Here is a 129,406-nt window from a genome sequence, read left to right as displayed (position 1 = left end):
TTGCCTTGACAACTTGCATGTGAAACCAGACATTGCTGCCTGCCTCCATAAATAAAAAAAGGCAGACTTCAAGGCGTTCTCCATCCACTGAGTAAGAGAAACACTATGTACCTGTGCAGTGGATTCTTCTCTATTGGTTTCTGTTCAGTAATATTAGTCAGTATTATGTATCCAATATAAACAGGACATGACTCAAGACTTTGATTGAAAGCCAGATTCAATTCCCAAATTAATCCCCATGATGGCGCCTGGCTAAACCCTGCATAACCAGACTAAAAAACAGAGCGACAGTTAACCTGCAAATCTAAAAAACACATTTTCCCCTGGCCTGTAGTGTTATTTATCCATCTAGATTTTACAAAAAAACCCCAAAACAAAACAAAAAAAACAACAAAAAACAACAACAAAAAGACAAACAAACAAACAAACAAACAAACATCTGAAAAGTTCAAAACCAGTGTCTCTTTCCAGAAATCATGACCCGATTACTCAGGATAATCCACAGACCTTGTGGTGAGCAGTTTCATGTAGGAACTACTTTCTTGCAGCAGTAGAATATACCCAAACAACTTTCTTTTCAACTAGAAAGGAAATAGTTCCTACATGAAACTGCTCACAACCAGGTCTGTTGATTATCTTGAGTAACCAGGTCATGAATCAAATGTATTGTTTTGCGCTGTGAGCACCACAAGCAGAGTGACATCTAGTTCCATTATATTTGAGAGAATGCAGACATCTCGGCTGAAATCTCCAGACTCACGCCAAAACAATCTAGATGGATAAATATCCCCACAGATCAGAAAAAAAATGTGCATTTTCAATTTTGGGGTGACCTGTCCCATGAAGTCTTGTTATCTGAGCAACAACTGCACCAAAAATTTGTATTTGTTTGTAACTCTCACTGCAACGCCTTGTAACTGTATTATGATTTCATCAAAATCAAAATCATCAAATGTGAAAATGATTTTTTTTTTTTTTTTATAAATTGCAATGATGTCTCCATAAAATGTAAAGTTTGTTGATTGGTTCCCATCATTGAACTGTGTTGGTGACATCAGCATCAGCTGTTAAGATAGACCTCCTTGACATGTAAAATGATGTAACAGTTTCTGTGATTGACACACTTGAACTGAGGTAATTCTCACTGTCTTGTAGATGCTTTGTGTTGCCTTGACAACTTGCATGTGAAACCAGACATTGCTGCCTGCCTCCATAAATAAAAAAAGGCAGACTTCAAGGCGTTCTCCATCCACTGAGTAAGAGAAACACTATGTACCTGTGCAGTGGATTCTTCTCTATTGGTTTCTGTTCAGTAATATTAGTCAGTATTATGTATCCAATATAAACAGGACATGACTCAAGACTTTGATTGAAAGCCAAGCCAGATCCAGTTCCCAAATGAATCCCCATGATGGCGCCTGGCTAAACCCTGCATAAACAGTCTAAAAAAGAGCCTGCAAATCAGAGATACACATTTTCCCTCTGGCCTGTATTGCTATTTATCTATCTAGATTTAAAAAAAAAAAAAAAACATCTACTAAATTAAAATTAATCCCCATGATGGCGACTGGCTAAATCCTGCATAACTATCCTGCATAACTAAAAAAAGAGCGATGGTTAACCTGCAAAAAAGGTAACTTCATCCAGTCAGAGAAACACTGCGTACCTGTGAACTGGGGTTTTCCCTATTGGTTTCTGTACAATTACTCAATATATCTGCAATGTACATGACTTAACACTTTTGTTCTTGTTCTACTATACGTTCCCTCTCAGTCTGTGCAGAGCCAGTTCCCAGATGAATCCTGTTGTTGAAGTTTGCCTATAAAACACTCACAATACAGTGTAGAGCTGAAGTCAAGCAAATTATATTGTAATTACAATAGGAGATAAAAAAAAAAAAAAAAACTCTGCACAAAAGCAAAGACGTTTTCTCAAAGAATTAAAGAGAGAACTGTCCGGGTTTTTATAGTCCTCTAGCAAAGCATCCAACCACTAGGAAATATTAATATGCTCCAAACAAGAGCAACAGAGGTCAACATTAAATTTTCTATCAATGGGATGATGCAAGAAGGCAAAGCAGTGTTGTTTCAGGGGCATTTTAGAAGAACGCACACCGTCTGACAACTGGAGATAACTCAGTCTTCTTCTGAGACATTTTTTAACAACCCAGAAACACAAGAAGAGAGCTGAAACAAATTCAAAGTTAATATATGATAAATCTTAGCATTTCAACTTTAGCAGTTTTCTTCACAAAGGTAAACTGCAAGTAAAGAGCCTGATGAGTTAAGTTTGTTTCTAAATCTAGCCTACCTGCCCTGTCACCTCACAGGTTCAAGCTGCTACATGCTTTGCATCTGCTGACTCATAAACAGAAATATTTTGTGATTACGTTGGTGTTTCACTAAGGTTTGAGGGATATGGGAGTGTAATGTAATCTTTCTCTCAAATTTGTGGGTTGGGGTAAGGCATTTAGCTGCTATGTTTAAGGCGAGGGTCAGGCTGCTCCTCTAAAGTGACTCATTCTCCAAATGTAAAAATGTGTAGCCTGTACATTAAATGAAAAAATCGATGCCAAATACAAAAACAGAAAAGCCTCCAGGCAGATTGTTTTTTTGATTTTTGATTTTTCTTTTGATAGTAAAAGTTGCTGACCCCTGAGGTCAGCGGCTGGGGAATGCATTGTATCAGTGATGGTCCTCACATGTCGAGAAACACAACTGTGCATGCGTGCTTAAGAGAGACACAGTCACCACACTTGTAACTGTGCTGGAAGAAAACACTTAGAGTCTTGGAGAAATGTTAAGGTGAGGTGCAACAAAGAAGAAAGGAGATGAGCATTTAAAAGCACATATGCCGTGGTCTGGGTGAATACTCTCTCTTCTGATTGGCTGGCAGTTGTGCATTAACAACACACAAGACCTGACAAGACGAAAATGACATGAGAGGCGTAACAAGACCAAAAATGCATAAAAGACATAATAAGACAAAAAAATAGTCAAAACAAGATGAAAATGATGTAAAAGGCGCGAAAGAAAAAGGAAAAAAAAGACAGCGAGACAAAACAAGAGAAAACACGATTAAACGTCATAACAAGACTTTTAACTGCTTTTACTTGATCAAAGAAGTTTTTTTTTTAAAAAGTATTTCTTCTTCTACTTCTGTTTGAGAGGGTGTGAACTGGTATGAATATCCACAGGAATGTTTATTTGTGTATAATTATGTGTGTGTAATTTACTGGTCTGAATCATCAGGATGCTTCTCATCCTGTCTCTGTCTTTACCTGTTTGTGTCATTATTCAGAACATGGAGTGATTTGCAATCTAATAATACCAATGATGAGTATCAGTTTGTGATTCCAAAGAACATAAATATCCACATCAGTGGTATTTTAGTGCTACAGCAACTCAGTCAGTCAGAATTTCTTCTCCCTGCGTGGGTCATGGTGACGCACGATGAAAGTCACCAAAACTATCCAGTTAACGTCACACCTGTAGATTAAAGTCTTCTGCGTGGGATACACCAGTGCATCCTCACTCTGAGCTCCTTCAGGAGTCTCCTCTCTCCTCGTCACCTTCAGGTGCATTTAAGCAATCGGATGATCCTTCACGATGGTGGACCGGGGGGAGAGAAGGAGCAAGGATGCATGATTCAACGTAATGTAGAGCACCCCTAGAAAAACTGTGACCACTTGTGTGGTTTTGCATGTAGCCAATCACTGCAAACATTCTTCAGTTTAATGCAGCTTGTGACTGGCCCACTACCACAGCAGCTACAACCCATCAGTATCACTTTAAGGGCAGGGGTTCAGACGAATCCAGCGAAGTACCGGAGTTTAACAAGCTGCCACTGCTGCGGTGGCGTCTCCCTATACTATGAGCACAAATGAATATGAGCTGTCATAAGAACCTTACACTTTTCTACCTTCACACTTGCTTTATTCTTTAATAAACATGTCATCAGAGATTAAGGAAACATGTTAAGTTGAAATACTTACTTCTCTGACAATAATGCTACATCCTTTGAAATTTCCATAACTTTTTCTACATCTGTTTCACATTAATTTGTAGTTCAAATTAATGCTGAATGTTCGCCGATTGATTGAAGTATCTGTTTACAAGTCATAAGAAATCGCTGATAATCTTGTAGAAGGAGGAGATGCTTGTAACTGTTAAATTGAACAATATATTAATGGAGTCTGGCAGGCAGTTCTGGACTTGGTTTTCGGGATAACAGGCTTAGTTTTACGTCAACATACAATTAACAGTCATAAGCAGCTTACATCGCTTTTTATTGTCAATATTACGATGTTACATAAGTCATGCATTCCGGCCTGAACTTCTTCGCTTCTTGGGAGGAGAAGGCAGAAGAAGTGGCTTCAATCACAGATCGTATATTAAACAGGCAGTCCCTCCAGGATTTTGCAGGCCTTTTTTTGGGCATGTAAAATACCCGTTTTCACAGCAGCTTTTCTCAAAAATTGCAAAGCATGTTGCGGTGCTTTTAGGCATTTTTTTTTCAATGAAATTGTGGGACCGATTGCAAAAACTGCAAAAGAAAGTGGAGATTTTGGTGTAATTCAGTAAAAATCAACAGCAACTTGTTACAGGGAGAACAAACCCGCACTCTGCTCTGAATGTTTTAACTAACCTCATTAAAAATGCTCAGAATTACTGTTAGGATGTTTTTCTTCCTATGCTAGCTTTTAAGGAAAGCCACATGTGACCCATGTTATAGTTAGGAGGACCCGAGTCATTAGGGGGCACATGGCGACACAGAGTCTGAGCCCTCTGACAAAATAATTGTTTAGGTTTACCCCTAGCAAGGGACACCTTAGAGAACTCTCTATATATGTTGTACTCTCGGAAAGCGTTGTTCACCTTGAACATGGTTTGACTCAAGCCTGTAATAAACTGCTGAATGAATCTCCTCGTGTCGTCTCTCCTTGGGAAGAACAGCCACCACAGAGAACCATTATTACAATTATAAAAATGATAAAAAAAAAAAAAAAATGCTGCTTTATTTGTAAATGAAGAAGTGCACCGGGACGATGTTTCACAAAGAAGAAGAATCGAACTCAAACTCAGTCAAAAAAGCAGAAAATAATAAACTAAAAGTGCACAGGACATCGATAAATGTCAATAACAATAACAAATGTGTTTTTTACAGCACCTGTGACAAATTAAAAAAAATATATAAATGAATAGTGAATAACAAAACAAAACACTGATTCACTGAGACGTACATGTGTGATGTCAGAGCGGGGGACAGCTGTGATTGGTGAAGCGGAACGGAATGGAGGGTGAGGTGAACAGGGGAATCTGCAGAAATTCGGCAATTGCGTGAATTGATGTGACCGCAACATCGCAACTTCCTGGAGGGACTGACGAGGACCCATTTTTTTAAAATGACAAATCATCAAGACCCAATTCACAATAAATCCTGGGAGAGTTCATTTGTGAAAGTTCTGCCATTTCCACATCACCTTATATTATCTCGACACATGGCTTTACATGTTAAATACTTTATAAAAGAGAAATAAATGCATTTAGGCTGCTTTAACAGGTCATGTTTCTCTTTCCTCTCATCAAGAAAATAAACCTTAAAAAAGTTATTAGAATTTCCAGACAACTTACTTTAATGAGGTAATGCAAAGTTTGAGTTTTGAATCAAACTCAAACTCTTAAGTTCTAGAATAAACTAAATGTTGCTGACTAGTTGTATCATTTACTTTCTTCTTTAAATTAACTTGAATTTCTGAAGTTTAGAAATATATATATATATATATATATATATATATATTTCCAAAACACGTGCTGTGAACCTGATTTGTCATTATTTGGGTCCTTGTCAAATAAATGGTTTTAAGTGAAAATGCTAGAATATGAACCATTATTCACTTTCACTTCAACAAGTTTAGTCAATGATTTTTGAAATACAGTTTTGGGGGGTTTAAGAAAACACAAAGATTCAAGTTTATCTTAAGAAGAAAACTTTTTTTTAAAACTTAAAAGAGCTTTATTTTGGCTCAAAAGTAAAAAATATAGTGAAGTAAGTTGCCTTGAAATTTTGAGTCCTGTCAGGTTTTTCATTTTTACAGTGTAGGACATTTTAGCCTGCTTCATAAATAAGACAATATAAGTGCATTTAGGCAGAATTAACAGCAAAAGAATACACACACTTTAAATACTTCATTATAGATGCTCTGCAGGTATACTTCTTCAGTTCTGCAGAATTTCTTCCGTAGCCTTTTATTCATTTGGTGACCCAAATAAAATCTCCCGTGACCCACCTGTGGGCCCCGACCCAGTCTTTGGGAATGACTGATATACAGTCTGTGGCTCTGAACTCGCTGTTTGGACCGCTGGACTCATTTTTGCTTGTCCGGTTGCCGTATACTGCTGCTTTAATGGTCAAGTAAATCAGTGGTAATGAAGAAGCAATAACAAAAAAACGTGTCAAGTTGTAACAATTTTAATTTCCTGTCATGAACTTGATCAAGCACAAGAAAAAGCCTTTCACAACACAAGGAGAGACAGAGAAAGAGCATAATATTACAGAGATGATAGATGGCGTCTGTTTTCACCTTCATGACACAGAAGAGAGAACAGAAAAAAAAAGCGAGTAAAAACTTGGTTCAACTTGTTTTTCCATAGTGATAAAAGCTACAAAAAAAAAAACAAAAAAAAACAAAAAAACTAACAATGTTCAAATCCTCTTGAGAACATACAGAATTACAATACAGAAACACTACAATACTACTTTAATCTCCCCCTCCCTCCCTCCCCTTTACCCCGTCCCCACCCTCTAACTTACTCCTGAAGCCGATGACCACAGATGAACAAATATCGAGTACTGTACACAGACACGAGTCGTCACGGCTCCGCCGAAAACCAGAGCTTTCTCAGGAGAGCGCTGACAAACTGCCATCGCAGCCCCAATCTGCAGGCTTTTTCAAATTTGGACCGTTTCGGTTAATTAAAGGAATATAAAACTCTTTAACTGGCTGCTAAAGGGGGCCTCAGTGTGTTCTTTTGTCAACGGGGAGATTGATTTTTCACCTTTTGCGTGCTTCTGCGATTTCGTAACAGAAGCCACACGGGAAATGTGACTTTAATTTAGGGGGGATTAGGTCTTATTTGCAATTTTTTGCAGAAACAAACAAAAAAGAAAAACAAAAGATGTAGTTTCAAACAGCAATGGTTCAATTAATTCGTAGAAATTGTGATTTTACACTGCTTGAACAAGGTTGTATGGCAGATTGGGGCTTTAATCAGACTTCAGTTCTCTCCTGTCTAACCACTGAAAGGTTTTGTGTATGTGTGTGTCTGACTTGTGCCAGTGTCGTGTGTGTGAATGCACTTTTGTTGCCTGTTTGAATTATGTGTAAGGTGTGTGTGTGTGTGTAAAAGGCTTGTGCTGGAACGAAACTCATGATAAATTTGTGTCTATGAATGCACCATAAATTCTCAAACGTACAGCGCCTTTATCATCAGACGGATTTTTATTCCCAATTCTCATAATAATTCGCCGTTGCAGCTGTTAATGCAAACTCAACAGTCTGAGGCCTGTCAGCCACTTCTGAGGTAGTTTGCCCTGATGATGCCGTTTATATATTCCACCTGTTAAAAAGACGTTGATGACAAAGTGCTTCGCGTTGTTTTATTCAGCACCAATAATCTGAGAGCAGTAAGAATGGCATTCACTTATTTTTTTTGTTAAATAAACTGTTAACCTTCCTTCACATTATAAACACTTCTGGACAAGATTTTTGAGCTCTGAATCAGGCGTGTTCTGACACACCGGTATTGATGAAATATTGATATCATCATGTTAATAATGCACAGATGATTATAGCTTGGATCATGCTGCAGATCTTTTGTGTATCAGTTCGTCACTTTTTTTTTATTTTTTTTATTTTTTACACTTTTGCACAGTTTTGGCTACAGACTGTCTCTCCACTTTTACTTTGAGTGTAATTTATTAGTCGAAAAAGAGACAAAACACAAACTAAAAAAGAGTTAAAGATTAATTTGAGTTATGTATTGAAAAAATAAAAAAATATTATTGTGAATTCTTTTGGCGGCAATAATCGTGCAGTGAAAATCTGATATTGTGACAGGCTTATTCTGACTTTTGGAAACTGGTGATGGCGCCACCTTGGTGATTAAATCATGCAAAGATTTCATGTGGTTTGACTACTTCAGTGGAAAGTTTTCAAAGCCAGTTGCTGACATGATAAATGTTTAAGACGCAGGTGTCAAGCTTCAGCTGTCACATCAAAACCTCTTTGAATCAAAGTTTCTGACTCAGAGACTGAAATATAAACACAGACATAAGAGAACATCCTGGGTGGGATACAGACGTCTGCAAAAATCGCACCACAAAAATTTTTAAAATGTTTTTCCAATGAAAACGAGAATAATGATGGAAAATTTCCTGTTAAACATAAATTAATATTTCATCCTGCTAATGACATTGCAGACTGGAGGGCTTTTACTGCAAAACATCAACAGGAGGTGTTGACTTGACAGCAAATTAATATCACGAAAACACGGCGAAGTAAAACAAATCGGAATTAATTAACTGCTGCAAGTTGCTGGCGCATGCAACAATCATTTCGTTTTAAAAAATCACTCGAGATGTTTTTAATTTGAGAATTTACCGCGCATTTATCTGTCAAATTTTAATGTGTGAGGTGTGAGGTGTGTGTGTGTGTGTGTGTGTGTGTGTGTGTGTGTGTGTGTGTGTAGGTAGGGTGGGGGTATTAACATCAGCAAGAGAAGCTGCTGGGTGTATTTTACAGTTTTACAGAGGTGGGAGGGAAATCATACATTCTCTGGTTCAATTCAACTGCATTCTTCTTCACCAGGAGTAGAGGTGATAGTGGAGGGTGGATGGAACCAAAATAAGACACCGACCTCACCTTTCCAATGCTGTTACGCTATCCTCCTATTTCAACTTTACGGCGGCCATTTTGCGACCCTTCACACTTGTTTACTAGCAATCGATGTCTTACAGTAGTGTCATTTTACAGCCCACATTTATCTGCTTTTTCGTGGCCGCGTTACTCGTCCAGGCTTCAGAATCGGAACCTCATTTATTGCAAAGTTTTAAAATTTTATCGGGTGTGTCAGGGTCGCAAAATGTCGCAAGTAGCAACACATATATAATGTTGAAGTCCTTGTACAGTAGTAGAAATCCTTCATCAGGAGGGTTCACTTGTTGCTGAGGAATGTTGGTTTCTGTTTCGTGGACAGAATTAGGCTCATTTGGATCAGATGCTGTCACCTGTCTTTTATTGTGTCGACTCAACTTTGTTTTACTTTTTTTTTCTTCTTCCTTTTTGTTTAGCAAGTTTTTGGTTTTTATATGAAATCTTAGAAAAAAAATCTGACACCTTTGAGAGGAGTTCGCACCCAACCGCCCTGTGTTCCCTGTCCTAATGGTATCTGACAGAAGTTACCTCAAACTGGAAACACAAATGCAACGATTTTTTTTTTTTGGTTGTCGCACAGAAAAAAAAAAAAGAAGTTAAAAATTTTCCAACAGTGCAGGAAAATGCCTCAGAGATGCTCCAAAGTCAGTTGTTGCTTAACTTCTACAGGCATGATCTGTTTTTGAGACACTTTAGAAACAATGAAGATTCAAAAAGGGGGGAAACAGAGAGGTGAAAATGTGATCGACTTTTGAAGGGCAGGAGGATCGTCCAGGCTCCGAGGGTCGACAGCTGTGAGCGATAGAGAGAAAAATCTACTCTTACACCAAACGACTGTGTTTGAAACCACAGAGACGATCTGCGCATGTTTAATAATGTGGTGATTCTAAATATGCATACAGAACAGAGCCTGCTCACGTTTGACTGATGATAAATGGAAAAATGAAAAATGTAAAACTTCCCGCGTATCAATGTTCAAATCAGCAAAGACTCAGGATCTAAACGAGTCTCCAAAAAACAGAAAAATAACCCCCAAAAACAAGAACGTTAAAAGAAACAGCGATACAATTACTCGACTACTACCTCTGACGAAAGTTTTACACCTTGTGCTCGGCTACTCCTCTGACAAAGAAAGCTACATAAGAACTCTTTTACCCATAATGCCACATTCTTACGTCTCCTGCTCTAACTACAGTATAACACACTGTAAACATGTTTTAAAGACCAACAACAGAAACTGCTGTGACTGCTTGTTATACTTGATATTGTACATCTTACATTAAGTCAGAAAATCCGCATGAATAATCCGTGTTTTTAGCTGCCGATACACATCAAGTGATCACATGCTGTATGCTGACCAGACGGTGGTAAATGTTCCTGTGAAGTCGACCGTCGAGGACATCGTGCTCACTCACAAACTGGACCTCGAGCGCCTGGAGAACCTTGTATTTACATGCAAGCTGAGAAATGACTTTTCAACAAAGTCCCTGAAATGAGCTGTCAGACTGTTGCTGTGAACACACGCGTGCTGAGATCAGGGTTAATAACACAGTTATACAGTTTAACGATTAGTAAAACCCGTCCTTCATTTTTGGATGTGAAGATTTGTATCTTCCAGGAAAAAACTTGTTGTTAAAAATCTGATTAATTATCTTATTTACAAATGTTTCATCTCAACAACACGAGAAACATGAAAATATCAATATAAACAGCGTTTGTCAAAGACTGTTACACGTGTGAGTGCGAGTGAGAGGGAGCGCTCAGCGTGTGTGGCGGCGGCAGCGTTTTCCCGGTTGACATGATGAGATGTAGCGCATACTACAAAGCTGTAGTAAAAGTACAAAAGATTCTCTGTAAACCCTGACGTGACGTTGACGAGCCTGGTTTTACGGCAGACAAGCCGATTGACGGAGTTGTGTTCGCAGCTTTAAGAAAAACAAAATAATCCATTACGAACATTTATAGCTGCTTCAGAGTTCATACAGTGTACGTTCACTGGCTGGTGGCAGCAGTTTTAAGACAATAATGTAGTTTTTTTTCAAGATTTTTGTTGGGCTGTACTGAATGTCGAAGCTTCTGTGAAGGTTTTCGAATAAAATTTCGAATGTCTGCTGTTACATTTTATGATGTCATCACCCTCACCAATAAAATAAATTAAAAAAAAATTATTTCACCACAGTGAAATGTTGTTTGTGAAAGAAACACTGGCTAAATGCCAACAAAAATGGACTGAGGCACCTTTCAATGCTCTGGAGTTCCTGGAAATGTTTCCATCACACGAGACGGAAACAATCTAATTCTACAAATGGTATAACAGTAATAACATTAGTGTAGCCTAATTTGTATCTGCATCTGTGCAGAAATACTGAGTTTAAACAGAATAAATAAACATGAAAAAGAAAATGCTGAATGGAGCTGTGAGGCTTCAAACTATTCGGTACAGCCCAGTATTTTTGTTTATTTACATATCTTTTTTTTTTTTTTTTTTTACAAATAATTTGTCGAGCTGTAAGTTTTGAGGCGTTTTGTTTCCTCGCACATTCCTCTGAGGTCGTCAGACCTGACTGCTCGCAACTACGAGAGGACTCTATGATGTAAAAGCCCTTTCAGAAAACCGTGTCTGGAGCCAAAAACCATCACATTTTCACCTTCGTGTTAACGCCCCGGGGCCTTTCTGACTGTAAAAGACAGAGCAGTTGTAGATGTCTGGAGAGAAGACGGTCACGTCTGGAGCTGCGTGTGTTTGGAGGACAGGTGGTGGCGACGTTGGGATTTCCTCTCTCTCTTTCTGCTGGCCAGATGGTGACTCTAATGTGCATTCAGACGGTCTCGACTCCACCTGCTCTAGGTGGTCTGCAGGGAAGATGAGAAAAGACACAGTGAAGATTGTAACACAAAGACAGAGGATCCTGCAGTAAGACTGTCCCCAACTGGACAATTCGTTCTTTTTCCCCAGTTCAGTGCTACTCTAGTACCGGTGAGACTTGCGTTTTACTGCCTTTTGTTGTCATGTGTGATGTGAAAACATCAGACTTTCACAAAGTCAGAGAAAGCAGAAGTGTGCATCCTCCTGTAGTTCAGTTAAAAAATCAGCACACCATGTAGCTTCTCTTCACGCCCTCATTCATGCCATGAATTAAGGATTTATTTAGCCCAAACCAGTGGTTATCGGAACAGAGGAGAGCAAAAGGACTCTGGTTAGTTGGGCGAGAGCTGTTTCTGGTTTAACTAAAAGTATCTTACTCTTTTTTAAAAAAGGTCTCTCGCTGCTGCAGCTCTTTTCATAACGATGCATATGGATTGATTCCAGGCACGGCTGCGTCATATTACTGCTGTACGTCCATTCTAAACACAATATGAGTGGGTCAGCATGATCAGGAAAAATGCTCCGCTGCTGAAACGGTTCTGAAACGCTGCTGGTGGGGGGCTGCAGCTGTGGACCTGGCCATAATAACAATCTGAGCATGTCGGTGCCAAAAACAAGCCAATAAAGCTAGCGTCACCTGTCCTGTACGCTCTGTTGAAGTGGTTTCTACCACTTCTCTCCGCTTCCATCACAATTAGTTTTGCGGTTTGTGGCGATATAGAGACCGTTAAGCTTACAGCCTACAAAGCTGATGCACTGCTGTGCAATGATGCAGCTAAAAAACAAGAGCAGAAACTTGTTTCACATTCTCTCATCAGTTAATGCAACACGTGCACATAAAAATGTATTTGATTTCTCTTATTTATGATTCCTAACTGAAATGCATTTTCATAAACTTTTATTAGTTTCGTCTTGGAACTCTAATGCACACTGACTGACAAAGAAAAACAAACAAATGCTTAACGGGAAGAACCTCAGTCGAAGGGTCTACGAATGCCCCTTTTTTTGCAGAGAGCTGAACTTCCACACCTCATTTTCAAATTTTGCAGGAAGTGTTATTGTTAGCTGCAAAGTGAATTAATAGAAGCATCCAGAGGTGGTGTGACTCCTCTTTTCCTGCACTCTTCCTTTCAGAGTTTCCATTGCTTACACGCGCCATTGTTTTGCATAGTTAGCGTCCTGAATTCAAACACCTGTTTTGTATTTTTTATTGTGAGCCCGGCAACTTCATGACAGGCTGACATTTACATAGATGACTCTCTCTGCTGCCGACAGACTGTGTGATAATGAAAAAATATTTACTTTGTAGTGGGAGCACGGAGACATTATACACCTCTACAGTACCCCATTTGTTTGCCTTGCCAGAGGAGGCGTGCAGGAGTAACAATAAACATCTGTCGTCATTCTAACTTTCACTGCACACGGCTGGAAATTTCAAAACTATCACATTTATAATTCATGTAATCATGTAAGGGTCACATATATCAGCGGCATCATGACACACAAACTGAGGGGGATGATATGGTGGGTTGACTTATGTCATGGTTCGAGAGGATACGCCACCATCTTGTCTTAATGCCGTTGCAACAGCTCCCTGGAAAAACAGCTCATTTATTCCATTCACTCCCTGAAAAAGCACATTCCAGCTGCCAGCATCTGCTGTGGGCTCTGTGGAAGTGGGTTAATAAAATCCTCTACCACAGCATACGTAATTTTATATCACAATATCAAAATATATCATGATATTGGGCCTTCTGTCTGGTTCTGTCATCTATAATCACATACAAATACAGTACTTTTGCTTGTTTATTTGCACGATTGACAACAATGATCTAATACCACGAAGAGATATTAAAATAATACCTACCTTACAAATGGTATTATAAAAATCTGAATCTAATGCAGTCTAATACAAAAGTCCTCCTATCATTTAAGTTATAATGTTCAGTTTGTTTAATATAATGTTAACACCTGTCAATACAAATCTTTAAATCTTTAAAACATTTACAAACATCACAAAGGGACTCTATGTAATTTATTGCGCTTTGTTCAGTTTGATAGATGCATTTTGATAAGATCAGCTTGCAGGAAAAGAGAAGAAAAGATGGTGGCTGATAGTAGGGATGTGTCTGATTAGTGGTCTAGTATATCTGGTGTCAACTAGTTTATAATTGACAGGTCAAAGTTATTATTATCATTATTATTATTATTGTTTTTACATGCACAACACCTGTATGCAGCCTCCCTGCCGCTAGCTGGGGCTGCAGCCCTGGCATGCAGGCCCTAATGCCAGGATGTAAATCAGGGAGGTGTGATTACGTTATCCCTGCTTCTCGTCAGACTAAATAAATTAAATGCATTTCCTATTGCCACCAGTAGATGGTGCATGTTGATAAGCCAGACAAGCTCTTTGAACAGGACATTATGGATGCTCCTAAGTGGACCGAATCGCAAGTGGATCCAATTCTCATATACAGTGGCGATGATGGTCGTGCAGCATGCTTGGTATGACTCAATAAATCCAGTTTCTCACTGCCATTGTCAAGTTAACTGTTCACTAGTTATCAAAAGTAATATCTTTATGAAACGACAACAATTAAGTATTTTTTTGTGCCAAAAAATGCAAAGAAAAAGTCACACTATGTCTATGCCTATATTCCAACAATTAAAATTTTAGCAAGGAAAATGTCCCGTCTGCCAGTAGGTTGTAGTGTTTTCTGACTTAAATTTAAATATCTGTATAACCAACAGGGACATTAGTCTTTAGGAACATCTCTAACCGATGGAGAATAAATTCTAGGCAAAGACCAAAGACTGTAAAACACTGGAAACATTCAGTTATGTAAAATTATATAAATATATAAAAGATTTGGTCTCAGGAAGACTCAAAAGTTGTTTTTCTTGCTGTCAAAAAACTCCATGAAAAGACTAAAACCAAACAGATCCTGATGACAAGTAATGTCTGTAGAGCTGAAGCTGAATGTATTTTAATTCTCTGTCACTGAGCTCAAAATCAAAAACGGATCAATGAGATGCACAGTTGCATTTAGTGACACGCTCCTTCATTACCATCAGCTCACACACTGCAGTTTATCTTGACTCAAGCCCACATACACTGTCCTGCTGCCTGAATACTCCCTAGAGCACCAAATGTACATTAATCCCCTGCTGAAAATAGTCCCCAATATATGCACCATTTCCTCCTGTTTGGGTTACGTTTGATAAAAACTACAGTGACCAGCTGTTTGGAAAACGGAAACAGGCTCAAGTATTCAGAGATGGACAACACACTGTTGATTTTGGTCTTTTTATGGAATTTGCGGACAAGAATAATACTAAAGCATACTTCTAGCCTTGTCCTTTAAATTCAAAGAGACGTGAAATTCAGCTGCTGATCTTTTTGAATTAGTTTAATAATATCCAGCCCGCAAACAGAACATCAAACAAAAGCATGAGGAAACATTTTCATTCCATAATCAGTCAATCAGTGACAGTTTAACATCACTGGAGCCATAAAGTGAATTTAAAGTGCCATTAAAGACCTGACCTCTGCACTCTGCCTCTGTATCTTGTGCACGGAGCAGGACGCTGGGTCTTTCTCCCCCGACCCGTCTCGTTCCGACTCGCGCTCCCTCTTTCCTGTGATACTTCTGGTGTGCAGGAGGAGTCCTGAATGTCCCGGCAGGCAAGAAGAAAAACATTATGACCATCCGAAACGCTCTCCCACCTGATGCAAGTGACTTCTAATGAGGAAGAACAATGTCTCCCTCTTCTGGCAGCATTCATACACACTCAAATACCTTGATTTCTGGTAAAAACGGGTCTATCTTGCCTTTAATTTACAAATATTAAAAGACTTTTGTATTGAACGAGTGATTGTGTAAGACTCTGTATGAACCTTGTTGAGCATCTTGTGTGAATGTGACATTACAACTTTTGAGTAACGATTGTGAGTATACATCATTTCTACCAAATCTTAGATGTGAACGTCCGAAAGTGCACCAGATCCTCCCTGCTTCCTACCTGGGTGTTGAGGCACAGCAAACTCGTGGTAGAGTCGGCTGCTGGTGACGGTCTGACTGGTGTCTGGCAATGAGTGGTATCCTGCATCAAACACATCAAACACACACTGAGAACTTTGTGGTTTGTGAGAGGTTTCAGTATCATATACTTATAATATTATAACACGGCACAAATCAGGCTAGGGTAGAGTACCTTAATACTCCACACACTTTGTACAGCCACTATCGGGATGACAGATCTCCAAACCGACGATTCGATATGTCTTAATTTTTTATCAGTGATGGTTATGCCATTGTTGGACTTCTAACTTTGAGCTGTAGAGGTCAACAGATCATGGCTTTCCTGCTCAGATAACTGTCATTTCATTTTCAAATCCTTCTCTTAAAACACAGTCTATATGGTATCAAGTGCTTTACAACTACCAAGAAAGACCAAGGATATTTTAAACAAAGGTGTCCATTCTCCGGGGTGGATGAATCTCGATGTCAATCTGCACAATACATTCTGAAATTTCTTGTCTAAAAAAGGAATTTCTAGTGAGGAGTGAAGAGTTAAGGGATAAGGATTCATCCTCTAGGGACATGATCATATCCACTGCAAAGTCCATGACAATCTGGTCAGTGGCTGTTAAAATATCTTAATGTGAACCAGTGTCTCAAAGGAGGGACCCATTAACCAACACCGACATGCTTCAGTCCTGCTGTTTGTGAGGCAAAAACCAGGATGCTGTTATAGATCTCTGGCTTGAGAGAAGAAAATGATGATGACCCCTGCTGCCAGGCAGTAACTAGCAGGTACTGTACTTCTGTAAATGCACAGGCTATTTGTAACAATACAACGTTTACATTGAAACCAGTGGACTGAGGATGCATTAAGGAATGGCATCAATGTTTGGTTTTGCTTTTTCAAAGCAAAATCAAATTACAAACGACTATAAATGCTAGTAGGAAACACAGATGTCAGGGAATGACCTACCATGCTGTTGCTGCGGTTGTTGTTGGAGTGGTTGCAACCGTTGTTGCTGTTGTCCCGCGCTGCTAGGTCTGGTCTGTTCTTCATCGTCAAAGTTGAGTAGGATGCTCCCGCTGCCGTTACCCGTGGCAACAGAGCTCCCCGACACTCCAGGCACTGAAAAAAAAAACAAGAATAACACAGATTGTGAAGTGCGACTGATAGCCGTGGATAAGTTTAGCAACTGCATCTGCAACATCTGCAGATCTTTTTTATTCTTAAAGCTACTTACAGTGTGAGTTGTTGTTGTTGTTGTTGGTCCCTGGCTGCTGCTCTCCAGGAGAGTAGGCCATCATTCCTCCATTCCCATTCCCATTGGTGGACGGCACTGATGCCAGCAGGCCTGAAAGACACAAACACATGTACATATTTGTTTTTCTATCTGTAAACTTTGTTTACATGAAAACTCCACAGGACACTTTTAAGTAGGAGGGCACCTGTACGATTTTATTTTGGCAATGAACAGCTTCCCTCCTTTTCATCTCTGTGGTCTACAACTTTACTGATCTCTTACCCAGTCCCCTATATCGGCTAAGTTGCTGGTAGATCTGCTTCATCCTCTCGATGTTGAGCCGGCTCGCCTCTGCATGGTGCACCATGGGCTTCGGGTAGTGGACGCCAATTATGCACTTGGCGGCTGCCTGCACGGACTCCGGGGCGTTCCAGGGGTCGTAGATGAACTTAGCGGGGAAACCTCGGAGGATAGGTAAGTATCGTCTGGAAGCACAGGGAGACATTAGATTTGCCGGCTTACGTCAAAAGGACGAGGAAGTTCGGAGAGTAAAACGGGCTGAGTGATGCAGGGATGCAACACATTATTCTTTTGAAACAGGTTAGGAAAAAGAGGTCTTACAGTACTTGCAACAAAAGTGAAAATATTACAAAAAAATATTTAATAGCTACAACTGTGTTTTCACTATTTCAAATAATAGTAAAATACAGTACAATTGTAGTTTAATGTCATCTCATCAATAATTATGCATATATCTGATAAGATAATTTACATTAGGTGTTACATGATACATATCAGTCTTAATTTTACAGCTTCTGTATGTACTATAACTGATAAGCGCATGCTGGTCTTCAGCACTTCATGCTTACAAGTAAAATAGCTGCTACAAAATGAAAGCTACAAACAACCACAACACTGCACAGTATGGCTACAGTACATGAGAGTATGAGTACAAAGCCACTGTGGACTTCTGGAGATTCTGGCACTGGAGTGAGTTACCATCACAGTGCACAATGAGGACTGTAGTTCACAACGTGGTAGCAAAAACGAGGGGCTGCGGTCCCGAACAACATTTACTGTAGTGTTGGTGTGATAGCAGCCACACCGCAGACAAAAAGTGTGATCCTCCAAGAGCTGAAGAAGCCAATAAAACACTGACTGCAACAAGATAGAGAAGTCAACATCTCAGAGTACCAATCCAACCTGCTGACGTTGGTTTTTCTTTGTTTTTTGTTTTTTTTTAATCCCCTGGGCTGTCGTGGATTTGCTCCATGTGACAAAGAGAGGCCACCTACCTACTGCACTTGGTCCGACCTTACCGAGTCCGAGGAAGGGAGACGGACAGGACAGAGGAGGGGGGCAAGTGGAACTGTGGAAACTGTGGGAACTGCGGCACAGTGCAGCGCTGAGAGGCAGAGAGAGAGTGGGGTGGGGGCGGGGGGTGGTGCGGCCTTGTGGTCGCACACCACACACACACACGCGACGGACGGACGGTGCTCCGGGTTGCTACGGAGAGACCGTCCCGTCGCAAGAGAGGCTGCTGCCGATTGGGTGGATGATGCTAGGAGACGTCTACTGTAACACGCGGTTAGAAAGCAGAGTGTATTGACCCCCACCCACCCTCCCCCCACCCCACCTCCCAACCCCCGGACCAGAGCAGGTGTATGATGGAAAAGTTCTGCCATCGAAAGATCTGTTTTTTTTCCCTTTATTTCTTTCTTTCACACCACTGGAAAAAGAGTTTATTTTAAATCTACTTTTTTAATTCTACTTTTCTACTTCCTGGAACGGATTTCAGGGCAGCACTGGCTAAAAAATGTCCCCATATTTGGATATTTACAGGATTATTTCTTCTTAAAGCTCTGCATTCACATCCCTGTGTCCTAAGCTGATGTCAGTCTCTTAAAAAAGTGTCTAAAGCTAAATGTCTGCTTAAAATAATACTGAAAGAAGTCCCTGGTCGATGACAGAAGTCTTCCATTATACCTCACAGCTCCAGGCCCCCACCCTCCCTCCAACCTTCCCCCCACCTCCCTCCCCAACCCATGATCAGACAGTGGTGGACTGAGAAAAGAGCTCATGCCTGCTCCCCCTGTCCCTCAGACTGTGGTGGTTGTCTTTTAAGTGGTCTGACTGACTGTCCCCTCCCACAACCACAGCGCCACACTCTGGGCTGGCCCACTAGGGGGCCCCCTCATTTCACCAAAAGGGACGACAACCCTTTTGCCAGGAAGATCCGCAACTTGCCAGTAGCAAGAGGTCCTACAGAGGACAGCGGGTGGTGTGGAAGGAAGGAAGGAGTCTGTGGTGATGGCAGGTATGAGTGTATGTGTGTGTGTGTATGTGTGTGTGTGTGTGTGTGTGTGTGTGCAAGTTATTAAGTTCCACAATGTTGTAATTGTTTCAGCCACACTTTCCACTGACTGTGTTTGCGTCATGCTTTCATGATTTTTTGTGGTTGACAGAAGTTCTGATAAAATGAAATGTGTGTATCTCATATGGAAGTCTGTGTGTGTGCATGTGTGCGTGTGTGTGTGTGTGCGTGTGTGTGTGTGTGTGTGTGTGTGTGTGTGTGTGTGTGTGTGTTTCTCAATGCCTATATCAACCAGCCACTGCTCCAGGTCCACCTGAACCGGCAAGGCTGCATTCACCTAAGCAGAGCACCACTGGACATTTCACAAAGGGTCGGATGAGGGGCTTTGCCCAGCGCCTGGACAATGGACCGGCTCGCGTGGCACAGCACGGGTAACGAGTACCGGTGCCAACCGTGCATCACTGCGATGGCAGAGCAACAGCTGGTCCAACGCCTCTCCTCACTACCCTCTGGGGAATGCTTCATAGTCCCCTACCTAGCGAATGCAGGCGAGGCGTTTGCATTTCCCTACCAAGCGGTCAGAATCCCTTTTGACGAAATGAGACGCCACCGAGTTACAAACCCGCCCAGAGGGTGCTGCTGGGGCGCGAGCAAAGTCCCGTCCCTCAGGGTTGCACAGGTAAGTAAAAACAAGCGACCACCGATTTCCCAGCTCAGCCCCCGACTTCCAACCAAGGCAGCCCTGGCCGACAGCCTGGCTGCACCTGGGTGGGGGCGGAGGGGGCGGGGGGTGAGAACGGCCAATCATCTTAAAAGCAATCAGCTACAATCTACGGAGAGGAGAGGGATAGCTGAACTTTTCCCCCAATCCCCCCAAAAAACAGATGAGCCAAAAACACAAACACAGAGCCACATCCAGAGAAAGAGAAAAAAATAATCTACGCCTCTGCAATACAGATCATCTGGTGTCAACAGTTACATATATTTAAACTAAAGATACGCACGCGTACACAATCACCAAAGGGACATTCACAAACAATTAAAAGGCATGCAAAGAAGTACACTGTGAACACTGAAATTATTACAAAAGACATGCCTGATTCCTAAAACTAAAGTGCTGAAGTTTTAGAACAGAAAAGAAAATGGACTGACGGGCAAAAATAAAAAGAGGAGAGGAGGGAAGGATGTTTCTCTTTCATTCACTTACCCAAAGATCTGGATGGAGAGCCCCCTTTATCCCTCCATCTCTCTCTGCTTCTCTGCTTTTGTCTGATAAATTAAACCTGTGATGGTGTTTTAGCTGTGTCTGTGGTCTCTGAAATAGCTGACTGAACTCTGAGGACCAGGACAAAGACAACCTGGCACCACGAGATGATACAAATACTAACTTTGTGTAATATTACTGACATGTAAACCCTGTGATAGATAAGATAAGAGTAGTAACTAATAAGTAGTAACCCATCTCAGACCCCCAAGTGTTTCCAAGTTTCTAAATCTCCTCTGACACACTGAACCTGCCTTCATGTTGTATATGTGCATGTGCATACGCTTGTTTCTACTCTATGTCTATACAAGCATGTCTGGCTCCTTTCCTGCTCTCTCAGGTGGCTCAAGCGTGTCCTGTGTGTGTGTGTGTGTGTGTGTGTGTGTGTGTGTGTGTTTGTGTGTGTGTGTGTGTGTGTGTGTGTGTGTGTGTGTGTGTGTGTGTGTTTGTGTGTGTGTGTGTGTGTGTGTGTGTGTGTGTGTGTGTGTGTGTGTGTGTGTGTGTAGTCCAGAGAGACAGAGGGAGGAAGGGTGCCATCCAGGTTGGGGGGGTCAGCTGTTGGCACCAAGGGGGCGATGCCAGGAAAGGTACCCACCTGATGAAGTCCCCGTTGGGGTCGGTGCGCCTGCCGAAGCCCACGGGGCAGTAGCAGTGGAAAAACTGCTGAAAAAATGAACTGCAGGACAGCCACATCCAGCTGCCCGCGTTCACGCTCCAGTCTGCATCTAGAAGCAACTCCTCAAAGACCTGAGACACGGAGAGAAAATGATCCACATGTTTTAAGCTGGTTATGAGACGGTGTCAGTTTAATACTGATGCAAATAAAACCACAAGTGAGTAAACTATTTCTACATAGTTATTCTGATATCTGCAACTGGGTTGGATTCTCTGTAAGGATTATGATATGTCTATAACCATTCAACAGATGAAAAAGATGACTGCAGTGTTTTGTCTTTCATGGTTTTATGATTGGTCTGATTTCTGAAAAAAACACAGACATCCACTGTTTGGGATACGAGGTGTGGCGACAGCGTAATACTCTTTCCAGACTCTCTGATTAGCTTGAGTTTTAGTTTCATGACAAAACAAGATAAAACAAAACCAAATCTCTTACCAATGAGTGTCATTTGTAAAAATGTTATCTGTATAGGTGGTTCTTCACAAGATGATTTATCTTGGATTAGAAAGGTATTTAATCAAACTAAAACTAACATTTCAAAGGTCAAGAAAGGATTTAATGTGTGAGCGATGTTCTCAGAAAGCTCAGCGGCAAACTTCATCTGAGGAAAATCTTGAGATACAATTTAAAGCTCCAGAACAGCTTGTGATTGTTTTTTGAATATCAATTCTGAAATAAGATACAACTTTGTTCAACTGTTTTTTGTTTTTAATTAAATCCCTCCCCTCCACGCTCACCTTCATCCCTTCCTCCCAGCTTATCCACAGGTCCCCCCTGGTGAGGAAGCAGGCCACTGCGTGTCTGGCCAGGTGATGGATCCAGCCCTCCTGCCTCAGCTGAGTCATGATGGCGTCTATCCAGGGGAAACCCGTCTTAGCTTCGGCCCACTTGGCGAGCGCTTCGGGATTTTTGTCCCACGGGATGCGGACGCAGATGGGGTTTCCCTCCATCTTGTCGAAGCGCGGGTTGTTGGTCGCCGCGGTGTAGAAGAACTCCCGCCACAGTAACTGGCCGTAAAGAGAGAGCGGAGGGGAGCTGTTCTTTTTCACCTGGGTACAAATAAACACGGCAAGAGTAGAGCATATTAGGCCAAAAAGAGAGGTTACAACATGTAATGGTGGTAGTGAGTAAGAGAACTGCCAGACAAGATAATCATAAAAAGGTTCTCTAGGTTTTAATGAAGTAGCATTTCCCATGTACATTTACAGAGTTTCCTGATGGACAGAGTGAAGTAAACTGCTGCTAAATGTAGTGCTGTTGCAGCTGCTGCAGGCCGGGCTATAATTATCCTGACAACAGATGTACTTTGAATCAATCTGACAACAGCCAATCATGTGCAGACACTGAATATTAAATTTCAGGGGTGTGAAAAAATGTCTTATTTTCTATTTATCTATTTCATTAAGTTTATTTGTATTGAAACATTAAAAGGCAAAGAGCAGCAGTGAAAATGCAACTGACAGTGAGCAGGCAGATAATGTTTATCTTGCTGTTCCCCACCACAGTTAGGGATGTGCCAACTATAAATATTGGCTAATAAATGTTTTCCTTTCGAGCCTCTGCTACTCAGTAACTTCTATGAAAAGTATGTGTGGTGATAACAATGGCAGAAATGTCTTTTCCATCTCTCCACTCTGTGGAATCCAGGGGTCGCTGGCCAGCCCTCTCTGAACTGACGTCTAACCCTTTCATCGTAAAGATGCCAACACTGCAGACAAGACGGATTATTCACCTCAGAGGAGTCACAGAAACGACACGCCTTGTCAGACTAATGGATCAGCAGTCAAATTTAAAGACAATAAAATGACTCTGTGGTATTCATGTCAGTCATAGATCCATCCTTTCCTCTTTACCTCCCTAAGGTGCATGTATGGCATGGTAGCCCCTGATTTTCTAGGGATACACAACAATATCAGCACATGATCTTTATCTGCCGATAAAAGCTTTAAAAGGAAATATCTGTGCAGCCCAAAATGCACATTTCTGCTGGTAAGATGATGCTTTGTTTATGTGTGTGTGACGCAAGTTATGTCTATGATGTGGAAGTGTTTTGAAACAAAAAACAAAGTTGCCATCTGCAGTGATTACTCAGCATCAATCATGCATACAGTATTTTATGTCTGCATCTGCCAGTGGACGGTCATGATGAGAGTCGGCATAATAAAATGTTAATTCCACTACAGGAGAGACCATACGAAGTGATTAAAAACGGTTTCACTCAGTGAGCTCACCTTTCGGTAGAGGTCAGTGAGCTTGAAGTAGAAAAGGCGACAGGAGAGGCAACCGAAGCGCAGGTATGGGCTGAGGCCTGTCGGGCTGGCCAGCAGCGAGTTGGCGTTCATCCTGGGACGCTCGAAATTAGCCACCCACGCCTGGAAAAAGACATAGAAAGAGATAGAAATACACAGAGAAAGGAAGGGATATATGTGAGACGGGAGATTGGGGAATAAAAGAGATGTAGGGCACAAGGGTGAAAGAGTTTAACAGAAATTTACTAAAAGGAAAATAACAAAAAAGTAAATTCACTAGAGTTTTCATTCCATATAGTAGAGCTGTAGTGTCCCAAAGTGATCCCAGTGCAGTACTCACTTTTCTCTCCAGATGGCGCTCTATCCTCGTCAGAGCCTCAGTCTCCCCTCCCGGCCACACAGCTGATGGCAGGCCCTCGATGTCAAAGCCTGAAAACATTGAATCATCTCGCTGGTTTACAAACAGTGTTGCACTGGTATGTCAGATGAGTCAACAGTCCTTCAGTTATTACATCAGTCAGTTATGTCATGTACATTTAATCAAAATCTTATTCAACATGACATCTCATCCAGGCACTCAGCATACACTGCAAACTGCTAATTAAATCCTAAAATGGATTAATTGGTCCAGGAAGAAGTTGGTGAGCTCTCTCTTTTGTTTGTTATTTTCAGAGTATTGACTTAAAAGTTAAGCTGTGAGCCACCTGCAGATGAAGAGCTTGAGCAGAGAAATCGATATTGGTTTATGGCTTTAAAATAGGAGCTGTTCAGCAGTAGCAACACAGGCCCTGTTCAGACCTGTTATAAATTTACTTCCTGGGTGATCTGATCACAAACAGACTGTGTAGAAATCTGATGTTTTCATATTACAGTTGTGGCAAAAAGGCATTAATTACAGAGTCAAAGAGAGTAAAAGTGTGAATCCCAGCGCACAGACTGTTTGGAAATAAACATTTTTGCAAAATGTGTTCTTGTTTATAACTGTGGTCTGCTGTGACAAATTGACACGTTTTTTTTGCAATTTTTCAATGGAGTCGGGGGTTACTTGTGTGTTCACAAACTTCCAATGCAGCTAAGAGACTCAATGAAATGAAATAAATTATGTACTTAATGGATGTCAGATAAGTTAGGCAGCCCCTTCAGTGTAGCCCAAGACACATTTGTGTTCATGCTGCTAAAAGAATGTGGTCACATGTGGCCCAGACCACCTTCAAGTGTATTCTCAGTGATTGTCCACTTGTGATCAGATAACCCAGGAGGCATGTTAACACCAGGTCTGACCAGGCCACAGTTTCAACCTGTATATCATACAAACACTTGTCTGGTTAAGATGGACAGGCTTTCTTAATGAAATGGCTCTTAGCAGGTGACCCAAATCTTTCATTGGGGACACTGAGCGCGGGTGTGAGCAGCAGATGGCTGCAGCAGCACGAGAGGAGAGTGAATGGAATGCGGCCTTCTGTGAATGGAAACTAGACATGTTAACAGACTGAATGTAAGAGGGTTAACACGCTTAATTTAGAGAAACCAGACATCTGCACTGACGATTTTAGAGAGTTAACACCTAAAATATCTTCTTAACTAGTGCAATACTTGCACAGGTGTAGGAGGCAGATGGCTCAGGTGCAGTTTGCAGAGTGCAAATGTATGAATGGACTTTAATGACCTGTAGAGGGAAACCAAACATCTTGACTGAGTTTAAGAGGGTTAGCGTGGTTAATTTAGGAGAGAAACAGCAGCTTGTGTGGAATCAACCTGTACAGAGAGAAACCAGACATCTGCACTGACGGTTTTAGAGTTAACACTTATATATAATAATATCTTATTAATTAGGGGAATAGTTGCACAGGCGTGGGAGGCAGGTGGCTGCAGTGCAGTCTGCAGTGCAACTGTATGAAAGGACTGTAACCTTTTGAGATGGAAACCAGACATGTGGAGGGAAACTCAAAGCTGATTGACCTGACTGATCCAATAGTGAGGGTTGAAAGAGATGTACCTTTAAACAGAGAATCTGGATTGACTTTCACCAGGGTTAATGAGCCCACAGTTGTCATGGAAGGGATTTTCACTTTGTTCAAGTCATGCCAATCATAGATTTGTTTTACATGTGGTTAGATTTTAGGTATCACATAATACACAAATAATATTAAAATGTAATTCTAGTCTTTCCATAACAAATTTCTAATTTTAGGGTTTGTGTTTTATGTAGCCAAAGTTCTGTTTAGTCAAGATTTAACACTGAAGTATTTTAAAAGTTCGTCTTAGCATATGGCCTGGATATAAGAAGATATTGTGTTCTGGAGATTACATTTGAAGAAGAGGTCGTATTACATTTGAGGACAAGATACTTTACAATGTAAGATATTATTTTTCGACGTAGAGAAGTGTAACACCTACAGTCCCTCCAGGAAGTTGCGATGTTGTGATCACAGTGATAAACATTAATTCAACCAATTCCCGTGAATTCTGGATGACCCTGCTATTTTGTCCAATCAACGCAACCTTCCCACAAACCTGACCAACAATTATAGCTTCCTGCGAGTTCCACCAATCATAGCAGTCCTCCACACAAACATCATACATGTATGTCTCTTTTTATTATTTATTAATTTTTTGCACTTTTATTTTTATATTTAAAGTTATAAGGCAGCATTTCTTTCTTTTTGCTCTTCATCTGAACTGGACTCATTTTTTAATAGTAGCTTTACTGAACTACTTTACTGTTTAATTTAAGTAAATTAACCCTCAATTTGTACTACTAAAATATTAACACTGCAGGAAGCTGTGAATCCATCTCCCTCACTGAATCACTGAGGGCTTTTTTAGCCATACTTGTATTTTTTAAAATTTCTGCTGCGGTTGATCTGAGGTCACCATCTTCCTCCTGCTGTCTACACGCCATAAAATCCTTGTAAAATACTTTAAGTTCAGGTGTGTGTGTTTGAATTCTCACCCAGCTCCTCCAGGGACGGGACTCCGTACTTGTCTCCGTGGTCCTCAGAGATCGGGGTGACGCAGCGTCCCATCAAGGTGTCTGACAGTGTTTCCACAGGCATTTCAGGAGGATCCAGTCGACTGATCAGGGTCTGGAAACGCTTGTAGGTGAGAGGAGGCTGCCCGCCATTCAGCTCGATGATTCTGGGGGGAGGGGCAGAGTCAGGGACACCAATTTTAATCTAAAATCCAACTTACTATTTGCACAAGTAAAACAAAAACTAAAAGACAGTTAACATTACTCTCGCAAAAGGTGGTTAATTTAAAGAGCATTTGAATGCCACTGGCAAATCCCTGTCAGAGGTTGTTACAGACCTACTGGAAAAGATGTGAGAGAACAACCATCAGATTATTTCACTTTTTTTTAATGTCTTAATCTGTTCTGCACATCAGCAGACAAGCTAAAAGACGTGAAGCCAGTTTGATTAAAAAACAAACAAACCCAAAACGCTTGCCTTGGTTCTAATTTTGCAAAGTTTCGCACACTTCCATCACGGAAGTTTGTTTTGACGGCGACATCAAAACATCTAAGCTGTCAATAGAGACGACAAGAGTCTAACTTACAAGGTTGAGAAGCGGCACATCTTGTATGAGTCGCAGCAGCCTTTTGTAGGGACAACCTTCAAAACGACGAGATTTGGAAGGAAAGTTGGGAGCTGCTGGGGCTTATAAGTAAGTACACTGTCCCCCGTCTGACTTATAAATAAGTAACTTATAAATTAAACTCGTCTGCAGAGGGAGAAACACAAGCATGCAGCTGCAACATCACATGTATTATAGCTCAACATTTTTTCCCTCTCAATCTGCTGGCGTTAAGATGTAGCTTTAAATAAAGTAAACATATTACTGTCAAAAAGAAGATGACTTTGTTGCATTTCCTGTTGCTGCAAGAAAACCATGTTTTCTTTTAAAGACTCCTCCATCTCTCCCTCCCCTCAGGTTAAGAGTCTGGGTGTCATTCTTGACAGCACCCTCTCCTTCGCCTCCCATGTCAATAACATCACTCGGTCTGCCTACTTCCATCTTCGTAACATGCAACTGCTGTTCTTGTTCACAGTTTGGTCACCTCCCGTTTACATTATTGCAACTCTCTTCTCTTTGGCCTTCCGCATAAAACCCTCCATAAACTACAACTGGCCCAAAACTCAGCCGTCCGTATCATTACACGCACCCCTTTAATCCATCACATCACACCTATTCTACAGCAGCTACATTGGCTCCCCATCACACATTGCATGAACTATAAAATACTCCTCCTTACCTTTAAAGCTGTCCACAACCTTGCCCCTACATATCTCTCTGACCTCCTCCACATCGCTACACCTGCCCGCACCCTCAGATCCTCTTCTTCCATCCATCTCATCGTCCCCCCCACCCGTCTTGTTACCATGGGAAGCAGAGCGGCTGAATGCTCTGCTCCCCATGGTAACAAGACAGCTCTGGAACTCACTCCCACCTGACCTCCGTAACACAGACTCACTACCACATTTCAAATCCAAACTCAAAACCCATCTGTTTAAACTGCACAATTGCATTGTCTAATTTTAAACTGTATTTTTGTATTTTATTGTCTTTTTAATATTGTGTCTGCTTTTATGTTGATGATGTAAGGTGACCTTGAGTGTCAAGAAAGGCGCCTATAAATAAAATGCATTATTATTATTATTAAAAAGAGTTTCATGTCCACAGTGTAAACCAACTTGTAAAATAAAATTTCGAACAAAAACAGTGGAGCACGATGTGGCCGGAGAGGCGACAAATGCACAGCTTGTACAGATGGTTTCGTGTTTTTTAAAAGGCACCTCTTCTGGTTAGCTGTCGAAAGCCCAGTTCAGACCAAAGATTTGTGTCTGTATGTCTGCGTGTGTGTTTGCATCTTCCTCACTTGTCCAGGTCGTAGAGGGTGTGTGATATTTTGACGATGACCTCCACTCCTGCCTCCATGGCCAGCTTCTTGATGGCAGCATCTCTCTCCTTCCCGAAAGGCTCTGAATCGTACTCAAAGGTCAGCCGAGAGATCTTCCACTCCTAAGACAAAGAGAGAAATGTTTCCCATCAGAGCCCAAGTTTACTTCTTCAAAACCCAACAATGCTCAGTTTGCAATGATGTAAAACAGCAAATTGCTGCAAATCATAATGCTAGAGAGGATAGCAAGAGCAACTTTTTGCTTTTTTTGGCTGATAAATAGTTTTCTTTAAGAGAGATTATTAGAGCTGCTGACAATTTTCTTGTTGCCGCTGACCTTAAAGAGCCGTGGGAACACGTTGGCTGGTTGGCCTCTGATGACAAAAAGGCGAGAGTTAAGCTTCCGGAGGTTGGCGTCAAGATCCTCCAAACACTGGAGGAGAAACCTGAAGGCGGAAGACAAAGAGGAGGCAGAGACAGAAAGAAGAGGACAACAATACCATTAGGGTTTTGCTTAACATTCTCAAACAAAATTGAATTTATGATGATTCTCTTTCGTTAAATCATTAAAAAAAGGTCTATGAAAGACCTTCTGGTCCTGACTGGGTTCCACTTTTACTCTCTGATCAGTTGGGGGTGTCCAAATTCTACTTTCAGTTGTCACAGACTGAACCACTGTCCTAAATTGAAGTTCTTTTTGTCATTTTAAACATTAAATGTGATTTTATTATACGTGCTCACAGCAAGAAGCTGACATTGGGAACACAAGCATGAAACCGTTTAGGCCTGCCCACAATACCTCACTGAAGCCTCAGCCACAACACCTGACGTGTTTGAAGTGCTGTTGCGTGGGTGTCTGTCCAAGATTGATTTTGTGTGTGTGTGTAAATGAATGACCTCATGCTGGACGTTGCCACCTCCCATTTTTCAAATTTGAACACCTCTACTCTCCCAGACACTGCATCTTTGCATCCCAAAGACGGGACATCCTTAATTTCACACACTGTCTCCGATCTTTCACTTTTCTGCATTTTTCTTCTGCAGTTCTTTTTTTTTGGGGGGGGGGCTCAGATTTTTGCCCATAACTTGACGTCACGCTGTTGATGCTTTGGCAACAAAAGACCACCCAATGTTCTGTATGGCATCTCTGTTGAAACAGTCTAAGTTAAAAATACCCTCTAATAAAAAGTGGATGGGTGTTTGTGTTTGGGGATGAAAAGTACGTGTGTGTGTGTGTGTGTTTTGGGCTCCATGACGCATAAGACCACCCAGCGAGAACTGATTTCTCTCAGTGTCAGACACACGTTTGAAGATTTAATGGATCAACGTGCATCAGAAGAAACAAATTAATAAGACTACTATGATGGATGTACATTTAACTAGTGTTCTGTCCATTAGCATTTCTATTAATACAAAACCTGAGCTTGTCCTCTGATTAAATGTGTTTTTTATTCAGTTAATCATGTTTGTCCTTCTAAGTAACAACACTCACCGATAAAAACAATAACAGTCAGTGATGCATTCATTCAGAATTGTATGCATTGTGAATGGAACATAAGCGTGACTGTAAGTTCACAGCCCTAATTTCCATAATGAATATGGAACACGAAATAATCAACAGAGGAAGATGACCTTTATAAAAGGAGGACATAAAAATGGTGGATGAGTTTGTCTTCAGACAGTGAGGGGGGGACACACCACCGCAAACTAAAAGCTTTAAAGGTTTCGGTGTTTCTGCCTCTGAAGGACTGCTTGAAGGTCATCTGTGACGCACACTTCCACCTGCTCTCCAAACGGACCAATCACAGCTTTCAGTCAGGAATTGTTTTCTGAGTAGTTAGTGACGTTGACAGTGGTCCTTGACCTGTCAAACAGAGCATCACAAAACTGGTTCTGTTGTAGATCCATGTCTTTTCAGCAATTTAATTTGTATTTATTGCTTTTTGCTTAGACTACTTACATTTTCGTTGTTCAAAGTAATCCTGATATTCTATTATTGTCCGTGAGGCTTTTAACTGAGTCATATCAGTTCATTCTGGTTTTCAGAACACTGATTTTAAGATTCCCTCTATAATGCACCATACTTTAAAGTGTCTACATTCAAGTGACTAAGGCAGGGTTTCTGCCAGTGTACTGTAAGCCCAAAGGCCCACCCGGCCTAAGCTTACCCCCTGCGAGGTCTAAGCATCAGGAATCTTAACCAAGCAGCAAACCTTTAAGGAAAAAAGTTAAAGAGACACAAGATCTTGTGTCCTGCTTGCTGAAAAGGGGGGTTAGCTCTGATGTTAGTGACAACCAACTTTAACCAACATAAATTTCCCCGTTCTGGCAGTAATAAAGGAATATCTTATCTTAACTTTGGCTCAGGCTCATTTAAGGTGGACTGACCTTCATAATGAGCCAGTTATACTTATTTTAGTGACAAGCCGCAGGTTTTGCTCAGCCGTTCACGTAGCAGCGTAGTGTGTAGTGTGCAGTTTAGGCTGTTTGTTGGTGAATAAATGCCACAACTCCAAGACGAGCCAAGATCGCTGATCAACCACTTAATGTGGGCTTTAGTCTGCTCCTCTGGGTTCTGCTCACTGGAAAATGGAAGATTTCTCCCTCTGGATTGGGAGTGATTTGGTGTGCCATGCGATGTTCAAGCACCCCAGGATCTTGTTCAAACGTGATGGTAAAACGGAGCCTGAGACTGTCGGCATCAGCAGTACTGTGGGCGTTGTACTGGACTGTTATGGTGAAGAGGGCACAGAGCTGGAAGGCAAAGCGTTCAGTTTAAGAGTTGGCCCACGTTCCAACCCTCACCTATGGTCATGAGCTCTGGGTAGTGGCTCAAAGAATGAGATCACAGAGAAAAGTGGCCAGGTGGGTTTCCTATTTAGGTAGACCTATATTTTGCTGGAGGGTTTACATATCTTACCTCAGGATTGCCCAGAATAACCTGGAAAGTGCTGCTGGGGAGACGGACATTTGAATACTGCTGTCGCTGCGACCCAGCCCGGAGTAAGTGAAAGAAAATAGGTAAATGGATGCATGGGTAGATGGAAATACTGGAGGTGTAACTCAGTGGAAAGAGGGCTGCTGGGAGTCTTACTAACACAAATCATTTGCATTAGAGTAGGTGATGTTCTTCTTCTTTCCAGTCTAATTTTATTTAATCTTTCTCTGTTATGTAAACCACCATTGACTGTTCACTGTTCGCCCTCGGTAATCTCCGTCAACAGCTGAGTCCTGGAGCTGCCACCCCCTCATCAATGACAAGGCTGAAACTGTACAGCACCGCAGCAGAACACCTACACATGAACTTTTCTGCCCTCGAAACAACATGGACATTTTTGTAAATATAAACACATTTGTTTCTATGAGTGATCTATGTGATGATTCACCTGATGGACACCTGATGACCCCAAACAATGTTCTGGTTCTAGGATGATCTGTTGGATATCTGGCAGGTTTTGCTTCTTATAATTACTATTAAATCAGTGGAAGTTGCCAGAAGGGCAACAAAAGGCAAGTGTTGGGGGAAAGCATACACTTAATCCCCATTTATCCACAATTTTGGTCTGAAATACAAAATTTTGCTCCTTTACTACCATAACTTATGTTTACTTATAAATAAGGCAATGGAAGCAGGAAGGGTGGCATCCTGTCCTGGTATTTAAAAGACTGACGACAGACTGCCTCATTACATCCAAATTTCCAACCAAACCTGCCAAAAAATGTTTGGGTAGATGAGTGAGAGTGTTGACTTCACTTACGGAAACTGTGATTCACCACTGACGTAGGACGAGTGAAGAATGTAGAACAAGTAAAATAAAGTTCATGTTGTAAGTGCTATTGTTTCAACTTCAGACACCGCTGATAAATGAATTAAAGTACCATGGATCTGTTACCACTGATTCTGACATGATGTCTCGTCCACTGTGGCCAAGCTGTGACAAACCCCCTTTTGCCCCCTCAAACAAGCCTGTGCGTTGTGAAACACAACTCGTGTGTGTGCAGGGGAGCAGGGAAAGATGGTTTTAAAAGTGTCTGTATGTTCAGCTCTGAGTACTTTTGTAGTTTGTAACAGAATCTCTTTGGTTTGAAGTTCAGTTTGGATACTGTGTTGCTGTTTGTACTTTCAAGTATTGGTTTTATTTTAAATGTTTCATGTTTGCTTTCAGCTGCATAGGAGTCATGTTAAGTTACCACTGATTAAAACCCAACACTTAATGATTTTGCTGCTTTATAATTTCAGCATTTATATAACGAAATAAAAGGGGTTTAGCCTCCAGCTTTGCTAAACTTGCCTTCAATTACAAGACACGCTTTACGTGGATAGCCCTGTTGTAATGGAGCTGTAAATCCCTGCTGGGCTGGGCTGACACGCCGAGTCAAATCGAGTCAAACCAAGTCAAACCAGGCCAGCAAATGTGTATGGAGGGGTAGATGTTACAATATGCACGGTATCAGGAGCTTCCCTCTGCTTTATGGAGCTTTGTAGTACCAAAAATAGAGCTAAAACAGAATAAATATTGGAATTACATTCATCAGTTGGTCAGAAACACATCTCCAAATAAATCAAATAAATGTTCTGTAAATGCTGGGTGTGTAAATAAGCAACTGCATGCAAATGATTTTGTCATATCAACTTAAAAGGTGATTATATGCCATTTTTTTTTCTGCTGCCCCCCAGTGGCTGAAAATATCAGTTACAACAGTTTGAGTTAATTATCACTGTGTGGCACATCAACTACATTTTCATCTCTGTAGCGCCTCTGCTCCCACAACCTGCATGTTCGACCTGGTAGCAGGTCAAACTGTTGAGCATCACCCATCTAGACTGTGCTGCGTCTGACCTGCACTCCTGATCATTAGCGGAATCTGGTGGGATCACAGACAGAGCAGACAGTCGGCAGGCTGTGCAGACAGCCCGGGCCGCCAGACGATGTCCTGGTCCGTTCCGTTTCCTCCTGTCTGACCCCGTTAGCCTGATCATTAAACCAAGGGGAGGGCCCACTAACAGACAAAGCAAAGCTCCAGTTGCTCTCAATCCGCACACAGACGGACAGAGCTGGGCAGCAAGGTCGCTCACACTTAAGGCACGTGCCTGCTTATGCATGAGCTAAACAGAGTTATGAAGCTCCGGCTTCATAACTGACCGTCTGGCTTGGTCTTTTTGCAGACCAGCTCAGACTGTAGCGGTAGCTTTTGATTTCAGGGAAATAGGCTTGTGATACCTGCGATATGCCCACAGTTGGCCAGGAAAACAAACTTTAATAAGGAAACAAGACTGTTTTTAACCAGACCAAGCTCACATTTTTAAGGCAATTTACTGTTTAAGAACTAAATATAAAATGTGTTTTTGTTTTATGGAACAACTGATCTTATTTTCTGAAATATCCTAAAATCTGTGGAATAATAATAAAAATCTGGCTCCATGGCTTAAATACTTTTGCTTCAGGTTGCAACAACATAACCGCCTAATGATCATTTGACTGATTTCATGTAGAGGCGTGCACGAGTTACAGTGAGATCAGATCACACACGTGGTTTTGTGGTTACGCTGCTTATAGAGACGCATTACTGTCTCCACAATCAACAAAATATGAAAGTAGCATGTAATGGTTTTAACTAGGTTGCCCAAAGAAGAAATTTCAACTATCCAACATACACAAAAGAAGCTTGCAAAATTTTCCATTCATTTTTCTTCTTCTTTTATATATTGTAACCGCCCAGTTACATTTTTTCAGAATTCTTTTTCAAAGCCTTTTCCACACAGCCAGAAATACATTTCTGGTGGAGAAATAATAAATTCTTCCCGACCAGGCAGGTGAGTCAGAAATCTACTTGCCCAAGTCAATTTTAACTTGGCCTGTACAAATTGGTTTTATTTATTAGTGGACATCAAATAACAATGACTAGAGTTAACTGTCATGTTTAATTTGGGGTGCAATGTCTAGAAAATGTGATAAAATAGTGAAAAATGTCCATCTAGGTTCAAGATGGTGTCTTTAGATGTCTTGTTTTGTCAGTGCAAACCCCAAAGACATTCAGTTTAATATGATAATACATGGAGAAAAGCAGGGAATCTCATCTATTATTAATTAAAATAAATTAAATGCATCATCAGTATTTATTTGGAGAATGCAGACTCCTCAAGTCTAGCCTGGAAACCAGGCAAATCTCCTCAGCTCATTTTTTTCCCCATTTGTTCTGGAACGCTTGCGAATTAGTCTGGCGATGAGGACATGACCTCAATGTCCTGTTCTGAGCAAAACCGAGAAATGATCATGTAAACAATCGTAATGCGAAAAGCAAAAGTGAGTGCAGATGTTTTTTCACCATGGAAACCATGTTTGTATACAGAAACAAAACGATGTGCAGGTTTTGCATTCTTTTTTTTTTTTTTTTTGCTTTTACATCCATAATGATCAAAAGTCAGTCCAGAAATCTTCTCATTTTTAATGTCATTCTGTTGGTCTGCCCTCCTTCTAACTCAGTGAACAAAAAGCTTTTGAATAATATCAGAGATGCTCAACAAGTCATTCTGGGTGACATGCTATCAGCTGTTGTGCAGTGAATAAGCATGTATGCCCACGTGCATTCATCCAAATATTTTAGTGCATCTTGTGTGCATAAGTCTGGACATGAATGCCTGTATGCGCATGTGCTCATGTGCACATGCATGAGCATCAGTCCATGCTTCCTCCCTTGTGAGCCGCTGACTGTTCCTCTGTGTTTATGCCTGTTGTGTGTTGCTGGGTTAGCCACTTCCTCTTAATGTTCCTGGCTGCCTGCTTGTATGCGCGCGCGTGCGTACTGGCTGGCTGCCTGGTCATACAACAATCCTTATATAACTGCTCTGGCCTACATCTGTCAGGACACACACACACACATACTCAGCAAGGACTGCACCACAACACACTAAGCCTAGTAACCTCATTCCTGGCCGCACACGCACAATGACGAGGACGCACTGTCTCACCAGGGGTAGAGAGAGAGAGAGAACAACAACTCAGCCAGAGTGTGAACGAGAAGCAGTGAACTTGAAAACCAGTCTTTTTTTTAATGGGAATCTGTTTTCCAAAACTTTTATCACAAGCAAAAAAAAAAATAATAATAATAATAATCTACCTGACAACTTCTAGCAACAATTTCGAATAAGTTCATTTAATTGGTTGGTGGTTTATTTGTGCTATTCCTTCACAGATACGTCATCTGAAGCATCAGCTGTAAACTGTTTGGATTCATTCCTTCAGCAGAGGACACAATGTGCTTTTAAAAGAACATGCCAGTTGGTGACCTCGGTCCCTGGTAGGACAATCTGATGATGCCTGCGACCTCATATCGTACACACTTTAGCAGATAATTATTGACGACTTGTTTCATTTACAAACAGCTGTACTGCTGTTTTATCTTTGCACCTCCAGGGTTTTCCACTGAGCATCCGTTAGGTAACAGGCCACACGAGAAAGCCTTCGCACAAGTAGGTCACGATCACATAACCACTCACAAGTTTCATTCAGTGGCACACTAACCTACATCTGTTGCACAGACTGCTCTCAGATTTTCCTTTAGATTGAAAAACCATCGATTACCCTCTCAGTCTTTTGCTCCACGGCTTCAACTCCTCACCTGGCACGCCTGTGTTATACATCACCATGGTGAGGACACAGAGTGCTTCTTAACCTCTTGTTTGCTGCTCACTGTTGCTCTGCCTCTTTATACCAGTAAAATACTCATTTAACTAATTTCTTTTTGGAGTTTTCTTACAATCTGACCAATATATTGGTTAACCGATATCATTGGCCTGGTATTGGCCAATCACAGCTATATCGGTAAAGGCATGTGTTGTACGTTGTGTGCCTAAATGAGACCTTTTCTTAAACAGAACATACTGCAGATTGTTTTTAATTTGTTAGCTTTAGACAGTAGTTTATATATATATATATTTGATCCTTTTTTTGTGATTCAGGTTAAATAACAGTACTGTGCAAAGGTTTTAGGCAGGTGTGAAGAAATGCTGTAAAGTAAGAATGCTTTCAAAAATATACAATTTAATTCTTTATTTTTATCAATTTACAAATTGCAAATTGAGTGAACAGAAGAAAAATCTAAATCAAATCAATATTTAGTGTGACCACCCTTTGCCTTCAAAACAATATCAATTCTTCTAGGTACACTTGCACAAAGTCAGGGTTTTTGTAGGATCATAGTCAGGTGTTTGATTAACCAATTATACCAAACAGGTGCTAATGATCATCAATTTCATATGTACGCTGAAACGCAGTCATTAACTGAAACAGAAACGGCTGTGTAGGAGGCTTAAAACTGGGTGAGGAGCCGCCAAACTCTGTTACCAAGGTGAGTTTGTGGAAGACAGTTTGATGTCGCAGGTCAGACACCATGACAAGACTGAGCACAGCAACAAGACACAAGGTGGTTCTACTGCATCAGCAAGATCTCTCCCAGACAAAGATTTCAAAGCAGACTGGGGTTCCATGATGTGCTGTTCAAGCTCTTTTGAAGAAGCACAAAGAAACAGAAGGCAGTTTGTTTACCAAAGAGCTGGAGAACGGTACAATAATGAGTCTGCAGGCAACAGTGAAGCAAGGTGGAGGTCCTTTTCAAGTTTGGGGCTGCATTTCTGTAAATGGAGTTGGGGATTTGGTCAGGATTAATGGTGTCCTTGGTGCTGAGAAATACAGGCAGATACTCATCCATCATGCAGCACCATCAGGGAGGCATCTTATTGGCCCCAAATTTATTCTGCAGCAGGACAACGACCCCAAACATACAGCCAATGTCATTAGGAACTATCTTCAGTGTAAAGAAGAACAAGGAGTCTTGGAATTGATGGTATGGCCCCTCAGAGCCCTGATCTCAACATCATCGAGTCTGTCTGGGGTTACATGAAGAGACAGAAGGATCTGAGGCAGCCTACATCCACAGAAGATCTGTGGTTAGTTCTCCAAGATGTTTGGAACAACCTACCTGCTGAGTTCCTTCTAAAACTGTGTGCAAGTCTACCTAGAAGAATTGATGCTGTTTTGAAGGAAAAGGGTGGTCAAGACAGTGAATGTGTAGTCCATCTTTTCCAGTATTTTTCATATTATTCAAGGCTGTCCTGAATATAGTCTTTGAGGGGTTTGATATCTCAGTGAGATTTACCTGCAAATATTCAAAGCTTCGACAAGCTACAACGCTTTTCTCAAACTCAGTTTTGTCTAAAAAAAAAAGTCACAAAAAAATCGAATTATGATCTTCCTGCAGAACTCTCACTAGGATCTTGGGTTGGTGGTCCTAGCGTGACCTTTCCAAATATCATTCTCATCCCCTCTAGGGCAGGACAATAATCATAATGATTATAATATTGTTAGAAATTGTGAGGCGAAAAACATTTCATTTATCTTTTGCATTTGTGAAAACAGTTTTTTGCCATTTAACATGTTCACATCTGATTTTCTAGTTACCAAAACTTGATGTTTTAATAGGACTGCTGCTCTCTGGATTTCAGTCCTGTGTGATCCTATCACTATATACAAAGATTTCAAGTGAAATTCATCTTACTGTCATTGAGAGCTGAAGAAAGCAGAAAATATTCACCTATGGAAAATAGGCTAAAAACAAACAGAGGCCAAGTCTGAAATCATGAAAAGTTTCCTACCTCCAACAAAAGACACTAAGATGTTCTACAGTAAGTCTAAGCTCTTAAGATGAAAAAACAGTTCACAGGTCTTTTTTTCTCACTTCAGTGATAAGACATCAGTTATAAAACATTAGACCTTGTTTTTCAGTCACGTAAGCAGAACCTTCACGTAAGCGGAACCTACATTTCAAAGAGCTCTGTCAGCATATTGTTTTCCAACACGGCCTTTTAATCATCTCTGACTCTTAATATGAGCTGCTTCAAAACATTGAAAAAAAAAATGGGTCATGATTGCGTAAAACTCCATAAACGAGTTGGAAACGGCTCAACACATCCATCTTATTTTCAGGCATTTAAAAGATAAATAGCGTGCAATTTTTTTTTGACCCAAGCAAAGATGAAAACAAGCTGTTGGTCATGGTTATAAATGGGAAAAACACAAAAGTTCATAGTGGAAGTGGGGCAAAATAAAACATGATGTTACCATTAACCAAACACTGGATAATGATTTTGTAGTGTTGCCTTATATTGGTAGTCGAGACTGGACTGATAAAGGTGCCAAGCCAAAATATGGGCAGCTGTATCACTATATGTTGGATCACAAGTGTGGTACAGAAATGCAAAACTGGGTTTGAGGTCATTTAGAAACCGTATCAACGTTCCTTTGTCCAGTAGAGAGCTGAAAGTGTTCAATTTTTAACTGTGAAATGTCCCACTCAGCAAGTACCGACAGCGATAAAGATGCAGGAGGTTCGCGTCAAAACAAGCCAACTGAGGTGGAGGAGATGGAAAGGGTTACTGGGGTGAAAGATATCTGGATCGCCCTGATTTTTTTTTTAATCTGTAAAGAGAACACCACCACCTGTGATCGATTAACTATGCCTAGTGGACAATCCCTCCCTCACTCTACCCTTCCTCACCTGTTCGCTCTGCTGCCGCCATCCATATGATTGCAGAAAAACGTCTACTTCTGCTGTTGTTCTGTAAAAACTTAAGTGCACCTTACAAGTCAGCTGACGGCGATGTTATTCTGCCGATTTCGATCCTTTTCGATTTAACAACATTAACAACAGGCTTCCTCCACACGCGGCTCACCTGATGTGGTGAAAACAGGCTGGTGGGTGAAAAGTCCAAAACGGGAGTGGAGTTTTTTTGGGCGACTTTATAAAACACACAGCTGACGGAGAAAGTGAGCAAAGCTGACACATTCAGCGAAAGAAGAAACAGAGGGGGGCGTGTTGGTGTGTGTCCATTAATTATACCAGAGGTGTGTATGGTTATGAAAAAGAAGGTAAAAAAGGAAAAGCAAGGTCAGCAGATTAAAGGAGTTTGTCACTAAACAATAACTTAAGGTGGAGAAGTAAAAATAAAATTTACTTCTTAAAATGTTTTTACTTATTTTGTGCTGCACTATTTTATCTGTTTTACCTCTGACTTTCAGACCTGTTTTATTTTGCTGTCTTTCTGAGGCACTTTGCAATGTGAATTTTGAAAAGTGCTCTGTCAGATATAAAGAATATAATCAATATCGTTATTAAATGGTGAAATAAGGAATAGAAATTGAGTATTGTGCTGAGATTGTAAGACATCATGGGAAGTGTAGGACCCAGCGTTTAAGGAGTTTGACCCATACTGGAGACTGCATGTCTGTATATCTTGGCCTGTGCTGCATAAATGTTGACCATTCCTTTTTAATCAGTCTCCCGACTTTCCAATATAAAAATCACAGGAGCAGTCCTTTAACTTAAGGCCAGAAACACAGACAGAAACTGCCAACAAAAAAAGACAACTGCGGTGGACTTTGTTAGTTTGTGTTTGTCATGTCACACACACACACACACACACACACACACACACAAATAACAACACTTCACCTACAGGGTACCTGCTGCAGAACGGTGTTGCTAACTCATGCTATGCGTTTCCCATTCATAAAATGGGATCGAGCATTTTAATCCAGACACAACAGACCTCAAAGACATTCTAAGTCACAGTTTACAGTAAAAATAAACAGTTCTAATTGGATGATGGTCTGTAATACACAGACGTGCAGGTGTCAGGGCAGCTGGACAGGTTTTAGTGTCAGTGCCTGAGCATGTGATGCTATTAGTGCTGCAGACATCTGTTTGGTCAACCTCACCTTCTCACCTGGAGATATCTATATATGGGACACATCAAATTACCTTTTAAACAATTTTAAAAAGATTTTTTTCACAGTGTGCATAACTGAGGGACATGAAATATAATAAATATAACATAAAATAAACCATATGCTTGCACAGTGATTCATGACCTCAATTCTGTTGGACATGTTTTTACTTTAACCTCAGTCATTCATCCTGTGACCCGTTATGCAGCTTTTTAGCTTCTTCAGATGAAAAGGGTTGTTATAACCTTGAGGCTGACAGCAGTGTGTTTGTTATAACGCCACTGCCTTAGCCCAGATAAGTGGGGCGCATTCTGCAATTTTCTGCCAACCTCAATTGAAACTTTGAAAAAATACCCACTTCTCCTCTCGGATGAGAATGAATCAGAGCTTTGTCAACGTAAACAACACATATTCCCTGAACTCTTTCACAGCACAAGAGCCACTGAATCACTTTGAACTGCTTTAAGGAAATGTTACCTCCTAAACCCTCTTGGTCCAAAAGAAAACAGTCATTGTTTTTACTGCAGCAATAAAAACACGGCTTGAATATGTCACTCAAAATAAGAAGTAAATGCTTTTGATCAAGTGTCGGTACAGAAATACTAACTAGATATGTCATGTCATGCAGTATGGATAATTAATATAATTTATTTTTAAGGTCCAGCGTGTAAGATTTTGGGGGCTATATTGGTAGAATATGGCAGAATTTTAATGTAATATTCATAATTATGTCTTCATTAGTGTATACTCACCCGAATATAAGAATGGTTGTGTTTATGTTACCTTATAATGAGCCTTTTGTGGGTCCTCTTCCACAGAAGCCGTCATGTTGCACCGCCATGTTACTATGGTAGCCCAGAACTGACAACTCAACCGAGACTAGATTTGAACTTTCATGTTTGGAACAAGTTTCATAGTCACTGTGGGTTGCACTACAAACTTAGAGGAGGAGAGTAAGACTAAGTGCTTGCAGTCTGCTAGCTCACCGTAAGATGCCGCTAAATCCTACACACCAGTTCTTTAAAAGCCATAATGTTGTATAATAACCAGCTAAAAACACGTCCAAACACGTTGATTCTTACTTTTTTAAAAATAATTTTATTGAAAGATTCAATAAAGCCCTAATGAATCGGGACAGCATCAGCGATCCGTTTAACCAAGTAAATTATTATTCTTTTTTGTATTTGTTTGTTGTTCAGCTGATCTGCTGTGCACTGAATAAAAGATTAAAACTGGGTCAAAATTACCATTAGCTCAAATTAATTAAATATAAGTGACATGTACCAACTGAAACTGTAATTAGTCAAAAATGACAGATGTCTCCAGGAATCTTCCTAGAAAATTCTAAGGTAAATTTGAGCCAATGCCAAGTTTCTGATTCTGCATCGGCATTAACTGATGCTGACAACTTATCAGTTCTCTCAGTTTACTATTTGACAGACTTACAGCCACATATTGAAGATACCTTTTCACTGTCACAAACCTTTACCTGCAGGTGTAGCACCGAAACATCACATATCAAAGGTGTTATTTAAAGTTTGACAGTGCACAGGAGCTTATTTGTAACTTTTCATCTACCCACCTGTCTCATGAAATTGATATGATATGAAGAGTGCATTTGCTTTACCAGTGACCTACAAATTATGTTTTGGAATCTGCGAGGCACCAGGCGTGTGCGTCACTGAAGTGTGTTTCCTGACTGGACACCGCCGCCGATGCGCTCATTCTCTTTTTAGCATCACAATCAGCTGGATGTGACTGGGTCACTGACTTCAATATTGATTATTCCTGTGTGGGGACTGCAAATAGCACCTCAAAGCCAGAATGGGCCAGCGAGCAATGAATAATGAAGTGACGCCGACTCCCCCGCAGAGCAGATATTACGGTTTACAAACGACTCAACGCTCACGTGAACTCGCACAAGTTCCCTCAAGATGGGGCAGAGCTTTATCTGACCAGTCACACACACACACACACACACACACACACACACAAACGGCCTATTTACACACCATTTATCCCCGCAGCTTGTACACCTCTTCTAATAACCTACTTCTGAGACTCCCCTCTAGAGTCTGCTGTGTTTAGAGACTCTTGCTGTAACCTATTCATCCAGTCACCGAGCCCTAACAACCTGCCTGACCTCTATAATGGGGATTACTGTATGTGAGCGGAGACTAATACAAAAGGGCGTCCTGTGGCTGTGAAACCAGCTGAGCAGGTGCATTCAGGTCAAATCTATAAACCCTTATTTATATCACCTGTTAAATCCACTTAAATTAAGCAGTCTGTTTTAAAACAATCTTTTACTACATGTGGTGTATTTAAAACCACAACAAGTGAACAAAAGTAAGTCATTAAACGCCTTGATGGTTTTTCCAAAATCCAAATTCTGACTCATTCTGGACTAGGAGCAAAGGACAAGATGGAAAAAATATTCACAACTTTGTCAGACAATGGGGGAAATTCTCCAATTTAAAATCTAAAAGCCTTCACCACAACAGATAACGCCTCAAAAGCAGAGAAATGCTGACATCATGTTGTGTGTTGAAGCACTGCAGCTCTGTGGCTCCTATTTCCCCCTATTTCTCCTCTCAGCGAGTCAGATCCTCATTATGTATGAGTCACTGCTTTCAACAATTCTTCTGTGACTGACTGTCATCACTGTCATACAAAAGGAACATAATGTCTGCAGTTCATATTTATGAATGTATTAAATAGACTACAGGCCCATACATCATTTTGGTTAGGCCCCTAGTGCTGGCTTTTTATTTTCGAGCAATTTTCGACACACATGGTGAAGCCCGGAGTGTGTGTGTGTGTGTGGGGGGGGGGGGGGGGGGGGGGGGGGGGGCAGCAGAAACAACATCTGGCTGTTGTCTTTAGTAGGAACAGGTAAAATTCAATTTAGATTGGACGCACCAATTTTTCAGTGAAGGCAATGAAGGTTTGTCACATCTGCCGGTAACTTCTACAACTCTTTTGGCCCTTTTTGTACTTGGGCTGCTTGGCTCTTGACTCGGTTCGACTCGGTGCATCCGCCCAGCACAGCGGAGTTTGCACATGATCGACAGTGTGTTTTTACTGATGACAGCCTCGTCTTTAGTCGATCGTCTGAATGGTGGATAAACATTTTATTTCCTATGAATTCCCTCGTCATTTTGGTATCTTAAAGCAGCGAAATCTGTAAATGTTGAGTTTTCATCAGCAGTAACTTAACATGACTCCTATCCAGCAGTAAAATAAAGCAGATACCTGACAGTCCAAACAACAAAACAAGACAGAAACTAAACTTTAAACCAGACAATTAGTTAGAAGCTAAAAAAGTACTCGGGGCTAAAAAATGCCTTTGTCTCTGCTCTCCTGCACAGACATCACAGACATGAGTTGGGTCTTGGCTTACCTTTAAACATCAGAAAAAAAGGCGAACTCATCTACTGGCAACGGGAAAAGGCTCAACTGCCTACTTTTAACAGGTTTACCTGTGCAAAATTAGTGCCTGTATGTAGTTTTTTAGCGTAAAACTGTATGAGATGTCATCTGCAACTATTTAGCTCCTTTTAAGTTGAGTTAAGGAGCAACAATATCATTCATTCACTCACTCTCTTTTAACTCTGATTTTGGTCTCTATTAGGGCTGTATCTGTTTGTCTCACTGCAAAGTTTTACTACAGCAAACTGTTGCACCACGTCTGTCTCCAGTTTGTTTACATCTGCTTCCACAGCAGATCACGTGAAATTGCGTCCCGCGAATGATCTCGCGAGATCACGTTCCCCCTGTTCATAATCTCAATATAAAACTACAATAAGGCCTGGCTGTTACCTGGAGGACTTTGGAGAAAATGTAAAATAGTATTTAATGAACATCAGAATCGGCAGGTCAAATCCTTAAAAAAATTGGAATCAGCCAAGAAAGGTGAAATCGGTGCATCTCTAATAAATAAATAAATAAAAAAGAGTGAACTCAATTCGTACATCTTCATCTTCAAGTCAAGCACTTATACTTGATATATTCACCTGTGTTCATTGATCTGTTGAAAGCCTTCTATAGACAGCAAATGTCTCAGATATGTTTTTTACTTGAGCATTTAAGAGTGCAATGTTTTTGGTGAAAAAATAAGAATCATGCAAGAAAATAATGATCTCAGTTCTTAGGGAGAAAAATCATGATTCACATTTTAGCAAGAATTGTGAAACCCTCGCCTCTAACGATTCTGGAGGGAAATATCTGGCACTTTAGCTGCTAAATGCTCCACTGTGATCACCAGCTTGTCTCCAACTGTGTCTGTCTACTGTTTCCTGCTGGGCAAATAGTGGACTTCAGAGCTGTTGAGAATGACTAAGAAAGTGGTGAGAGTCAACCAGAACAGTGCAGCTGTGGGCCAGACAGTGAAATAATAAAGCTCTGTGGTTCTGTAGTTGTTCTCAGGTTCTTCACTGGGAGCTACACCTTTCCCCATTTTCATTTGATACATTATTATTATAAAAATGTTGATTATAGCTTCTTTAAAAACTTGAAAATATGATCTGTTGCACTTCTGTCATAATAAAACATCCATTTAAGTATGAATTGTTACCAGTATTGATAGTCCTCAGTTGTAGGGCTGTGTGATATGATTATAATCTATACCACAACATTAATGAGAAATATTTTTCTGATTTAACATATCATGATATGGCAAATATAGGCAAGATTACATGTAAACATATTCAATTTTAAGTTTAATGCAAGTAAAACCAGCTTAACAACTACTTTATTAGTTTTTAAGTTATAAAATACTTGGAATGATTGATTAAAGTCAACAGTGACCCATTAAAACAAATTGATTATTTACTTGTGACCCCCCCTCCCCTCACTGACTGCTTATGTCTAACAACTGATGAGTTAATTTAAATTACTTGCTAAAAATTCACAAGACGAAAGACAAATGTTTTTCTGCTTTCAATCATTTCACGACTCATGAGGTTCTGAGATTTACCTTGTGACCTACATGTTGGAAACCACAAATTTAGGCAAAAAAAAAAAAGTCAAATGAAGCATTTCATTCTACTAAAGGTGCTTTCAAAACTACTAAACAAACCTCCACCCCCAAATATCCTAAAATGCACAAATAAAAAACAAGAAGCCATCTTACCGCCACCTGTTGACCCCGACGTTGGAGGAGCCTGCAAACCATGGGTCCAGGAAGTAAACACAGCGTACTGTGCCCGCCCCTCTGACCGCCTCCCGTAGTGCTGGGTTGTCATGGAGACGGAGTCCCTTCCGGAACCAGTGGATGGAATTTGGGGCCATTTTATTCTGAGAGAGAAAAAGAGTGCCGGAGAATCACTGAACTGGTCGGAGCAAAGAGTTAAGAGCTGAAAACGACCAAATGGTGGTTCTTTTATTGAGCTGAATGAAGACGTCAGCTTCAAAAGTACAGAACAGAACGTGACGCTGTCGGCTTCTTTTTTGTACAGTACAGTCACAGCAAGTACAAAACTGAATGTCTCCAGACTGGAGAGATAACTGAAGCGTCCAAGTTGCACCATTTGCCAACAGTGTGGGATGAGCCAAGAATAGAACAATCAGAGCAGGAACACCATCCCACCGCCGCGGCCAAAGAGTTTTTCTGCTCTCTATTGTCAGCAGAAACATTTTTGGGCGTTTGGCGCTTGTTGAAATAGACCAAGGGTAAAATAAAACTCAACTTTCAGTATGCCAACACAGGCAGGCAAAGGTAGGAACAAAGAGACGTCTATTAAACCGGAGGATATTCATATATAAACGTGATTATTTTTGTTTACTTGGATTGGATTTCTTGATTCATTGAATAAATAGAGTGTCTGTGATATCGTTATATAAAATTATATAGTCTACAAATCAATTATCAATTTATTTTGAGATATTTGGTTATTTTATCTTTTTTTGTTTTTCTGGAAAACAGACAGGCACCATTCACATCTATTCTTTCTCCCTCATTGAGAAAATCTTGATATGACCTTGCATCTCTCCCACCACCGCTGCTTGCTCCAGGTTAAAAACAGAACAAGTTCAGCCACGTACATTTTTGTTGCACATCACCCACCTCCAGTCTCTTTGTTCCACTCCTGTCTGTCCTTCTATTGTGTTCGATAAAGTTGAAAATCCTTCAGATAAGCGAAACACAGATTTAGCCTTATGGTAAACACATTTTTTGCAGCAGTTGGCTCTGATTTTAAGGTTCCCTGTGGTTGGTTCTACCACAGGGAAGATTTCAACAGGCTGTAGCCATTATTTTCAAAGTGAGGGTCTGTGCCAGGGAGGTCTCAGCAAATTGGAGGTAAGATGAGGGAAAATGCTTAACATTAAATTTTGACAACACTACTACCTGAAGGGATCTCTAACCTCACCTCACTTTCAAGGAAAGAAGAGCTGTGACATCGCTGAGCAAAGATGAGAACATCACAATACTGCCAGCTGATAAGGGGAGATGCACAGTAATTCTCAATACAACTGATTACCATGACAAAATCCTCTCGCTTCTCAATGATGCCAACACATACGAGAGCCTAAAACGTGACCCAACCAGTGGTTACAAGAGGAAAATCGTACACTACCTACAGGAATTGCAGAAAGAAGGAACCATTGACCGTCTACAATATCACCGGTTATATCAACAGGAGTCCATCCCAGACATTGCTAAGTATGTTGCCAACATCCTAGCCCTGGTGGGCAAAACCCCACATCACATCAAAAACTCTATGGACTTTGTAGATAAAGTCAGAGGCCTGAAACTGGACGACAATGAAACAATGGTTTCCTTTGATGTCACATCTTTGTTCACCTGCATTCCAACTCAAGATGCAGTAGAAACAGTGAGAAAACGGCTCCTACACGACATAACACTCCGAGACAGATCCTCTCTCAACCCTGATCAGATTTGCCGCTTACTGGAACTTTGTCTAAACACCACTTATTTTCAATTTAAGGGGAAGTTTTACAGGCAAAAACATGGCTGTGCTATGGGTTCACCGGTATTTCCCATTGTGGCCAATCTGTACATGGAAGACATGGAAACAAAGGCGTTATACTCCTTTGAGGGAACAGCACCAAGTCATTGGTACAGATATGTGGATGACACATGGATCAAAATCCAAAACCAAGAAGTGCAAGCCTTCACCGAGCACATTTACTCAGTGGATGAAAACATCAAGTTCACTCGGGAGGATGTCAAAGTCAACAGGTTGCCCTTTTTGGATTGTGAAGTTCATATTGGAGACAACAGAAGCCTCCACACTGGGGTGTACAGAAAACCCACGCACACTGACCAGTACCTACTTTTTGACTCACACCATCCACTGGAACATAAACTGGGGGTTATCAGAACTCTACAACACAGAGCTGATAATGTTCCCACCAGCCGACAGGCCAGAGAAAAAGAGCACAAACACCTGAGGGAGGCCCTAAAAACCTGTGGTTATCCCAACTGGTCTTTTGCAAAAATCGCAGCTAATTCCAGGAGGAAAAATGACTTTTTGGTGGAGGAAGTAAAGGACGACAGACGGAATAACATTGTCATTCCATATGTCTCAGGTATATCTGAGAAACTCAGAAGGGTCTTCAACAAACATAACATTCCAGTGCATTTCAAGCCTGGTAACACCCTCAGACAAAGGTTGGTACACCCTAAAGACCGCACTCCTCATACCCAGAAGAACAATCTGGTGTATGCTGTCCAATGCAGCGAGGAATGCTCCAGCCTTTACATTGGGGAAACAAAACAAAAACTAAGTATGCGCATGGCACAACACAGACGAGCTAACTCATCAGGTCAAGACTCGGCTGTCTACCTGCCCCTCAAAGAGACAACACACTCTTTTGAGGATAAAAATGTACATATTCTTGACAGAGAAGACAGATGGTTTGAAAGAGGAGTAAGGGAAGCCATCTATGTCAAAGTTGAGAAGCCATCCCTGAACAGAGGGGGAGGTCTACGACACCACCTATCCCAAACCTACAATGCCGTCCTTTCATCCCTTCCCAAAAGATTCAATAGTTTAACCTCTAAAGCTAACAACACAGTCCAGCCACACCTGGCTCCAGGTGCCTCCAACGACCATCGTTAGAACAGAATGGAACACTAACGAGACTAGAGCTGTCCTATCTAGTCTGATGAGCATGAACTGATGAAGCCTGCTCGGATGAGAGGCGAAACGTCTTCCAAGACAATTTTTACCAGTCCAGTTGCGATCGATTCAATGCCCTAAGATAACTCATGTGACGTTAAACATGTCATTAATGTTGTTAAACGGTCGCAGTTTGGTTAGGTTACGGCAACAAAACTACTTTGTTAGGCTTAGGTAAAGTAATGTTAATGTAATTTAAGTAACTTAAAATAAATCAGTGTTCACTTCTGGTTTCACATTGGACACAGACCCCAGTCTCCTGGGAGACAGTTCTGTGTCCAAACTTGACTTCGGGTGCTCTTTATACTGCTCGTGTCATAATTATTATGGCCATCTAAGGCCAAAGATACAACTATGAGTTCCCATATGAATGCCTACACATCCATATACGTTTGCATATATTCTATAATTTTATATATTAGAAGTTCTGTCACCAAAACTGGATTATATTGTGACTTTGCTGTTCTGTTCTGTACAGGTGACATGCATCCACCCATCCATCCTGGGATGGAGATCCCTCCTCTCTTCCTCTCCATGAGGTTCTTTCCATTTTTTTCCCCTGTTAAAGTTTTTTTTTTTTTCTTTTTGGGGGGGAATTTTTCCTTACTCTTTGAGGGATGTACAGGACAGGGTTGCACACTGTACAGATTGTAAAGCCCCCCCGAGGAAAATTGTTATTTGTATAATATTGGGCTGTATAAATTAAAATTGACCTGACCTGGTGAGGACCAGCTGAACAAACAGTTACATAAGAAAGGAGAATCTATCCTTTCTGACTGTTCCCATCCTTTATATCAACAGTTTCAGTTTCTGCCATCTGGTACCCTCCTTGGACTCTCACTGGCTAAAACTCAATAGTTTCAAACACACTACAACAAAATATTTTAACATATTGTTTATTTTTTAAACTTTGTTTTATGTTAATATATTTTTGTCTTAGTGTTGTATTTAAGTGCCCTGTATTTATATGCTCTACATGTGTGCATCCCACTGCTGCATAAACAACTGTCCCATTGGGGACAAATAAAGTTGTCAATTCATAATTTAACTTATAGCATATGTGGTTCAGCAGAGGGGTGGAGGTGTTTCTCAAAAGACAAAGACAGTCTTTACCTGCCATTAATATTTTTCAATATCTATAATTAAGATGCATAACAATTTCTTTTGATAATTGTCCCTGTGCTCACTGTCAAAGCTGTTTAATGTATAGAACAGGCAGCCTGTGTGAAGCCTGTATGATACAAAGACACTGGATTACTGATTTGATTGGCTCATGATCAGAGGGTGTATAACCTGGACCAGAGTTAAGTAGGGACAAAGCCTGGTCAGGCAAAACCTGAGGCATTAAAACTTTAAGGTCTCTACCAGCAAGTGTGACAGGTGACACTTTGGGATTTACCTGCTATATACTGTACCACTCTTACTGCCATTTGGTGCTACAGGTGTTAACTTTAAATCCATGCATATCCGAAGAAAGCACAGTTTATTTCAGTAACATTGTGACCGGACAAAACTCATGTCTACTTGTTTTCATTCTTTGTTGCTTTTATTATCCCAGAAAAAAAGTCATTCAGTTCACTCTCGTCTATGTAGGGATGGCATGGTGTCGTGTGACTCCTATCACAGATGTGGAGCTCAGCTGGTTGATTAACACAACAGCTGATAAAAGTGGAAGAAGAACAGAATGTCCCTGGCAGGCAGACAGTTGTTGGCTGATTTAAATGGCTAATTAGCTGGGCGGCTACCTGCCTTTTAGCTTGCCTTAAGGTAAATTCAACAGACCTACTGTGTGTCTTGAGTGAATGAGTCTAAACTTAACCTTGTTGGCCAACAAACATCATTCAAACTGAGATTCAAAAGGAAATGATCACAGGGCTCAACAATACAGATTACCTGCTTGCCTGGGGCAAGTAAAATGCCATGTTGGGATAGTTAATTCAGTTCAAGTGGTAGTTAAAGCAATATTTCATGAAAAAGTGGCAGAAAATTGGTTTTCAACCTCTGCTTTACTCGATTTACCATCATATTAACCTGAATATCTTTTGGTTTTGGACTGATAGAACAAGACATTTAAAGACATCAAGTTTTCTTTTGCATTTTCCCTTATTTTCCCTCCAATTTGCTGAGGCCCCTCCTGGTGGCCCCCTAGGAGACCTTGTCCCCCACTTTAGTATACAATGAATCTGATCAATTTAGGACCAGACACATGGACTCTAATATATGTAAACCAACTCCTGTACCATATTTTGGCAAAATACAATGTTTGATCAATCGGAGAATTGGATTTCACAGACACTCAAAGTGAAATGTTTTCCATGTTTTCCCAAATGTATTCCTTCAACAGTGTTTCTTTTCACTGTATTAATTAAAAAAGACCATTTTTAAGCAGAGACTGCAGCTTTCAGGTCAAAAAGAAAAAAAAAATCCACACAGAAATTTGCTTAAGTTGACAGTGAGTGAAATAATCAATGTGAAGACTCATCATCTAATTACAGACATGCCTGAATGAACATCCTACACATTTCCTGAAAATGAAGCCTCTTTGAAAAGATTCAAGTTGAATTTGAACTGAAATAAGCACAAGCATATTAACATCAGCAAACATCTGTTTGTTTTTTCCACCCACATAAAATCATTTTCATTTAGCTTTGTTTCACTCTATATTTCTTCCCTGGTCAGCCTCTGGCACTAGAACATGGAACAGCGAGAGAAAACTTAAGTGTCTGGGTGCACTTCTGCTAAAAACAACCAGGGATGACCAGTTCTATGAAGCTCTACCTCAACATGTCCATATCATGGATGTGTTAAGGAGTACCATATACACAGGCATATTAATGACATGTCACCTCTTCATTCACATGAATGCAATCTAAAATGTATACTGTGGCCATGGAAACACTTGGATCACCTCTGTTTTCCTCACGGACAGGACTGAGGTTTGTTACCTCCATCAGTATGTGAGAGCACAGGTTGAGTATGTTTACTGCCATTTGCATCACATGGATTATGTTTGAGGACATTAATCAAAGCATATGAACAAGTTACAAACTTATAAATCTACTAATTTGATACATTTTTGTCTGCAAATTAACTCTTAATTGATCAAATGCCTAATAATAGCAAATCAACAGCTGACTGCAATGTAATTAGCCTCTGCTTACTGTAAGGTGACGGTTCTGGTACTGTGGTGCCTTAAACCAGTACAGCACTCAATCCAGGGTGATAACAAGCAGGATTGCCCAAGTAAAATGCCATGTCAGATTAGTATATCTAGCAACTCACTTTCCTGATCAGGCAAGTGATGAAAACAACTATTTTGATTATCAGTTAATCTTTACTGCATTTCATCAAATTTTCAGCCTGCCAAATATGAAGATTTTCTGCCTTTCTCCATTTATTATGACCTTAAATTGAACATCTTTGTGTTCTGGACTAACAAAACATGACATTTAAAGACATCACCTTGGACTTTGCAAAATAAGGATGGAGGTTTTTCACTATTTTCTGACATTTTAGAGCAGCTCTAGATTAAACATGACAATTTATGCTCTTCTTTAATCACAGCTAACAAATAAAATAATTTGTGGGGCAGGTAGATTTATCAGCACTATGATAGAGATCATGGTATGAAAATGTCAAATTATGATTACAGTATTGTTAACATGTGCAACACACACTGAAATCATTTAACACATTTTTACACTGAAAACCTTGCAATGAAATGGCACTATGCCCTTTGCAGAGTCAGTGTTTTCACTGACACAAAACAAACCCACGTTGATGCTGCGCCTGCCTCTGGGAGGCTGTTCCTAACTTTGTTTGATGCTGCACATTTTACCAAGAGTGTTTCAAAGTGTGGTAATCAAACTCTGTTAAAGATAATTAAAGTCTGAAAAGGTAACACTTTTTTCAAACGTGGTTTATCGTGAAACCAACCACTGGTTTAAAAAGATTTACTGTCAGCATAGAAAAATTAACGCAGAGGAAGACAGCTTCCCTGAGCTGATGTACACATATTGCATCTACCTGTGCTGAGACTCATTTATTGCAGAAAACCATTATTTCCCCCCACAAATAGAAACAGCAAATCACATTTTCTGCCACATTGCTGATTTTTGCAGCGTGACATCTAAATATGCGCTGCCAGTTTATCTGGCACAGAGGCAGACACCCAACAGCCGGTGACCAGATCTTTGGGGGAGCCTCGCTGACGTAAAAAAAACAAACATTTGGCATCACTTTTGAGATTACTCATGTTTTATCTGCAATTCACAAAGAAACTACCCAGATTTAAAATAACTGATAAAAATTAAATTAAATTTTAGAAAATCTAAACTGACATAGCTTTAAATAACTGAAAATGTTTGACAAGGGATAGAATAAAGGGCAGGGGCTGTAGATGACAGAGCTGAGTGGGTGAAGATGGAGGGTTTTGATAACTGGCTTGAGCCTTACCAGTGTTACACTGTAATTAAGACAATGGAAAAGTATTGATAATTAATAAACTTTCCAAAAAAATATTTGTAAACTCAAGCAAATTTTGAGAATATTTTCAAAGCTCACTCACTGAGATTTTAATGATCACTGTGGGCCTATTGAATGAAAATTTCACAGGTCTACTCAATTGTAAACATAAGCATCCTCTGTTAAAAAGCGTCACATGGTTCTGATTTTAATATCAGTAATCAATCTATACACTTCATATCAAACCATTATAAGGGGCACTGATGTTTTTAAAAGGCTGTTTGTTGGTAAATCCTAAGTGTCAAGTCACAATGATGGCTTCTGTGACTTCTGCAAATGGAAATTAGGTCACACCGTTTATTCTGAATGGGAGGCTGATATTGACTCTACATCATCCAATCTTCGTCCAGAAAATAAATAAGGGCACAAACAGAAAACGAGCTGGTGAGCTTGTCTCATAAACGTGGAATCTGCGTGAGTCTTAACATGTCCGGAAAATATAAATGACATGAAGTTGAAGTCTCTGGCAAGGAAACATCTCTTAAGACCAAAACGGGGTCACCAGAGCAATGCTTATGTAAGTGGTGGCGCTGTTTATAAAAGTACACACAGTTTCCTATCAAAAATATGCCCTCAAAGTTGACAAAAAGACCCGTCTTACCTTGTGCTGGCTCCCCGGAGGTGATATTTTATGTCAAGCCCAAAGAAAGAAGCATTTCTTCCCTTCGTTTTGGTGTGAGGGAGAGTGTTATATGTCGGGTTAGTGCCAGTAGCCAGTCAATTCCTCTTGTCTCCCTGTACCTGTTTTCTGCCGCTGTACTACTTTGTTTCATAAGAGTTTGACTCAGTGCGCATGCCCCGATCTTTTATAGCAATCCTGTGCTGCGTTCAATGTGCAGCTGTTAAAAACAGTTCAGCGCCCACTTGTTAGGGGGGCGTCCACGCGTCTGAGCTGTTAGCGGCGGGCAACACCAGCAAACACAAGAACTTCACCTCGTGTAATAGTAATTTCAGAAATGGCTGCCATTAAATATTCTAAAAAAACATTCTGCTTAAACCAGTTCGTTTAATTTTAGCCTTTCTTGCAGATATTTTTATGGTAACGATAATTACTAAATCAAAGGACTTGAGAAACTCAAACAGAAGCTCAACTTTATTGTATTTTCCGTTTGAGAGCCTACACGAACTGTAATATAACTTTTTTAAAAGCCAGAGTTTTCTTCTTTCCCGGAGTACCAGAACGCAGCAGTAGCACTGTCAAACGTGAACGACGACGTGCTTCCAATACAGCGTTCCTATTGGCCGGTTTGACATGACTTGTAAGTTGCCGGGTCACGTTTAAGAGGCATGGAAACGCGGAAGTTCAGTCACACGGCAGCAAGCGGCAGCAGCATCTCCGAGGACCAGTTAGTGGAAAAGATAATTTCATCCAAACCGCTTCGTCCTTGAGCAGTGGCGCTGTTTCGATTTGTGCTTTCATTAAAGAAAAAGCTGGCTTCTACAAATCCGACGTTATTCGTGTTTGTGAATGTTACAGAGGATGACAGAAGCTAGGCTAATGCCTCCTCAGTGTAATAGCTGTGTTAAGTCACAAGGAGACAAACTGTGCATTTTTCTCAATTTCTCTTAATTCTCAAATGAAAAGGCAGCAGCCTTTGAAGTTACCCTCGAATTATTTTAACAAGAAAAGAAAGAAAGAAATGAAAAAAACAAACAAAAAACAAAACAAAAACAAAAAAACAACCCTACAACTGTATGTTATTACATTTTTGGGCAATATATACAAGCGGCCTAAGCATTTCCTTTGTTTTCCTTCACGTCTTACTGCAAATATGCTCTAACTGAAATTGAAATGAAGAGATCCTTGTACAGATATCTCTTGTACAGATGTCGTTTTTTGCTGAACATCATCTGTTTTCTTCTGGCCCACTGAGTCCCACCATTGCCATTAAATTCGCAGTTTGTCCTCTTGTCCAGGTCACTCTTGAAAAAGAGATTTTAATCTCAATGAGGCTTTTATCTGATTAAATAAAGAAAAACTTGGACCTTCTTGCTGTGAGGTAAAAGTACTAACCACTGATCCTTCTTGCATTTTAATGTGTTATACATTTAATTTAAAATGGAATATTTTTTTTCAGCAATTAACTCTCCATAATGACAGGCCAAAAGCAATTTTACTTTTTTCTTTCTTTCTTTCTTTCTTTTTTTTTTTTTTTTTTTTTTTTACAAATTTATAGCAGTTCAAAAAATAAAATCAAGTTCAGTTCAGTTGTTGCAAAGTGCCATCAAAGAACTGAATTCCACCAATTGAACTGGGTGCAATAATAACCTGATATATGCAATAATATCTACCATCTTGGGACTGTGTGTTGTTTTTTATTATATGTACCACTCAGGGATGCACTAAATTTCACTGTACAGCTTTGCAATGACAATAACAGCATTCTGTTCTATTCTGTTCTATTGTTCAATAATGGCATGTAGTGATGTGCAATCATTACACAGTTTAAATTCATTCATTCAAAATCAATAGTGGCCATGCAAATAAAACTATTCTGAACTGGACTAATAGCTTGATGTTTATTGATGTTGATTTTTATAAACCTACAGTACAACAGTTAAACCTCACAAAGGCCATTTTTTAAAAAAGAACTGGCCATTCTGTTGTCATAATATTGTTAATTATAACACCTTATTCTTGGTATCGCTCCGTCTCTCTGCTGTCATTGCAGTCTTTCTCTGTTTTACGTCTCTGTTCATTGTAACTTTTCTCCAGTCTTTGCATTCTGTCTCACCAGCTGCATTATCCAAGCACCTTACAAGGCCAGCCTTTCAGGGGTGTCAGAAATATAAAAGTGGTGAATGGCACACCCTGGGATGCAGCATGTGTTATATAACAGAAACAATTACAAACAGTTCTTATGGTGCAAAAGATTCTTCAAGCTCAAGGCTTAAACATTGAAACCTACATTGGTTACAGATGAGGTTCACAACATCAACGGCGTCGCCCCACCATCTAATTAACACGATGTGTACTTGTCAGAAGTGGCTTTTCTTAGCTTTCTCCTGCTGTGGTGGCAGCTGGTTTGTGGATTCTCTCACTGGTTTTTATTTAAGAGGTTAGAGAATCAGAATAATAGTAAGATTCAGCTTTACTCTGTAAGTATATTAGCCTAACACACACAAAGAATTTGACTCCAGTTTCCACTTGCTCTCAATATACTTAGACTACATAGTGTCTGATTGTGATTAGTCAGACGTACCCCCACAGCCTTGTCAGAGGATCTGATGTGCCCATCAGCACCTCCATTTATATCAACAATTCATCCATATACTTTTAACTAACTTGAGTTGTTTATCAGTTACTTTTAACATTATTTTAACCATAACCCATTACTTCTAGCTAATTTAATCTCTTTATCCATTACTTTAGCTAACTGTTTAACGTTTGCATTACCTTTAGCAAACTACTGCAACCAACTAATCGTTTTTAGCTAAGTATTTCTTTTAGCTATATTCAATACTTTTAGCCAGCTATTTAAATTATTTATCCATTAGGCTACTTTTACTCAATATTTCTACCATCTAACATTACCTTTTGTTTGGCTATAACTAGCTATAACGGTTTATACATTACTTTAGCTAACAAATTCACTTCTTCATACTTTCATTCATACTTTTAGCTAACTATTTCAACAGGTTAGTCGAACTTTAGAGTACAAGGCTGCCAACATGGTAGGAAACTAATCTAGTATTATAATTAGTAACTAATTACTTTTGATACCAAGTAAAAGGTAAAGTAATATCATTACTTTTTAAAGTGGTAAATCAGGACTTCTGGTCAGGAGGCTGTGAATTGGACAGAGCAGATGTAACAACAAACATGGGTCATTTTAACCCGGTTATGTTTGCGTTGTTCAGCAACAAGGCTACTTGACCTGGACAGTGTTTTTTTTTTCTTTCTTTCTTGGTCCTTTTCTTCTTTCTGTCTCCTTTTGGAATCCGTCTGACTGCGTCTTACCGTCTGTGACTCGCTGTCAGCAGATGGTTGAGGATCTGTCCATTGATTAACCCTGACACGAACAATCCCCGAAATGAGTCCTCCTACATTTGTTGTCGCTGTATGCCAGCGTCATTGGACATGTTGTCATTCAGTCTGCTCATGAAACATCAACCCCTGTGAATAATCAACAGACTTTCCTTAATCCCAACCGGTGCTTTTCATTCTTCATCCACAAAAAGAGAGGCTATGACTAACACTTACTTCATATTGTGCGACAACAGCCAAGAAAATAATGAGAGGAAGTGGAAAAAATAAATCAAAATGAGCACTGTAGAAAAATAAGGGTCACTTTGTCGCTGTAAACAAGTGTCACTGGGTATGTCGTCATTCAGTCTAACCCTAACCCCCTGTGAATAATAGTCACACTTTCCATAATTACAATTAATTTTATTCCTCATGCACAAAAAAGTGAACACGTTTAACACCTGTCTTGCTTTGGAGAGGAAAAATCTGAATCTAATTGGGAAAATAATTTCTGAGGAAGAAGAAGAAATGAGTTAAAATGAGTATTATAGAAGAATAAAACACAAATGAAACACAAATAATGGTTTGTGAAAATAAGACAGCAGACTTGTCACTGCATTATTTCACTGTCATTTGGAGGACAAGCTTTAAATCAAGTGACCTTCATCAGAGCACATCTGCAGACAACCGGAAACTTTGTCTTTTTCTGTCACGAGCCAAACTCGGTCATAAAAAATGTCTAGCGTAATCCGTGATGCAACCGTCTGTTTGCTTGCGCTCCAACAGGAGGGTCATAAGTAAAAGGCGGAAACACGATCCCTCCTTCAGTGGCTCCTTGAAGGTGCTGCTGGGGCGCTGACGTCTCGTCTCAAGGCCTCGTGGAGTTTTGACGCTGCTTCTGCCAAATCAGCAGATTCTTTCATGAAGTGTTGTGCTTTACATGTGCGGGGAACCTTTCCCTTCACCTGCAGCGCTTATAGGTCATGGTTGAGGAAAAAAATAAGGCTGTCCTGGTGGAAAATGCTTCGCGTATTCTCAAGCATTCTTAAGTAAGAGCGCTTGTTTCTTGTTTTACGTGTACCCTTCCTAAAATGTGCTTTAACTGAAAACCAAAGCAATGTGATTTCCCTGATCTTTGAAGTAAAAGCTTTGTCACATACTTTAAGTTTTAAACAGGCCTCATCTGAACTTCTTCATCTTGTGAACTACTTGTTAACTACTAGACTTTTTGGATCAGCGTCTGATATGGCCTAAAATGCTGGTATTGGTGACCCAGTCCTTACAGTCAGATAGTCAGCAATCTTGCACAAACTTAAAGCCAGCTGCAAGAAATTTGGGAGTTTTATTTGATTTCAGTGCTTTTTTGATGAATCCTCCTTTGAGGATCTACACAGGGTTGTCCATACTTTTGGTTTTTTGCCTGTTTAAACTTCTCTATACAGGTATTTCTCAGGCCTCCTTCCATCGCCTTCAAAATGCTGCTCCTAGGATTATCACTGGGTCAGGAAAAAAAGTTCACATTACTCCCACTCTGGCTTCCCTGCATTGGCTTCTTGTGCACTTGTATTAATTTTAACATGTTATTGTTAACCTTTAAGGCAGCGTGTGCTTACTAGTTTTATTATGTAAGGGATCTGCATGTGTTTTATTCTGTATAGCCGTTTATATTTTATTTACTGCATCTGCTTGTTAACTGTAGGACTACAGATGGAAATTAGCCAGGGCCGAAATTATATCAAAGCACTTGTAACCCTTTATGAGCCTGGAGGTCCTCTCTGATCAGCTGATCAGGCTTTTTGGTCATCCTCAGAGCCCGGCTGGTTACCAAGAGCGATCAGGCTTTTGCAGTGCGGGTGTTAGTTGGTGTTAGTATTAGTATTATACATGGCGTCTATGTACCAGTCTGATATTACATAATTTATTAACCCCAAAATGTGACCTTGCTATTTCCCAGCAGCATCCCATATGCCATTTTTTCCACCAGGCTGGTGCCCCACAGCATTCATTCTCTGTATGCATTTTTTTCATGTTTTACAATGGCTAAACCTGAGCCAGGCCATACAACAGTGGTAGCTATCATGTCACATCCATACAGGATTAGTAGCATACAGCTGTCATAAAAGAAAGAAGGAAAAAAACAAACAAACAACAACAAAAAAACCCAGCTCTGAAACAACAAGTCTAAACATATGTGTACCTCAAAAGAGCAACAGTGATAGCAGAGCAAAGGCCAAGCAATTTTCATAATCTAATCTTGTGCAATTCATTTCTCTTTCAAGTTCCTGTGGATTTGTATTGTGATCTTTGTGTCTCTTCCACACCTAATGTCAGCAGACATTGGACTGTGAGCACTATAAAAAGTAATAAGAATATGACTATGTAGTCTCAGTGGATAATTTACAAAATCAACATCCCTTTTATAAAGGTACAGGCAGTTGCAGACATTATGGAGGTGTAGTAGTTATTTTTACGCTGCTTTCTGGAGTACGCTCGGAGGACATGTTCCACACATGTGCAGCCGGTGGGCTTAATCCGCAGCTTGTAAGAAGTGGCCTCACAGACAAGCTGGAAACAAGGCCGCGCAGTCACAACAAATTTGAGGTATGCAGATGTCCACACAAGACCTACACAGACACCCACTGAGGACAAAATTAATGTCATGCGGGTGAAAATTGGTGTGCAGACCCTTGCATGCACACGAAAGTTGTAAGTGTATTTTTAGCTCATGAGTGACCCAGGCTAATTTGAGTTCAACACAGCAGTGCTCTGAGCTAAATGCGTCAGTGCAGTGCTAAAAACGTCAGAAAGGTAACATGCTGATTTTTATAATGTTCACTTTATTCATCATCTCAGTTTAATGTGTTGTAATTGGGCAGATCACCCTGAAAACAGGAGTAGGTGTTAAAACCCCAGTCCACATCACGGTCGCAGTGATCCAGTGATAATATGGATCATAATTGCATGATTGCAACACTATCAACTCTATTTTACACAATTAGAACCAGTTACCAAAAGTACCAAACAGCAATATAAAAGTATAATACTGCCAGTAAAAATTCTGCAAAGAAAATCTTGCTTTATCAGCAAAATATACTTTAAGGATCAAAAGGAGGTGTACCACGAAATGATTGGTCTTTGGGCCTCAAATGCTCATCTGAGAACAACCACATCTGAAATCTGGCATTGATTTTTGTTAGGGGTCACAAGCTGAATTATTTGAAAACACTAGACTAGTCTGTTTCACAGCTGCCGTCTGGACCAATGCCAGAACTTTTTGTAGCCTCCTTTTAGTCATTTAGAGTAAAAAAAAAAATGTACAAAAAATGTATAAAAAAATAGGGCCAAAGTTTAAAAGTACTGGAATTAGCCTTCAAGTACAGCTCTAGAGCCAATCTACTTACAACATAGTGACTTTCCACCATTGGATGCAGATGAATATATGACAAATCATTAATTATGTCAGATTCTAACATATTGTCTCTACATACTTTGTACATATGCTCTTAGACTGGAGAAATTAAGGCCAACATGTGCCAACTGTGCTAAAATTAGGATGAAATAAACATTAGACATATTTGGATCACCGAGTTCTTCAGTGGACAGGAGTCAATGATCGTGACACAGGAGGAACAGTCCCTTCTATCTCTGGCTTTCTTGTTCAGATCCAAAGGCGGCGTTGATATGAGAGAGGGCACTCAGTCAGTCAGCCCACACGCACTGGTGGGAGGCCTCCTACGCTGCTGCTCCGAGCGTCACGCTCGACGAGGCCAGGAATAGAGATGCTCGGATTCCAAAATATATTGTCATCATCCATTCTGTTGACCGGGTAAAGAAATGAAGCTCTCAATAAATGTTTGATATAGTGGAGTAATGTTGATAAACCCAGTAACTACATTAGATTTTTTTTTATTTGACTGTTTTTCAGGGAAGTTTCACATTCAGTATCAGCAGCAGCAGCATTAAGCAAATGTGTTGACTGGCGTCCCCAAATGGTAGCAAGGGAGAACTGCTGCAACTTTGAAATCCTCAGCAGCCAGAAATCCTAACGTCCATTTTTCTGTACTGTTTAGTGAGGAGAACAGATGTCATGAAGTGCATCACAGTTACAAAGAGTATAAGTAAATGTAAATGCTACAACGAGAGGAGTGCGCTCAGTGAGTGCTGATCTCTATCAGGCAAAGTTTTGATTAAAGTTGCAAAAAGATGCATAGAATAGTGTAATGGTGTCCTGGCTTACCTTAACTTTATGAACTTAATACAGAAACAGCAAACAGGATGATAAGTTTAAAATTCTCAGTTTAAACAATATTATTTATTTTGAGCATTTTGTTATTCATTTAGAGCATAAAAGCAACCACGTGGCTACAATAATATAAAACATATAGAAGTCTATATTTTTGAAGAAACTAACAAGAGTTGAAGTTCTAAATAATTAACACTTGCTTTTGCATATTCAAAAGGTCAGAGCCTGCATGTCCCAGTGGAAGTTGCAGCTAATTAGAAGGTTCATTTATTGACATACAGTTAAAACTTAGTTACTGAACTTAATTCCATCCAAGTAACTGTTATAATGTTATGTTTTTATGTTCATAAATTTCACGAAAATTATTTGTTTATGAGCAAACTGAGGATACAATCATTACAGAAATCAGACATTTTAGTCTACAACAATCACAAAAAAAAGCTTGTGAAAACGTGGAGGGACTGAATAATGTTTGTGATACAGTTCTTCCCAGTTGAAGATAGAATTTGCAAAGTAAAAATTCTCTTTGATCATTATTTGGTATCAAACAGGCAGTCTGAAAAAGGTCAGCACACATGAGCCAAAAAAAGTTCCAGGATTGAAAAGCTCCACCATGTTCTCTCTGCAACAGCAAATTTGTCCATTTACAGCTAACGAGTCCCGCTGAAGAGCCCTCGTGGCCGCCGACACGCTGTGAGCCACCAAATGATGTGAATAGAGCAAATATGATGCGTGACACACGATGACATTTTTGTTTCGAACGATGGCCATGTTGACAAAAAGTCCATCTGTCCGACATCCGGTCATTTTGTTGAGGGTTCTCCATGACTGTGGCGTGTGTGGACGACTGAGTCACGGCCAAGAGATTCGGCCGTCCTCCAACTCACTGATAAGAATAGAAGCCCACACATACGGAGACAGAAAAAACCCACTCGGAAATGCAAACACACACACACACACACACACACACACACACACACACACACACACACACACACACACACACACACACACCAAAGAACTCTCATTTTGAGGAAAAAAGGGAGTGCTGCACTGAGTTAATAACAATAGTGTTGGTAATATTGAAGTAAAGGAGTTATTTAAAGATATTAATATATTAAGATATTAATATTGTCCAGCTTGCTATTAATGGAAGTCCATAAAAACTCAGAGGCACTCTGTTTATAAATTTAAAATTTCAATCATGGATAAATCATCATGTTTGTCCTGCGTGAGTCCACGTCAGGGCACTGTAATTGAATTTCCTAAAAACACACAAGTACGTAGGCTGGAAATTACACCGACATTGATTTTTGGTTGTGTGTGTGACTGGAGTCGACCCCGTTGTGGGTTGTATCCATCTGTCAAACATTTTTCACCGGAGCAGGGCTCGTCTAGACCGACCAGTCCTGCTGCTCGCTGCGGATGCTCATGTTCCCCTCACCATGAAGCCAAATGTGCTCAGTCGCTCCCCGACCTTTCCTCTAGCATCCCACTCAGGTGAAAATATCTTTGAACCAGCAGTATCTGAAAAATAGAGGATGCTATGGCAACATCCCACCTCTCTTCGCATCCTAGGCCTCCACTAAATAAGACTTATTTACTTCAAATTCATTTTTTAAATGAGCAAGATAAATATAATATAGTTAAAAACACTTATAAACCAGTGTCCAACTGTTGGTGCTCCTGTGCTCTTCCAGGTAGTTGCAACACAGTGTTTAGCCTGAAATGAGCATAAAATGACTGCAATCTTACTTACTGCATCTTTTTTATCAGCACTTGTCAATCTTAAAGTAGGTGGAAGTAGTCCAAGGATAAATAGCCGAGGGCAGAAATAATACCTGAAAGAGTTTGTATGACCCCTTCCCAGAATTTTTTTTATTTTGGGGCAGCGGGAATAATGTGCCTTCTTCTAGGCCGCATTTAATACATGAATCAGGATTATTATTATCAACACAATGTAGCAGTGAGGGAGTTATTTAAACGACATACACTTAAATCTGGTGTTGATTGTCTGGCTTTGTGCATCTTGACACAAAGAGCTTTCTACCTGCACCATGAACAGCATTTATCTAAATGTCTAAATGCACAAAGTAGTGAACTTCCCCGTCCATGCTTGTGAATGACAAGGTTGCCCCTTTTACATCCAATCATGATACTGTGACGTGTTACCAGTCAACCTGTTTACCTGTTAAATGTTCCAAATGCTTTTTTTGAAATGTGTTGCAGGCATCAAATTCAGAATGAGAGTGTATTCACGAAAAACAATAAAGTCTCAGTTTAAACATTAAACACTTGTCTTTATACTTTACTTTGTACTTTATTTAATTGAAGTCGAAAAGTATTTGCAGATCATTGCCTTCTGTTTTTATTCACATTTTACACAGTGTCCCAACTTTTTTTTAAAAGGGATTTGTACTTCATATTCATGGTCCAAGCTGTTCTTTCAATTTCAAAGAGCGTCACGTTCAGGACGAATGTTTTATGTTCGGACTCACTGGAAATTCTCTAAAAATGTGTTTAATCTGAACATGGAGTTCAAATAATTCATTTCACTTTAAACTGTCCCATTCGTTTCCTCCAGAGACCCTGAGCCACATGTTACCGACTCCTTCTCCATAGCAACGCTGGCTGTGACTCGTGGTTAGTGCACTATTTGGAGCCATCTGTTAGATCGAACGGCACTAAAAAGAATTCTCATGAACAAGGTGGAGTAATTAAAACTGATAGTTATAATATATATTTATAGTAGCATTAAATTATTCAATTATTGCACTGATTATGTTGTTAATAGATGTAGTTTTGACAATATTAAAGTTGGTGTTTTACCTCACTTTTTGAGACTGCTGTTATTTTTTAACCACAAACACTTTTTGTATAATTTACAAAAAAGAAATAAAAAGACCGCTCTTGCTTTGAAAACAGTGAATTTACCCACAAATCTCCGCTGTCAAAGGCTCATATTGACAGGATGTGTGTGAGCGTTTGATGTCTCTGTGGCACATGCACATCCATGTGCCTTCATCCGACACACAAACACAACAGCACCTACACACAGTTTGTCTCACTGGCACACACACACACACACACACACACAGAGACCTCGTTGTCAGCACGGGGACGCCATGTGTCTGCCTGACTCAGCCTGTCGGAGGAGGTGGCTTGGCGGCTGAAGAGAGCACGCTGCACACCTCGTTCTAACACCGAGAGGCGGAACCGTGCTAACACCTTCCCTCTGCTCTGTCTGTTTCTCTTCATGCCTTTTTCTCCTTCTCGTCCCCACAGTCAGACAGTTTTGTCAAAGCATTATATAATGTACTGATATCCGGAATGTCTACACTTCACAGAAACAAACAACAAACAGTACGAGTGAGATGCTTTTTTTCTGTTTGATTGTTTGTTGTTCAGTCACAGTTCACTGCACCATCCAGTTCTTCTTCTTCTGTTTTAAATGTCTTTTCAGCACATTTGATAATCATTAAGCTGTAGGAGCAACAAACACATTTTTTTTTTAAGATATTTTTTAGTCAGATTCTTCTTGAAGTGGTGGCTGCGCTCTCTGTCATCTGGTTTAAATAAATCCAATGAATTTATGACAGACTGATCAGTGCAATACACCCAGTGGAAAGAAAACACTCAATAATACTCTTACATATTTGATAAAAACAAACAGGACATTTTTCTAATAACTACAAACAGGAATTATGGCCTACAGGACTGGCTTGAATTTTTCAGGACTTCTGGTCACCCTACATTACACCCCCACAGTATGCTGTTAAAGCAGTTTATTGATGTATGAGGTCCTATTAGATGGATTGCGAGCTTCATGTGAACACAACCGGACCAAAAGACCTACGCAGGCGTTACAACAGGGATTAGGTTAAAGTACCAAGACAATTTTCACAGCTAATTGAGTTTACAGCGGTTTGCAGTGCACTTTAGCAATGAGTAAAGCTATGTTTCCATCAGAAAACTGCAAGTGACCATGATGATATATTCACTGTCAGTCCAGGGGGCTGTGTTTGTCCTGGTGACAGGATGCATTCACTGGGAGGCTGTTGGGCCCGGTTCTGTTGCCTACTAGCAGCAGTTAACAGTCATGGCTAGGTACTTTAGCAACAAAGCTAAAGCTGTCTGTCCATCAGGAAACACTATAAATGAAATTACAGAGAGTTGAAGGTGAGCAGCTGTTAGCACATCAGAGGGAAAACCAGAAAATATTTTCTTCATAAAATATGATTCAGTTTCACTCAAATCACTAAATAAAGTTATAAAATTGTGGTTCTGTACAGTGAGACTGCCCCCAGAAACACTGCAACCTGCTCTGGTGAACAGGTACTCTCCTTCTGTGCTTCAGATCCATTATTAGCGAGACTTATTAACATTTCATTGGACTCAAATTTAGTGTATGCCCCAAAACACGGGATGAGCTATTGCAGTTTTTAATTGTGTTCCAAGATAACAAATAAACAAAAAAAAAAACAACAACTCAGAAATACCATTAAAAATACTTGCAAATATTTACAAAACTTTTTTGTCATTGCTGGGCCAAATTCTGGAGTGTCTGTAATGTGATGTGATGTGAAGCACAGCGATTTTGACTGCATAGGGAATTAAAATGGCGAGCAAAAAAACTGTGACATATTGCACTGCCATGTTTGTACAGTAGCCCAGAACGAACAAACAAAACACTGGCTCTAGATTTGGAGCTTTTCATATTTTCCTCAAGTTTTGCAGCCACTGTAGGTTCTCCTACACTCGTGGAAGGGCAGAGTGAGGCGAGGGGTTTTCAGTTGGTTGAAATCTACAACCCTCACTGCTGGATGCCACTAAATCCTGCACACTGATCCTTTGATATTTGTACTGTCCTTTTAGATCCATGCAGACTGTAATTGTAATTTTCAATTTCTTATTACTTGGTGTTGAGACTGTTTGAGATTCCCCACCTCCCACTGAGTACACCAAGACACCAAGTCCTTTTGTGCTTCAAGTTATCATGTCTAGACCTCTTAACGATGGGAACATCTGAATACAAAACCCTGCAGAATACCCCTTATGTGAGACATACCCTAGGGAGTCGGTGCCGGTACCTGACAAAGGAGTGCGAAAACACTCTTTGTGGGGTGCCGATACCTGCAGCAGACAAAGGGGTGTGAAACACACCTTAGGGGGCGTTCTTCAGGCATAAATGTTCAGGTCTTCCCATGTTCTGGGTCTTTCTCCACTCTGACCGCTGGTGTGCTGATTGACCTTCTTTGCAAAGAAATAAAACCTTGTCGGCCGGCAGAAGTCTCTATTTCATTATTCACCAGTAGGGGAAAATTTCCACAACAAGACCCACATGTGAACGTCTAAGATCGGTTTCACGATCTTCAAATCCTGGTGGCAGACTGGTTGATTGTCCTGGTGTTACTGGAGGCTCAAAACAGTGACTTCCAGGTCGGAGAACTGTTACAATTCACTTTGTTGTTATCAGATTAAAACTGCACTGGTAATAATATGCCTCCTTACATCAGCATCTAGTAAACCTCCACTGGCAGCCTCCTGGTTCTTCTTCTGTCCTCCTCTATTACTGGACAGCTTCTCTAAGTACTTCAGGGGTTGAGTGTCTTGCTCAGCTGCCACCTCAAACAGCTAATGAGCAGGTCCTGGCTGTCTTTACTTAGCTTGTCCTTGTGATTGATAAAAAACGGTCCCTCAGCAGCAGCTTGCTCCTCTGCTGTTGCACCCTGAGTCCAAATGAGGATAAACACATTCTTGAGGCACAGGTTGGAGTTGGGCCGGACTGGACTGGGCCGACAAAATCTCCTGCACCAACCTCCTGAAACACAACAGATTTGGTGACTTTAGTGAAATTTATGCATTGGTATTTTAGGACTCGATTATTCAGTCACTTGAAAAGTGCAGGTTTTGTCTCAGTTGCATTAAAGGAACAGAGGCATAAAGATACCCTGGCAACTTTCTCAAACATGTCAATCTAAGTTCTTTCAGTACTTAACCTACATACAGAGGAAACAGGTTGCACAGCAGCCTGTGTCCATCTTCACTTGTGTTTCTTGTTTCCATGCTGCTGGCCCACTTGTTGAAAATCACTTTAGATTAAACTAAAATGTCCCCATGAAGCCAAATCCTGATTTCCCGCTTATTTTGATGCTCTTGCTAGCCTTCAACATCTGCGTCACTCATGTTCTTTCAGAAAACACTGAGGACACTCTGGTACTGTATATCAAGCATTAGTGTTTGGCTTTAAGTGATGACAATGGCTGCCACCTCCACAGCCTCTTTGTATATCAGCGTACACCCACCTGTGACCTGTCAAGACTTAGGCTGACGCTTTGAAGAAACATGAGTGAGGCCACTTTTCAGGAAAATAGTGTCTGCTAAAAAGCCACAAAGTGTACATAGATGTTAAGTACCTCTTATCACCCAGCAGGATATTTGCCTTCACTAAACACCACAGAAAACACTTGTCAGAGGAGCAGTGTGTCACTTACTTAACACATATTAGCCCTGATTTCTTAACAGCCAACTTGAATTATGTCATAGTCATTTGTAAACGCTTAGACTTAATAACTAGACTATATACACATCAAATATATGTGTCAAATATTCTGTGAGAAATAAAAGTGCTAACTAGAATCATATTGGATTATTTGGCTTGCCCCCATAGGAAAACCCTTTTTGCTTCCTGGTAGAAACTTTCATAAACTTTCAAGTAGGAACTCTTTCAGGGAGGTTATATCCAGAACCCAACCTAACCCAACTTTTAACCCAACTTTTATAGTCCAAAGGCTTCATGTAGAACCCACCTAGGTCCAAATAAAGGTTCCTCAGAAGCAAATGGTTCTGGGAAAACCTTTCCCGATATTTCTAAAAGTGTGTGTCACACACCTCAGTTGGTTACATTTAATTACCAAAACTATTTGTTTGGCTGGCTCTTGGTTTCACACATGGCATGAACCTGGGCCTCCTGGGTGAAAGTCCTGTGTTTGTTTTGACCCATCAATCTACCCTAACTCCTTCATACATGGACTGTCTCGCTTTCTATAGTGCATAATCTGACATGGGTGGGTTTATATTGATGTTACTTGTAAGCAAGGTGCGTTTTATATAGACGATAAAGCATACCTTGTTCATCTGTACGAGACACCGAGGGGCGTGACAAAATGTCAGTAACGGCATGGGAACGAGAATGTGCTGAACCCAGGTAGCCAAAAATTGCTAAATCCTAAATCTAGCACATCTGGTAGCTGGACTTACACTGGACCAAGTGCTGATAAATGGTGCTGATTCTCAGCCCAAATAATGGCATGTTTGCAGCTCAGCTACCGGTCAGCCCCCTGGAGCTGGAATACAACAGCATTCTGCTGGCTATCTTTTGGGTAAATCAGCAGCTGTGCCATATTGTTTTTGGCTGTGATTTCTGTTTTTTTTTTGGTCAATATCATGATGGATTATTCTCATATACAAATAAGAATGGAACAGGCCAACAGACCAGGCAGTATGAAAGGGGAAGGCTATGTCATACATCAAAGAATCATAGGGTAAGATTATCACATCCCCATTAAAGACATAATGTTGACTTTTGGTTTCACACAGGAGACAAATCCCAGCCTCCTGAGTGAAAGTCCTTGTTTGACTCACCCATCCACCAGATCTCATGACTGTGATTTTAATACAATAGATGACATTTGGAGAAAGACTTTTGGCCGGTGATCCAGAGAATATGGCCTCCTAACACAACATCATCATGCATACATGCACTTTTACTAAAGTTTCCCTACTTCGGCTGGTCTTGCTGTATGTGACAGGATGAGATCTGAACTTCTGGAGAAATTGCAGGTTTAAAAAAAAAAAAAAATTGAGGATGCCAGTACTTTGATAAAAATGTCCCACTGGACTGAGAACCCATTTATCTGACGCTCTCCCTGCAGTTTTTACTTCAGTAAAAGCCATCCCTGACTGTGGTGCATACCAAAAAACTGTGTGTGGCATTGGACACAGATTTTTAGGAAGTAAACAAAGGCTAATCTGCGCAAAGTAAAAGTTACCTTAAACTCAACAACAAGAATCTATTATCTTAACTATTACTGTCTAGCCCTACTGCGTCTTCTGAACTTTTTTTAAAAAAAATCGTATCTTGAGTTACCTCATAGCCTCTTCAATGTTCTTGTTGTCTTTGACTGAGGTCTCCATCCACGCAATGAAGCCGTTTGCCTTACTGAACCTGTCGATGTTGTCTGCCGACACAACCCGCTGAGCCAGGTCACACTGCAGACAGACAGAGGTAAGGTGAGCGGGTTGTTAAGGTTCCATTCGGGGTTCTCTATCTATGATATGGCTGATATGTAGTTTGACCTGTATGTATTGTGGTATTGACCTATACAACACTGTCTATTCTTTGCTTCTAATTTGTAACATCTTTTGCTGTCTTTTACCGTAAATAAGATTTAATTTTAAAGAGAATACATTCCTCTGCAGAGCAATAAAAAAGGTAGGAAATGTCTGCCATGAACATGGGTGGATTTAAAGGTATTCATAGAAATGCAGTCTCTACTTTTGTTTATCTAGGCATTCTAGTAAACTAGGCATTTAATTAGCTATTGATCAATTTGACTCACAAATTTCTAAAAATGCTGGAAAGCTGAGGTTGAAAACCTGCAGTGTTAATCCCAGCATCCATCAGGCAACAGTACATCGCTCACTCATTAATACTGAGCCAGGCGAGTTTCTTGATAAATCATTCATTAGTTACAGTTAATGCACTGAATCACCTTGTTGGCCAGCAGGATGCAGGGGATGGACTCTCCATTTGTCAGCATGGCCTTGTTGTCCAGGTCCCGTTTCCAATGGCGACAGTTGAGAAAGCTGGATGAGCTGGTGACGTCAAACATCACCACACAGCCCAACGCACCTTTATAATAGAGCCTGGTCATGGAAATGAAACGCTCCTGGCCTGGAGGGAGAACACACAGCGTGCATCATCCACAACTTATTTGTACAGTATGTCCCAAATAGTATGTCAACTGAGAAATGTTCTGCACCTGCAATGTCCCAAAGTTGTAGTCTGACTTTTTCTTTATCCGACCACTGCAGCATCTTCAAAGAAAAATCCACTAAGGAAATAAAAAAAATACAGAGAGAAAAAGAAGTGAATCAGGGTAAGCGAGAAGTGAGAGAACTAAAACAGAAACAAAGACCAAAATCTATTTTTACATACAAAACTAAAAATGGTAAAAATAAGAGATGAAATCTACACATAAAATTCCAGACTTTCACTCTTAGTTCTACAATGAACTGTTTCATCGGGCACAGACAGATGAGACAGAGAATATACTGTAGAGCAGAGAGGGAACCAAGTCATTGTTTTGTAAAGTCCCAAGTCAAGTCTAAAGTCTTTGCAACTCAAGTAACTCAACGTGGCACCTTGAAATTAGAGGATTATTTAACAAAACTGTGTTAATATTTTCCAAAAGCACTGATTGTCATCCCTACGATTATTTGGTGTTTTTTCAAAAAAAAATGTGATGTTTGATTTTGTCCATATCACACAGTTCTACTATAAGATCATTGTTTGCACTGTCTGAGAATTTACAGAATGTTATTTTAAAGAAAATGTGTATATCAATATATATATTGTACAGAAAATCTTGAGATATTATTTAAAAGCCATATTGCCTATCCCTAACACACACACACACACACACACACACACACACACACACACACACACACACACACACACACACACACACACACACAAAGAACACAGATAAATTCAAGCAGCCCTACCTCCAACTGTCATCTTGTACATCTTGTTGAACTGTCCATGGACGTAGCGATGCACAAAGGAGGATTTCCCAACATTTCCATCACCAATAATCAGTATTTTCAGCAGGTGCTCGGTCATCGCTCTCCTCTGTCAAACAAACACATGTGACAACGGCTCAAAGTTCAACTGTCATGTCAGGAAATGTGATTTATGAGGTTTTTTTTATCTGTAAAAAGAAAAAAAAGGTCAACCATAACCTCCTTGGATTTCCTTTAGCTGACGCTTTCTTTTCATCTGTTGATCCAAAACATGTTAACTATCTTTCAGTCTTTATCTCTTAAATTAATGTACCCACTTAACATGTGAACTTCTGAGCCTCTAAACCCCAAACTCTACAAACTGTTGACCGTCCTCCTCTCTGTGTAGCTCAGCATTGCGATCAACTAGTTTTGCTTTCTGGAGGGAAGTAGCAAACACCATAAATAGTTCTGTGTCATAAACCACACCTTCATGCAACAGGAAACAGTATATGGATCTATGCAGATTCATTTCTCTAACCCACTTGATCTCTTAGGCCACATATTTCAAAATACAAAACGTTGCATGACTACGAAGTTGCTCCAATAGAGAAGTCACCCACAAAGGCATGGTTTGGCAGATGTTTCATCCATCTTACACAATAACCTGCCCAGAACTTAACATTTCAAGGCATTTTACTTCAACAGATTTTTGTGTTTTGTCAGCTTTTTCAGTTTTGCAGCATGTTATCAAAAATGAGAGTTTAGACAAGCATTGCCATGGATCAAAAGGGAACAGCAAACTTTTTGAAAACAAGATCACTGACATGGGAGAGGAAATTGAAGCCAGGCCCCACATACTATTTGGTGGACTAAATAGTGGGATGACAAACAAAGCCAAACACATAGCTTTGGAGTGTCACAGTTCATTACATTGTTCAGTAGGCTAATGCAAAGGTCAGCACAGGCTTGGGCACATATGCATCCCAAACTGCAATATCTGACATACCCTGCAGGAAAATCACTTACGTCATGTCTAGAGTTTACTTGGAGATAAGATCATTTCCACATCGAAGTTACACTTACGCATGGTTTTCAAGACATACTTCAGATGAAAATGATTGTTAGTCTGTTTTATGAATCAGGCCCCTGGTCTGAACCCAATGGTTACCAAACAGTTAAGTTAGATGGATGAGGGATGGGAGGTTTGAGGGATGAGGGGGTTGAGGTGAGGGATGAAGGGTTGAGGAGAGGGATGAAGGGGGTCGAGGTGGGGGTGGGAGATGAGGGGTTTGAGGGATGTAAGGTCAATGTGAGAGATGAAGGGATTGAGGGATGAAGGAGAGGGATGTAGAGATTGAGGAGAGGGATGAGGTATGAAGGGTTGAGGTGAGGGACGAAGAGGGTCGAGGTCAGGGATGAGGAGTTTGAGGGATGTAGGGTCAAGATGAGGGATTAGATGGTTGAGGTGAGGGATGATGGGTCGAAATGAGGGATGAGTGGGTCAAGGTGAGGGATGAGAGATGAGGGATTTGAGACATGAAGGGGTCAAGGAAAAGGAAGACGGGGTTGCAGGATGAAGGAGAAGGATGTGGGGTAAGAGGGATGAGGGATGGGAGGTTTGAGGGATGAGAGGATCAAGGTAAAGGATGAGGGACGAAGGGTCGAGGTGAGGGATGAAGGGGTTGAGCTGAGAAAAGAAAGGGGTCGGCGTGAGGGATGAGGGATGAGGAGTTTGAGGGATGTAGGGTCAAGATGAGGGATTAGATGGTTGAGGTGGGGGATTAGATGGTCGAGGTGAGGGATGAAGGGGTTGAGCTGAGAAAAGAAAGGGGTCGGCGTGAGGGATGAGGGATGAGGAGTTTGAGGGATAGGGTCAAGGTGAGGGATGAAAGATGCAGGGTTTGAGACATGAAGGAGTCAAGGAAAGGGATGAAGGGGTCAAGGAGAGGGATGAAGGGTGTCGATTTGACACCGAGCAGTAGGGCTAGGGCACATCTCGATGACCTTTGGTGCTTTGCCCCCCAAGGTTCCTAGCAGAGACCCCAGTGGACACAGGGAAGACAAGTGACCTCCCCATGGAAAGAACCTGGAATGGATGAGGTTGAACCTGGGACCTTTCTTGTTGAGGGACCACTGTAGCGATCACTGAGCTGCCTCCACAAAAATGAGGATGAGGTAGGGGAGTGGGTCATGAGAACTGAGATATATGGAAGAGGGTTAGATGTCTTTATATGGGTAGATGACTGCTTTGGGTTTGTAGGAGGCGCAGGTGGTTTAATTAGTCAGATGCAGATGATAGAGTTAGAGTGGTGTGATCCTGTTCCTGAATCTAGTTATAAAACATTTGATGGCACCAGGATTTCAAAAACAAAACATTTTCTGGATACTGCCAGCCTTCATAAACAACACACTACTTCCTGTATTGGCACTGAATGGTGGCATCAGATGCAAATAATGAGGTGTGGGCTCGTCCAATATGGATGCAATAATTCTTAATGGGCTGTTCTGCAACTCCTCCCCCATCACACCTGTTCATTCTCTTCCACCTTCGTCCAACACCTCCTCTTCACACCTCTCCTCTCCTGTCCTGTCCCGCCTCCTCGTTCCCCTTATTCTCTCTCATACACACAAACACAAACACACACAGTGTTGACCACACAGAGTTTTACCAGTCTGCCAACTAGGCCAGTGTTACTGGCGACTGAACATGTTTCAGCCCCTCATGGATGTTGACTCATCTTCGTCACTCCCTTTGTGTGCGTTTTTCCTGTTTGTGTGTTTTCGTGTCTTGGTCCATTTCCCAGTATCAGTGGCAGAACCACCCAGGGTTTAAAAATAACTCTTCTTGACAAACCCAGTCTGTTGTTACTGTAATGTGCCAACACTGCATAATGTTTGTTTGGACCTGAAAAAACAGGACCTTCCAGCAGGGGGAGCCATGGACCATGAAAGTGCAGTGGACCTGAGGACGAGGCCGACAGTATAGGTGCTTTTAGGTGCTTCCCAGTTGTCAAAAGTTTTCACCAAGAAGTTGCCAAGAAAAGGTCAAACTGTAAGGTCAAATTTCATGCTGAAGAATTAAAAAAAAACAAGTGTTTATTACAGTTGCGAGAGCTCTGAGAGCTCAACACAATTTTTAAAATGACAAAATAATAGATTTGTGTATATTTATTACTTTCTCCCGATGGTCTGAATAACTCATTAGATTTGCTGCTAGTTGTTTAATTCATATATTAAATATTTTGCCATTCAAAAGAGACCTGCGTCCATAGTGGACCAAACCAATGTGAGGCATTTTTTTTGATTCTGATCATTTTAATACACAACCAAGTTGAGAAAACTTAGAAACTAAGAAAGTTTCCCATCTTAAAAAAACTGAATTATAAGAAAATGTATTTCAGTAATTGTTGCGTAAACTCATTGACGTGAAAGGGAATACTAGTTAATGATTTAATATTTTCAGATGCAAATAATTAATTTTTAAACATCCAAATAATGACAATTTTTTAATAGCTCACTGAACAATTTTTGAAATGTAGATTTTTTAGGGGTTCGAAAACTCAAAGTAAAAAGGTTGGTAAAACTTGTTTTAATTTATTTCAAAAGATAAGACTTTGATTTAAAACTCAAAAATTTAATGAAGCAAGTTGTCTTGGATTCATGACTTTTCTCAACTTTTTCTTTTTCTTTTACAGTATACCAACAAATTTTATTTATTTTCACAAACATATAATATTAAATAACGACTGCAACTTTCCTGTTTGTTTTCCTTGTGAATCACTTTTAAACAACTTTCATATATTATTCAGGTTTATTGAATTTAGTGAAACATTCTAATTTTCATTATTGTCTCTTGTTTATTTTGTCAGTTAGTTGACTGCACATGATTAATACTCAAAAATAAAATCTGACTGATCGATTTATTTCCACATAATCAATGAACTGAAGGATACAACTGATTCACAGCACAGTTGTGTATGTTATGCTGTTTTTTCTCTGTGCCTTCACTCTGGCATTTGTCTGACACCTAGTGGTCATCTTACAAACTGCAACATTATCCACATGCAACAAGTGGTTTTCACTGGTTCGGCAGTTCAGTTTCTTTTAAAATGAACTGCCATAATAGACGTCCACATGTCCATCAAAAACCAACCTAATTTATCCAGTTTCTTAACTTTTAGTAGCTACATCATTGTTTTATGTGCTGAAAGTGACTCTAACAATAATGTAAATGTAAATAAGGCCGTGTGAAACTATATTCTGAGGTGTGATGACTCAGTTTAAAATGTTATTTTTACACAATTCTTTCAATAAATTTTCAAAAATGTGGCTTTTGTATGTCATTTAATTTACAGATTTAAAAATCCAATTCCTCAAATTAAGCCATGCCAAAATACGCTGAACAGCTATTTCTATCAACAATAAGAAAATAAAGAGCAAATGATTAATAACACCACTGCAAAAGTCTGTTGAACACTGTTGAAAAAGATATAAGTTCTTTTTATTGTGGTTAATTCTGAGACAAATTACAGGATATGGTGGAGAGCACACTGTTATAACATTTTGACCTACAGGAGGAGAGAACCTGCAGCCTGGAACGCTGGTTGTTATGATGACATTCAATTCAAAACATATTTGATGATTAGACCCAGCAGATGCAACAATTTGGACTCATCATCAAACAATCTTTTGCCTCTTCAGTTTGTATTTTATTGCAGTTTTATAAAGAGGGTGAGTCACTTTGACTTCACCAGCTGCTTCACCTGTTGACCTTCAAACACCGAGGCAGGAAAGTGTCATACGAGGTGCTGTTTGTTTTGAAGGTTTGTGCATTTATACTGCAGACTGATTCACTGTTTTCTAACAGCTGGCATTTTCTATATGTTGGAGAACCATTCTGCTTTGACACAATGTGGATATCAAAGTCTGTTAAAAAACTTTTTAATGTCCAGTGTGTAAGATTTAGAGAGATTTACTGGCAGAATATGGTAGAAATGTGATATATTATCCATAAGTATGTTTTTAGTAGTGTGTAATCCCTGGTTGCAAAGAACCACTTAGGCTAGCTAAGGTTTGCCTTAAATTTTAATTTTCGGATGCTAGGATGATGTTATGGAACTGTAAAGTCAGCCAACATGGATCGTCGAGCTGCATTTTTTAATTGATGTTGTCCTAAGGAAAAAAGGGTTGGGTTAAATTAAACTGGAAACTGGCTAAGTGTGCAGGAATTAGTGGTAAACAAAGACAATTGGTTAACGTCTCACCGCGTCACTGAAAAAGTTGTGCCCAGCTAAACTTTGACTTAGCTTTGGGAAATATTTTACTTAAGGCACAATAACTTATTTTGAAAACTTTAGGAGTTTTATGCAATGGGCAAAGGATCATTTTGTTTTTGTTACCTTAGTATGATATCTACAGAATCATGGACACTGCCATGTTTCTACAACACACAGACCACCTCTAAAGCTTGGAAAGAGAAAGTGAAACAGGTGTTTGCAGGCTCACCACTACATGCCACTAAATCCTACACACTGGCCCTTTAATCACAAAACTCTTCTTTATCATACATGTCATTGTGAAACTTTTTGCTTCCTGCAGATACACCATCAAACATCAAAATGAAACAAGCAACCAGCTGGCTTCACCTCCTCCTCCTCCTCTTCTTCCTCCATCGTCTGACCTCAGCTGACCTGGAGGAGGTGGATAAAGTGCCGGTGGAGGTCATTGTTGACAGCTCCCCCTGCAGCGCCACCTGTGGGCTGGGCATGAAAACTCAAACCCTGTGCTTACTGAAAGATAGTCAGGCAGCAATGGAAGACTTGAGAAGTAAAGATGGAGCAGAGGTATCACAGAGACGTCTTAAACGTGTAAATGACTAAATGAGAAATGCTCTGATAGCTCTGATTTTGATGACAGTGATCACTGAATTGTGTATGTGGATTAACTGAAGGTGTCAGGGGAGTGTCGTGACCGTAAGGTGAAGTGTCAGGAGTCGTGGCAGTGTGGACTCAGGACGATGACGGTGACGTCGGGACAGAGGGTGGAGATCGACTGTCTGGGAGAAATCATGGAGGCCATGGGGAAATTCTCCTGGAGGTAAAGATGAGAGAGGGGAGAGGATTCAGGGGTGATTCAATGGGGGAAAAAAGTCCCAGAAACTCATATACTAGAACATGGAATTAAAAGTTTGACAGACGTAGCAACAGTAACTAAGGAGGGCGGGGCTTAGCAAAGGGAAAATTGCAAAAAGAAAGAGGCCAGTGTTCACAGGGGTGTTTTCTTTTACATGTCAGGGTGTCATGGCGTCATGCCCGAGGAATCATCAGCTCTGACGACTCGCTGTTTACTCGCTGGGATGCCCCTCTGCTGGACCGAGTGGTTCTGGACCCCGTCAGGGAGGAGGACGCAGGTAAACACAGCTATGCATGTGTTCACAGACTCTGACCTTTGTTCATGGTTTAGGTTCATACCCGTGAGCTAGTTCAGGCAGTCAACTGAAGCTGCAATCACGCGCGACATGCCTCACTCTCTGTAGTACAAACCAAACGCACCATTCCAATCTGGCGGTCTGTTTAAACCGCTAAAACCTCCCATCTCTCTCTGCCTGTCAAGGCCATTGCTGCTTTGCATCAGCGTCACTGCCTGCTCATTCAGCCCCACCACCACCCCGGCATCCACCTGCAGGCTCCGACAAGGGGTCTGAGAATTTTGTTCATCACTCCTCCACATCTCTGTGTAAACATAATCTGTGACGAGTGATGAGGTCAGAACCTAGACGCCAAACTCTATCTATGTTCTGCTGCTGCAATAAACACTCTAAAAATGTGAGTTGTCTGACTGAACTCAGTGTTCTGGTGAGCTCATAAGCAGGGATGGATCAGTAGGTAATGTGAAATTGACAAATGAGCATCCAAAAGCAAGACTCTGCAGTCATAAAATGTGTTTCTAAAGTCATCCACTTTTGGATTCACTTGTTTCATAGAAGTCTACCCATAGATGTAGTGTAATGAACTAGATAGTGAAGGCAAAAATGGTCCAATGAGAGTTGTTCGCCTGGCACATGAGCCAAAAAAGGTTTGCTGTTCGGCTTACAGACTTTAAATTGTGATGCTGTCACCAATTTTTAAAATGATTTCCATTGCAATAGTGCAGCACAGGTGAGCGGCATTGTCCTGTCTAGTTATAAGTCTATGAGTCCACCACAGAGCTGCAGTGGACAAATTAAGGTTGAAACTTTAATCACTTTCATAATGATGTCCTAGAAGCTATACTGAAATTTGGTTGGTGACACATAATTTGAAAAACGCCAATTAATTAACCAGTCATGTCATTTTTAGGTACATATCGGTGTGACGTGCAGGATGCCACTTTCCGCAGGGTGAAGAGAGTTTACTGGGGCGTCCGGGTTTTGCCCGTCGGGGTTCTCAATCTGGACTACGAAAGCTCTCTGGCCCAGTGGGATTCCTCTGACAACCAGCAGAACCAGACCGTGTCAGACCAGAATGACCACAGGCTGGCTCTCCTTTCCATAGAACAGTTTGTTATAGTAAGTGATGCAATGACACTATTAAAAAATATAAATTTCTGTAAAAATCTTGTGCACCCACCAGATTAAACACAAAAACAACCAAATAAATTAAATTCACTCGGTATTATCTAACTCTAATTCATCAGCAGTGTATTTGTTGTGTCTGAACACACAGGTGCTGATCACTTTGAGTGCGGGAGTCCTCTTCTTCGTACTGATCCTGCTGCGCCTCTTCTTGAGAATGCTGTGAAGTTTATGAGGCATGACTTTCTGCTCTCTGCACGAACAATTTCACTTTTTAGAGATGAAAAGAAAATTGTATCATCAATAAATGTATGTTGTTCTCAGTTTGTTCTAAAAAATGAGGTGCCATGTCCATATAGCATTTTTTCTTGCAGAAAGAGAGAGAAAAACCTACATGCAGCATTTTTTTTCCGCAGTTCCCTGCCTTTCTAAGGCAACAATATCATGAAAATTCCTAGGACAGCCGTTGTTTTACAGTTTAGCATCTAACATTTTTTTCACTGTGAGCGCTGAACCAGAAGATTGTCGCTGTCATGAGTGTGCTGGCTCGGTTTGGCTCAGCGAGGCAGGCAGCTGCATCTAGGAGCGTCTTGATACGAGCTTGTCTGAGTTGAGTGCCTGTAAAACACTGGTTAACCACATTCACTTCCTTTCTTTCACAGTAAAAGTCCCAATATTATGTCATCTAAAAGCTTTTACTATAAAGCAGCAAATTCAGGAACTGTTAGGTTTTCATCAGCGGTAATTTAACACAACTCTGATCCAGCTGATTAAAGGCCCAGTCCCACGTACATGAATGCGAGGGAGTTGCCATCACCTGCCGAGGCAACGACACACATACTTCTTTGTTATTGGTTAAGACTGTGATTACGCCCTCTCAAAGTTGACGTGAAGAAAAGATGCAAATTCATTGCCACTTCCCTTAATTCATGAATGTTTTGAGACAAACTAAACTTCAAACCAAAGAGATTCACACAAAGCCCTATAAGAAGTATCTGCTCTTTGACACAAATCTAAAAAACATGTGATAGTGTGTGACTTCTGTGCTGTGAAAGGTTAGTTTGGATTCACCAAAGTCACACAGGGACCTTTTCGACCAACAGGGAACAGGCCCCGTTCCGGTTCAAGCACCTAATTTTGATCCACTGAACCAAGCATTTCCAGCAACCTGAAAACTTGAACCTGAGAAGTTGGTTTCAAGCTGGAACCAAAAAATATCAGGTTTTCCTTGGGAACCAAAGTGGCTGTGTCTTACTCTTACAGTTTGTTGTGAATCGTGTGGCGCCCTCTGTCGATGACATCCTTGATTACAATGATCATGACCAGGGTTGCAAGGATTTTGAACGGAACCAGTTCAAAAAACAGCGCTTATTTGGTGGAAAATGGCCCTGCAGTGACCCAAAAAGCTAAGAGTTAAGTCTGTGTTTTAGGAGTAAAACTACCAATTCTACCAGAGAGGTCTGGTTGAGCAAGAGAGAGTGATATATGGCTTATGTAACAGTAGTTTCACAGTAGGAAAGGCCATAGTAAATCATTCTAAATATAGTGTAAACTTGTTGTGTAGCTTCTTCTTGTCTAGCTTCCTGCTAGAAGTGCTGCTGCTGCCTTTTTTAAAATGGGGTTTTACCGACTGACATCTACTGTAGGTAATACACTAAGTACCTTGCACAAGCCTACTTCAAAACACCTGAACTATCCCTTTAACCAAGAAAAAACGGCTCCAGGAGGGTTTGGATGGTGTCAGTGAGTTCAGCAGGTGTAATCCATCTCTGTACCAGGAGATGGCAGTGTTGGTTCTTAAAAAGGACCGAGGGTTCAGTATCAGCTCCTCTGTCACGATCACGCTGCATGACATGATGGGACTCATCTGCCATGGAGGAACCAACCTGATTAAGAAGGAGAAAGACAAAAGGACCCTCAAAGAGTTTATGCTCATTACACACCAGAAAACAGAGACAGCTTTGATATTCTTAGATCCTTTATCACTCATTCACTAAGGCGCTATAGATCAGCTGTGTGAAGTCCTCGCTATAGGAAAGATTACAAGGCTTTATTTGTCATGTGCATTATGCTCAGTGAGTAATAGACATATTAATAAATAAATCAATAGGTTTTGGTCCAGATACCACATTAAGATTAATCAAGTGTGCTTCTGGTGGAGGATAAACACCATCTCAGGGGATTTTTCACAACCTGGCAGTCTTATTAGAGACTTTTTAAAGCATTAGTTATTCACCATTAATGAGACCAAGTTGGTTTAAAGTGGTACATGGTCATATTTAGCAAAATCCAAAAGTTTCTCTTCATACTTAAAACTAATTAATACTTAAAACTACAGCTGACATTTTACTGATCATACTCATGTATAAATAGCAGTAACTTCAGAATATGTCAGGTTGAAAAGTTTTAAAAAAAGAAGTAGATCTCGACTTAAAATTATTGCTATGTCCAAGAATTTGTGTCCCATACAGATAGTAATTTTTAAAGGCATTACTCAAGTTGTCTAACTTGATGCTACACTGTCTTTTTTTTACCCCGCTGCATTTATTTGACAGCAACAGTAGAAAACCAAGTGACTGCAATAAAGTTTGTTATAACAGAGGATGAGTGATGATAAAGTCTTGAGAGAAAGTCTTCGGAGCTTAGACTCTGCAGGGAGATTTGTAGTCGTGGAGTTCAAGATAAATCCCCTGTGGCATTCAGGTTCTGGTGGTGGTGGTGACTGCTGAGATTAGAGGAAGATGAAATGATGAATCTGCGGAGACTGAGCGGTGCTGGGGAAGTGGAGGACTCTGAGGTCATGTCCTCAGTATTTTCAGAAATGTGCAGGTTTCAAAAGTGTTCCCAATTTGTGTTTGAGTTGCCTCATTAAACAAATGGCTCCACCAGGTCAAACAATTTCGAATGAGGTGCAATTACTGCCATTTCAAGACTACTGATTAAATATTCAGGGATTTTGATTAGTTAAATTTTCAGTGGTGATTCATTAGTTAATAATTAATCATTAACATAATTTCTCCAAACCTATGCTGCTGCAGTGTTTGGTTTTTCGTGATTTATTTTACACCAGTGCTGAAATAAATGAATGAATATTAGTTGTGGACTGGTTACCCTGGTTACCATGAAGATGGAGAAGCTTGTTCTGGCCGTGTCTGTCTACAGGTCAGACACACAGAGGCAGACAAACACGTGTGTGAGAGCATGAATGTGGCTGCTGAGTGTGGTGCCTTCATCACCCTTTACCTGTGCAGTCCAACCTCTGTTAATGTAAATGTAATGAAGTTAGCTACCAAGCTAATCCCAGTGCCCTGCCAGCACTTAATGCCAGAAAGAAACATCACATCGACGTGGGGCTGGACTGAATCAACTTAAATTTGAAAATTAAGGGCATCGGTTTGTCAGATTCTGCGGCATGTACGGCAACCTTGATTTGTTTTGCATTTTGATGAGGATTAAAGAAAAGTCACAGCTGCCATATTTGGAAAAAAAAGTCATAGTAAAATAACTCCAACCTCAACTTAGTTTTAAGGTGGCTAACATGCACATATTATATTATTATATTTGACATACTGTTTACAACTTGGTTAGGTTTGAAAAAAATTCTGGTTTGGGTTAAAATAACTACATTGTTAACGGTTGGGCGACTTTCATTATACATGTCTATGTTCCATATTAACCCCTAATCCATTGTTCTGCAGAGCTGGGGAACACAGGACCCTGGGAGAACGTGTGTAGAACCCGAGGAACATTGGAATGATTCCCATAAGTATTACTAAAATCCTGCTTACAGCCCCATGTGTAAACAACATATAAACTCAAAAGTTGGCAGAGTTACTGTTACCTGCATTTTGATTGAGCCAACTCAAATGTTTTCAGTAATTTCAACTCAGAATTTTCATTCACCCCTCTCATCGCAATACATTAACAGACGTGACCAAATTTTAACTACAACATTTTAAGACTAGAAAAAACTGTATTATTTTCTAATGTTTGTGTTTCAGGGAATGTTTTTCCATCATTAAGAAAGACAGAAAATTCACAACATTCAAAAACATTTTAAGTTAGAACCTCTTAACAAAAGTTACAGTGAGAATTCAGTTTTTACAGTGTACTCCATAATAATTTTACAGTGTACTCCATAATAATACAGTACGCTGCTCTGCATTATAAGTAGGTAATTTTTGCATTTTTGTCTTATTTAAATCAAATTCTGAATGTAAAACTTTTGTATGTCCTGGAGTGCTGTCTCACTGAAGTATTGCTGATTCTGAAACAACCTGAATTATGTGGGCCAGTTTCAGGCCAAGTCATAATAATTACAGATGCTGACATCATCAAGCTGAGACAGAGAGTCAAAGGCGATAACATCGGAGTGAGACGTCTTTGCTTGCGTGTGACGTTCATTTGCGTTATCGAGACTCCAGGGAAATAACACAAATGCAATTATGAAGACAGGCTTACAATAATTCATTCATTTCCTCACAGAACCTGTCCCCCCCCCTCCATAAACCTGGAAGAACGTCATTTCCTTCCATATTTACAACATCAGTTTGACGGATGTAAGTGTTTTCCCCCGTGCTCCCTGCACAAACAATTTAATTACTGCTCTACTGTAGCATCAGAGACCACATTATACTCTACAGCGTAATGTTGCCATCGAATCAGTAAATGGGTGATATCTGCACAACGAGTCTTTCTGAAAAACAAACCATTCTTAATAACAATGAAGAGCTCAGATGTTGGCCGTTTGAGACCACGTCGAGCCCCAGAGAGGTGAGATTAACAAACACTCTTCTTCTGAACGGAAAATTAAATTTAATTAAATGTGAGACAGAGTTACAAGGGACTTTTAGATAATTTGGTTTTGAAATTACTGAATATTTTTTTCTTTGAAACAGTCTTAGTGTTTTATATTTTGTTCTTTTTATTTATTTGCTGCCCCAGTTAATCACCAGTTCATCAAGTTCAATTCAAAAACGTCTTCTTTGCATTAGTATAGCATTTACTTTACTACATTTTTTTGCAGCTATACCTTCTAGTTACAGTGAAAACTTCATGTCATTTTGAGTCAATGTAATTATTATAACCGATTCTTTATGTATTTCTTCAAACATTAGCCACTTAGCAGCTACGAGTCAGGCTATAGCCAAGTGAAATAGCTTTGGAGCTGTGGAGCTATCTCGCTTTGTTCCACAGCTTTCCAGAGAGGTGTGCTACAAACGTGACCAGCTGATTGACTGTGTTTTCTACAGGTCGTGGACCGGCATGAAATTTGCTCATCCCTGTTTGTCTTTTCTGAGGCAGCAAACACAACACACAGCCCAAACTATTGTACTGCAACCTGAGCTGATCCACACACTCTTCTTCAGTCGACCAAAAACGGCCTCAATAGCAGCGTCTGTAGTGGCTGCAGCACACAATTTGGCAACTCTTAACAGCTTGACAAAGGCCTTAATCCTGCCACGTGGCACTGATTGGCTAAGTCCCCCCGCAGTGCTGATTGATCAGTCTTTTGTTTTGAGAAATCGTCGCTACATGTCACTGTGCCGTCCCAGAGAAACAGCCTGCTGAGTGGGTGGATTTGAAGGTCTGGACCGAGGCTAATAATCAAGGCTCTTTAAAAGGGCCACGATCGCAAAGGAGAGAGTAGGTGATGCAGAAGGACAGTTGATTATTGAATCTCATTCTCAGGTTGTCAAAAAACAACACTTTGGTTTGGGTTGGATGTTGAGTGGTTAGGCCTGAGCCACCAATCCAAAGCGTCTGGATTTGACAACCTGGGAATGAGACTCAACTTTCTTTCTCCGCCTTTAAGTCTGAAGACACGGCGCTCTGCTGCAAAAGTGTGGTTTTCCCTCTCGGGGGTTGGGAGTGAGTTGGAGTCCCAAGTGAAGTAGCTCCAATATCTCTGGATGCTGTTCATGAGTGCAAAACTGACAGGTGGATTCAGTGGCATTAATACAGAAGTTCTGTGACTGCTGTGGTGAAAAGGGACCGAGTTTGATTTGTACTTTTATTCCTGTGCGTTTCTGTAATTCACCGCATCTTTCCCCCTTTATTTTAGCTTTGAACGCGCACACACGCTCGCACAGACACACGGACTGTGACACAGCTCATCTGCTTCTGTCATCTCTTTTTTATCCCTCTGCCTCTCACATGAGATCTCTCCTCAGTGATTCACACTCAGTCCTTCTCACTCAGTTTTAATGTCACTTTGTCGTTCACTGTCGTTGAGCTGATTTGTGTCTCGCTAACTCCCTCAGCTCACACTTCCATCTCGCTCTTTGTCTTTGTCTTTAACTCACCCACTCAGGTGGAGTTCTCAGGTTTGATAAAAACATGATAGGACCTTTTTCCTCTTCCTTTCATCCTGAATATACAGCGTGTCTCACACTCCTCTCTCGTCTCTTTGTTTTGCATCTGAAATTAAAAACAGTTGCCATGGAGAGAAAGCTCATAATCTCATCTTCAAATTTCATTGTCCAGGGTGGTACAGCTGATTAATATCAGAGCTTACAAGCAAAAATATGACTTTCAAGTAAGGACATTAAAAAAATATATGAAGGAAGACAGAGAGGATTTAGAGGATTGTGAAACCTTGGCAGAGGCTTTTTGTAGCTGCGTCACAGTGTGCGTTTGCACCCTGGCTGGGTCATACTGGTCCAGACTATTAAAAGCAAAAATCTAATTTTTCTCTCTACTGCAAATAAATATAGATATTATAGGCTAATACCAAGTGCAAGGTCTGCAGTTTGAGTGTGACACTGAAACATTTTAAATCACTGTTGCAGAACAAAGCCACCAGCATGTTTTGAAAGACCAAATCCTGCTGATTTTAATTATATGAGTCTCATTTATGGACGTTAAATGCTTCCCAAGTTATGAACCTGAGAGGAAAGAGTGGAATTAAAAAAAACAAAAAATGCAAATGGGTTTCATCAGGTTCAGCTGGTAAAATTATCCTTCATTAAAGCCTGGGGCATGGGGCATGTCGCACAAACAGATTTTTCGATCGCTGTTTCTGTTCTCGGTGCAACAAACTGATGTTCTCTTGGCTGCAAGGCTTCACATTCAGCTTACAGTTTGCATATGCTGAAGACAGTAACTATAAAGACGTTGTATGGCAAGATAATGACCACCGATAGCAGGGGACACTAAATTACGGAGAACAAGACGAGGTACTGCTTACATCAACAGCCTTTCAACCAGAGGTCTTGGGGCGAGAATGAAAACGTTCCAGATGCTCACGTCACATCTCTAACGTTGTTATCGCAGACCTCATTTAGCACGACCTGGCTGCAGATAAGCAAGACTGTCATATGATTAATCTTACAGTGTCAGATGTTCATACTTATTGTGGCCAAAGGTTCAAATAACGAGAAAAACATACATAAAAGCAAAAAGCTCAGGTTTCAGACTACCCTGAATGCAACGTTTTCCCTCTGATGTCTTGTGGCTGCTGTGCCACAAGTCTTGGTGATTTACAATTTCCTGATCGACAGATAGCTTTACTTGACACAAAAGTAACTCCTGACTGCTGCTGTAGGCCAAGTTAGCTGCTGTTAGCTAGTTAGCTCAGTGGTTGTGATTTTCTCTATAAAATACGATTCATCCAAAATCAGCTGTGTTCTTGTACAGTGATCACTAGACCAGTGAGATTTTAATTTGAAAAGACAAGTTGAGGTAATTCTGTAATGATTCTAAACAAACTTTTTTGATATTTATTCAGTTATACTTGACAAAGCATGTTCAATAAACCCCAGATATTAAGTTGAACCAACATCTCTCAGGTCACATTAACCAACATAACAAATACATTTTCTCAGTTTGAAGAGTCGGTTGAAGAACTCACAGCTGCAGCTGCTCCTGTTGGAGCTACTTTGTTCTAGCACTGACTCAAAGATAATTTGTAAAAAACTGCTCCCAGTGAATTTATTAAATCGTAATTGTGAGGCGTGCAATTCAATACCAGCCCTCATCATGGTTCACAGTGTGTTTAGTTCTGTGAAAACAAGCGACTGTGATTTATCTTAAAGTGTATTAGAGACACAGCAATTATATAAGTTTTCTTCACACTATAAAAAAGGAGGCTCTCTCAGAAGAGTTTTAACTCTCAAACAATGCATGCTGGGAAGTCTGCTAATATGCTGATCGTGTTTCTTAATTTCTTTACTTTTTTTAATTTCATGAGTTGGCTGAACTCATTTTAAACTCAAAAGACTTAGAAGAACTCGTGTGTTTAGGCTCTGGAAATAAATACTAAGTCAATAAACTTGCATTATGTTGATGAAACTGTATGAATTTTTTACAGTGGTATCTTAGCTGTCATATGGCATCCAGCACATGGTCAAGAGGATGAGGCGGTGCTCACAAGCACTCGGTGCTACCTCTCAGAAGGCTTCCAGCTTGTTTCAGACAAAATGAACTGAGAGGAACAGTGGTGCCCACATAAGGACTTTTTATAACTGAAAAATGCAAAGCTCCTTTAGTGGAGCCTCCTAGTGGAGCCCTATAATAAAATATTTATATATTTATTGTTTTGCATGCAAAAATTCTCCCCTTTAATACATCCTTTCCCCTTTTTCCAGTCATGTGACCTTTTTCTTTCTGTCTGCCTTTTACAAAGGGTAGAAGTGGCAGTTAAGCTCTAGAGTTTACAATTATATTGTATGGTTCTGTTGTTTGTATTTCAAAACACAATACAATGTTCTTGTTTGTGCTGAAGATCCACAGAGAATTCAACCTGTGGGATGGAGTTCGACAGCATGAACAAACTCACAGAAAGTGCCCTTCACAGGCAACTTTCAAATTATAGTGTACTCAAAAAGGCAATGACTGGCCTCCTTTTTCATGAAGTAAAGACACCCATCATTTTTGAGACCTAGAGAAAGAATTTCAAACAATGGAGCAAATTGGAGTGAGAATTTTACTTTGCATTTGTTTCGAGTTCTGTTTTCTGAAGTGTCCAACCGTCTGAATTTTCTTTAGAGCTGCACATAAGAGGCAAAGGACCACTGTTGTACTTGATAATGGCTGGTAATGTGAGTGGGAAGGATGGAACAGCATGTAGGCGTAGATCTTTTATACAAGAAAGAGTATTCAGACTGGTCACAATAAGAAGAAACAAACAGTTTCAGGAACCCTTCACCCTCCACAAAACACTGGGAAAAAAGGACCAACCTGTTTGTTCTGTTCCGAAACCTTTTATAATCTGTCACATGATGTCTGTGGCCAATCAGGGAGGATCTCTGGAATTAGTGCCACTTTGACCCAGGTGACATCAATCTCCCCTCATTTGGAGCTAAACACTGCTCACTTGTACTTTGACAAAAATATTTAGCACAAACGGTGACAGGTTAACTGGCATGTGAGCCCACAGTTCAGTGACGGCAGCCTTCCCTGCTGCCTTACAGCCGCTGGATAAAATGCAGACTTTAGAACAACTTTTGTCTGTCTGTCCTGCTGTCCTGCAGTGTGTGTGGGACATGGTGTCAATATGTTGGACGGTGGGACAATGGATAAAATTGTTGTGCAGTCACACATAAAGTGGAACGCCTGGTCATCCTACATGTTTCCCCAGAAGTTATAGCAACTAGCCGCTAGTAAGAAATGTACAGTTACCTTGAATAAATTCTAGATTTTACTGCATTTTAACACTGCTGGGAACATTTGGGATAATCTAACTACACAACTCAACAAAATATATAACGTATGTCCAGAGGTGGGTGTACTGGTGTAGATTTTTCAGGTATCTATACTTTACTTGTACATTTATTTTTCGGACAACTTTTTACTTTTACTCCATTTTAACACAAATATCTGAACTTTCCACTCCTTGCATTTTTAAAAATGGACTTGTTCCTTCAGTTTTTAATCATTTGAGGGGAATTATTGATTATTTTTATTTTGCATATTTGCACATTGCCTTCTAAACCGACTATATGTGTATCCATCAGTGCATATCACGCACGATAGACGTAACAAGATGAAAATGATGTCAAAGACTTAAATAGACAAAAAAAAAAAATATTAAAAGTTTGTAACAAGACAAACAAACAAAAAAATATGGAACAAGATGAAGAATGATGGAACAAAATGAAAAACCACCCTACTTTCTACTTTTATACTCTGAGTATATTTCATGGCCTGTACTTTTTTACTTTCACCTGAGTAAAAAAGTTGAATTAGTACTTCTACAGAGTTCATTTTTATATAAGTATTTATACTTCTACTTGAGTGCAGAATGTGTACACTTTTGCCAAAATATAAAAAACCAAAAAAAAAATAAAAATGTAAAAATATAGAAGACCATGGATCTACAATAAAAAGCCAAAAGGTCTTGCACACTGTCTTCTGCACTTGTATTCAAGGATTTAATAACAATGTTAATAAATCTTTGAGTGCAAGTGCAGAAGACAGTGTGAGAGTCTTTTATACTTCAGTCTTAAAAAATAAAACAGTATTCCATATTTCATAGTTTGATGTCTCCAGTATTAATCTGCAGTGTAGAAAAATAATAAAAAAGAAAAATCATTGAATTAGAAGAGGTGTCCACACAAACACACACGTAAACACACACACATATGTATGTATGTATATAAAGCAGATTCTATAACCCATAACCCAACAAGTATCCACAAAATACATGAAAATGTCACTTTTAACTTGAAAAAAGAAAAAATGAAATGCATCACATCTGTGTCGGTAGGCTCTTAACCTTTCCCGCTGAAGCACTTCCATTGTTTGTTTTGTCCTCTTCTCCTTCGCTCCCTCTGCCAAAGTAACATTGACCTTTCTGTGAAGCACTCCTGCTCTTTTGTGTGTGAGTGCACCATTTATTTTTTTTCTCATGTCACCGTGGTGTCCAAATGTGCTCATGAGAACAACAACAAAAAAAAACACCCAGAGAGGTTGTCATCTGTGATCCAGAGCTGATTGCAGAACATAAACTGGCATTTGTACGAAGCTGGCAGGTGTCGTAATCTGTGTATGGAGGGGACGAGGGAGGGAATTAACTCGGTAATTTCATGGCACCTTGAAACTAAAACACGGCTGTTAGTTTGCTGATAGTATTCCCCATTTTGTTCTAATTCTTTCAGTAATTCCAGGCCTTTAAACATTAATATTATGGATGACTCTCCTGCTGACTAGCCACAAAAACCTGTGCCTTCATTTCCTACTACAACATTAACCAAGGCTGATTACTTTGAGGGAATAAACAAATCAAATTCTGGGCACAATTTAGTAGGTCAAGGGTATTTTTCAAGGAATTATTTATGTGCAAAAAGTGGTATGAGTTTGCTAAATACGTGACAGGCTTGATAAATTTGGGTTTGCTGTGCAGGATGAAAATTAAGGTTGGATAAAAGTGAGGATTATGCCTGAAAATAAGTAGTTTGTACAACCTGTGGTCCAACCATGTGGGAGGTGTTGTTCCATTTACCTCAGAGGTCAGAGATCCGTATGACCATGTTCCAGTGCAACAAGTTGGAAACACCTTCTCTTACATTACATGGATAGTACTGAGCGAACGACTGATTTAATGAGACAAAAGCAACAGTGTTAATAAACAGCTTTCACTGCTGGTGCAAGGAGCTGCCATCTTGGATTTTGAGAATGAGGTTGTTGTGGTTCCTCCAAATTTCCGGCACATAAAAAATGACTTGAATTACTGAAACACTTTTTTTCAGCCGTGTCTGGAAGGGAACCCTTGATTTGCGAAACTTACATTTTTGTCTGTTGTTCCTTCATTGTGACGTTAAAATGATCGCTCTCGTGGGATCCCCCACAGGTCTGGGGTTCCCTTCAAGACTTGTCCATTGGTTTCTCCTTCTTCTGCTTGTGTCACTTCCACACATCTGTGGTCTCTTCTGCCTGTGTCATCACATACAGCTGTTATCTCATCGGTTGCACAAATGAACTTTGAGTGCAGCAGTCAGCGGCAGATCCGAGCAGTGCGCCACGCCGAGGGTAGCGGTGCTGCTCGGTTGGGTGCCACCGCTCTCTCCAAAGAAAAACAGTGCAAAGAGTTTTTGCCGTTGATCATGTGTTAAGGCCTTTAGGGGCAGGCTTACTGAGTAATGGATTACATGTAATGGGATTACATAATCAGGCTAGAAAAAAACAGGCAACTGTAATCCAGTTGCAAAAAAGTTACAAAAAAGACATTTAACAAAATGGGGATTATTTATCAGGATTGAGATTTTGAAATACATTACAAATACAAGTAAAGACCAAAACAAACTGCTGCTAACATTAGCTACACAGAAATCCGGTTATCTTGCTAACCTGTAAATACTAGTAGTCCTCAGTAATGTGGACATAATGACTAAGTGGTTAAAGACAAATAACAGAACAGCTAAAACAGTCTGGTGAAGTAAGAAAATGGCATCACTTTACTGTAGTGCAGCCTTTAAAACCAGGAAAAAACAACACTGATGCCATGTCATCACCCAGCCTGAAGGGAAACTTTAGCCTAAGTGGTTTTAAGCAACCGGCTATTTAGCTATCTGGGACCAGAATATTTCCAGGAACAAAAGCATTTATTCTGAAAGCTACATCGCTGATGTGAGTTACAAGACTTTGCTGCAACGTAAAAAAGTCCAGTCTCTCCGGTCTCTCTTTCTTCTTGTACATCGCAGGCGTGGATAGCGAGTTGTACCCACCATCCGGTGTTGTAACGGTCAACAGGGGTCCCCAACACAGTACACTACGCAGTGTGTACTTCTGGCAGTGCACAACTAATAAATATGTCCCATAGATCTCAAGAGCTCACACTTGACACTGCGCTTCCTTTGGTCTTCAGCGATGCACCTGCCAAGTGTGAAGCCAATCCGATGAGTGGTTTTTGAGAAAATCCAAGGCCAGACTGTCGGAAACATTGTCCCCTAATACAGATGTCATTAAGGGGTGGAAAAAGGGATTTCTGAAGCTCTTCTAACATCTCGCAAGCAGTTCTGATTAAGCATGTTTATCTCTGCTTGTCTACAATGGAAACTTTCAGACATGCTAATAAATCCATCTGTGTCTGTCTTCAAAGGCCATGTCGTGACCTAGCCCTGTCCAGGACCGACTCATCCACATACGCTTAATATTTTCTCCTGTAAACCCTTAAAAAACTGTTTGAAAACACATCGGATGAACCGCAAATCTCACCTTTCGTGGAGCCTGTCGGAGTTTGTTTTTCCCTGCCTCACTCCGGCCTTTCACTCTGCTGTTTTGTTGAATTGCTCTTTATTCACGTCCATGAGATCAGGTCAGCTTGTTTTCAGCGCACAGACAAAGCTGTTCACCTTGAGTGTCAGGACATGTCTGACAGGTTTGTATCTCTGGGATTCAGAAAAAATATAACATCTTACACATGGCTCACAACAGGCCTCATGCATGAATGTTTTCTTATTTTTCTCTTGTATTTGCTCTTAGTCAGATGCATATATGGACATTATACGGCCTTGATGGAGAGGCCGCTGTATTCATGATTCTGTGCATCACATATTATTCAGGTGTTTATTTAATATGTTTTTACCTTTTATGGAAGGACAACAGATGTGGAGATGGTGCTCTGACACACATTGAGTAATCTGGTCTAGTCCGGTCATTGAGCAGCATTAAACTGGATCTACTGTGATGTCAAGGTGTGCATGTCCATTTGGGAGCCTGTTCATTCTTAACATCCACTGTTGGCAAAACAGACCATATTGCTTATTTTTGAGAAAGCCAAATGGAATTCTTGCTAATTTTCCCTTTTTTTTAACTGAGATGTCATCCTTAAATTATCTGCTAGAGTGAGATCCTGACTTGTGGCGGTTCTAGACCAGACAGGGGCCGGCTTGTTTTGTCAGAGGGCCACATAAAATGTGTGTTTCAGTAACATGGACTGCAGCTCACGCTAACCATCCCCCATCTATTCGAGCTGAGTCAGCACAATGAAGAAAAATGTTTGATATTCTTGACTCAACAGCTGCAGAGTTTCAGAACAACCCCTGTGGGATCGTGCATTAAATTCAAGCGCCACGACCACCACTGCAGAGAAAACAGCTGGTCTCTCTGACTCCTGAAGTCAGTGATGTGTCAAGAGTCAGCGGGATGATGTAAGTAATACTGTCAGAGTGCAATATGCTGCCATGTAGCGTGTGCAGATACAGTATACAAATCAAAAAGCAGAGGGTGTTTGAGGACAGCTGTACTTCATCTGGTTTAGAGACGTCCCTCTATGGAGTAGCGTTAGGAGGATGAGGAGATTTTCTAGGCTCTTGGAAAGTCTTGAAAATGTAAACTTTAAGGAATGTCAAGTGAAGCCCAGCTGATCTTGTTTGTAGTCTGAGGTGTCCTGCTAACAGTTTCGTGAATGTCTCTTTATAATGGCAGTCTGTGAGGAAACAGGCCGTGCTTGTGTAGCCTGTGGAATTGGATGGCACACAGGACATGTTTATCATTATGTTTATCATCATTTTTTGGGTTCTTTGAGCTTCACGTTTATCGCTGGCCGCATTTGCAACAGGTCATCTTAAAAACTACTCAGTCCTTCTGTGCAAACAGCTCTTGTCCATTTACAGTTTCGACCAAAAACAAATTAAAAGGAAAAAATAGTAAAAAGAACGAAACTAATTATGGCAGTGGACTATGGCTAATGAGAAAAAATATAAGATAAAATCTATAAACTATACTACACTATACTACTAGCACGGTCATCTCACAGCAAGAAGGTCCTGAGCTCAAATCCTGCCGGGGGTTGGGGAGTCTGTTGCTGGGGCAGGACCTTTCTGTATGTTTTCATGCTTGTTTTTAAAAATGCAATCAAACACCAGTCAGCATGAAAACAGTACACACAACTACTAAGGACTACTAACCATTGACAAGCTGTCTTTAAAACAAATGGTGTGTGTCTTGATGCTGTCCCTTTTTAAATTTTTATTTTACCTTTATTTAACCAGGCAAGTAATTGATTATTTACACTGGTGGCTGGGCAAAAGACAAAAGTCTCTTGAGGAAAGGGGGCATAGAACTAAGAGGGTATCAAAAGTTAAAAGAGAGCAACACACACAACAAACATTACATAAAAGACATACAGTGTAAAACGCAGCCACGACTGGATGAGACACACAATTTTAAGCACACGGAAAACCTCTTAAAATAGTTGTCAAAATATCACTGAATATTTTCAGTTGTGTTTCACTTGATTCCACAGCAGGTGGGGTTTGTTTTCATCTATTTCTGCACTGTAACTGTGTCATCACTGTAACCAACATCAATTTAAACTGAGTACAGTTGCCTTTTCTTTTCTTTTTTTTTTTTTTTTACAAGATCAGCTTTGAGCAGAGCTGAAATAACTGGGAGAAAAACACCAAATAAAAACACTTAATATGTGCTGCTTCTCAAACTTACTGCTATTTCCTTCAGCAACTACAAAAAAGATAGTCTACAACAAACAATTGATTTCAATGTCATTTAATCTGAGAATACAGAAGGGGAGATTCTGGTGGAGTATCACTTCAACCCCTCAATGTTTCAGGCTCCATGTTTATCAGCTGACCACTGATGCAGGAATTGACATATTGGATGTGACTGAGCGTTAAAGCAAGTACTCTCCTCAGATTGTGTGTGTGTGTGTGTGTGTGTGTGTGTGTGTGTGTGCGTGCGCGCGCATGTATGAGCATGTTATGCAAACAGACAAAACCAAGCAGCTGAGTAACTGTCGTCAAGTATTTGCCGGATTTTGAGGCAAATTGAAAGGAAACACGATAGAAGATTGATGCTGAAATTGAGGGCACGGCGGTTACTCAAAGTACACATGCACACACACACACACACACACACACACACACACACACACACACACACACACACACACACACACACACACACTTCACTGCATGGGCACACACACACACACACACACAACATGGTGGATGACCTTTTCTAAAAGACCTGCTCAGGTGCACCTGCCTAGTAATTGGAGACAGTCACAGGGGGAGTCTGTGTGTGTGTGTGTGTGTGTGTGTTTTTCTGCAATGACGACAGAGCACTTGAAATTAATTTCACTTGAGGTCTGACATTTATATAGTGGAAATACTGGTGAGAACTGACCACCTGAGTATGTGTGTGTGTATGTGTGTGTGTGTGTGTGTGTGTGTGTGTGTGTGTGTGTGTGTGTGTGCAGCACGGAACCAGCAGACATAAGTATTTCAGACAGGTATCATCTCTGACCTGCTCTGTGACCCAGGGAGTATTTTTGTAAAAAAAATTATGCTTCTTTAAAAACAAACAAAAAACAGATTAGATTTCTGCCACAAGTGTTTTTTCCCGTCAGCAGCATGCTTAGGATTGACTGTCTTCACCTGCCTTCTTTTGCAGGAATTATTCCAGCATTTCACTCTTTATATTTTAGTTATTGTTTTATTTGCTTTTCTTCCTTCCTGAGTTGACTGCATGCCTCTAAGGGCATATTCTGAGTAGCTGTCGCCACCATAACTATAAATTGTATTGAATGGCATCATCTTCTACTGACAAACAGAACATTTTTGATGGATCAACATTTAAAATCCAGCTAAAAATCAACTGATCTGCTGACGCATATCTGTAAAAGCAGCCTTATTAACACTGATTTCCTCTAAACAATGATAATATTGGAAATTTCCACTATGTTGACCTGTGACTTTGAAGGAATTCAATAAAAGTTATTTAAGTGTACTTTTTGGCAAAGTGGAAGTTCTCACTACACGTGTGATTCTGATGAATAATTTCCAGTGAGGAAACATGGTGTCTTCACTTGGAGATTATAATGTTACCTTTTTGGATGCAAAATGTCATCACCTTGTCGTTTTATCGTATTAGATATTTGTGTGTAATTTTGTCAGAATCAGTGTAGGAATTTTTGAGTTATGGCCAAAGATGTGCTCAGTGAGATCACCATGATCCTAAAATCCTAATGATTCTAAGTGGACCCTTGAGTCCAAGTGGACGCTTGTACCAAGTAAAAAATCTTCCAAGTGTTCCTGAGATATCGCCTTCTACGAGAGTGAGACGGACTTGAGGTCACAGTGACCTTTGACCTTTGTGCCCAAGTGGCCATTTGTACCAAGTTTGAAGAAATTCCCTCAAGGTGTTCTTAAGACATTGCATTCACAAGAATGGGTTGACCTGAAAAGATAATGCCTGTGGCTACGGTGGTTGCCTGCATGGAGCCATAAAGAAGGTTTCTCAAGGTATTTCAGGAATTCTGAATCACAGAGATCCTTCAGCATGCTGTCATGAAAGTAAGGATCCCGAGCTGTTCCCAGGCCAGGGCGGAGATATAATCCCTCCACCCAGTCCTCAGTCTGCCCCGTGGCCTCCTTCCAGCTGGATGTGCCTGAAACACCTCCCCAGGGAGGCAAACAGGTGGCATCCTTACGAGCTCACAAGGACACGATGGAAACACCTGCAACCAGAATATTTTGGCTTCACTTTTGTATTGGGAGTCACTGGGAGGAAGTGGAGACGTGTCGTCATTTGGCTTCACACTGGTTTGAACAAATGATCAACACTGCTGTTTTTCTGAGCAGGACAGTGTCAAAAAATCTGGGTCTGCAGTTTAAGTGATTTTTCTTAAAGCTCTCACCATAGTCAGCATTTCATTCACACTTATCTTCTGTTCCCAATCTATCATGAGCTTTCTGTGAGCTGTCAGGGTCATAAAACTTCATTTTACTGGAAACTCTTCAGTCTTTAGTGTCTTCTTGCAGAAAGAAGCACTTAAAATTTTTGTTGAGTTGAAATAAAACCTTGGAGAAAATTGGCTCAAACTAAATCTGCTCCTTTAAAAAAAGGATCTGGTATGTTTTGGTAAAAATGTGCAGAATCTGAAGATAAAACAAACCTCATTAGCTCGCATCTTTTGCTTGAATGGACAGTCTCAAGTAAAATATGTTCATGATTACACATTTTGTTGTTTAATTAATGTCTCACTGTATGCACACACTTAGCACATAATGAGTTTTCTAATAAGTGAGCAGCAGCTCTGGGACTCTCCTCTTTATTTCCCTTTGTCTCCCTCTTTTGTTCTTGTTCTCATTTAATTTACACCTTTCCTGTTTTTGCACTCTTTATCTCCCTTTGTCTTTGTCAGGCCCAGCCTTTATCTGGCAAAGGGTAATTAAAGAAGAGAGCCGTACAGGGAATATGTCAGGAGAATTGCGGTGTAATGACTTATTTGCATAATTTCTTTCAATAGCGAGGCTGTTGTTTAGTCTCCTTAATCTTTTGATGTGGCGTTCAAGTGCGGCTGTCATAATATCCACTTAATCCGGACAGACATCCGTTGTCTGATTGAAGAGAACATACATTAAACTCAGTGCTTCCAATTAGAACATCATCATCCATGTTGTATTGTGATGGCCTGTCATGCTGAAGGTTTCCTGCAGGGTCACGTGTTTCATATTCTGATACACGCTTGTGATATTTGAATGAACTCAACACAGATCATTTAATTCATGATCAGGCTTGATGAACTGTGTAAGATAAATCACCTGGGACACTGAAGTGTAAAGCCTCATGTCAGTCACTCTTGGATGTACAGCTTTTCTCATCTCAGGTTTCATATTTTGTTTTCCTATCAGTGTTTCTTATTTCCCTGGCTAGAATAAATGCATCATTATGTGTTGTGTGAGAAGTTGTCTTGCCAATTGTGGGCTCAAACTTAATTACAGATCCCTGCTTCAAAGGCCCTGAAAACCTTTTTGTCCTCCACCAGCTTCTTGCAGATAAATAGTATTTATGCGCCCCATTACTCAGAGTTAGAGCCAGTCTTTTTTCACATAAGAAACAATTATTTAAATTTAATTAGAATTTGCCCACGCTCCTCTTTCTTGTTTGAAGTGAGCACGGCCAGCCCTGCCTCATTCCCAAATCACATACCAGCGATTTGTCACCACCCCTCTAAAAAAATCATACAGATGTATCCTCAACCTAAGTTTAAGTGCCTAAACCTAACTGAATTGCAACCCCTTCACGGCGTTAATAACGTGTTAAAATCGCCTTTCTGGCCGCTTTTGCTTCAGTATCGGACACCGAGGGGCAGCGACAAGTCGTCATGTATGTGACAAGCTGGGATGAGAACTACTGGTGCTCTTCTTCGGGACTGTAAGTGGTGATGCTGGTGACTATGATGGTGTGTGGGTTAAAACACATGCCAAAGACAGGAGTAGACGTTACGTAAACTGCCATAAACCGTGAAGTGTGAAGTGTGAAGTGTGAATAGCACACTTGCACCTGTTTGGAGAGAGCAAACAGGAATAATGAAGGCATGGACACGAGAAGTGGGTGCTGACAGGGCTGCAGCATCAGGTTAAAAAAAAAACAGGGGAGGGAGGGAGCGTGTGAATATGGACAGTGATGTGTGAAGTGATACACAAACATTTAATGATCATGAATCCTGTTACTGTGCAGTTCTGTGGTGTGTTCTTCTTTACTCCAAATCCTGAAAAAAATCATATGCTTTTAAATATTTAATTACTTTGTGCTAATTAGTCAGGAATACTTGCGAGGGAGGAGAAAAAGGCAGCAGACGGAGAGGAAGGGTGCAAGCGTGTGAGATTTCGACGTGATCCATCAACATAATCGACATCATCAATTATGAAAACACATTAATTTGAATAACGTGCATCGATGCATCACTATGACCTGTCAGAGGACGGATTCAGCCAGAGAACAGACTGCAAAGAGCAAGACTTGGTGCGATCATCTTAAGTATGGGAGTATTTTAGACTGAGACACAACAGTACGGCTGACTTTAAGCTCCACAAACTGGCCATGACTTATCACAGCAGTACAACTGCTTCATACGAGTGCTGAAAGTGAAGAACCGAGCGCTCTGTTATCCTGAAGCAGCATTATTCATCCCTTTTATCAGTTCTGAAGTATCATATCCTCAACAAACAGCCATTTTGGAGGTTTTGGTGCTGGTAAAATGTTTAATTTAACCTTCGAAGCTCGATAACTCATCTGGATGACTGAGCTACTTCTGTTGCTGAAGTGCGTGTGCAGCCTTTCAGTGACGTCGGCTGTAAAAGGGTCTGTAGGTCAGCAAAGCTTTAGATTTAAAAGTATAAGTTTAATTCAGGAACTCAAAATCTACTGAAGGTGTTTGCCTTCAAGTTTTTTTTTCTGCTTCCTTTCTCTTTTTTCATTCGCCCTATTCCATAACTGTCCATCATCTCCTGTTATTTTCTGTTCTGCAGCTTATCCATTAGGAACCTCTCTCCAATCTTCAATGCCGGCCTTTTTCCTGTCTCCCTGGTTAAAATTGAACACGGCTGCATCATGCACCTAGCAGAGCTGAGTGCACTGTATTATTATAGTTTTCAGAGATGGAAAAAAATTGCTGCTATTTTTCAGATATTTCAGTGGTACGATAGTAACGGCAGGCACAATTTCCAGCACTTGTGCCTGCTTTTTCTCTACTCTATCAGTTTCACTGTTTTTCTCCTTCCTTTTTTCCCTCTGCCAGCTCTCACGGCAAGTGTTTGCTTTGTAGCGGTCTGTTGCCGTCTGTCAGAGTTCAAAATCAACTCAAATGAATGAGAAACTCTGGTTCGACTGCCATCTGGAAGGTATTTAAGAGCTGAAGATGATGCAGGTAGCAGCTGTGGATGAGAGTGAATCTCTGTTTCTCTGTCTGCAGGATTTTTCTTCTTGAAGTTTACTGGCTGTGAAATCAAACTCTGCTGTCTGACTCACCTGGACATGATCGCTGCAGAGTCTCTTTATGCCTTTGTGGCACAATAAGTCACGTCCAGGTTGTCAAACAGAATATCTTCTTTGATGGTAGGTTCAGATGGGATTTTATGTTTCCTATGCATTCATGGTCAAAGTGTTCATTGTAGCTAGAATTTAATTAATTTAACTGACTGTTAGGTGATAGCACCAGTAAAACAGCAGCATGTGATAGGATAGTGATAGGTATCCTGGGCTAGGACAATGTTTATAATGTACTTGAATGGCACTGTTAGTTTCTGTAAGTCTTTATCAGCCAATGTATAACCTCTAGTCGATTCAAATCATCAGTCAGAGACCCCACAAACTCAGTGAGGTTCTTCCAGTCGTGCATGCATTTTTTAGGATAAAACACACAGAAGCTTACAAAAAAGCACAGGGATAACATTTCAGTGAGGAATCATAAATATGTTTGTATATTTTTTGAATTCATGTAACAACGTGCGCTGGTGGTTAACCGATGAGAGAAGGTAAAAATGAGTGGTAGGTAAATACTTTTGTGTTTCAGTTGTGTCGTTGTACACAGAGCAATGTGGCAACATGGCAGGCTGTGAACTTTACAAATCGAGTCTCAAAACCAACACAAAAAAGTGGAGAAAACATGATAGACTGCCCTCTAGAGAGCTCTTTCAGTGCAGAAAATATGATAATGTTCCCTCGAGAGAGCCCTTCAGTGGAAAAAATACTATATTCTTTTTTCTCCTCATGCCCTCTTGAGGGCATCAGAGTTTTTAGTGCGCTGGTACTTCTTTTTATTTTTTTTGCTCCTACCCCACAGACAGCCTGAGTCCACCACTGGGAGTAAGTTTAGCCAGTTAGCCCTGAGACCTCATGTGAGGGATCCCCCGCTGCTCATATTAGCATTTTGTATCTCTGTTTATTAAGAAATAGGCTTTAGTGTTTAGCTGAGTTAAGATTACTTGTATTGAAATGGATGAGTCATATTACCTTTGAAAGAAACTGAGAGGAGGTGAAATCTTTTTATGGTATTTTCTTACTGGTTTTGAAAAAGTCAGATAATGATAATCTCTGGTTACAAGATGGAGGCAGAAAACACTGTGTTGTGATGTTTAAAACCTCCAATTATCCATTTTTTTATGACACAAAAACCACAAATAACAACGTCTTTCTCTGTTCACATCCACAGACACACCACTAAGTAGACGACTTGCTCATTTATTTGGTCTTACTCATCAGGCATCAGTCTTTTTGTCCTCCACACTGCCTTCATCCTCGTTTCCCTCCTCCTTCTGACCTTGTCTTTTTATTAGCTGCCATCCTGATTTATTTAAGAACAGCTGTGTTACTCCTTAATTGTCCACTCTGACTTGCAAAAATTAAAGCTGTGTGTCCCCTGAAAGCATTTTTGCAGCCCAATTTGCGATTTTTCCTCATTTTCTCTGAAAAGCGTCCCTGCTTTGGGTTCCCCAGGGAGGTAAGAGCAAAAGAACATTATTAACTAACTCAGCAAGTAGAACTGAGCATCTACCACACATATCAGTGACTACAAGACTACATAAAGAGATTTCTATTTTTGTTTTCATTTCTAGAGCGGAAATGCTAAAAATGAGACGAGATACAAATGTAGCTTAAAGTCAAACATTATTGTTATTATTATTATATTATTTTTGATTTTGAGAAATAGTAAACGAGGTGTTTCAAAAGTTACATCCAGTACTTTCAGGCCTTAAAGGTAGACTTTTGGATAGTTTTATAGGGAAGTGAGATGGATGAGAGATAAAAGGCAGCTATTTCTAATATATAAAGCTCGAGACTGAACCTGAAACAAGGACGTGACAGTTTGATGGATGATAATGTGCAGATGCTGCAGAGCAGCTGAATTATCAATAATTCAGCTCTTCAGACTTTTAAATTATGAAATAGGTCCGAAATCCATGATTTAAATTTGTTTTGGGCTCATTAAATTATATATTTTTTTTTACTTATCCACATTATATGCATTAATCCCTTTCCATCCTCTCTTATTCTGTCTGTCTGCCTCTCAAACTTCAGAGCCAACCTTTCCCTTTGTGTTTATGTCGTGTTTGATCATCGTGATCAGTGCAGACCTGACCGCAGGGCCTCAAACTCTTCAGAATATGAGCAGCTTCAAAAAACAATGAAACAACAACTTTTGATGATTGTAAGCGTCAGTCTGTTTTTACAGTTTTACTGGAAAATGTGGTTTCTGTTAACAAATGCTTGTATTTGGTCCATGCCGACTTTTTCTTAGTTTATTTTGTTTAGGTTTGACCTGTTGTAGGCCCACTTTACATACATGTTGTTGTTTTTTTACAGCACAATGCAAGATTACAACTTAAGGTGTGTTCAACTGTGGTTTCAAATAGTGAAACTGTTTATTTTTTATTATGTTGCTTCCCCAATGGTATCTGTTGTGAAAAAAAACCTAATATATAAAAGCTGATGTGTCTTAATGGGAAACCACTTGCTGAGACTAAAGGATACCCCTTAATATTTACATATATACACCCCCACATTGCTGCTGACCAATAATGCCTCCCACAAGAGTCTATGAGTTATGAAAAGGGGTTTAGTTAAAAGATTAAAGGCCAACTGACACGAACACAAACACACACCTTCAAATTTCATCTTCCCAGGGCAAAAACTGTGGCCATCAAAGAGTGGAAAATTTTGTGCCAACGACTGCAGGAGGCCTCATGGCTACGTAGTTTGTGACTCAGATGGTCAGGGGCCACTGGGGAACCTGACTGACCACCGCTGAGGCAGTTAGTCAGAGCTGTCCAGGCATGACAAGCTGTCTGAGTCTCTGTCTCTCCCTTTAAGACAAAAATGTTTTGTAAATCTTGACTCGGTTTCAAGTGAATCCACAAAAAAGTACTGTAAGAGAGTTGGTTCACTGAGATAAGCAGTTGGCAGCTTCTCAAACAGAAGAAGAGGGTGCTGTTAAAGAGCGCCAGTTAAACAGGATGGAAATATGGCCTTTCTGTTCATTTCATGTTTTAATGTGAGGAAGGTTCAATCAGATCTGTGTGGAGCAACCACGGCTGTATTATAGAGCCACAATGTGTGTATTGTTGGAAATAACACTAGTATGAACACCATATGCCAACATCAATCAGTGTGATTATGCTACGTAAAGCTCATGTGTCACCCTTCATCTCTTCAGAGTTCAGCCTTTGCATCTGATTTGTGTGATTGTGCGATACATTATTCGTAGTTGTTGTTCGACAGGATGCCCTTAAAGTAACGAAAAGTTCTCGCAGCACGATCGAACTGAACTTCTGACAGACATGTGCCTCTTTGAAGAGCCACTGTTCGGTATCACATGGATTCTTCAGGCACTGAGGAAATGAAGAAGACGTGGCAATTTGGCATCAGCTATCATCTCTGATGAGGTAACGACTGCCTGCCAAAAAGCAAGGTTTTGGTTTTTTTGCAAAGATCTATGGATCGAAGGGATGGTTTGGTTTTGGAGAGATTACCCTCATTTCATTTGATATCATGTGGAAATTTGAACATTGTTTAATAATCACATTTATACAACATCATTTCAACAAATGTCAGCAGAGAACCAGGAAAACTCAGGTATTTGCTGTAATATTACTGCTTGTTTTACCAGTTCTTGTGAACTTAATATTGGATTGGACTTCCATTGTACTTGTATCTAATGTATCTAATAATGTACACAGATCTGACTGGTCAGATTGTCAAATGTGACTTCCATTTTAAGTTTTTTAATATAGAAAGAAACTTCTTCCACTTTATCTATGACTATATCCTGCAATTTGACATGTATTATATGACCTGAACTGCCTGCTGCTGATGTTACATTCAGTTAGATATGCAATTTCTTTCTGGATCTGTACCTTCTATTATGAGTGGGATAGAGACCTGGAGAAGAGTTCTTTCAGGGGAAAATAATCAAAAACCTCTGATCCTCATCAACCCCAGGCTTCAACCATCTCCTCCCTCAATCTGCCATTTGAAGTCTGCTATGTGATGCGTTTAATTTGGAGCCCCGGGCTCCTTTGATGCCGCATCCCACCGGGATGAGTTTGGGTCGTGTTTGTGACTTTCAGAGCATGTCACCTCCATTCCCCTCTCCTCTCTGTCTGTCTCATCTATCGCTTTCAGGGAAAGAACAAAATTAATGGTAAGCAGTCAGACTGAAGAAATGAAGAATGAGGAAAAAAAGCTGTACTCTATTGTTTTTTATCTGAAAAAGAAGGCAAAATCAATCACTTTTCCCCCCAAACCCAAGCTAGAAGTTTAGCACATAATTTTCATTTCACTTAGATTAAACTTTGATTACAGACATGACAGTGTATCGTAAAGAACTGGCTTTTGTAGAGATTTATGGACACCAGCGCTGCACTATTTCTGACATGTATGGAGATTTGATAGAGGCAGGTTGATATATCTTGGATGCAGGTTGGTTTTGACTTCTCAGTAGGTAGATCTGATAGGGTCTGGGTGATATTTTTAGCGTACAGCACAGTTCTTCCAGTTGCACCAGGCAGGTTCTGGGATGCGGAGCAATTCTGTTAGGTCACACATCAGTTTTCAAAAGGCGCAATGATATTTGTGGCACTGAGGGTGTTCCTGACCAGTCAGATGGTCGATTTGATAGAGATGATAATTGTATTATTGCCACGCCATGCAGTTTTGACCAGTTGGCAGGTCAATTTGATAAAGGCAGGGCATTATTTGCAGCATACAGGGCAATTCTGCCTGGTTGACAGTAGCCTATGATTTTGCCAGAGGTAGAGGAATATTTCTGGATTGCAAAGCAATTCAGTCTGGTCAGAGGTTGGGTTGTCAGGGACATTTGTGGCGTTTAGGATGAAACAGTTGGGTCATCTTTCTACTTCTGTTGTGCATGGCAGTTTTGAGCAAGTTAGATTTGATTAACCTATTCTCCTTCCCAACAGGCCCAAATACGGCAGTTTGATCAGTGGCCCTGGGCTTCAAACAATGATGCTGTAGGTCTTTTTTGGAGGCACCCTGCCACTGTTATCTTATGATGTGCTGTCAGAGTCAGATGACATAGTATAAAGAGGAGAAACTCACACCTACATGTGCAAAACTCATGCTAAAAACTGGTAATCAACCCTTTTCCCAGTGCTAGTAGATGAGTTTGTCATTCTGTTTTTTTTTCTGATGTGTGATGGAAAGCTAAGACTCAACTCATTTGTGTGCAGGAGAGCAAATAAAGTGTCTGAAGCTACAGAGGCACTGACAGCTGAACACACAAACATACTGAATCTCTGGTATTAAGTTTAGTTTCTTGCCTACGTTGCTGTTTGTACTTTCAGTTACAAGCCACATTTTACTCTCTCATGGTCGCTTTTTAGCTGCATAGTAGTCAATCTTACTGATTTTGCTGCTTCAAATGAAAAGCTTTTAGATAACAAAATAACAGGATATTTATTGAGAACATTTTAGAGGAAATCAAACACATATCTGCCATTTTATAGATGCTTGAGTAAAGAGGAGCTTGATGTCAGTAAATGCACCCATTCATGTGGGTACAGAAATCGCTGTGCTGGGTCTAATGCAAGCCCAATCAAGTCAAGCCAAGTGGCACACGCGCATGAAGAAGAAGCAAAAGAGCTGCAGAAGTTACCGAGGGAGGCGACAAGCCTTCATGCCTCTGCTGAGAGGGGGCGAAAATTGATTTCTCCACTTGGGTTTCATGTTTATATCACTGCTGATTAGAGCTGGAGCCTATAAAGAGTTTCTTAATGCAGATTGCATCCTTTCTTACTGGAGATAAAAGACAGATGTTGGTGGCTTTCTGACCAAGCTGATGTATCTGTAGCACACAAAGGCAACTCTGTTTGTAGGACACTGTGTTTTTTTCTTGCACTTGCTCAGCCCCATACATGCAATACCCAACTGCTATTTCTCACCTCCTGACGTCAGACCTCATCTGAGTCAGACCTGGAGCCCAGCAAGATGTCTGCAACATGCAACATATTACAAGGCCTGTGAAAAATGATATCAGAGGAGAAGAAGAAAGGAAGATCTGAGAGAAGATCTTGGATAAAGGAATACAGAGCAGCCTAGAAGAAAAAAAAAGTGAAGAACAAGTAATGAGTCTTCACCACAGGTGCATTGATTTTTAGATTATTTATTTCTTCTTACGCTACGAGCACTGGGCGGAAAATTGATCGCTCATACACGGCACTTCGTGCCCATTTCTTATCGACGAGGTCAGCTGAAAGCAGAAACCCCGGGGAGACTCAGCTGCTGTACACACAAAATAATTACAATTGTGACAAACCCAGAGTTGTTCAGAGTTTTGAAAGCCACTTATCATCAGGACTTGAATTTTCTACTTCCAGATCATTGAAGAAATAAATTAAGCAAAGTAGGAAAGCATACGGAAAAATAAGGAAAAGGAGTCAGAGGAAATATGTACACAGTTTAGAGTATACTAATATGATGTAACAAGCTATACTTTGTATCAAATTAAACAAAACTAGACAGTTTTAGACCCTTTATTAGACACTTATTAGACTTTATTAAGGGGTAATTACAGACACATTAAAACAGAACAGCAATGTAAACTTAAGTGCATTGTTTCCCACTGCCAAAGGAATATTATGTCAATGGGTGACTCCACAGTCTGGACCTGAGGACAGTATTGGACCGATACCCAATGCTGGTATCAGTATCAATGCATCCCTGCTAATCATCCTCTAATTAAGTCTAATTAGGGTCAAATACTGTCAAATAAAGAACATATTATTTCTAGTCTCATTAGTGTATGTATGAAGTGCATTTTCTCTATTGTCACTTTCTTTGTCTGGCAAAACAGATCACTCACATGCACCCATTGTTAAACACTCATCAATGCATCATTGTCTTTCACCGATGACAGCTGTAAGCATGTCTTCACTCAGCTGTGAATTGTAGGGTGAAGGTTTGGACTTCAACTGAAACCATGATAGCGGAGTGCCTCTCTCTGTCGCAATTTATCGTTATTTAAATTCTCACGCTGTAATGGTGAATTCATAATGTGGCGCTCTGCAGCAGGGTGAGGGACTGTGTCCACCAAAGCGCTGTTTCCCTCAAAATGCTAGGTGTTCTTCTGAAAACACCTAGCTGGAGGTGCTTTGGAGATGCAGTGCTTTTCTCAGTTGAAGTATGTGTTGCAAGTACCTACTTTCACAGATAGTTTGTGTCACCTCTTGAGCAAAGAGAGGCGAGACGGCATTTTTGTCCAGGCTGCTGCATTTAGTGGAGACAGATCAACGTTTTGTCACATTTGTCTGCACAGAGATGGATCAGCGGGACCACAGGTCGCCTGTTGAGTCAGCACAAACTCAAAGCATATAAGTGATCAGTTATTTTTAGCGTTTGAGCATTGTTTACCATTGGAAATTGAATTAATGATATAAAAAGACTTTAATTCAAGCAGCACAGGAGCCTTTAAGAGGATCAACAATATTTGAGATAAAATTAGGTTCAACTTCGCTCGTAATCTGATTATCTGCCTACTCAAGTAATTTGTTAAAAGCAGCATCAAACATGAAAAGGTAATCTTCTCAAGTGAAAAATTCCCCCAGGGGCCAGAGGAGTGAGAAAACATGAATCATCGCCCAACCAGATCAAACTGTTTAAAGACGTATGAAATGTCATTATCTGGATGATTCTTCAAACATTTTGGCTGCTTCATCTTTGATCTTTTAACACGTTTGCTGCCAGAGTTGCGATGGTTCAGACTCAGAAAAAGGCAGATTAGACTGTTTTGGCATGAACACGTTGGAACAACATCTCCATTAAGTATCAGGTCAGCAAAGATGGTTGATTGGTCGTCAGACTGTCCACTTTGGTCCAGACTGAAATGTCTCAACTACTGGACAGACATTCATGAGCTTTTCTATGAAAGAGTAAGAATCCTTATGACTGTTGATCAAGCGTTTTTCATACCTTCATATTGTCCTGACATTTTTTACAGAGGTAAACACACACAAGCTTTGCTTCGGTCTTGAGAAAGTGCAGCTTTTATTTTATGACAAACTGAAACCTAAACTGTACATTTACTGCCAGACTGACAACTTTACTGTTCACCTTTTCCTATACTCAGCGCACATTCAACGTCACCAGGGGTGAAAATAATGACTTACAAATACTCAAATTACTGTAATTAAGTAGGCTTTTTTGGGTCCTTTTATGAGTGGATGATCAAGTCTGTACTTTTACTCATACTTAAGTATGCATTAGAAGATGTAATCTACTTAGTAGTCAACTATGATTTAAAAGTAACTGAGTACAAATTTAATTCATATCCAGACCTTTGCTGTTTAAAATTGAACCAAAATTAAAATAAACCAAATTTAAAATGTATTCACGGATATTTAATCAATAGTCATGGCAGTAATTTGTACCTCATTTGACATAATTTTAAATTAAGCGTAGACTAAAAATGAAAAAAAAAAAGACATGTTTTGTATCTAATAAATCATTAATGATTAATCAGTTGTTCACATTTTCAACTATCAGCAAAGTAAAATGCACAAAATTAGCAACCCTAGTTTGGAGAGATGACTGTGACATCAAAGCCTAAACAATAAAAAGTAATACTCTGAGCAGCTCTTGTGTCAAATACTTTATACTTTTACTGAAGTATAATTCTAACAGCAGTAATCTTACTTGTAATTGAGTACTATTTTAGTAATGTAACAGTACTTGTACTTGAGTACATTTTCACGACTCTTTCCACCACTGAACGTCACTTCAACATCACACTGCTGGCATAAACAGTAATAAAACTGCTGGTCAATCAGTTAATAGTTCTTGGTTGACAAACTCTGGTTTAGTCAGGATTTTTAAATTATGGATAATTTAATCACTGATCACCGGTGCACCCTTATAGCTACAGTTTGTTATGTTGGATATTTTTACAATCTGGAGATCCTGATTTCCCATTTATTATAAGCACAGCTGTCAAAGCAGACCTCATCCATCTCATCTATTTCAGAAAATAAATTTAAAAAAGCCGACTGTTCTTTTGTCTGCGGATCATTTCGAGCTATCAAACACTCAGAGCTCCACCGTCTATAATCATGTCTTCATTCAGCATTGAATTGTAGGGTGCAGGTTTCGTGCTATAGTTGGGTGTTCAACTCAATCTATGATTGCAGCTCTGAAAAGGACATTTGCTGAATTGAAATGGAGCCACCTGTACTGCTGATCCTCTAACGCTGTTATGACACATCCCACTAATTTTCATGCCTTAATGTTCAAATGTATAGTTTGTTCTAGCACTGGGTGGCAGGGGCGAGCCATACTGATGCAATGATGATGATGATAAACAGACCAAGTTTAGCTTAAATAAATTTTTACGTAGAGAAGTGTTTGTGGGCTGAAGGGGGGCATCTCTAACAGATTTAGGTCTGTTTTTTTGGACACCACATTTTGAGGCACTTAGCAATATGACAGATATGCTTTCGATCCCTTGAGCCAATAGAACAGAGAAACCATTTATGTGAAGGCAGATCAACTCTTAGTAATATTTATCTGTTCTGAGATGGATCAATGGGACCACATGATGCCGGTTGAGTCGGCACGTTTGGCTGCGATTCTGGTAACAGAACACTGAAATGTCAGCCAGCTCTGGCCCGTATCTGGCTCTATATAATAGCTCTTGGGGGATTGGACTGAGCCAGCGGTTGATAACAGAGTCAGCTCAACTTTGGCTGATGCTGTGGGTTATTAATTATGAGTCTGGGATGAGACAGCAGCAAGCCAAATTTAGGGTGCTATTAGGCCAAGCAATAACATGATAAAACAAAAAAAGAGATGGGGATTTAAGGTGACAGCTGGTTCATATTGACGTCAAACAGGAAAGTGAGAAAAACTCCTCCTGTATCACGTAATTATCCCCCAAGTTAAGTGTAGTCATACTCATGGGGGTTTGGGGCAGTTTTGGGTGAGACACCACCCGCCTTGCAAGCAAAATGAGCAAAATTCATCCCCCTTGTTAACTTGCTCCCCCCTGTCCATCCCCTGCCAAGTAGCAGAGAGACTGCAGGAGAAGAGGGATTGTTCAGCTGAATGTGGCATTGACCATTGCTCTCCTATAATAATAGTAGTCTACCTGTGCTGGCGCTGTCCGTGGTGCTGAAGACACTGACAGATCTGCAGCTGTGCCTTTTTCTCTCAGTCCCAACCTTCTGTCAGTTTTGCCTCGGCGTTATGACATTATATCAATTCTATGCTACTTTACACAAGTACGGTGTCTATAAAATACATGTCCCAGAATGCATTCCGATTTGATCTTGCGGGGAAGGCATCCTAGATGTCAGTATATGTTAGATAGAGTTGTCATAGCTAACATGCAGGGTGAAGACAATTTAATGAGAGAATGACAAGTGAATATATGTTTGTGTTTAAGAAACATGAGCCAGTATGTCTTCTTTGTCTTGTACTGCTTTCTATATTCATTTTTTAAATAAACTGTATATTAGTTGTACATTTGAATGCTTGCCTGCCATTATTTTTTCTGCAAAGAAGATCTTAAAAACTCACAACATGCTACCTGGCCAGCATCAAATGGTAGACAGACAAAGTGAGTGACTAGCTGGTGAACACAGCATATAACAGCTGAAGAACCAGACGTTTTTCTCAGGAGTTGGTGGAGACTTGTGTACATGTGATTAGCTAGTGCTTGTTGCTTTTTCTGGTTGGGTTGGTTTATGCGCGAAGAGTGATTGATCAGGGTTATGGTTGGAAAATATATGGTATCTGTAGCCCTGTGTGAAACAGCCATAGTTCAGTGTATTTTTTCAAGATAAAACTGCTCATTTTAGAGTGGTCTTTAATTGTGAGCAGTCCAGGGCACACCAGTTCAATAATCGCATGTTTAATCAGCATCTCGATAGGCCACAATTGTCAGGTGGATGAATTATCTTGGCATTGATATTTTTTATGAATATGTGAACAAAACCTTTCGTGCTCATAGAAGTCGTCTTAGATCTTTTAATTTAACCCATAAAAAATTGCAGCAAAAACAAAAGTGTTGCGTTTATATTTTTGTTGAGCCTATTCCTGACTCAGAATTTTGTCAGATGCACTCAGGCTATTTGAAGAGTATTTGCAAGATCAGGTGGTTGATCAAAATAAGAAAAATCTCAGCAGAGAGGGAGTGAGGAGCCAGTAGAGAAACAGATCTTGTGGCATAAATGGTGGATGGATCAGCCACAACTTGAGGTTACTGACACCTAGCGCTACACGCCAGGGCCTGACCCGGAACCCCCAGAGAGAAACGGAAGAGAGGACGACCCAAGAACAGCTGGAGGCCGGACACTGAAGCAGAGCTCAATAGGGAGGGAAACCAGCTGGAAAGAGGCAGAAAGAACAGTCCTGTGTCGCTCTGTTGGGAGCAAGGGGCTTAAGAAAGTAAGTAAGTACTCTGGGTCCGGCCTGCTCCACAGCTGCTCAGGTGCCGCTCAAGCCATGAGTCTGACGCATGTCCAAGTGGCCATTGCACAGACACCCACAGTATTTTGAAGTGACCTGTTGATGAACTGTCCAGAGCGGTTTCTCCCTCTTCATCTCCTCGGTGTGCAGTTTGCTGTCTGCTGTGGTCTAAAACGTCCCGTCGATGCCTTAATACAAAAAACAAAAAAAAAAACAAAAAAAAAAAAAAACATGAATATCCAAAATCATGCACCATTTCATCATTATATAGGCTGAGCTGAAAAACGGTGAGGATTTTTCCCCTCAGAGGACATTTTTTCAGTGCGTTTTGGCTGACAGGCTACAGTTTAAACTAAAGCTGACACGTCCCTATGTGAATCACAGTCATGCCTTAAAGTCACATGTAAAAACCTTTCCACTACAGCAGATGTGTGTGAAAACTGCCTTCTTTTGTCAAACCCATGCACATTGCCCTGCACAGCGAAGGTCAAACATTCAAATGTAATAAGCAGAATACATTTCTGAGTGTGTGTGTGTGTGTGTGTGTGGGGGGGCTATAAGAAGGGGGGGCGGCTATAAGAAGGGTTTCACTCACACAGGATGAGGATAAAGATGTATGTTTATGAGTTGCATGCACTTATCTTTGTCCTGTTGTCCCTGGGAAAAAGACAACATGTTAAACATGTGCATCAACACCAAGAAGAGACACATGTCCTTGAATAAGTTAGTCCTGTGTATGGCATGATCAATAACCAAACAAATACAGAGATGAACAGGGCAGCCTTGTACCATTATGTTTAGAGTTCATCAGGTTCATCATCAGCATGATAAAAGACTTCTCATATTGATTAAATATTAAGATTCAACATAGAAAGGATGATTCATGACTTTCATTTTGACTCTAGTGAGATTTTAATGACTTGTACACAGATGCTATCTGCTATTTGTCATAATAAAGGATAATAAAGATGAATACTCTTATCTGGTTTACAAGGAATAAACTTCGAAGGCCATAGAGTTCAGTGGATGAATGGGTTTGTGTTGTTCATAGCAACCTGCGTTACCTTCCAGGATACAGTTTTGTTCAATTCTCAAAATGAGCTGTGAGCTGTGAACCGTAAAACTGAATCTAAATCTAAAACAACTTGTGCAGTTATGTGAAAAACTGTCAGACACTCAGCAGTGCCGTAACTTTAAATTTGTGCCCAGAAGAGACACAATAAATTGATTCTGCCATTATCTCAGAAATGTTGAAGGTTCTGCCGTAAATGTTTTTCACACAGAGGCCTTAATGGTTGCTGACATTTAGGAAGAAATTTTAATATTTTGTGATTTTTGTGTCACTTTTCAAATAGTTCTCTTCCTGAAAATGTCAAGGTATATTTTCAACTAGAGGAGTAGTCATCATTGTAAAATATTTCACTGCTGAAACAAGTAGTTTTTTTTTTTTTTACAAAACAAACAAACAAACAAACAAACAAACAAACAAACAAACAAACAAACAAACAGCTAAAAACACCAGCGAAGCCTGGGTGAACCTCAACATTTTTGTCTGGTGTCTCCAAGGCCAAAAATAAACTTCCTCACCTAAAAATACATGTTCATGAAACTTTCTGAAAACAATGAATTCAGAAATTGTTCCAATTCCAATAAACAAACAAACAAACAAAATCATAAAATGTCAGGAAAGAAAATATTATTATGCCTATTTTCTTCATTAAACAGAAAAATACAACCTTACATCTCTCTCTTACTGAAAGTTGAGCTTTAATTGACCCTTTGCTAAGCCCCGCCCTCCTTAGTTACTGTTGCTAAGCCTGCCAAGCTTTCCATTCTCACACTGCAATAATGCAGTTTACGGTGATAACAGTGGCAGAGTTAAAATAGAAACTGGGAGTGATTGTTGAAACACGAGGTCTTTGATTCCTCAGAAAAATACACAAAAGCAGATTCTCATTTCTAGCGGACGACGGTGGATTTTGTTGGCTGAAGTTACGACTCACAAGCAGATTTCGTAAGTGTAGCTGGCTGACGTTCTCCCAGCGGCTCCCAGTTTTTCTTCCAAACCTCAACCTTTTTGAAGATATTCCCATAAAAACGGTCTCTCGACGTCCCTGCTGACCGCTTTGATGAGGGGAAATCAAAAAGTCAAAAGCTGGCATTGATTTTGACCAAAGAAAATAGGCTGGATGTCAAGCAAGTGTGCAAAACAGCAAATTTCGAGCATTTGCTGACGAATGGATCAGGTGAGGACAAACTAAAAATGATCTGCTGTTCCCCTTCACAAGTTTTATCGAGTGTTTGCTCTACTCACAACCACGACCAAAACAATTACTGTGGTGGCGGCGCTTTAACAGACTGCACTGCACTGCTGTCACAGATTAAAGGCTTTTAATCTTTGAGGGCATTCGCAACAAAATATAAAGCGAGGAATCACAACAGCATCTGTTTTTTGTGAACATGACGAAGCAGCTTGATCTAAAAATAATTCTCACTGATCTGCCAGCTCATTATACGCTTCAACGCCTCAACTGCCAAAGATTTTATCTCTCTCTCTTTATTTTTTATTTGACTGTACATTTTCTTTACTCTAGAGACTGATATATTTAAATTTTTAGCTATATACTGCACATTATATTGCAATGCCTTACTGGGGTTCAGTGATTTATTCATTGTTTCATCTGAAAGCGCTGCATCTATAGTATAAAGATCTCACCAAATGATTTGTGTTTACAGTTTCCCACTTGTCACACAACCCTGGGTGTTGTTTTAATTTATCCCAGGAGCGGCAACATGTTAATCACAAGCATTGATTGTGCGGCGCTCAAGGCAGGGAGGTGAATAATTGAGTGCCTTGATCTTTGTTTACAGCGGAGAGGATGTAGTGAATAAGTCTGCAGGGGTGAGGGGAGCTTAATTTGCCCTGTCCTCATTCACACACACAGAGAAGCAACATGATACATGATGATGTATGCACAAGAGGATTAATGATTAATGTGCCAACATGTAAATTCCTTGCACAAACACAAGGGTGACGCAGGTAAACACGGCGGCGAGAACACAAGTATTGAACACCGAGGCAGAAAATTGAATGCCTCCACAGAAACAAACACACAAACACACCCACAGGCAAATGTAAATAAAGGAAAAGTTGGGAAAATTGACTTCCAGGAGCCGCGTTTACTCATTATCCTGAGTGTTGCTGGAAGCTAAATAGATTGAGTCAGCCTGACCTTCATCAAACACCTCGCGGATTGATATTTTAAACAAACACTGCCGATTCTGTTCAATGTCACATGTTTCATGAAGTGATTCACGAGAACTGCGTGTCTAAGAAGTCTGAATCACAAGTACAAGGTTGCAGCGCTGAAGGAAAACAGTGTCATTCGATCTGTATTTAATGCCACAGCACAGCATCTATTATTACATGTTACTCCTTGACTTTTGTTGACTGTTACACAACCAGTCTGTCGATAATGCGCCCTTATTAGGCCATCATTTTCAAAAAGTTGCCAATTTAAAAAGTCTTCATCTCTGCTCAGGAAATCCCAAATTAAATCCTGCCCTTCGTGTGGTGTTGAAATAATTGGAAAAACGACTTCTTGGTAAATCAAATGAATGCCCTCCAAAAGTCGGCACAACGACCCTGCAAAGGTTTTGGTACACAACTTGGTGCACAACTAGCTCGTGACTTCATAAATGCAGAATCATGGCAGACAAAAGTGAATATTTGGTTGAAAATTTTTTGTTTATTAATTCACATATTGCATGTAAAGCTGTTTTTTAGTGGTTTTAGGGAATGTACTGGTCTTTGATAAAATAAGCCTGTTGCACAAAGCTTCAAACTGTTTCAGCAGACTTTAAAAACTGCATGAATTTTAACTGGGATGCTCATTTCAGCCAACCCCGTCATCCAGGTGCTACAAGTACAATTCCAAAAAATTTGTGACATGTAAAACACAAAAAGAGAGTGAAATGATGATCTGACCTGTATTGAATTGTACACATTTCAAAGACAAGATTTTCAATGTTCAAACTGATCAACTTTATTGTTTTTTGTAAATATGCACTCATTCTGAATTTGATGCCTGCAACATGTTCCAAAAAAAAGGGGTCATGTTTACCACTGTGATACAGAATTCAGTAGGTGTTTGTGAACTGAGGACACTGATTGTTGTAGTTTTGAAAGCAAAATTCTTTCTCGTTGTTGCTTGATATACAGCTGCAGTCGCTCAACAGTCTGGGGTCCTCATTGCTTCATAATGCACCACACATTTTCAATGGGGGACAGGTCTGGACTGGACTGGAGTCAGTCTCTAAAAAGATGAGAGTTGTCAGGATGGCAGCGTATGTTGCTCCAAACCCTGTGTCTGTCTTTCAGCATCAGTGATACTTCAGAGATGTGACAGTTCCCCATGTACCAATGGTAACAATCTGAAATGTGGACTCATCAGGCCACAGCACACTTTTCTATTACGGATCAACCCGACTCTGATGTTGTTGATATATGTCTGTCTTTGCATATTAACTTGCAATTTTAGATGCAGCGACAAACTGTGTTTACTGACAAATGTTTTCCAAAGTGCTCCCAAGCCCATGTAGTAATGTGGTGTCTGTTTTGAATGCAGGGGTCAAAGGTCACGGGCACTCAAGTGTTGGTTTTGAGCCTTGCCCCTCACATGCAGACATTTTCTCTGCAATCTTTTAATGACATTTTGGACTGTAGATGGTGAGTTCCCCAAATTCCTTGCAATTGCACATCAAGAAATTCTTAACTGAAAAACTGCAGTGCTTCAAAGTGGTGAACTTCACCCCATCCTTGCTTGTGAATGAGTTTTTCCCAGGATGCCCCTTTTATATCCATAATTGTACTGTCACCTGTTTACCTGTGCAATGTTGTGTTCAGGTGTTTTTGAGCATTCCACAACTTTCCCAGTCTTTTGTTACCCTTGCCTCAATGTTTTTGAACATGTTACAGGCATAAAATTCAGAATGAGTGTATATTTACAAAAAAAAAATTCAGTTTGAACATTAAATATCTTGTCTTTATACAATATGCAACTGAATAGAAGTCGAAAAGGATTTGCAAGTCATTGCATTCTGTTTGAACTTTTTTGGAATTGGGGTTCCAACAAAACTGGGGTACAACAAAAACTACCCTACCCTTTACAGCATCAATGCTGTTTCTCCATTACAGCTTAAAAGCTTGGAGTGGAGTGGGGTGACATCCAGTGTTGGGAAATGGGACCATCCGAGGAACGAATGAAAGCAAGAAAAGTTCTGAAGATTTCACTTGTGAAGACACAAACTGAACTGCTTACACAAGCTTGTGATGAATGCAATGCAGGCACAGGACGAGGTATTTTTAAAGCTGAGAGTGTAATCACTTCTTGCTGACAGAGAAGGTTCAGCTCTGTTCTCTCTCTCGTCCAAACATTTCTGGGAAGTGCAGGAGACCAAAAGCTGTGATAGCACTTCATCATGAAACAGATTGTGGAAAGCACTGAACACTTCGGATTGATGTAATAGTGTAGGAGTATGAGAGATTGGATTTTTTTTTCTTCAACTTTCCTCGAACTGAGTACGACCCCTGATATTTGACTGCAGGGACACCAGTTTCACAGAGTCCCTCGTTTAACTGGGTTTAGTTGGGTCATCTGATGAATGTTGGCGGCTTTAAGCAGGCTGTTGTATTTACTAAAGTCTCTCAGACCACAGATGTTCAAAGAAGATATGGCAAGATATGGACCACTAAAAGGTTTCATGTGGCCTGCAAAGTCATCATGGAAATACAAAAACATTTAAAATCCATCAAAGACAGTCAACAGCATTTTATTTACCATTAGACCTTTATTTTGAAAGGGGTCAGTGCTTTGTTTGATAATCATGATGAACTGTATCTTTTATATTAAACTGTAACTTAATTCACTAAATGCTGTACATCCATATTGTCTGTTGTTCTTCTACTTTTGCTGTTAGTATTGTTGCAACCTGAATGTGGCATGATGGTATATTGTAAAACATTTAAAAAGTTTTTGGACATTTCCAACAAAATAGCCCACAATTCATCAATTCAGAAGGGTGGCCAAAAGTAGAAGTGCCCTATAAAGTACACTTCTGACCCTTCCATTATTAGAGATTTGGTCATTATTAGGACCTTATATCATTTGTCATCTGTGCCAGCCCCTAACCCTAATCAATTATGTGCAATGCAGAGCTTTATATTTCACATACATCTGTGGTACGATCTCTCATGTTCTTCCAAACTTTCTGGCAAAATGTCTCTACCTTTCTCAACATGTTGGCTATCTCCTTTCACAAATGTATAGCCATTCGACTATCCCACATGTTCTCGAACTGAAGAGACGAACAACTGCTTAAAACAGCAGACCTGCTCAGCAGCAGCTGTGACTTGTTGCAAAAAGTCAGAGGCGCATGACCAAGGACATGGCAGGGACGACGATGAGCATGACTTCCCCTTCTCCCTGGTTTGAACCTATCCACAACTTTATTTCTGAGGTCCTTGGTCTTCATAATGCTGTTTGTTAGTTTAATAACTAATATTTATATAAAGATTAAACTGCATGCAGATGGACTCGTTTAATAGAGTTTGGCAGGCAGTGAGACAGACAGCCACTGATCCTGAACATGTGTATTTTCAGAGCTTCTGTTTTCAGGATTACGGGCTTAACTTTACATTGACAGACAATTTACAGAGTTATAAACGGGGAGTTGCATATTTTTCCTTCAAGAACTATTTTGTATCAGTCGGTTACACATGACCCCAATAAAAATCCCTTTTAAGTGATTGTAACATGACAAAAAGTGGAAAAGTCCAGGGACGGGTGCATATTTGAGCGCTGTAATTGATGCGTACCTGAAAGCGGACTCTCCGAGGCCAGTATTTACTGTTGGAAGCTGAAACTTGTCTGCAGAAAAGGTTTGAGAAGCTCCAGATGTCCCTGTGAGGCCAAGTTTGATTTAAAAAAAAGTTTTATAAATACATCAGAACCGGTGATGCTGTCTCCTTACACACAGAGACATGTGTACCATCTAATTTAACAAAACAACATATGGCACCTAAGGTGAGGATTAATGTATGCATACCCTGTAGAAGTCCTTTCATTTGGCTGCTATATTTACACTGATTTTCAATGTTGGTGCAGGCGAGCATGTTTTTGTTTGCAGAGTCTGTCAGAGTTTACCAGAGACTGTGTCAAGAGGTAGAGAAATCAGTGGAAGGAAACTGTTTCTTTAACCTTGTCTGGCTCTAATCAACCTGCTCCCTGTGGTGGACTTCCAATTTTATTCTCTTGTCCAATTTCCTTCTCCATTTATTTCTGTCTCTCTTTCTACCTGTCTCTTTCCCTGTTGTGTTTAGTTTAGTTTTTAGCTTTCACGGAACTACGACTCATCACAGATGCTTGTGAAGAACATGATCATGTTTATCAGGCTGTAGATTGTCCATTTTATTTATTTATTATTTTTGGAGGAGCTCTCGCTGTGAAACAAGTTCTAAGTCAGCCAACCTGCTTCTCCTCTTGGGATGTGAAGTATTATGGATATGACATTCCTTAAAACTTACCCTACCAACAGCATATCAATTTTAAAACTACAGGGTTTTCTGTGCTTGTTCTGCTTTTCTTGTGGATGTTGGGATTTTACATCTTTTGCGCAAAAATGTAGATGTAATCCAGGGAAAAAGGAAGAAAGGGAAACTGAGGCAAAACAACAAGGAGGAGGAGCCTCTGCATCCAGACCGCCGACACAGAGAAAGAGACAATTTTTGCAAGAGAGGCTCAGGCAGGGATATCCAGGTATATAGCAGTTAAATTAATATTTTAGTCAAATCGGATCTCCGGCATTGATTAATGATATCTTTTCAAACTAACTGCCAATCAATAACTGTTATTTATCAGATAAGCTAAATATCAGACATTAAAATAAAGCCCATTTAAATATATTGTCTAAATAAAGTTAGATAATTAGATAATGGCACATTGCTCTCCCCCACATGAAATATATAAGCCTCTTTTAAAAATAAAAAGTGTTGGTATCAGTGATTCTGGCCTTAAATCACTTGGTATCGCATCAAAAGCACCCCTTCGAATGGCCCAGTGGCCCCGTCTAGCTGCCCTCTCTGCAGGTTTGATTAGTGAGTGACAGCAGCTGCTGCCAATCACCCACTGAAGCAGCTGCAAGGAAGGGGAGGTTCAGAGCACAGCGAGAACAAACACCGTGGCACAGTCAGTAAACCAAGAGTAGACTGAAAGCCGGTTAAAACAATCCAGCTTTCAAACATAAAAAATAAATAAATTCTTGACAGTGGGAATGTCTGTGTTCCTGAGCTTTTCTGTTATTCTGACCACTTTCAGCACCTTATAAATTTGAAAAATGACTAAAAACCTCATTATAGTGCACACAGTTCATTCAAAAATGCCTTAGGAAATGCGACCAACACTCTTATTGTTTGCTTATTTAAATTATCAGAAGTACATATATGTCATAAACCTTAGTGCCTGAGGCCAGCTGCCACGTCTAGACAGCGGACAGGAAGGGATAACAGTTGATTATGAAAGCAAAAACACTCCGTGGTGACAAGTCATTCATCATAAATGTGTCAATCTTACCTTGAAGCTTGGTGACAAATCGACTGAGGCCGGGGAGGAAAGCTTCTTTATGAGCCACTGAACATCTCAGGTTTGGCTTTAAATAGAGAACTAAAACCTACTGTTTTCAAGATGACTGACTGTAAGAAACGAAAATAAAAAGTGTTTGGTGAAGCACAGCGGGAAACAAAGATTGCACTTCAGACAAAGGAGGAAGAGTTTAGTAGATGAAACCTTTCTTTCTCTGTAATTCCCTGAAAAGATCCTTAAAAAATGCAAATGCGAATGCAAATTTTCATGCAAGAATTACATCATTACTAAAATAGCCTGACAATGGAGAAACCTGATAATTGCCTGGGACCGCAGACCTTAAAATGACCTTTTTTTCTGCCATTTTCAATAACTCATTTTTATTTCACGAGCCTCCTAACAGCTTCCTCGCAGGAGACGCTCAGCCTCCCCCGCACACACACACACGGATTTATTAGAGCAACATTCACACGTGTTATTCCTACTGTTATCGAGTAATAGCATATTGAGCTGTGACGGCTTATTAAAAGGAAAGGCTGACTTTTGTTCACAGCTGGAGCTCATTCATCAGCAGGATATTGATCACAGTATGAAGCTTGGTGACATGTTTACCGGCAGTGTCAGCACAGAGGGTTCTGGGTGGAGAACATGCTCCTGGATCCTAATCAAAAAGAACTGAGAACAGAGAGGGAAAGGACAATAAAAGAGACAGGGGGAGGTCTCGTTTCCACTTTGAAGAGCCTTCCAATATTCAAGCATGACTTTAAAGAACTGAGGACTAAACATTCGTTGTGTTGAGCCTTCTATTAGTCACAATAGGAAGAGAAAAGAGAGCATATTGAAAGCTTTGAGCTTATATGTTTTAAGTAATGTTTTCATGAATTACCTGACCTATTGCTTAGTGCATTTTTTGATGGTCCCAACTCGAGGTTGGTCTGAACAGACTGTCTCATTCTATTTGCATCCGGGTGGCAGGAGCCAGCAATGCTATTTGCACCCCGGGTGGAAGTGCCAGTATGGCTATTTACACCCATGTGTCTAGCCTTGCATGACAGAGTTTTCAAAGTTTTCCATAGCCATTTTTTTTTTATTTCTGACAACTTTTTACTTTTACTCCCTACACACATATCTGTACTATTACCTGCTACATTTTCAAAACAGACTTGTTACTTTAGTTTTAATGCATTTCAGAGGAATTATTGATAATTTTTATTCTGCATCACCACCTTCCCAACATCAAGATCTACCTCAACCTAAATGGATGGGACAATAACACACAGGAAAGACAATTCCTTGGTGTTTCCATCAGTGCTTATCACCCACGAGCATGGCGTGAACAACAAGGAGAAATGATGCAACAAAACAACATAACAAGATAAAACAGACAAGGAGAGAGAGATTTTCACAGAGAGAAGGTGAGGTTGAGTTAGCTTTGCTCTTTGAACTAACCTTAAAAGATCTGCAAATGTATTTCTTGGAATCACACCAGACCCATCTTTTATTTGAATACTGGGAGGAGGACCCATGCAGAACCGACAAATGTCGAACCCGACCTAGCCAGGAGACACAGATCCGATCTGCATGACTTCACAGCTGCCAACCATTAAAAAGTGAACGGCAGCTTACAGGCACAAAACAAATTTCGTAATGGTAGCAGTCTTCTCCCCTGTGCCTGGCTGTGACTCAGGTAATCACCCTTCTTCACACAGAAAGTTGGTAAAATACATTCAGGTTTTCTGTTATTCCTCTCTTGAGGATTGACACACCATGGCTGACCCAGCTTTAAAGTTCACTGTCACAGTGACTGGTGACGAATGCGACTCATCAGCTGTGCAGTTTTGTTGTTTACGTCGCCTGTTTGCTTTCCTGAACCATAATACTAACCGCTTGTCATGTGGTAATGTTAGCATCGCCACTTTGCTATTATCTGCGCTGTCCATGATAAGTCTGACCTCTGCCTATGACCTCTTACCTCCCGAGCAGATGTGCCATTTAGCCACAGATGCACTTTGCATGTTGTAAGTTACAAGATGCACACACAGAGCACCTTGATTACGATCGGCTCTGCTTGATCACGGCCGGATCTTCTTAACAGATCTGGGACCTGCAGAAATAGAACAGGAACAGATCTGGATCCGACTGAAACTGACTGTATAAAACGTAGATCTGAACCCACAGTTTCTGGATCGAGTCTTGGGTCCCAGGGTTTGGCTGAATCTGAGAAGACCTCTACTTTGGCCAGAAATATCCTTCAGAATTTGACCTTTAACTTTTATACTTTGAGAACACTTCAGAGCCTGGGTTTTTTCACTTTTACTTGAGTACAAAAAGTTGTATCAGTACTTCTACTTTTTCCAGTCTTTTTTCCACAAGTATCTGTACTTCTACTTGAGTAAAAAATCTGTGTACTTTTGACACCTCTGACTGTCAGACGGAGACTGGGTATGAACTGCTGTGTTTAGCTTTAATATCAGACAGTTTTTACACCAAACCATCACCTTAATCTCCTCCTTAAGAGGTTTTGTGGTGGCTCAGCCACATCATTCTACATCCGCTGCTGCCTCTGAGCTGTAATTTTGGATGTCATAAGAGACATGTCATAAAAGACTTGAAACTTTCTACCAGAGATCAGTGCAAAATGTTTTACTCCATTGTGGTTTGGTGTGATGCTCTTCTATATAATAAAGAAAAAAAAGAGGAAGTCTGTGATTTTGACTAAGGCCTTTTCATCAGAGGAAGAGCAAAGCTCAGCAAATGGATGATTCCCCAGTGATTCTCATTTCAAGCCCACCAATCACCTCTGCTGTCAGCAAGTTGGGCCCTGAATGATGTTGGTTTAATGTCAAACCTTCGGCCCACCTCGGGCTCACAGCAGCTGCTCATCCATCAACTGAAAATCAATGGTGGATAAATTAGCAAAAAGACCTGTGTGTATGAATGGGGGGGTTGAAGGGGTTATATTGAGAGACAGCGCATTAATGAATCAATTCCAAATTTAAAGGCTCTTGCTGTGCTTCAAAAACCATCAGAGGTTTGCTTCTTGTGGGGTCTCGAAGGCAATTTAATGGAGGCTTTGGAACGGTCAGTATAGACATCAGAAGTCTGACGTTGATGCAGCGTGACATTTCGATTGCAGGTTGACTTAATAATAAACCTTTGTATTTATATTTTAACACAGAGAGAAATTTTCCTGGAGGACATACAGTATGTCCAAGACCAGGAATCACATTTATTTTGGATGATTCCTCATGTTGTTTGGTCCATGAAATGTCTCTTGCTGTGTCCACGACTCAAAGAGTTTTTAATGAACCTTGAGGCGTGAAGAAATATTGCTGAAATCAGAGAATTTGGACAAAGACTAATTTATTATCAAAATAGACGAAGATTACTTTAATAGTCGATTAACAATAGATTCATCATTGTAGTGTTTTATATTCATTAGTTTGTCCAGCTCTGCAATTTATTGTTTAACTGACTGATTTAAAGTCAAAAATCTAATTGTAATGGAATACAGTTACCTTTGATGGTATCCACATGTAATCTGTTATTCCCCAAACCTATTAATATTATAGCAAACACTTCTTGAGGAGTAACTACTTTGTCAGAAATACAACAGAAGACCGACTGGTGTATCTGTTAACAGTATAACCAAGCCAAACCTGTCACCAGGATGAAGTGACTGAGGGGGCTGTTAAAAATTGCGAGGGGGTGATTTTTTTCAGAAAATAAAATTCACTGATTTAACTATGCAATAGAGTGAAAAAAGGCAAAATAACAACATCATAAGGCTACTGTTTCAATTTATTATTCTCAACACTCACATAAAATCACAGCACTAGCAGAGATATAAATATACATTTTAATTTATGAATGATTCTCGAGTAGAAACAGCTGTTTGCAGCTTGGCATTCTCTCTCTTAGCAATATCAAATTAAATTAAAGCTGCAAGCAGCGTTTTACGGGCCCTCGCACCCCCGTGCCACTCGGGGGGGCCGGCGGCCGTGGCCTCGTGGCAGGATTCGCCCCGGGCGAAGAGGCTCTGTGATTGTCACGGCCTTTTGACGTCCCCTTAAGGAATTCGACGTCGCTTCCTGACGCCGCTAGGTGGCGCTGTGAGTATGTCTCCTGCTTGTCACGTGGATGTGTTCAGACCAGGACTTCTATGACACTTGTGAAGTTTGGTGGGGATCGGACCATGTCCGCCCAAGTTATGGCAATTTCGTGTTTCATGGCGAGACATCAAACTTCGCCGCCACCTGACGGCCACACCCTTCAATGAGGGCGTAAATCTTTAATACCTTTTGATCACAATGTTGTCTAGATGGTACACAGTGATTTTGAACCCGTTCTGATCAATCCTGTAGGAGGAGTTCGTTAAAATACGACACGTGAGAAACGCCAAAAATGGACGCAAAATTCAAAATGGCTGACTTCCTGTTGGGTTTGGGCAATGGGTCCAAGAGGCTTTTTTGTGCGTCTGGGTGTGATACATATGTGTACCAAGTTTCGTGCATGTCGGTGAAACGTGCCGCAGGGGCTGATGTTTAAGGGGCGTGGCCAAACTATTTGGCCACGCCCATTAACGAAACTCGTATCACATGTTCAGGCCTGGACCGTTAACGCACATGTCAAGTTTCAGGCAGATTCGACTAAGTATAGTGAAGTTAATGCTAATTTTTCATTTTTGGCGAAACATCAACTTCGCCGCTCCGTCACGGAAAGACAGTGTGACATCATGGCACGATTTTCATAATACACGATTATCAACATGTTAAAGACGGTTTGACCAGATTTGAGTTGGATATGGTCAACGTGCTTGGAGCAGGACCTCAAAGAGTAAAACATGTCATTTCCTGTCGCCACCAGGGGGCGCTATGACAATCACAGAATATTGTGACATAGATGTGTTCAGGGCGGGACTATTATCCATCACAGCAAGTTTGGTGCAGATCGAACCATTTATGCTAAAGTTATAGCAATTTCGTGGTTTTTGATGTGGGTGTTGCGAGATATCAAAATTCGCCCTTCCGCAGCGACCGCGCCCTTCAACGATACGAAGATCTTTTAATAACTTTTGATCACACAGTTGTGGAGCTCACACAAACCGATTTTGAAGTCATTTCGATGAAATCTGTAGGAGGAGTTCGTTAAAGTATGACGTGTGAAAATGGCCAAAAATGACCTTATTTTGAAAATACAATTCAAAATGGCCGACTTCCTGTTGGGTTTAGGGGGTTGCTCCAAGAGGCTTTTTTGTCTGTCCCGGCATGATACATATGTGTACCAAATTTCATACGCCTAGGTCAAAGTTAAAGCAGGGGGCTTCAATTTTGAAAACTGTTAGGGGGCGCCATTGAGCCATTTTGCCACGCCCCTTTGTAACGACCATAAAATATCGAATTTTTCGCAAGACCTGATGAGTGTGCAAAAATCTGGGACTTTTTGAGCCTGTTTAGGCCCTCAAAAATGCGATCTTAGGGGAAAAAGATAAATAATAATAAGAAGAAGAATAATTCCTTCAGTTTCAATAGGGCCTCGCACCGCCTTCGGTGCTCGGGCCCTAATAATTACCTCTGTCACTACTAATACAAACTACTACATATAGAGAAAATTACTCAATGAAAATATAGTGAATATTTGCAATACTATTGCAAAAACAACTAGAAGAGTGCACTCAGTAGAGTGTAGATCCCCACCAAGCAACAGATGGTGAAGAGCCTCAGGCCACGGCTGTCGCCGGCGTGGAGTCATAAAGACAGATTTTTACAAAAAATCTGGATCACAGAGGTGTTACAGCATATAGTCATGGATGTGCGCAAACTTTAGGCTGATTGGTGCAGCAGTGTGAGAGATGCAGGTCTGACGATCACTCACACACTCAGGAACAGGAACACCTGGCCGGGATAATTACAGCCATAAATACCGGCGAGAGCAAAAATGGGGTTTGATTTAATGAAAATCTTACAGATTATAAAATGAACCTGACTGTATTTCCATGTGCCAATATTGCTGTCAGAAAGCACCGTGTGTTAAAGATCGGTGTCACCATGGGGTTTTTCCAAATCGTTGAATGTTCTTTACTGCTGATAGCGTTGACATTTAAGAGGACATTGCATTGACTTACAATCATTCCCTGGAGACTTAACATGATAATAGCATGTCAAACCCCAACCCTCATCCTAACTGACCTTATCTTAACCAATACCAAGTCTTGACCCTAAGGTTTCTTGGCTTGAAAGAGGCAGCTTTTTGACAGGTTTTTGTCCCCACAATTTAATGCATTTAATGGCTGCATATACATGCAGTTCAAATTCTACGTGGACTTTGACAAAAGAGATTGTGTGAGATTAAGATGTTGTTTTATGGCAAACAAAACTGGGAGCCATGAAATGGGTGTGGTGAAGCTTTCTGGTATTTTTGTTGAGTCTAATCTCACAGGAATTACGTTTACAGACAATTACTCCTCATTACAGATTCTGTTTTGTGGTAGCACGGTGCCAGCAGGGACGCTGAAAAAATCAGGCTTCCTCCAAGAATAAGATGTTGTTGTCTTACAGAATTGCGAGGCAAAAAGAGACAGGGAGCCCAAATACACTGCACCACAAATGTAACTTTCATTTTAATTTTTCCCTCGAGCGAGTCTGGTTAAACACGTACAAACTCTGGCCTCGTTTCTCAGAATATTTCATGCTGTTGCTCTTCTTGGTATTTATTTTCACTTGGGTCTTCATTGAGCTTGTTTTTCTGTTTGTGCCCTTGGTGATTTCTGAAGCTTGTTTGTTGCAGTTTTTATAGTCGCTAGCATCATTTTGTCCAACCTGTAGTCAGATTTTCTAAACACAACTAGCACAGCGTCCATCTGTTGTGGTGAGGGAGAGGAAGAAGACCAGAAAGAGAGGTTGGACCAGGACAAGTGCCTTTTTCTAAAAAACTATATTTGTTTATTTTATTGGATTTTTACATATTTGGAACCATGTTGCTAATCCAGTAAAGTTTTCTTGCCTCTTTAGAACTGAAGAAAACTGTGAGTGGTTTACAGTTAAAGGAAACTGATTCATAAAAAAATAGATTTCATATTGTCTGTGGGATGCAGGTAGAACTGACACATGAAAAGTAATGCAGTTTTTGTAATCTCATGGACTGTTTGTATTTTGGATTATTACTATTGGATAGGTGATCAGGTGACCTGATCACAAACAAAGACATACAAATGCAAAACTAAACAAAATGCTGCGGCAGAACACAATCATTAATCAATAAATCATAAATTGCTGTTTTGCAATCAATAGAAATAGAAATGTGTCAAAAGTGACAATAGATTTGTCAGCTGCTTATTGGCTGGGAGCTTTGGAGGAGAGAGCCGGGGGCAGAGAGGAGCTTCTGGAGGAACAAACACCATCAGATTCAATATATTTCACTTCATGAACACACAAAGAGAGTCAGAGGCTGAACTGGGTGCAAACACACCCTCTGTGTCCGTCACAAAAGTTTCTGTCATCATAGTTTCTTTTCTGTTTTGTCATCACGTTGTCTTCATTGGTGAAAAAAATGTTGACGAAGACCATGACGAAAATTATTTGTCAACATTGGATGTTTGTACAGACAAACTATACTTTTGTTTTTCTGGTGAGGGCGGCCTCAAAGGACACATGCCAATTTATCAGCTGTGAAAGACGTTTCTTATACTTGTCACATGTGGGACACTATTTCACATTTGGCATCAGAAATTTGATATTTTACAAGTGCTTTACAAGAGAGAGAAATGTTCCTTGATGGTGTGTTCAGGTGCTTTTGTGGCAGTAGGAAAACTAGTGACCCTTAAGTCACTTACGTTGAACGTTGCTGCTCTCAAGTAAAAACCATGAAACTGCAGTTTTGCGCTTTTTGCTGATATCTGATTTTACCCTGGGGCTATAATGGGTTGCCTGCTATTAAATCATGCATAATATGAAAGAGCAGCATTAACAACAGCTTTAATGGCCCTAAAGCTTCACCTTCATATTAAAATACTTGATATGTTACATTATTTCAAGGATTTAGAGTCATTTTAGAAACCATTGTGTCCTCCAGTGACTATATCACATATCACTTCATTTGACTTTATATTAAACCCTGAAGATGAAAACATTAGCACTGATGGGTCCAATAATAATTGAGAAAAGCAGAGCAGAATCTACTTTCTTTCCACTTTAACTTTATGGCAGCTTCCGCCTGAAGTTTCCCACTTATTATGGACTCACGCTGTGCTGTGTCTCTAACTTGAAATGAAAACTTTCATTTCACCATGAGAGGACTGAAGACATTGCTTCTGACTTTCTTTCCTCTCTTTGGTTCTTTGTAAGTTTTCATCACTTGCTTGGTCTTAACTTAGTTTCCTCTGATATACAGTATGATGCAGTGTGTGAGAAGACAGCCCAAAGCTATTTCACACATATCAAAGAAAGCAAATATCTTTGCACCAACTTATGTCAAAACACTCGGCTCAAATAAAAGGGAGAAAGTATTTTGGATTTAAATTGTTCATGAGTGTAATTCAGTCATTATGTCCGCCTCCAGTCGTGTCCAAACTGTTTGACAAAGGGCCAAATGGCTGCAGGTTTTTTCTCCAACCAACCAGCAGCACACCTGACTCGACTAATCAGCTGTTTGAAGACTGAAATCAGTTAAATGAGTCGAGCCTGGTGTGCTCCGGCTTGGTAGGAAAGAAAATCTGCACACACACATGACACTTCACCCTCATGCTATAATTTAATCTGTGGAGAAGACAGTAAAAACTGATGTTTAAATCCAAGATAAAATACATTTAGGTCAGTCAGTGAGTTTTATGCTTGTCTTTTGTATTTTTGGAGGAAATTTCTTATGGTGCTAAAGTTACGAATGAGAAATACCTCCTAACTCTAGTTGTTTTTTTCTAATTTATTGAGTATCATTTTTCACTTGCACTTCATTATCATCCCCTTCACAGTGAGTAATTTCACTATTTCTCAGACCAGCTTCATTACTCATTACAAAAAAAAAATCCCAAAAAACAAATTAAATTACAAACAAAACTTTTGCATGAAAGTTCACTTTTGACAAGCATTTTTCTGGAAATGCAAAAGTCATCGTCTCATCTATGCATTATGAGACAAAAAAAGAAGAAGGGAGGTTAATTTTGTACTTTGCTTTGTGATCAATACATCATATGCAAAAATACAGAGGCACGCTGCTTTACAAAAATTAAAAAAACCTTTAATAAATGTGCTTAATGCCTGGGCTCACAGGCTGGCGTCAGCTGCCAGGCAACTAGATAATTATCCCAAGTGCAGGCAATAAACAGATTACAAGACACATCCTAATTTCATTTGACTCATTGTTACACAAATATTTCTGTTAAAATATAGATTAGAGCAGCTTTAAATTATGTAGTAAATAATCTGTCCGTTAAGTTATCATTTTTAAATGATTAAATTATGTTTTAAAGTTACAACCCCAGTACCAATAAAATAAAATAAAATAAAATCAGAATGCAATGATTTGATTGATTGATTGATTGATTGATTGATTGATTGATTGATTGATTTCATTGATTTCATTGAATACAGTACAAAGACAAAATATTTAATGTTCAAACTGATTAACTTTTGGGGTGGGACGGGGGCATGTTTACCACTGTGATACATCACCTTGTCTTTTAGCAACACTCAGCATTCGGGAATTGAAGACACAAACTATTGAAGTTCTGACAGTGAAATTCGTTCCCATTCTTGCTTGATATATGACTTCAGGTGCTCTGCGGTCTTTGTTGCCGCGTTTTTTGGCTTCATAATTCACCACACGTTTTCAGTGGGAGACATGTCTGGACTGCAGGCAGGTCAGTCTAGTGAACTATTTTCCTATGAAGCCACACTGTTGTACATACAGAATAAATCTTGGCTTTGTCGCGCTTAAATAAGCAGAGGTCTCTGAAAAAGACGTCACCTGGATGGCAGCATAGATGTACCTTTCAGAGTCGATGGGACTTCACAGATGTTACAGTTACCCATGATGCCATGGGCACTAACACACCTCAATACCGTCACAGAAGCTCTCTTTTGAAGTTAGTGCTGGTAACAGTCTGGATGGTCCTTTTCCTCTTTAGCCC

At 40.3% G+C, this 129,406-nt stretch overlaps 4 protein-coding genes across 4 annotated transcripts; 2 read left to right on the top strand and 2 right to left on the bottom strand.

The window, feature by feature from the left end:
• Positions 1-11,176: 11,176 nt before the first annotated feature.
• Positions 11,177-53,692, bottom strand: cry3a (cryptochrome circadian regulator 3a). Its single transcript, XM_084720330.1, has 15 exons — positions 53,529-53,692; positions 45,391-45,554; positions 28,811-28,919; positions 28,453-28,595; positions 26,527-26,711; positions 23,914-24,002; positions 23,556-23,696; positions 22,062-22,373; positions 21,241-21,392; positions 17,350-17,552; positions 17,068-17,178; positions 16,800-16,952; positions 15,825-15,905; positions 15,349-15,470; positions 11,177-11,788 (listed from the first exon to the last, which is right to left on the bottom strand). The coding sequence occupies exons 2-15, from the start codon at positions 45,546-45,548 to the stop codon at positions 11,780-11,782; spliced, it is 1,968 nt and encodes a 655-aa protein (XP_084576456.1). The 5' UTR covers positions 45,549-45,554; positions 53,529-53,692; the 3' UTR covers positions 11,177-11,779.
• Positions 46,622-48,343, top strand: LOC146324719 (uncharacterized; the record flags this gene model as incomplete). Its single annotated transcript, XM_084722049.1, has 1 exon — positions 46,622-48,343. A coding segment is annotated over one exon (1,722 nt), but the record flags the coding sequence as incomplete, so codon positions are not given.
• Positions 53,693-66,476: 12,784 nt separating the features above from the next.
• On the bottom strand, positions 66,477-71,348 carry LOC146324717 (ras-related protein Rab-29-like). Its single transcript, XM_084719920.1, has 6 exons — positions 71,167-71,348; positions 70,930-71,056; positions 70,182-70,253; positions 69,912-70,093; positions 69,287-69,408; positions 66,477-66,958 (listed from the first exon to the last, which is right to left on the bottom strand). Exons 2-6 carry the CDS (start codon positions 71,045-71,047, stop codon positions 66,835-66,837), a joined length of 618 nt encoding a protein of 205 aa, XP_084576046.1. The 5' UTR covers positions 71,048-71,056; positions 71,167-71,348; the 3' UTR covers positions 66,477-66,834.
• Positions 71,349-76,547: 5,199 nt separating this feature from the next.
• On the top strand, positions 76,548-78,707 carry tmem81 (transmembrane protein 81). Its single transcript, XM_084722048.1, has 5 exons — positions 76,548-76,772; positions 76,880-77,025; positions 77,223-77,338; positions 78,267-78,475; positions 78,633-78,707. Exons 1-5 carry the CDS (start codon positions 76,548-76,550, stop codon positions 78,705-78,707), a joined length of 771 nt encoding a protein of 256 aa, XP_084578174.1.
• The last annotated feature ends 50,699 nt before the right edge of the window (positions 78,708-129,406 follow it).

The sequence above is a fragment of the Lutjanus erythropterus genome, chromosome 6 (assembly GCF_056507025.1).
Source record: "Lutjanus erythropterus isolate fLutEry1 chromosome 6, fLutEry1.hap2, whole genome shotgun sequence".
Taxonomy (NCBI): domain Eukaryota; kingdom Metazoa; phylum Chordata; class Actinopteri; order Lutjaniformes; family Lutjanidae; genus Lutjanus; species Lutjanus erythropterus.
This window is presented reverse-complemented; position numbering and strand designations above follow the sequence as displayed.

What these genes read in the sequence shown, in the direction of transcription:
- cry3a (XM_084720330.1), bottom strand. Translation starts at nt 45,548, where the DNA reads ATGGCCCCAAATTCCATCCACTGGTTCCGGAAGGGACTCCGTCTCCAT. An exon ending in CCCGTCCCTGGAGGAGCTGG is followed by an intron (nt 24,003 to 26,526) that starts GTGAGAATTCAA and finishes CAATGTTTTCAG; the next exon opens with GCTTTGACATCGAGGGCCTG. An exon ending in TAGCCGATATAGGGGACTGG is followed by an intron (nt 17,179 to 17,349) that starts GTAAGAGATCAG and finishes TGTGTCTTTCAG; the next exon opens with GCCTGCTGGCATCAGTGCCG.
- LOC146324717 (XM_084719920.1), bottom strand. Translation starts at nt 71,047, where the DNA reads ATGACCGAGCACCTGCTGAAAATACTGATTATTGGTGATGGAAATGTT. An exon ending in ACAACTTTGGGACATTGCAG is followed by an intron (nt 70,094 to 70,181) that starts GTGCAGAACATT and finishes TTCTCCCTCCAG; the next exon opens with GCCAGGAGCGTTTCATTTCC. An exon ending in AACATTGAAGAGGCTATGAG is followed by an intron (nt 66,959 to 69,286) that starts GTAACTCAAGAT and finishes GTTGTGTTTCAG; the next exon opens with GAGGTTGGTGCAGGAGATTT.
- tmem81 (XM_084722048.1), top strand. Translation starts at nt 76,548, where the DNA reads ATGAAACAAGCAACCAGCTGGCTTCACCTCCTCCTCCTCCTCTTCTTC. An exon ending in ATGGGGAAATTCTCCTGGAG is followed by an intron (nt 77,026 to 77,222) that starts GTAAAGATGAGA and finishes TTTACATGTCAG; the next exon opens with GGTGTCATGGCGTCATGCCC. An exon ending in CCATAGAACAGTTTGTTATA is followed by an intron (nt 78,476 to 78,632) that starts GTAAGTGATGCA and finishes CTGAACACACAG; the next exon opens with GTGCTGATCACTTTGAGTGC.